This window comes from Tyto alba, unplaced genomic scaffold (genome assembly GCF_018691265.1).
Source record: "Tyto alba isolate M040663 unplaced genomic scaffold, T.alba_DEE_v4.0 Super-Scaffold_30, whole genome shotgun sequence".
Lineage (NCBI taxonomy): Eukaryota > Metazoa > Chordata > Aves > Strigiformes > Tytonidae > Tyto > Tyto alba.
In genome coordinates this window covers 6,966,557-7,101,754 of record NW_024881305.1, presented here as the reverse complement: position 1 = coordinate 7,101,754, position 135,198 = coordinate 6,966,557, and the positions used below count along the sequence as shown (strand labels likewise).

Sequence of the window (135,198 nt, the reverse complement as noted above, 5' to 3'; positions counted from 1 at the left end):
AGCAGCAGCAGCATCCCCCCTTCTGCAGCAACAGCAGCTGCCCCCCTCCCGCCTCCTTTATTTAAGCTCTCCCAGGGCCAGATTGCCAATTGCCCCCAGCTGCCCTCACACCCCACCCTTCCCACCCCCGGGCCCTGTCCTTGCCCCACAGCCCCCAGGGTGCAGGGCCCCTCTGGCAGCAGCAGTTTCTGGCGCTGGAGGCACCGGCCCGGGGGCTCCCTGGCTTTTCTAGGCTGGTTTTAGCTGAGCAGGGCCTGAGGGCAGCGCTGGTTTGTGCAGCCCAGCTCAGCCTCCCAGCTCTCTCCAGCCGTCATCGGAGAGCAGGGGGTAAATTATTCATGCCAGGGACAGAGCTCGATAAATGAGCTTGACCGGCTGTTTACTCCAGCCCAGCAGCCCCGTTCCTCGCCCCACACCCCAGCCTGGAGCGCGGCACAACTTGTCCCGTCCCGTCCCCTGCCCTCCACCTCCCTCCTTGCAAGCGCTGCCCGTGCTCGGGGGACGAGTTTTTTCCTCTCTGCAAGGACAGATCCTCCTTTTCAATGCTGAGGAATCTCTTGCTGATCATTCTGAATGTTTCTGGGTTTTTTTCTCCCTCCATTTGCTGCTTTTGACTGATAAGATCTCCCACCAACTGTGACTCTTCATCGGGAGAGATACAGAAAGCCGACGGTGGTTTTTTCTGTATCTTTTGTCCATCTTAGTCTTGTTTCCCAAAGGAAGAAGGCTTCTGCCATGCATCCCTTCTCCTGATAACTTGTGGCCCAGGTTCATCTCACTCCTTTCACGGAGAAAAGCCATCTCAAGGGTATTTTTGTTCATTCACTTGCCCAAGACAGAAAGCCACGACGCAGCCAGGGCTGTCCCACCAGGAGCTCAGCGCTGGCCTGATGCTAGGAGAGCTCGATGGCCACGGGCGCGTGGGCAGCCGCCGGCTCCTCCCCGGCGTGGCTTTACCCTCTGCTGCTCCTCAAACTGTTCCAGATGGTGCAACGGATAGTACCAAAAAGATGGAGCCAGACACTCGACAAAAGATGAAATCCCTTTGCTGGGTAACCCAGCAGCTGAGCCACGCAGGGCCGCAGACAGGACAGACGTGCTGGCAGCGCATCAGCGGCCGTGGCCCCGTGGCACGGCTACCTGCCCACCGGAGCCCGTGGCCCCGAGGCACGGCTACCTGCCCGCCGGAGCCCGTGGCCCCATGGCACAGCTACCTGCCCGCTGGAGCCCGTGGCCCCGTGGCACGGCTACCTGCCCGCCGGAGCCCGTGGCCCCGTGGCACGGCTACCTGCCCGCCGGAGCCCGTGGCCCCGTGGCACGGCTACCTGCCCGCTGGAGCCCGTGGCCCCGTGGCACGGCTACCTGCCCGCCGGAGCCCGTGGCCCCGAGGCACGGCTACCTGCCCGCCGGAGCCCGTGGCCCCGAGGCACGGCTACCTGCCCGCCGGAGCCCGTGGCCCCGTGGCACGGCTACCTGCCCGCCGGAGCCCGTGGCCCCGAGGCACGGCTACCTGCCCGCCGGAGCCCGTGGCCCTGAGGCACGGCTACCTGCCCGCCGGAGCCGGAGCCGGTCGCTGCTGGCCAGACCCCAGCGTGTGGAAGTGGGGAGACACGGGCAGGCTCATCCCTGCGGCAACGTCAGTGAAATCCAGAGGAAAACCAGCCCGCTGAACATCGCCTGAACTGTTCCTCTGCGGCTCGGCTAAATGAAAGAGTATGCCTTTTTAATGCAACGTGTAATTAGAGAGTGTAAGTCACAGCCAAAAGATTTTATTGAGCCAGAGAATTAAGACAGTTGCATGAGTAATGAGAGCGGCCGCCGCTGCACGAGCCGCTCGGGATCGGAATGGCCAGAGCAGAGCCCCCAGCCCCTCCACCACGGATCTGGCCGGCAAGAGAAGCGCTCCCAAAGCCTCCCTTCGCTGTGGGATGAAAAGATCCTTTGCAGAGATTAAAATGAATTTATTATTTCACAGTCTGGTATTTACATCACATCTGGAGCTGGTATTACATACCCCGTTACAAAAACATCTAAATCACGAGTCCCGCCAGCGGCAGCGCCAGCTCCAGCCCCCGGCACGTCCCCCCACGCGGGTCACGGAGGGGGGCTGGGGTGCCCGGGGGGGCACTGGCCCCGCGTCCCGCAGCGATGCTCTTGCTCAGTACGTGTGTCACCAGTCTAACCAGTGCAGCGGCCCTGGGCACCCCAGCCCTGCCGACGGCGGGACCGTGGGGTCCCATCCTCTCCCCCTCGAGCTGCCACACCGGGGGGACGGTGCCTCCTAGAGAAGGGCACGAGCTCAGGGCCAGGAGGTGGGACATTTCTCTTTATTTTGAATGAACAGAGCGAAGCCTGGCATGGGCTGGGTCTCTGGCTGGGCATCTGCACAGCGCCAGGCACCAGACCCACAGACAGAAGGGGCTTCCCTCACACATTATTCTGAAATTCAATTGCGAACACAAGCAGTAACTTGGTGCCTGAGACTTGCGCGGCAGAGAATGGATATTAAACTCACAGCCTGATTAATGCAATTACTGAGGAAGGAGAAACCAGCATCATGCTCCACGGAGACATTTCACCATCTTGGGGGGCTGACGGGGTGTCAGACACCCCCGGCCACACTGCCACATCCGCCACATGTGGTCACAGCAGCCAGGTCCTGGGGCAGGCAAAGCACAACGCTCTGGGGGTCAGAGAAACCCCCCGGCCCCCGGGGGACACGAGATCAAGCCGGGGCTCAGCGCTGGCTCCTGGGAACCCACGGGGCCAGGAGCCGTGAGCCAAACCGGGGAGGGTTTCACACAACCGCTGACTTCCCAATTCCTGACAGTGACCCTGATTCGACACCTTGGGAGGTGGGGAAAGGTGACTCACAGCAACGATTCCAGCTATTTCAGAATAAAGCCCATTTTGGGGGACCGCCCACTGTCTGTATTGTCAACAGCTCTTACACGATCGGAGCATTTTATTTAACAGAATAAGAAAAGGAGCCCATTTCTTGGTTGGCGAGTGTGTCCGCAGCAGAGGGGGCCGTGGAGCGACGGGAGTCGTGCAGCCGCGCTGGGGTCCCATCCCCGCAGCCCCCGGGGCAGCCGGGGCTCGGCGGGTGCTCTGATCCGGTACCGGGATGGTGGCCCTGGAGCGGGGGGACCCCGTCCCGCTGCCGCCGGCTCCGCAGAGCCGCGGGGACCCGCGCCGAGGCTGCCGGCTATCGCGTGACCTGCGGGAGAGGAGAGGGAGAGGGGAAGGGGGGAGAGCGAGCGGGGCAGGCGCCTGCTAACAGCAACCCTCCGTCTGTTTGCAGCGGGCGAGTCACCCACCACGTCCAGCTGCCTCCCCGCCGCGCGCTGCCAGCGAACAGCCTCAGGGGATGCGAATACGATTTGCTCTTCGCATTCATTTATGGGGTGGTCCTTCCAAATTCTGGCTTATGGATCGTCTGTGAACCCCGTGCTCTGGCTACCGCTGCCACTGGGGCCTGTCTGCAGAGGGGACTGGGAGGGGCAAACCCAGCCCCCCTGGGGACAGTTCCTAACGGGGCACCCACAATCACCAAAAGTCCTTTTGGCAACATAGGTCTGTATTTCCACAATGCCGCTCCCTCGGGGAGGGCAAAGGCCCCGATGGGGAGCCTGGAGGGTGGCCATGGAGACTGGGGAGAGCAGAAGCCCTGGGCTCCTGCCGACGGGAACGGTCCCCAGTGAGAGCCCAGGACAGCAAAGCCAGAGCAGAGGCTTTGGGCTAAGTTAGCAGCTGGGGAGAAAATAAATAATATTAAGATGGGAAAAAGAAAATGGGCTAAAAGTAGTGCTGCAGATAGCGGTCAGTGATGGATGCCCAGGGCCAGAGGAACCTTCTTGGGCATCCATAAAAATACTTGAGCATGAAAGGGCTTTCTGCACACAAAACTGATAGTGATAATGAAAAAATCCCAACATCGCTTAATACGATAATTTTATGGCAGAGGAGGTGGGGTGAGAAATACTAAAGCATAAGGAATAATTACACTCAACAGTATGAACAATGATTACAAAATTATGCAACTGATTAACCATGGCATATATGTAATTACTAATGAGTTTGATAAAATTTTAATTATACCTTGTTCTTTGGGGCATTCAGCAAGCCATGAAAATAATAATCATGTAGTGCTCTGTCACAGCTGATTGCCTCAGACGGGGGAGCGGTGACAGATTCAGGGCTGCGCCACGGGGCTGGGACAAGCAACCTGCTGCCCCGGAGCAGCGGGGAGATGCTGGGGGGCAGCCGGGATGGCCCAGCAGCATGGGGCTGGCACAGAAACATCGCCAGCACGCCTGTGAGCGGGCTGAGCCACGCAACACCCTCCCCACCGAGCCTCCCCGGGGGACTCATCGACCAGCAGAGCTGTGGGACCCACTCGGGGTTTGAGCCACCCCCGCCGCCACCAGCGACGACAGCCCAGCGCAGACCCTCTGCTCTGCTCCGGTGCATCCCTCACCAACAGCGCGTGCCCTGGAGCAGCCGGAGCTCTGCCCTTCCCTGCAAACTCTTTGGGGACACCTCCCCGGGTTTTGCTTGCCCCGGGCTGGGGACAGCACAGCCAGGCTGCCCCCCCGCACCCTGCCAGGGGACGTACCTTGGTCGTCTTCACTTTGTTGCCGCTACTGCAGCTCCAGCCCGAGAGGTCGGGCAGCACCTTGCACTCCTCCCCGTCGAGGCAGGGCTCCATCTGGCACCACCACTTCTGCAGCACGATGGAGGCTGGGGGGGAGGAGGGTGTCGGTGCCGGGGTGCCAGCCCTGCCTGCCCCTCTCCGGCACAGCCCACGGCCGGAGCAACTCTGCCCGGGAGCTGCTCGTCGCCTGCCTGGCCTCGCTCAACCCAGCTGCTCCACTTGCCTCCAAAACACCCCGTTTTCTCTCACTGCCCCAGGCAAAAAGCCTGATGACAGCCCTGTCCTTGCGCCCAGCAGGAGCAGGGAGAGCGGTGCTGTTCAATAACCCGCTTCGGGCTCCACTTACGGAGGCAGACGCTCTGCTACCACCACTCCACTCTGTTCGGCTCTCGTAATTCATGCCTGCAATGCGGGTAATCAGACTGGGCTCCCCTCTGTTTGGGAACACACAAGCTGTCCGGGACAACGAAAGTCTTCCCCGACAATTCATCCTGGCATTCCTTGGTGTTGCACACGAATGCGCTTGCAGGACATCGGCTGCCCGGCAAATCAATACCGCGCTGGCAGAGGCTGCGGCTGGTTCTGCCGGCTCTTTGGCGATGCCACGTGATGCCGTTCGGTAAGATATACGTGGCTTGAGCTTTGCTGAACTGCTCCTCGCAGGTGATGGTGCTGTGGGGCTGGAGTCACGTCCCTGCCCCTGGCTGCAGCAGGGATCGATGCTGCGCCGGAGGAGCCCGAACCACCGGAGCATCATAACCCCCACTCCGTGGCAGAGCCGCACCGATGGAGAGCGGCCCCCAAACGCTCTCTCACCCCCCTGCTCCGCTGCAGGAGCCCCTGGGCAGGTCTCCTGTCAGTCCCAGGGGCACGGACACCCCCCACCCGCCTGACCCCCCGGGACGACGCAGCCGGGGGTTGCGCGGGGGTTGGCAGGGGGGTACTCACCATCCACGCAGGAGGGAGCCGCCCGCGTCGTCCCCGCCACCTGCCCCGGGAAGCAGGAGCATTTCACCGTCTGGGAGCGCTCCTCGATCTTGTTCTTATTGCAGCAGCGGTGAGCTGCGATGACTTCGCACGTGCCGGGCTCCACGTGCACTGCGGGGGCAGAAAGAGCTGCTGTCAGGGGGGCTGCACCCCGAGCCCCCAGCCCACCTCCCGCTCACTGCTGTGTGCCGGGACCGAGGCACCGGCAGAGCCCGGCGTGGGCAGCACCGTCCCAGCCTCTGGCAACCGCCCCAGGGCTGCCGGTGGTGTGCGGGCAGCTGGGCCCAGCACCCCCCAGCCCACCCGTGGGCAGAAGCACTGGTCCTGCTCCAGCCTCCTGCACCTGAGCTCGCGCTCCTGCCAGCCCTCACGCCCGTCCTACCCAGCAAAATGAATAGCGCCGCGGCCAAGCCAAGAGCTTCATTGAAACAAATGAGCACATTAGTTAATTGCCACTGGTAACGAGATGCGCACTTGGCTCCAAGAGGAGATGGTGCGTGGCGCTGCCTTTGGCTTCAGAGTGCCACCACCTCCGACCCCAGCCAAACCCACGCTCCCGTCTTGCCATCTCACACCGTCCTCTGGAGCAGGGAGGACAGGGACAGCGTTTCCACCCTGCGGTGACACAGCAGTGTCACGGTGTTCATCAGAAATCCGGGCTGCTCTGCTGCTCCCCCTCCCAGTGCCATTAAAATATTAAGGAAGAAAGAAAACTAATGTCTTGGCTTACCACCTCTGGGATCTGGGTCTAGAAGCTAGTTAGCATCGCAAATCAATGACTTTTGCTGGGTAATGGCCCACACAAGCACAGTGCAAATTAGCCAAACAGGGCTGGATAGACTTCATCCCCATGATGGAGAGAGCGGGTGATCCCTGCAGGTCCTGTTTAATGAGCACTGGAGGAGCCAGCGCAGCAGCCACGCACGGAGACTTCCCCAGGTCACCAGGAACAGGCTTTTATTCCCGCAGCAAGCGGGAGCCAGGCTGTGAGGAGGATGGGGAAGCTGCATTTCTGTGGCGTGACATCCCAGAATGTGTGTCGAGGAGCACGCATCAGGCCATCAGCCCGGGCTGCTCCGCACCCCCGCTTGGGAGGATGCACAGGGCACGGGCAGGAGCGAATGGGGCAGGAACGGGGCAGGAACGGGGCAGGAGCCCTCAGCAGGCACTGGAGGAAGGGCTCAGTAAAGGGTACAAGCAGGACATGCAGGGCTGCGGGAGCAGAGCGGCGTGTTGCTGGTGGTGCTGGAGGTACCCGTGAGCACCAGCCCCTGCTCAGCCCTTTCCCAGCAGTCTGGCAGTCGCTCCACCCTGACCTGCCCTCGCCATCCTGCCCGTCCAGCCTCAGCTCCCAGCCCTGTTGAGCCCCCCCCAGCCGCTGCCAGGAGGGTCCCGGGGCCCCAGCCACCCCCAGCCCCACGGTCCGTACTGGTGTCCCCTGCCCAGCTCTGTGGGACCCGTCCCACGGTGAGGACCTGGCCTGCGCCCCGGCAAGCGCTCCTGTGCATCCCCACGTCCCCAGCAAACACCGCCTGCGTGCTGGGAGCTGCTGGAAAGCGGCCACTTCACCTCCTCCGAGGAAAGCTCAGGGAAATGGGATCTCTCCTGGGGTGCCCGGGGAAGTCCCTCTGCCTTGCAGCCGCATTTTCACATCCCGGCTGGGAAACGCTGATCCCAGCGCAACCTCCCGGGCTGTGCCGGCTCCCAGTCAGAGCTGTCCCGTTCCCAGTGCGTAGCAGCACCCGCGGGCAGGCGGGGGGGCAGGACTCCCCGCCCCAGGACGCGCTCTCCAGGGGTGCCACCAGCCCGGGGCCAGCGCAGAGACACCCGCTGCCGTCCCCCGGAGCCACGCACCCGCCCGCACACGGGCAGGACAGGCCGTGCAATTACCATGGCTTTAATTTGGCTTTATTTATTGTTATTTCATGGTCATTTTCTTTTAATGAACCATCACTTTCATTTCTGCCCATAATAATTACACAATTACCTATCCTGGAAGTATTTTGTAACAGCATCTCTGGCCATAAATTTTATCCTCCTTTTTAAATGCCACCATAATTTAGCTCTAATGATAATTTTCATTCTTTTTGTATGCAGAAATGGTAGACTTTGGTGAAAGTGAGAAGAAAAGCAACTCATTACAGAACAAGCGTGATTGTTTTGCCCCGTTTTTATGGTTAATGGGATTTTTCAAGTAATCTGAGGAATAAACAGAGATCCTTGGCTTTGGCTGACTATGAACCCACGTTCCCACCATACTCTGGTCCAGAGCCACCCACTCACCCTGTGCACCTCGACACAGCCCTCCCCACCACCACCCAACGGGGGATTTTATACTCTCCAACCTCAGCACTCGCACATAGTTGTGGTTTTGACTTATTTTTACAAAAACCTCCCCGCAAAGCTTCATTAGCAGAGCTCTTCCCAGGAGGAAGGGCCAGACAACGCCTCTGCTCCCTCTCACTTCTGCTCTCTGGCTTCTCATTTTCAGCTAATTTTAAAAGGTTCAGCAGAAGGAGAGCCAGGCAGAACTGAGAAATTGCTCATTACAGCCGTGCAATAAGAGCTTGCTAACATGCCAAAGCCCTTTGAATTTGCTCCAAAAGGTGCAGCACGGAGATAAAGAAAATTTTGCCTCTTCTCCCTCTTCCTGCGGCTGGCTGAGCCCACGGGCACCTTCCGCGCCCCTGCCAGTGACACCAAGGAAGCCCGGGCGTCCCGGCTGACTGCGGGCGTGCAGACACAAGGACATGGTCCCACCGGGACAGACGGACACGGTCCATCTCCAGCTCGCACTCGCCCCCTGCCCACCACGCGGGGAAGGCAAAGCCCCGGCGCTCCGGAGATGCTCTCCAGCCCACGGCAGACGCTCTCGCCGACAAGACGCTGCGCTGTGCCGCAGCCCGGGGCTGCGGTTAGCTGAGCCGTCCCAGGGGTGCTCGCCCACTGCTGCGAGCCTCGGGAGAGAAAGGTTCAGAAAGCCTCTCTTTTCCCTCAAAAGCGCACAGCTTTGCTTTGAGCCCAGGCTGCAAACCGCAGTGCCCGCAGCCGCTGCCTCTGCCCCGGGGTGAGCACCGTGCGCGGGGGGGGGGGGGGCAGGACCCCCGTCGCCCGCAGCAGGGCTGGTCCCAGCTCACCCGCCTGCTCCGGGACTCAAACCGTGAACAGCTCAAAGACAAACGGACACGCCACGGGGGCCGGGCAGCCTCCTGGCACGGCCCGCAGCCCCTCGGGGGCACGCACAGCCCCGCAGCCAGGGCCCGACGGACAGCAGAGCTGGGGGAGCAGCACACACCCCCGGGGCCTTGGGCTTCTCTTGGGCCGGGAAAGCCTTCCATCTGCCTAAAGGTCTTGTGAGCATCCGATGTCCTGCCCTGGCACCCTGGAAACCTGCCCCAGACATTTCCATCCTGCACAGCCCCCTCCAGGCACCAGCCCCAGCCCGAGGCACAGCAGCAGGGTTTGGGGCGTCCCCCTCCCTCCAAGTGACAGCTCTCAGCAGAGCTCCAGGCTGTGTTTGAGCGGGAGGGACAGCCCCACGGGGAGCAGGGCAAGAGCCACCCCACCTGCCATAAAGCACCTGAGCTCCCCACGCACCGGATTCACCCGCTTTCCCACCCCTGCGCCACAGACAGCACGGACCACAGTGCGTGCCACAGACCCCGACATCCCAGCGAGCTCGGGGGGGCTGTAACTGGATGCAAATAAACCCCTCTCCATCAGATCCAGTGATTCCCAGGATGTCAGCAAGAGACTTCCCTGTCTCCTTGAGCAGCCCTGTGCCAGGATTCCACATCACCGGCCCGGGAAGAGCGAGCAGACAGCCCGAGCCCGGGGAGCACAACGGGCTCCCCCACTGCTCCCTGCAGCTGCTTCTCCTCCTGCCGAGCAGCAGGAAACTTCAGACCAGATAGGACTGAAAATGCAACTCGGATGGATGGTGTTTTTAGCACCGAGGGCAGGAAACCCCCAGAGAGCCTGGGATAAGTTCCATTGCTTCTGGCCTCCTTCTCCCTCTCATTTAACTGGTATTTCCCCACTGGGACCTTTTAAAAAAAAAAAAAAAATCTTATCTCATGGAACCATAAAAGCATTGTAAGAACACAAGGCTTTTGAATCCTTTATGCAAAAATAAAATAAAACCGCTGTCCTACTCTGGCTGACCTTTAAGTGAGCAGCAGAACATATATTTTTATGGCATAACCTGAAATGACACATTTTGTGTGTCTCAGGGAGGCGTGGGCACAGCTCCACATGTTCAGTGTAAAATATCGCTCTGCTTGCTGGTGGAGAGTTGTAAAATGAAGAGAAGTTGAATGCACGTAACTACCAGGCAATACCCAACCCCTCTGTGTCCAAACCCCTTCCTCCGGGGCACCGAAATGCCGTTCGAGGGGTCCGGGGGGCCTGAGCCGCAGGGCGGGGGCAGGCAGAGCCCGGGGGGAGGCAGAGGGTCCAGCCCCCCACGGAGCGCAGCCGAGGGCTCGGGGGGCTCCGGGGAACGAGCGGCCCCCGGGCAGAGCTGGGCAGCCAGTGGCGTGAGCCATCTGTGCCCCATGCCCTGCAACAACTCTGCCACTGATAGTCACTAAATAATTAAAGTCTTAAAATCACTACTGCCTTAGATGCATGTATTATTTAAGAGGGTTTTAGAGAGAAGCAGGCTTGTTTTTATTGCTCATTATCACTGCATGTCAGTTGGGAGTTTTTTTACTATCTTGTCCCCTCAAGACTCCACATCACAGACTCACAGAATGGTTTGGGTTGGAAGGGACCTCGAAGCCCCCCCCAGTGCCCCCCCCTGCCCCGGGCAGGGCCCCCTTTCCCCAGCCCAGGGGGCTCCCAGCCCCGTCCAACCTGGCCTTGAACCCTTCCAGGGAGGGGGCACCCACAGCTGCTCTGGGCACCCTGGGCCGGCGTCTCCCCCCCCCCGCACAGGGAAGGATTTCTGCCTTAGAGCTCATCTAAATCTGCCCTCTGGCAGTTTAAAACCATCACCCCTCGTCCTAATCCTACACCCCGTCTGCTAAACAGTCCCCCTCCCCAACCCTGTAGCCCCTTTAAGCACTGGAAGGCTGCTATAAGGATCTCAACCACGCCCCCCCCAGCCTGGGTTTGTGCTGGGATTGCCCCGACCCACGGGCAGGACCTTGCCCTTGGCCTTGCTGAACCCCACGAGGTTTGCCCGGGCCCAGCTCTTGTGCTCTGTCCCCCTTGGCTGCATCTGTGGGTGTGTGCACATCCATGAACCGCTCCTGTAAATCCCACCACTTCACGCTTGCAAGCAGAAAGCCAGACGCCTGGACTGGGTGGAGAACAGCTGAAAGGCTGCCGTGCGGCAGACGAACCGGCACGGGACCAGCACGGAACCGGCACGGGACCGGCACGGAACCGGCACGGGACCGGCACGGGACCGGCACGGGACCCTGCAGACGGGGGATGCAGCTCCTGACACGCAACCTGCCTTCCTCCGTGGTGTTCACCACGCGTCCGGCACAGCTCCTGCCTCACCTAGAGAGGGTGGCTTAGAAAAATATTCCATCTTGATGTAAAGGCTGCACATGACAGAGGAACCAACGCTTCCCCCAGCGAGAGGGAACCTTGCAGAAGCATCTCACAAATGAACATCATTTGCTGCTGCCTTCACTCCGAGCAGCAACGCACTGACCAGTAAATCTCTCTTACAAGATAATCAGAAATCAGTGCTCTGCTCTCCACTCACTCAGAGAACCTCATTTCCCGAAAGCAAATCCCAGCTGACTAAATGCCTTTACTGCTGCTCCAGGTTGAGCGATGAATGGGAATGAAGGCAAAGATGGCACTTTGATTATCAGCATTAGAGGGGTTTATCTGAAGATGCTGGGGCCACCTTTGCGGGAGCCGTGGCCAGACAAGCAAGCCTTGTTCATCACGCAGAGCTCCATGTTATACGGCGGATTAAATTGCTGGCCAATCATTCTTCACCAAGGAGTCTCCTATTCCATTTCCAAATGACTTAATCTCCACACTTGATTCATGTGGCTATTTAAATGCAACCACATACCCCAGGAAGCACCGCTCTGCCTGGACACATCAGCATTCCCCAGGGGCTGGGTGAGCACAAGTGATTACACCTCATTTCTGCAACCAGATGTTTACTGTGCGGTGTTTCCCTGGACGGCTAACAGAGGGTCTGCATGCAGGCTCTCTCCAAGAAATTCCTAAGTTTGGGGGCTCTGAAACCTTGTGGCCACATTGTCACAATTAAAGATCTTCCTCTGCTATTGCTCATTTTTGGTGCCACACCTGGTTTTATCTATGAATAACCGCAAATGGCTGGAAACTCTGGACGTGTCTGTGCTTTTATGCACCCAATCCATCAGCATCCCTGGCTCTGGGGGCCGCGGGCAGGCACCAGCTGCACAGCATCCCCATCCCCACCTCCAGTTCAGCTCCCCATGCAGAAATGTCACTGCGGGCTTCCTGGGACAAAACTGGCATTGCAACCAGAACGCAGCCTTGGGAAAGCGCATTTCAAACACAACCTTTAACAAAAACTCTCCCAAATGAAGTAAAAGCACAGGACAGACAACAGGAAAGTAAAGCCCATGAACTCAGCAAGCAGACTAAGAATTCCTGGCTTGAGCCCATGGAAATCCAGCCCAGGAGAGGAGGCAGCTGCCAGCGCAGCCACGCAAAACACTTACAGTGCCAGGAAAGCAGGACGTGCAGAGAGAAACCGTGTTAATACAGACACAGAGCGGGGTCAGACTTTCAAGAATTTGCTCCTTGTATGCCCTCTCTGCTGTGGATTAGAATTTGCTTGAATAAAACATACCGAGGTTTGGTCTGCTGTGGATAAGGCTGTGTGGGCAAAAAAGTCCCCAGCTCTCTGCCTGAGAGCACGTGAATACGTGAGCCTGTCTCCTCACGTATGGAGTGAGATTTATGCATAATTCACACCCCGCGAGTACACTTGGGCATTTGCACTTTAAACCCAGGTGAGTCGCTGCTTTATTAGTGCCAGCTCTGACTCTTCCCCGAAGCAGCAGCTCCCCTGGACACCGCTCCCGCGTAAGCAGGGTGGGCGAGCGCCCGAGCCCACATCCCAGGGAGACCTGAGCCGCTGCCAAAATGTCACTCCAGAAACAACTGAGGAGTTTTATCTTCTCGTGCACCTGGCAGAGGTTAGAAAGAGGGTAAGGCAGGGAGCTGCTGGCTAGCTGTTTGAGATAGTCACTCTGGAAGACACATTTTGGTTTTAAGTGACGATGATGGGGATTATAGGATTAGACCTGCTTTAACTGTCAGGCAAAAATGACAGAAATAGGACAGGGTTCAGTGTGGGGTCAGGGAAGAGCATGAGCAATTTCAAATTAACCCTTAAACACCTTCTTTTCCAAACACAGGCACAAGAGGCAGGCAGCACGTGCCCCAGGATTGCTCCGTACTCCAAGCAGTGCTGCACAACCCCGCCAGCACGCCGGTAATGTCAGCTTCCACCCACCCACCCACCACGCGCTGAGGAGAGGAACCCCCAGCCCTGGACCACCGAGTCCCCTCAGCTGCTTCTCTTCTAAGACATGAGCTTCCACAGTGGGTTCATGTAACCCCCCCCCAAAATCACAGTGATCGCACAAAGCAGCATTCCAACATACCCCCCCAGAGGGGGATCTCGAAGCCACCACTGGGAATAACAAATTAACGCCCCAGAGCCAAGGCTACGCTTTCCAGCAAAACCTTCAGTTCTACATCAGTTTATGCTTGTTCCATGTTTCAAGAGGATCTTTATGACCAGAGGACTGAAAATTTGTATTTCTAATGAAAGCCTGAAGTGGAGAGTGTCCATCGCATAACAAGCGTGGTTTGTCCCACTCATTGCAACTTACGGTTAGTTCTCACTGCTCACAGATAAAGAATTACCTTGGTAATAACCTGAATATGGATGTGTCTCAGATTTGCCTACAGACATGAAGAAATTCGCTTTTCAGCTCCACAGACCAGCTAGGCTCACCAAGCAACAGTTTTTAAATGCCCCATATTAAGTATTTACAAGTTATAACTCCAAGGAGCAGCTTTACTGCTGTACGGCTCCAGGTTCCTGCCTGTCCCCGAGGGCAGCCCAGGGAGTTTCCTGCACACACAGACACTCGAAGTGCAAATCCCGCAGCTGTCACAGCAGCACCGGGGAGGAAATGTCGGTGCCTCCCGGTGTCTGTTTGTGGGATTCTGCCCCGCGCCTTCGGCACGTTCATCCTCACTGTCCAAACCCCGGCGATGGGGCTGGACGCCAAGGTCTCCTGGGCTGTCAGCCCCTGGTCCCCAGAGACACCCGCCCGCTCCCGCAGCCGGTGGGTGCCACGACCTGAGACCACCTGCACTCGTCCTCCCGCCCAGGAATGAGGGACGGACCCCCACCCAGCATCTCAGCCCCACGAAAACCCCTCCCTGGGCATCCCACGGAGACCCCAAGGTACCAGCAGCGTGACAGGATGATTGCACAGGAGTGTGATGCACGTGGCGAGGACGTCGCTTCCCCTACCTGAATGGCTTCTGTGATGGGTGGAGGCCAGCGTCAGTCTTCCCCACAGTGTGGTAAGGCAGAGAGTGAGCACGAAAACCCATTTGCTCAGGCTTTGTATGTCTCTCTCACTCATTCTACCAAAAACAAGAAGAGACATGCCGAGGAAGAGGGGCTGAGGAGGGTTGGGAGGTGAACCCCCCCCCTCACCGATGCTGCTGCAGGCAGCGGTGCAGCCCCTGAAGGTGCACGGCCACAGGGACTGGGGTGTCCTGGCTGCGGGGACACGGCCCTGGGTGACACGGCACACACCCGGGGCTCGCCCACCGCCCTCGGACAGGATTGGGCTTCTTCAGCGGGACAGGAGGAAATCCTGCCGGCAGCAGGACAGACGAGAGATAGTTACCTTTTACTGGGGGTTCACACTAGCACCCACGCATCTGCCAACCTCGGGTGGGCCGGGTCTGTGCAAGGGGCAGACATCAGTGCATCTGAAAGGAGAAAGAGAAGCGTGGGTGGCGATACCTGCTGCGAGCACCCGGGGAGCGCGAACCACTGCGTGCCCCGAGGCTCGGCTGGGGACCCCCCCGGGGGGCTCGGCTGGGGACCCCCCCCGGGTGCTCGGCTGGGGACACCCCTGGGGGGCTCGGCTGGGGACCCCCCCGGGGGGCTCGGCTGGGGACACCCCCCAGGGGGCTCGGCTGGCCCCACATCAGCACCCACGCTCTCAGGCACACGAGCACACACGTGCCCATCACACACACCAGAACCTCTCTGGGAACTCAGCCCGGAACCCTGCCCACCCCCTCGGAACTCCAGCGGGACTCCGTCTGCTCCAGAGGAGCCGCTCCCGACTCCCAGCGCTGAGCGAGCGCAGCGGCAGGCCTGGTTATTAACGCAGACCACAAATACTAAACCCAGACGCAGGGTGTGTGGGAAGAGCTGGAGAAAATCAGCAGTGAGTCATTCCAAGTGTTGTCTTTTCCGTGTGTGCGGTTACACGCTGTCATCGCCCTTGTGCCACCGAGGTCCCTTGTGCCACCGAGGTCCCTTGCAGTGCCACCCAAGGTTTGTCTCTCATGGGCTGGGCACTCACTGACAGACAGACAGACCGACCGACCGCACAGCCCTCCAGCTCTGTGCAGGGAGCGGGGGAACGGGGCAGCCGATGCCCAGGTGGGCAGGCACAGCCCGCAGCAGTGCCAGGACCCGCAGCCCCGCACCGCGCTGTCCCGGTGCGATGCTGCTGGCTGGGGTTGCTTCTCCTCTCAGTACAGCCGCCAGGTCATAAACCCGCCCCGAGACCTGCGCCCGCTGCCCTGAGCACACCAGTAACCGCTCCTGGCCTCCCCGTGCGCACTGGGGCACCGCGCTGGCACTCGCTCCCACACCACGCAGGACGCGGTGGGAGGGAGCCGGGTTTTACATCATCTGGAGCCCTTAAGGAAAAATTTAAATCCCCAAAGAGTTGGTATTCCACTGTCAACTGCTTTAAATGTGTTCTCTGCACTATTTATCAGCTGCGGCCCTGCAGGTGGAAAGGCGCCGGGGCTCTTCAGGCAGCAGCACGAGCGAGAACAGCTCTGACAGCAACGTCTCCGCCCGGCCGAGATCTAACCACGTCCAGGGCAAATGACAGCATCCCCCATAAAACTTCAGTGCCGGGTCATTGTTTACTAACGAGAGGCCGCGAAGATGACCGGCGGTGAGGCCGAGGCTCGGGAGCGCTGCCAGGGGCAGCTCCTGCCCCGTGAGCTTCCCTGCACCCGCCCCCGCTGCCCGCACCCACCGCAGGGTTTCAGCCGGGCACCGGACAAACCTGGGCTGCCGGGAGAAGGAATCTTTCATTTGCAACCATCTTCTAAATTTCTATCTGCTCTGGACCAGGCTGAGACAGTGAAGCAGACTCATATAATGAAGTACCGGAACAGAAAACTGTGATGCTTTTAATCAAAACAAAGTGATTTGAAGTGGTAAAAGGCCATTTCTTGTTTAGAAGCATTTCAAAGTGAATTGTTTTGTTTTAAACTGACATTTCGAAATGAAAAATGTTTCATTCCAAAATGCTGATTTAAAATGGTATTTTCCATTTTGATTCTCCCAACTGGAAAAAAAAAAAAAAAAAATCAGAAAATGTCACCAAAAACGTTGACATTTGCCCAGGAAAAAAAGAAAGGTATCTTGACAAAAACACCTATTTTATGCTAGAAAAGAATCCAGAGGTAAGAAAACACTCCTAATTAATGCCGTGGGATAGTCAGCTTGGCCAGGGGCAGATGGAAGCGTGGTCGGGGAGGGCACAGGCACGCCGGCGTCCCGCGCACCTCCCTGGCTCCATCCCTGCCCGCCGGGCAATGAGGGACCGACCCTGCCCCAGCACAGCCCTCACCCAGGCTACGCCCGCGCAGCGGGGCCGCAGGCGCTGTGCAGACCAGCACCACTGCCCGGGGCCGAGCCAGCCCCGAGCCCCCCAAAACACGGCACTGCCAGAACGAACCTGCGGTGGCCGGGCGGGCAAGAGGCCCAGCGCTCCTCGGAGCGGGCACGAGCGGATGCGACGCGACCGCGCCGGCTCCCTCGGGTGACGCCGTATTTAGGCGGTCGCCGGCGCTCCGGCGGGGCTGTCGGCGGAATCTGCTCTGCAAGAGGCTCCCTTGCAGAGGGGGGGGATTTCACACAGCAGCCTGCGCTGTCGGGGTCCCCTCAGGGATGTCACAGCCCGTCATGCAAATATTGATGCAGCTGAAAACACGTACTATTTCCTCAATGAAAAAGAGAGCTCTCGGGGCTGCTCAGCCCTTGACACGATCCAGGGGCAGCTCGTGCACCAGCACTCGGTGCCGCAGTGAGTGGGGTGCGATGCCCCCCCACACCTGTGTGCCCACGCCCCCCCCCCCCCAGTCCCCGGGAAGACAGGGAGGTGCTCTGCCCCAGCTGGGCTGGGACGTGTGCCACAGCACACATCTGTCCTGCCCTATGAAGGGGCACATCTGGCAGCCCAGATGTGAGGCCAGCAGACACAACGCTGTCACCAGGCTCTGTACCTGGTGTGGCAGCGAGCCCTCGCCACCAGCAAACCTCCCGTGCTGGTGCCAGCAGAGCAGCCAGGCCCCTGTGGGAGGTCCCCCTGCACCCAAAGCCCCCGGTCTCCCAAATGCCCCTCCACACAGGGAGCCCGGCCAAGCTCCCAGCATGGGCACCAAGCCCCCCAGCACGCACTGGAGCCTGGCCGAGCTCCCAGCACGGGCACCAAGCCCCCCAGCACACACTGAAGCCCAACCCCAGCTCCTGCCCGTGCAGCCCTGCAGCCCACACCAGGTCTCCCCAAGATGTCCCCGAATCTCTTGGCTGGACCAAAAAGCCAGCACAGCGCTGGCCACCACCATCCACACAGGACAGGGACGCACTCCCAGTGCAAACTATATTTAGCTCAGAAAGGCTGAGCTGTTTGTTGTAGCCAAGGAAGCATAAATAAATCACAGCGTTATCAATAATGCAGCCCGCACTCAAAGGGGAAGCCACCATGCCAAGCGGTGGGAGCCGAGCCGGTGGCCAGGGAGGGCTCGTGGGGTTTGGGGGAGCACGAGGCCGAGAGGTGCCACCCCCAGCAGCAGCCACCAGCACGATGCGCCCCCCCACAGCCACGCCAGCACAGGCACTCAGGGCTCCCACGCATGCACAAACTCGCATTGGAAAACAGAGCTTTACAGAAATTGCTATTTTGACAGTTATCAACCTCCATCGTCGTCAGACTCCAACTACAAATGTTTGGTCTGACTTGAAATTTTTCAGCCTAGAATGTCATTTTGAAATGAAAAGCAGCGTTCTGGCATGTCAAGGCACTTAATTTTGATTGAAAATATCAGTATTCTCTGTTATGCTCTGTCTGGAATTCTGTGGAATTTTTCATTAACGTTTTTTGTTAGCTGTTTTCTACCTTTCAGGTCTGAGCTGGGACCTGAGGTAACTGCAAAGTGCCCCAGTCTCTCTGAAGATAAATCTCAGCCGTAGCCAGTGTGGCGAGAGATGACTGTTCCTCTGCACGGACCCTCCCCGGGGGCACAGGCCGTCACCCACCCCGGAGCCTCAGCGAGGTTCCCCCCACCCACGGCACCTGGGAGCCCCCCCGCCACTCTGCTGCCCGCAGCAGCTACAGACCGTTCCCTCCCCCTTCGTGAAAGCCGCGGGTAGAACCGGGACCCCCAGCCAGGACGGCTCCACCCGCAGCCCAGCGCCCCACGGAGCTAATGAGGGACTCTCTGTCACACCAAATTACGCTCCAAGTCCTGCTGGTTTGGAGCAGATTGCAATGCTCCACGTGAGCTGGATAATTATAGTTAGCACAATTCCACCCAAAAAAGGAACAGAGAGAGGTGGGGAGGCTGGGACATTGGCTGGATTTCTGTGCTGGGACACAAGCCCTCCCTGCTGCACCTCCAACACTCAACCCTCGGGCACATCTGGCCCCACAGCTCTGCCAGTTTTCTGAACGCTGTTTTCATACTCCTGCTGTTCCAGCACTTCTCGGGACTTGGTTTGCACCTTCATTTGGTGCAAGGCGAGGCGCAGGCTTTGGCCCAACAGAGCACAACCCGGGGGTGCGCAGTGCCGGGCAGCCCCGTCCCCAGCTGTGGAGCAGGGAGCAAACCTGGCCAGAGCCCAGCAGGCAGAGAAACCTTCCCGTGATGTGCCAGATGTTACGCTGCCCGTTGGAGGGGGCGATTTTATTTGAACAGTTCCTTGAAGCAACAAGTCAAACCATCTTAGCAAGTGCCCCACCACATGGGAGCGAGGGACGGGCTGCCCCGTGACCACCCTGCGCATCCCTGCCGTGCCGCACGGCTCCCTGGCAAACCTCACGGCAGCAGTGGCCCAGCCGCCCCCCCCTCGTACAAGAGGACCCCCAGAGCACCCGGCCCGCTCGCACTGCCCCGAGGGAAGGTGTCCTTCCCTCGCCCCAAAGCACGGCCCCATGGGCTGCACAGCAGGCGATGGTAGCAGCGCGGGGAGGCTGCAGGTTCTCCTGTGAAGCTGTCGCCTCCCTGAAAGACCCCGACAAGCAAGGAGACAGCTCCATGGTCCCCGAGGACGGCTCCGCTGCGGCTCTGCCTCCGGCACCCAAAGAGAGGGCAAAAGCAGCAGGGCGGGCTCGGCAGAGGGCATCTCCCTTCTGCAGGCTGGAAAATCAGCTGAGCACTGGATGCTCCACCGCAGGCAGGCGAGGAAATGCTGGGCACATCCAGGCTGTGAGGTTTGGGCCCAGGGCCCCTGAGCCACCCGTCCCAGGAACAAGCTGCGAGGCTGGGGGTCTCTGGGGGGGCTGCCCAGCGAGATGCTGCCATCCTCCTCCGGGCACAGACCGACAGCAGCAGCAACCTCCACACCCACAGCTCCGGGTTCCCCAGTGCAGGCCAGCAGGCTGGCTAAACCCCGGCTCCCTCCGCGGCACTGGGGATGCTCAGCGGCAGGCAAAGCTGCCAAGTGGGAGCTCCGGCGGCTGCACATCCGGGGGCAGTGCCCAGGAGGCTGGCATGCCCACCGGAGCTTTGCGCAGTAACTCCTGCACCCTCCCACGCTCCGCACTGCCCCGAGCGCTGGGCTGCTCCTCCCCAGAGGGAAACCCCACCGCAGGGGAGCCTGGCCCAAGCCCCAGAGCTCCAGCTCGAGCAGAGTCCTTTTGCACCCTTCATTTCAGCTCTTACTCTGGGTGCACCTACAGCAGTCCAGCCCCACAGATGTGCTAGTGAGGAGGGCAGCATGAGGCACGTGCCCTCCAGCCAGGCAAAGAGGTGGCAAGGGAGCACACAGAAATGCAGAGGACTCCTTCCCCCACGCGTGCTCTCTTGTCCTCTCCTCTACGCTGATTTATTTCCAGCTCTTTGGTCATTCCTCCAGCGTCTGCAGCATTTCCTTCCCAGCCAAGGTGAGCGGGAGAGTTTTTAACTCTAATTCCACCCAAGCACGGGCCTGTTCCTGCTCCCTCACTCGATGAATCCCACCGCTCCACTGCCACTGGCATTTTGAAGGTCAGCTCTGCTGACAGCTTGAACCTCAGACTCCTCCAGCATCAGGAACCTCTTTCTGCCAGAGCGTGGCTGCTCGTCAGGGGTGTTGAAACCCAAGGTCAGCAGCAGCTCAGTCAGTCTTGTCAGTGGAAGAAAGCAGAGGACTTGACAGCTTCAGTTGTTTCCCCAGGAGATACAACACTTCACCTGGGCAGGCTCTTTGCCAGGGTGTGGGTGCCCCAGCACAGACGAGCTCTCCAGGCCAAGGGCACCTGCACACTGAGCAGCCCCCCAAGCCTCCCACCACATCGAAAGGGGTGGCTAACGGGCAGGAGGAGGGGACTCCTGCTCCCTGCCCAACACCACCGCATGGATCCACTCCTGCCTGGCTCCAGAATGGGACTGGTATAAACTCATGCTCTCCTCTGGACCACAGAGCCCGCCCTCGCAGCTGAGGGGGGCACCCGTCTGTGCAAGCTGCTCCCCGTCCCGTGCCCCTCGAGCCACCCGGACACCTGGGCCCCTGCCCCACTCCAGCCTGGCATCGATCAGAAGCGAGCCCACCCCAGCTGCAGGAGTGACAGCAGAGAGGAACGAAGAAGAGGAAGATGGAAGCCTGCATCCCATCCCGTCCCGCCTGAAGCTTTGGCTGCGGGGGGGACAGCTTGCAGGGACCGACGGCGGGCAACGGCTGGTCTTGATTTTCCCCGTCCAGGGTGAAGAAGCATTTCTGGCTCCTGCAACCTCGGGTCTCTCCAGCACTGCTTCGCCTCCCCAAAACCGCAAGCGGCTTCGTGTGGCTGGCAGAATCGTTTCACCGGGGGGTAAATCGCACCCCTGGACGGAGCTCAGCCTCGCAGCCAGCCCCAGGCCCCGCTGGGGGCGCGACCCCCCCGCCGCGGGCACTGTCCCCCGGTCGCAGGGCGGGCAGGGGCCGGAGGCGATCCGCTTCTTTCCGAGTCACCCGTAACCGAGCCCGCGGCGGGAGCCGGCACGGAGAAACTTCCCGCGAAGACCCGCCTGAGCCCCCCCCGAAAGGCTCCGGGCTCCGCAGCGGAGCCCCCGGACCGGCGCTGCCCGCGGGGACTCCGAGCCCGGCGGCTCCCCCCCGGGCCGGTAACGGTCCTGCCCCCGCCGGGGCTCGGCCCGCAGCGCCCCGGGCACCGGCCCCGGGCGGGGGCGCGGGGTCCCGCCGCCGCCGCGCTCCGCCCCGGGGGTCCCGTCGCAGCCCGCAACTTCCCGCCCGAGCCGCACGTACCTGCCGGGGCCGTCCGTGCGGGCCGGCCCCGCCGCTGCCCATCCCGCCGGGACCGCGCCGCCTCCGCGGGCCGCCGGGGCCGGGGCCGGGGCCGCTGGCGGTGCGGGGCTCGGTGCGGGGCTGGGCGGGGGCGGCGGGCGCGGAGCCGAGCGGCCCCGGTGCCCGCGAAGGGGCGCAGCGCCGCCTGCCGCCCGCCGCCCCGGCACCGGGAACCGCACCGGCACCGGGAGCCGCACCGCGACCACGACTCCGCACCGGAATCACGACCCGACACCGGGAACCGCACCGGGACCGCGACCCGCCCCTGGAGCCGGACCGGCACCGGGAACCGCCCCCGGAGCCGAACCGGCACCGGGAACCGCACCGGCGAGCCCGGGCTGGCAGCCGGCTCCGCACCGCACCGCCCATCCCTCCGGGAAGGACGCCGCCCCGCCCCAATTAGCCCCGGTGCTCATTAATGGAGCCAGTAGGGAGGACTGGTCAGAGCTCATTTACCTGAAAAACAATTTCCCACCCCCCAGAAAAAAAAAAAAAAAAAAAAAAAAAGGGTGTGATGGGCCCCACTGAGCAACGAGTGGTACTGTACTGTGTGGGGATAACTGGACAGATGGACAGACAGACAGACAGGCTACCGTCCCCACTCCTGTGGCACACTCCTCAGAGCAGGAGCCCGGCTCCTCTGTCAACCCAAACTCACGTCCTTCCCAGTATCAAGAACTGCTGAAGCACCGGTACCGACCTGGGCCACGGGGACCCCTGAGCCAGAGCCGGGCCCCCGGCACCAGCCTGGGGCAGGCGGTTCCCCACAGCACCCCCAGACCGGCCCCCCAAACCCCTCCTGGGCCCCCCGGCCACGGCTCTGCACGTGCTGCTGGGACAGCTGGCAGCAGCAGGCTGCAAAATGCCAAAAAACTGTAAAAGCAAGGGTTGAATTTTCACAGTTGCTGCCAGGAGTTAGTTCCGCAACCTCAGGACAGCTTAAAGGAGAGACTGGAATTACATATAACTCATTTTCTTTGCTTTGCTCAAAACTATTTGCATATCAGTGAAAGCCTTTGTTTTTTAAAGACAGCTCAGAGTTTACTCCCAGACCTTTCAAGCCCCAGCTCAGCTGGAAGCACTGAATGATTTCCAAGATCAATCTGAGTTACAGATCAATGACAGCTGCTCAGACAGGCCACATGCGGGCAGTTTGCAAATCTCCCAGCCATTCCCCGACCCCCCCACGTGAGATCACCAAAGCCTTTGTGACCCCCCACACCCCTCCTGGGCACCAGCCCTCGCCCAGGGCTCTGCTGAAGGCCCCAGCAAAGTGCCACATCAGGGCCTTCCTCTGCCCCCCGCTTTGTACAAGCCCCTGAGCGTGGCCAGAGCAGCAGCTCGCTCCCTGCGCACCCAGGGACATCCCGGGCCCCTCGCTGCCCCCAGCACCCTCGCCCGGGGCTTTGGTCTGGGCCTGTCCTGCTCCCCAGCACCTGCTCCTCCAGCACTCTGTGCCTCTCACAGCCTCATCTTCCGACCCGTTTTCCTTCCTCAGATCCCAGCAGGTTTCTGCAGCCCCCGAGAGCAATCCCCAGGCTCCCAGTGCCTCCACAGCACCTCATAGCACACATTCCCATTTTTTCCCTAGGCAGGGACACAGGGCAAAGACAGGTGCCCCCCGGGGGAAGGTTTCTCTCCCCTTCATGTATCCACAGCAGAAGTCCCGTCTTGTCCTTCTCCAATCTTGGTTTGATTTATGACCTCTCCAGTTCAGACCAGCAAAACCAGCTAGTGTGGGTAAGCCCAGGGCACAGCCAGCATGGGCAGAGGCAGCAGCGTCCCTCCTGGCACAGCCACCCCGTGCCTGGGCTGGGAGATGCCCCAACGCCACCCACCAGCTCCTGGGGGACACAAGACCTTGGCCTCTTTGCTGGGGGAAGAGTCACCCCAAAATGCACACAGGGAGCCAGGGGAAAGTTCCCCAGATTTAAGAGGCCCATGATAAGAACAGGTTTCTTTGCTATTTCATCTAAGGGAACTGAGCTCTTTTCCCCCCGCCCTTTATAGAGTCGAAATTGCCATATGTTAAACTCCAATTAATTAGTCTTGGTTGCTCAAAAGAAAAGGTAAAAGCTCTACTAGATTAACCCAAACCCCAGTAATAAGATATTAAGGAAATACAAGCATCTCGTCCTTCAGATCAGAGGGGTTTAATAATAATGGCAAAAATCAATATGAAACTAAATTAAATCTGCTGTTTATATTCATCAGGTGATTTGATAGAGAGTCTGCCAATTCAGGTCTCTATTGCTACGATAAGTAAATATAAACATGTTACTTTTCAGATCACAAAGTTTTAATGGAAATGATCAAGAGCAAATGCAATCAAAACTACCTTTCACACCAGCCAAATTCCAATTAAATTAGGCCAGATTATTCAATAAGAAAGCCTACAAAAATCAAGCTCTTTATTGAAGTAATGGTACAGAAACACAAACTTGCTGCTTTCCAGATCACAGCATTTCAATGCAGGGGAAGAATTAAGACTTCAGTAAAACTGATTTCATTTACATTCTGCTGGAAGTGAGCACGGTAATTCCTCCTCCCCCTGAGTTCTTGTTTGCCTGCCCAGCAGCCGCCTCCAGCATCGCTCTCCCTAAGTGACTCTTCAAGGAGCCTGTTATTTTACTGAGTTGTGGGCAAGAGCTCTTAGTATCCGTAACAAGACAAGTTTGGCAAGGAAAGGAACTGCACTAGAAAAATTTAAGTGATGAACACCCCTGCTACCATGTAAGAAATCATTTCCCCTGAGACTGGATGGCTGGTGATCCCGGAAACACTTCTGTACTCTCCAGATGACCAACCGACTTTTTTTCAGGAAGAAAACTCAGGATTTACAACAAGAACTTGGGTTAGATGGTTACACCGAGGCAGATGGGCTCATCAGTAGACTTTAAATCTTCAGTGCAATCAACTTACCCGAAGCTGCTAATAGGCAGAGGCATGCAAATTATTTTATTAAAACTGGAATAGGCAGAACTCCTGACATTTTATTCCTGGGGAAGATTTGTCACCCCCATTGTCAGTGGGTCACTGAGTTAAGATTCAAGCTTACTTATCCCCTTCCTCTGAGGGGGCACCTGTGCCTCGGGGCTGTCTCAGCACTGAGTACCCAGCTCTGAGGATTTTGTTCCCCTTTCAGAAGGCTTGGCTGACAAGAGGGAATTTGGGTGCGGATTCCCAACCGCACAATACAGCGGAACAGGAGGGAGGATCCCAGGGAGCCTGGGCACCCACGAGTCCCACTCAGGGTCCCTGCATCCTCTGGGATGTGGCTCTCAGCTTCCAATCTGAAAAATAAAATCCCTAGAGGCTCCATAAATTCCAGTTAGCCTTGTTATCACACATTTATTATTGTTCTTCTAGGCTTCTACTGACAGGTGATGCTTATGAGAACAGGACCCTTGGGAGCAGAGTTCAGCATGAAGATCCCTCGGGCGATGGGGAAGGGGCGAGGCAGTTTCGGTAGCAGCAGAAGAGGAAAAGCCAAGTGACCCAGGGACATTAACCTGCTGACCTGCTGCTCTGCAGTGGGGAGAGGAGGGTAAATCCTGCAGGAAATTGCACCAACACCAGGTCAGCTGGCCTGCAAAACACCGACTACACCAACCCGCAGAGTGGGCTCATACGCTCCAGGAGCTGCAATGCTCCAAAGGCTTCTCTGTGCTCCAGCAGGAACAGGCATGGAATAAAGATGTGTAGTTGCAATCAAATTATCCCTTGAAAGAAATAACAATAAATTCTGAACTTCCCAATTACAGGGGACAGGCAAACCTTGGAAACCATTAAGAGCTGCTTCTTCTGCTGATGAATTATCCAGAGTGCACAGAGCTATTTGCTGAGCTTCACTGTATTATACTAATTATAAATTAATATATTGCTCATTACACAGTAAAGCTGTGCAGTCAACTAATGCACTGCTGCAAAGAGCCTATTTTAAAACATACTCTGGTACTTTTATGATCTAGATGTTTAATTTACTTCTGTTCTGGCTTAAATGCCACCAACATGTCATTCTGTCACAAAGAAATATCTCTGGCTTCATCCTACCTTCCTTTGGGGCTCAGCAACACAGATGAATGATGAAACTTCGAAAGGCTTTTTTAATGCTAAGCAGTTGCACAAGAAATTAAGCAAAATAGCATAATTTAAGCCTAATTCCTGTGTTACTAGTTTTTAAATCAGTGTTTATCACAGCAGCAGGCTGGTGAGAGATTATCGGTCCTGGTGCCGGTGCTCCCCGTGCACAGCTGCTTCCTCATGCGCACGCAGCCACTGCCCCAGTGAGCTCAGCTCCTCTCGCCCTGCACAGACACGGGCAGAACCAGATGGTCTTTTCAAAGAGAAATGTCTTTTTGAAACAAATTAAAACCTCCACTCCTTTGCAATAAGCTTTTTATTTAAATATTGCTTTGGAAAACTGTTCCTCCAGTCCTTCCCTAGAAATGTAAAGGAATAATTTTCATTACCATTTTCATATAGCTTTGTCCAGAAACAGATGATGTCATAACATTACATCTCAATTCTGCATAGGCAAACCCTCAGTAATTAAGGAGGGAGAGGAGGACCCGGGAGTTTATCCTCTCCCTGGAGCTGTGGGGCAGAGAGGTACCCAGCTGAAAAGGGGAAGGAAACACCAGTGTCCAGGTCCAGCAGAGCCCCGCAAATGATGCTGAGCTACACCGAAACCTTGGGTTTAGATCAGCCCGAACAATCCCAACAGCTCTGGTGGCTGCAGGAGAAAGTCTCCCCGGCTTCACACCCACTCGAGGGGTGCTGCTGCTCAGCTGTGTTGCTCAGCGTAGCCTGAGGGAGAAGGAGTCTCCAGCGCTGAGTTTGGAAGCAGAAAGCCAGCGGCTTTGGCAGGAATCACACGGGGCAGCAGGCCTGTCCGACAAAGCATTGAAGGCTCTCCTGGAGCCGTGCCCACGGAGCGCCAGCGCCTGGCCCTGTGTTCGGGCAGGGGGGACAACACTTTGCACAAGACAAGGAGGCAGGGAAAGCACCAGCATCCCAGGCAGGAACCCCAGAGGGGGGGGGGAGAGCAAAGGGCAGAGCTGCTGACGTCCAGAGCGACTATTTACTGGCATTTGCCACCACACGCTCTGAGCCTGACTCACGCTGTAACTGCCTGTGTCCCCAGGCACAGGGCTCCTGCCAGGCAGCCGCTGGAGGGGAACACCAGCCTCAGGCAAGGAGGAAACTTCCCATTGAACTGTCAGGCAGGATGAATAGGAGGAAATGTAGCCCTCTTTCTTGGAAAACAGTTATTAGCACTGCATTGTTTCAGGAAGCATTCTTGCAACGTGATTTTATGTCAGACCATTCTTTCTGTGCAGTTCTTCGCATAATGGAAACAACGAATGCAAAACATCAGCCCTCCACAGAAGTCATTTTGCAAACTGTCATTTCCTTCTTTCCAAGTAAAGCATCCTGGTGACTCAGCAGTACAGGGCCGATGGGCAGCCCTCCAGAGGAGAGAAACATTCCCTGGAGCATCCGGTTATTTTCAGCTTTAATAGCATGAAGGATTTTGCACTCATAACATTCAAGACCCCCCCTGTGTGGTCAGCAGCAGAGCAGAGATGCTGGAAGGGGGAAGGCATCCTGAGCAGAGAGGACCAGAGGACTGCTGGCCTCTGGGCTAGCACAGCTACTCCCAGTCAGCCCCTGCCCACCACAGCTCCCCGCCACGCTGGGGCACCCCCGGGCTCCCAGCTGAGCCCCCAGCCCCAAGGGGCTCCACGCTGCCAGGGAGGAAGAAGACGGGGAGCCAGCCAAACCACGACACCAGCACCAGAAATTTGAGGCTGGGCATGTGCCAGGGCTGTAAACCCAGGTGAAGCACGGGGCTCCTCGACCCCCCCCCCCCCCACTGGGGGAAACCCCAAAGCAGCTTACGGGGAGCTGCCGGGGAATGCCGAAATCCTTGTGCGAGGCTGCTGGGAGCCCCAGGCGTGCGCCGCCCCCCCCCCCCCGGCAGGGCAGGGGGGCGGCTGAGGGGGGGGCGGTAGTGTCAGTGCAGCCGGTCGCAGCCACACACACACCCCCCAGCAGCTTTTTCTGCCCGGCGCCATCCGGGGGGGCAATCGGGCCAGGGGGGCCGGGGCCGTAGCGCAGCCTGTGTCGCCATCCAGCGCCGGCTCGGGTCCCTGCAGCCCCCCCACCTCCCCCCGGACACAGCCCGGCCGGGGGGCTGCAGCGGGGCCGGGGGAGCAGTGAGGGGCTGGGGGCGGCTGTAGCCCCCCCTGAGGCACAAGCACCCATAGATCCTACTGGGAAGGAGCACGGGAGCAGACGCTGCCAGCAAGGGGATGTTCTTACCTGGGCAGCTCGGTGCTGGACACAGAGCAGCTCAAAGAGGGGTTCGGGGACGGCTACAATTAACGATGATGAGCCGTGGCACAGCCTGACCTGCGAATTTAGGATGCCAGGGAGAAGTAGATATATATCTGCCTCCATCTTAGCCATACTGCTAACCCAGAGAACCGCAAATCAGCCTCTCCTTAACCCTCTCCTCAGTCTTGTAGCACCCAGAGGGGCAGAGCAGGGTCGTATTTATCAGGAAACACTTTAATTGGAGCCAAGCAACAGCTGAGACACCCAGGTGAGCAGAGCAAGGCAGGAAATGAAGCAGCAGGTTCAAATAGGGGTGTGTGAGCAGGTAGCAGAAACCAGAGTGGGAAAGAACCCGGGGGTGTGAGGACCTTAAAGGATGAAATGAGGTAGGTTACTGAATAATTTAAAACTAGTGTTTGAAATACGTGGAGTAACGTGTAACTTTTATAGGGTGACCTTAATAGCCTGGTACAGTTAGATAAAGCTCTGGCTAAAGCCTGGAGGCTGTCACAGGGCTGGCAGCCAGAGCCCTGATTCTGCTTGGACCTTCCAGTGTGGGAGCCCTGGGTGGGAAGGAGTACATAAACTGTTCCTGTGTGGAGCTGAGAGAGCAGGGGCACCCGGGTCTTAGGAAATAGTCTCAATTTTATTTTATAGTAGGTGAACGGTGTGTTTTCATCAGGTTTTTGTTGGCATAGGAACCCGGGGCTGAGGGGTGCTGGCGTTGGGCTGTGCCAGGGACGCTGCTGACGCGGCCGGAGCCCCGGGGGGAGCGGGGGTGGGACCCGCGCCCCGAGCAGCACCGGGCTGCGGGACCTGCGGCCCTCGGCCCTTGGGCGTGTGTGACTAACGCGGCCCCGCTCCGCGTGGGTCGGGTGTCGCTGGTGAGCGCCGGGAGGGTGACGAAGCGCCTGCCACTGCGAGGGGACGTGGCATCCGAGCAGGTGGCTCTGCCGGAGCCCTGCGGAGCGCCGGCCAGCAAACCCGCCTGCCCGCAGAGCGCAGGGAGGGGGCGGCCACGCGTGGGCCCGGCCCCCCGCCGCCGTTAAAACACCCCCACGGAGCTCGGCCTCGGCGCTCCGGGGCTGACAGGCGAACGACCCCCCCCCCCGCCCCAGAGCTCCCGGCTCCGTTTCGGGTGCACCCCCCCCCCCCCCCGGCGGCTCTCCCTCCGCCCGGGCCGGGGGGTGGGGGGGGTCCCTGCGGAGCGATGCGCTTACGCGCCGCTGCGCCGGCGGCCCCCCCCGCGGGGCGGGGCGGGGGGCGGGGCCGGGCCGGCATGGTGCCGCGGGTGCGCGCCGCCGTGGCGCAGCTGGTGGCGGGGGTGGGCGCGGAGCCCCCCGCGGAGCCCCGGGGGGGCGCGGCGGCGGCGGCGGGGGCGTCCTGCGGCCGGCCGGCCTTCCTCCAGCTGAGCCCCGGGGAGCTCCGCCGCGCCGGCGACCACGCGGGCCGGGCCGTGCAGAGCCCCCGCCGCGGCCGGGGCCGCCTGCCCTGGAGCACGGGCTACGCCGAGTGAGCGGGGCCGGGGGGGGGGGGGCGGCGGGAGGGGGGGGCTGCTCGGCGGAGGGGGCAGCCCGGCCTCGGGCGCTTCCCCCGTCCCCGGGGAGGGGGGGGGGGGGGGCGGTTCGGGCTCGTCTCTCCCGCTTGTTTCCTGCGCGACGCGCGGTGTCACCGGTGGGGGAGCGGCACCCGGGGGTGGGGGAGCGGCTGCGGCGCTCGCAGGACCCGGGGGGAGGAGGGAACCGGCGCTGGCTTGGCGGTGGGACCGCATTTCGACTTCCCCTTCAAGGGCCTGATTCTCTTCTCCTTTTACTCGCTGCGAGTTTCACCCTTAACTGAAGGTCAGGCTTTGAAGGCCGGCTTTGCTGCCCGGTGCTGCCAGTCCACCCCCGCATCCCTTGCTGGGGCTGACCTTCCCGATGTCCTAGAGAGCTTTTGAGATGCTCATTTGCACCAGGCGATACTGGGGTAGGACCACTCGGAGCTAAAACCACCCTCTGCTCAGCAGCAAGACTTCTCTTCCATCTCCTGAGACTTCTCTCTGCAAACCACTTGAAAAGTCCGTGCCCAAAAAGCTCATCCTGTTGTGCATGTTTACAGCTTCCTCCCGTGAGCAGGTTTTGCAATCTAGACATGAAATCTGCTCTGCTAGCATAGGCTGTGGAAAGTTAGCGTGCAAAAGTTCTGCTGGTTTCATCTTCATTACCTTCTCCCCTCCTCCCTCTGAGAGGTGCTGGGTGTGATGGGACACAGATGACACTGTAATCCTGTCCGTGAGTCCCAGCTGGGTCTGTGGTGTTGAGGCTGGTGCAGGTTTTCGGGCAATCGCTCTGCTTGGGGCAGTGGTGGGGACCTTCAGCAAACCCAGGTCACCTCCCTCGGTGGGTGCCTGGGTGGCTGCTCTCCCCAGCACCCAGCTGAGCTGGTGGGACCGAGCACTGCTGCTGGCCCCACATTAACCCACACGACGGGTCTGGGGCGCCTGCTCGCCTGGCTGCTCCCCCAGACAGGGCTGGAGCACCTGCAGAGAGCATCCCCCGGGATGGGGTGCCTCTGCTGAAGCGTGGTGTAAAAGAAAGAGCCTTTACACTTTGTTTCCTTCTGGCAGGGTGATAAATGCAGGGAAGAGCCAGCACAACGAGGACCAGGCGTGCTGCGAGGTGGTGTTTGTGGAGAGGAGGCCCAGCCCCAGGGGCCAGCCGCTGTCCAAGGAAAGCGGCGGGGAACCAGCCGGGGTGAGAGCCGGGCTGCGCGGGCAGGGAGGCTGCCCCACGGCAGGACACGAAGTGGGGCACGTGGTGATGTGTGCGTGCTGCCGCGTCCCCGGGGATTCCCTGCTCCCTGCCAGCTCCTGCCATCATCCTCCTGGGATGACACCAGTGCTGGCCGGCCCGGGGAGGCCACTGGCCCGCGTGCCCCGTGGGCTGCGCAGGCGGCTGCTGCGCTGGCCCCATCGTGTGTCCCCTTCGGAGGAGCCGGCTGCCGGCGCCGCGCTGCTGGCAGCACAGGGTGTCTGACGCCGGGCTGGGCTGGAGCCAGGGACCAGCTGTGCCCAGGCTCCCTCGATCAGCTGCCCACGTCACCTCTGCCCACGCTGGGCTGGGACCTGTGAGCTGGAGGCAAAGCCCTGTGTCGTTGTCCTCAGCTGGTGACCCCAGCTGCTCCAAATTCCCTGTCCCATCTGCTTCCTTGTGGGCTCACTTAACCTTCTTTCCCCTCCCCGCAGGGCAGGAAGGGTTTTTATTTCCACTACTGGGCCTTGTTCGATGGCCATGCGGGCAGCGGCGCTGCTGTCATGGCATCCAAGAGGCTCCATCTGCACATCTGCGAGCAGCTCCGGGACCTCGTGGACATCCTGCAGGACCCTTCCCCACCTCCCATCTGCCTCCCGCCCGCCGCGCGGGCTGGCCCTGCGGAGCTGAGCCGGGTGCCCCTTGCAGAGGACAACAGGGAGGTCCCCAACGATGCCATGCCGCGGTTTCACCTGGAGAAAGCTGTCTCCCACGAGAGCCTGGTGATCGGTGCCATCGAGAACGCCTTTAAGCACATGGTGAGTGAGCCCCAGCCTCTGGGGATGCCCAGGGCATCCCCTGGGAGCATCTCTCTGCTGCCTGTGTCTGCACTGGCTTGTCCCCTCCACCAAAAGGCAGCCAGGGAGGGGGCTGCAGTGGCACTTGGTCTTGGAGAGGGCACTGTGATGCTCTCCCGTATTTTGGGGGCTCAGGACACAGAGGCTCTGGGGCTGTGTGGGTGCAGAGGGCTTCAGTGCACTTTTTTCCGGCAGTCCCTGCTGCCCTGCAGGACCCCTGCAGCCACCCCTGGGCTGTGTGGGGAGGGGTGCCCCGGGAGCTGGCTGGCCACTGCTCTCCCCCCCGGGAGCTGGCCCTTGGCTCTGCCAGCAGCTGAGGTGCTGCCCGAGCAGCCGGGCGCTATTTTGGGCTGCCTGCAGCTCTGCTGGCTGGCGTGGGGCCGCCCGCCCGCCCTGCCTGGAGCTGCTCTCTGTCTCCCCAGGACGACCAGATCGAGCGGGAGCGGGCGACCCAGGGCCTGTCGGGGGGCTGCTGCGCCCTGGCTGCCGTCTACCTCATGGGCAAGTTCTACGTGGCCAACGCTGGTGACAGCAGGTACAGCCCCCACCTTTCACCCAGGAATTGGGGAGCACCCCGGTAGCACCGGGCTGTGCTGGAGCCCCTGAAACTGGGCTAGCTTGAGGAGGGCAGAGGCAGCGGGACTGGGCAGAGCCACCCCCCATCTATGGGGGGAACAGCCGTGATCCCCGGGTTTGCCCGGTGCACAGATGGGGCTGAAGAATCATCTCCCAAAATGTGGGACTTTCTCCTTTCCTTTCCATCTGCTTCCCAGATGGCTCTGGATCACACCCGGGCCCCTGCTGCCAGCGCTGGCCTGGGCTGCAAGTTGGGGAGTGAAAACTGCCCTCAGCAAAGCTTCCAAAAATATGCAAGAAGTCATTTTAGGGCACACTTCATAGCAGTGAACTGTTTCAGGAGAAGGACACACAAATTTATGTGCAGACAAGTCCCGTGGGAGCTTGAAGCCCAAGGATTTTGACTGATACGTACATTTCCTTGTTACTGTAATTGCTCCTGGGTGTGTTCATACCCCCAAGCCGTGGCAGGAAGGCAAGCCCACCCTGTGCTGAGGCTGGTTTGAACTGCCCCGTATTTACTGCAGGGTTAGCTTGTCCTCAGCAGTGTCAGGCCAGCACATCCAGGCTCTGGTAAGTTGTCTGAGGCTGGAGGATGTGCTTCCAGCTCTGGGACAGAGGAGGAGGAGATCCTTCGTGCCTCTGCTTTTGGGTGCAGGGCCCCTCCATGGTGGCAGCGGCCGGGTGCTGGCTGTGCGGGACAGCAGCGTGCGCCGGGCCCCGAGGCTGTAATCCTGCCCTGGGCGAGGGTCCCCAGCCCCTCCTCGGGCGCCAGACCAGGCCCTGTGCCGCTGGGGGAGACCCGCAGCCCCGGGCGGGGGGCAGCTGGGCCGTCACTGTTGGAGATCCTTGATCCCTCCGTGACATCTAGGAACATAATCAGACTTTTATTTTTAACACATCACAGAGTCAGACCAGCCCCAGCAGCGAGCCGCCGTGCCGATGTGGGCCAGGCACTCGCACCCGTGTCCTGCTGCTGGCGGTTTCTGCCTGCCTGGTGTGCCCTCCACTCTAAAGGCGGGTTCGCCACCTTCGTGCTCCTCCTTTTCTAACTGTACCCTGTCCTTTGGTTTGCTCCGTTCCCCTCTGCCCCATGCTTCTCTTCCATTTCTCTTCCTCCCTAACCCCTTCCCTGGGCAGGAGACAGGCATGCCCTGCGTTAGCTGCAGCTGGGCCAGCAAGCAGCCCCCTAGTTTGGGACTGGGGAGAAGGGGAAGGGGTTGTACCACCTGGGCAGCCCTGCAGGGAATCGGCCCTGGAGAGCCAGGCTTAGCTCCCCCGCCACGTCTCCTCTCTAATCTCATCCTTCCATGTTTCATTGCAGGGCCATTATCATCCGTAATGGGGAAATCATTCCAATGTCCAGGGAGTTTACTCCAGAGACAGAGAGGCAGAGGCTGCAGTTTTTAGTAAGAAAGACCTTTCTTCTACCCTCATTGATGCTGAACCATCTCCCAGCCCCCCACGCTGCCTCCTCAGTGGGGTCCCGGGGGCCAAGGGACCTGCTGGGACCTGCCGATGGCACTTTTCCATCCCAGCCATGTCGCTGGGTTGGGGAGAGGTGCTGGGGTGTGGGGAGCTGCCCCAGCCCACTGGCTCGTCGTGCTCCCTCGCACGGTCGAAGGAGCCGCAGCGCTTGCGCCGAGTCCTAATTTCTTCCCCCCGCTGGTCCCTGGGGAGGCAGGGAGCTGACGTGTGCCAGCGGGTTTCTAGCTCTCTTCCCAAAAGCTCCTTCTCCTGCCTGGCCTGGACAAACCCCCCTGTGCCACATAGGGAGGCTTTTTAAGGTTATAAAGACCTCTCTGACGGCAGCACAGAGGAGGCGGCATTTGTGTTGGAGGAGGTCTTGCTGGATGCAATTTCCTGGCTTGCGATGTACTTGGAAAAACACTGGGGCATTTTTTTCTTGAATCTATTTTTGAATGACCGAGAGGAGGAAACTGCTGTGAGCGGGATCCTCTCCAGCCGGCTGCGATGGGCAGGGTGCAGGCAGGGGGCCAGGCACATGCTCTGCTGCACGGTGCCAGGCCGTGGTCAGGGCCCCCCCAGCGCGGGATGGGGCTCTCTGTGCCTCTGCACCGAACCCTCCCACGTTCCTGAGAGCTCTCCTCCTTTCTTTCTGCACTTTCTTTCTCCATCTGCGTTTTCCAACACTGTCCCTGTTCCCGGTCCCCAGCACGCTGTGCTCCTGGGGCTGATGGTGCTGCCCGGGGAAGGGGCTCTGTGCTGCTGCTCGTCCCTTGTCACGGCCGCAGCCAGGACACGGTTCCTGAACAGACCCGTCGGCTCTTCTCCTTGAGCGAGGGCCCAGCCTGCGGTCCCGGGAGGTTTGCGGCTCTGACTCTCCCAGCTTCTGCTGGAATCTGCTGGCTTTTGATCCCTTTTGGAGATCCCCCTTTTTCCAAAACACTCCATGCAAAACTTCACCTTCTTGCGGGGTGTTGGCATGGCTGTCCCCAGCTCTTGCCTCCCCTCTGGGTGTAGCACAGACAGGCGACTTGAAGCTGCTTTGCCACCGCCCGTTTGAGTTGCAGCAGAGCAGCTGATGCTATCGCTGACGCCGTGGCCGAGCTCGTGGCAGGCTGGCGGGCCCGGTGCTGCGGCAGGGCAGGCGCTCCTGCACGCACCCTGCGCTCCCGGCCCCGCGGCTGAGCCGCCGCTTCGTCCCACAGGCGTTCCTGAGGCCCGAGCTGCTGGGGAAGGAGTTCACCCACCTCGAGTTCCCCCGCAGGATCCAGCCCAAGGAGCTGGGGAAGAAGATGCTGTACAGAGACCAAAACATGAACGGCTGGTAACCCCCCGACGTGCCCGGTGTGCCACGGGGCAGCGCTGGGGTCCCGCTGCGTGCGGCTGCCCGGCCCCGGCATCCCTTCCCGCGGGGCGGGGGGCTGTGGTGTGCTGGGTACCCGGGTCTCCAAGCGGCCTTGTCCCACGGGATGTCGTGTCCTGAGTGGGCAGGGGAGGTGCTGGAAGCCTTTGCCCGCTGACATGTCTCTGGCTTATTTTAACCAGGGCTTACAAAAAGGTGGAAGAAGATGACCTGAAGTTTCCACTTATCTATGGGGAAGGCAAAAAGGTGAAGTGCTTGGCAGGAGCTGTGTGGGGGTTGCTTCCTGCCTGCCCTTGCTGAATCGGGGATTTCCAGCCTGATTTTGCTAGTGCTGTCGCTGCTCCGATGCCACTGATTCTCAGCTGGGAGTGAAGGTGGAGATGAAGCAGCTTAACGTTTCCTTTTGATTTCACGGTTCTCCAGGCTCGGGTGATGGCCACAATTGGGGTCACGCGGGGCCTGGGAGACCATGACCTCAAGGTGTTCAGCTCCAACATCCACATCAAGCCTTTCCTGTCCTGCTTCCCGGAGGTGAGCCTGGCTGCCGGCAGCTCTGCGCCCAGGGGTTCCTGCAACGGCCAGAGCAGGTCGAGGTGACCAGGTCTGTGGTGCGCCCAGTGCAGCAGGACCCTCCCCGGCCCCTCACCCTTGCGTCTTGCCCCATCGCTTGCCAGGTCAGGGTTTATGACCTCACGCAGTACGAGCACTGCCCCGATGATGTTCTGGTCCTGGGCACCGACGGGCTCTGGGATGTCACCAATGACAAGGAGGTGGCTGGTGTGGTGATGGAGGTGCTGATGAGCTACGAGCCCAACGACCTGTGCAGGTGAGCTGCGAGGGGCCAGGGGGATGAGTGTGTCCTGCGCTCCAACACCTCCCCTTGCTCCCTGGAGCTGTGGTGTCCGTGTGTCCTCTGGCCTCGGGGCTGGTGCCGTTGCTCCTCTGGATGTGCGTATCTCAGCTCAGATCTCTCTCCAAGGACCCTTTCCAGCACCTCTAGCTCCTCCAGCTTCTCCTTCCTTGCCAGGGACTGCTGGACGCTGCGTCAGGGAGTCTGCAGGGTCTGGGGTCGCTTGCTGAGCTGCGCTGTGCTGTGCCCCCCAGGTACACCATGGTGGCCCAGGAGCTGGTGGTGCGGTCCAGGGGGGTGCTGAAGGAGCGGGGCTGGCGGCTGGCCAACGACAAGCTGGGCTCCGGCGACGACATTTCTGTCTTTGTGATCCCTCTGGGCGGCCCGGGCAACTACACGTGATGCCCAGTGACCCCGGGGCAGTGGGACTCGCCTTGCCTGGACGGAGACGAGCGGGACACTGGCGCTGCCTCGGGGCCACCTCTCCCTCGAGCACTTGTTTCTTGAGTTGACTGTGAGAAGTGAGAAACCCAGAGCCTCTGTTTGTGCCCCTGCCCAGAGCATCCTGGTCCATGCGCTGCATCCCTGCCCCGGGTGGAGATGGAGGGGCCTGGGACAGAGAGCGAGGACCGGGGTCCAGGGATATTTTCATGCTGCCACTTTCTTGATTGCTGTGAAAAGCCTAAAGGTTCTCAGGGTGCCCTTTGCATCTCGCCCTGGGCGTGCTGGTTCCAGCAGCGTGCTGCAGCTGTCGGGCTGGTGTGGCACTCGTATCTGGAGAAGCAGGTGTCTGCTGCTGCTGCCGACATCTCCTCCCCCCCTGCCCTGTGCCACTTGCACTGGTGACACCGAAGCTGCGGCTGGGGCCGGGACAAGCTGGGTGCCAGTGCTCAGCCCAGCAGAACTCCAGTTGTGGGTGGCCTGGTGGGTGGGTGAGCCCCACGACTGACATCCCAGCTTTGTGCTTGCCCCCCCTCTGGCCCCTCACCCCTCGTCCCCATCACGTACCATCTCTCTGTCTCAGGTTTGGGAGGACGGGGCAGCGCCTGGTCGCTGCGGTGCACTGTGAGCCCCGGGGAAGGAATGAGCTATTGCACTTGCACTGGCTGTGCCACGGATTCTGCCCTCACCCCTCAGCATGCCTTGGATCGCTGCTGTGTTTCTGGAGCCAATTATTTATGATGAACTGGAGAGCTGAGCCGGAAAATCCTTGGTGTGGGGAGTCTGTATGAATATACGTCTATATTTTTGAGCGGTTCTAAGTTGGCCACTGCTGAGCCACAGTTGCACACAGAGCAGCCCTATTCAGCCAAGCTTAACAGCTTAAATGCGCAGCATGGATCTGCTTAGCCAAGGGCTGGAAACCCACAATAAAAGCAGCTTGGTTGTGACTGGGGGGGGAAGACAACTCCCTCCTTTTTCTTAATAATCTCAAAGCTGGTGCTGAGCAGAGCTGTAGCAGCAGTTGATGGCTGTACAGGATCTTATTTTGCACCATGCATACCTCTGAGCTGGAGGCTGCATTTCCTGCACTTCTGCAGAGCACTGCATCCTCCCAAAACATGAGGGATGGTCCCATCCTGGCAGTGTGCTGAGGGGCAGAGCTGGGCCATGGGCCCTCTTTTGGAAAGGCTCTGTGGCACCAGTGGTTTTTGTCCTGCTGTCACTGGGTGGAGCCAGCTCTTGTCAAGTGTCACCTCTGGTCAATGTTGTTTGTCTCTTACAATGAGTGAGATGTAAATAAACTGGGTGCATTTAATGGGAAGTGAAAGTTATCCCTTGAGATTTTAACCTATTGGCATCTGTGCTGACGGGAGCAGGGAGTGATGCTGGGGCCGGGAGCCTGTCCTTGTGTGGCACTGTGTGTTTAAATAAAGGTTTTGCCACTCGCAATACACTTCAAAGTCTATTGCAGAGCTCCTGCAAAGAAGACTTACCGAAAAGCCAATTAGCTCTGATTAATTTATGTGGGCAGGCTGGGTAGCAAATAGCCCCCAGGCAGAGCCATCTGAGCGGCTGTCCTCCTGCCCTTGGCCCTGGCCAGACCCCCGGGGGTGGGAGCTTGGGGCTGCTGCCCAGGGCTCCCGGGGGGTCACAGCTCCCCGGGGCGGGCTGGGAGCAGCAGTGGGGACCGGAGTGGTGGGGAAGGGTTGCAGGTGGGTCAGTAACCGCTGGCGAGAGCTGTGTCGGGCTTGGATGAGGATTGAAAACCAGCTCGGCTGGTCTTAGATGAGGATTGAAACCAGGGCCCCCCCGGCTGCTCCCTGCTGCGGCCAGTGCCCGGGCACAGGCAGGCACGGGAGGAGAAAGGCTGATGGTTTTCCTGCCCGTGGGGTCACTCCTTCAGGGAGTGGGGTGGGCTGTGGCTCCTGGAGGAGCTCCCAGGGACACGGCTGTGCCGCAGGCAGGACCCCTCTTTGGGGTTCGGGTGTCCCAGCAGCAGCTACCCCCGGTCTCTAGGGTGGGCTGCCTGCTGGAAGCATCCCTACTGTCCCACGTCCCCCTGACTGCCACCCGCTGCTCCTGATGCTCACACACATTTTTCCCCACACCCCCAGGTCCCCCCATGCTTGTTTGCACAGCCCTGTCCCCCTCTTCGTGCTGGTGGCTGAGAGCTGGCTCTGCTTTTCCAGGTCGCTGCCTGGGAGCTGCCGGGTGAGGCAAGGAGGCAGAGGCTGCCTTTAGAGCTTCCTCTGTGGTCCCTTTTTCACTAAGGAAACATTTCCTTTGGAACCAGCTCCTGGCCTAGGGCTTGATAAATTAAGAAAAACTGTCTCTGAGCCCTTAAAATAGCAGCAGTTTATGAGCCTGGGTCTGGGCCAGGACCCTGGGGATGCCTTTCCCTGGCTGAGGACAGGGACTCAGCCCTGCAGCTGGGGTGTTGTGGGGAGGAGCAGCCGCCCAGTCCTCCCCCACCAACAGCCCGTGGTGGGCAAGGAGAGCCAAACCCTCGCCAGCGGCACTGGGGGCATCTGGGTGCGGGGTGCAATGTGTCACAGCCCCCTTCTGCCAGTGCCCCCCCCGAGGGGACTGGAGATCCAGGGGACAAGGAATGTCCCCCAGGCCCCCACAGCGTGTCACGGTGGCAAATGGGGCCTTCCTCGAGGAGTGAGCAGCCTGGGTGGCACGTGGGGGACACAGGAGGGGCCCGATGGGCCTCAGGTGCTGGTCCCCACTGCCTCTGCTGGGATCTGCCTCTGCTGGGATCTTCCTTCCCTGGGATCTGCCTCCGCTGGGATCTGCCTCCGCTGGGATCTGCCTCTGATGGGATCTGCCTCCCTGGGATCTACCTGCCCTGGGATTTGCTTCTGCTGGGATCTGCCCCCCGCTGGGATCTGCCCCCCGCTGGGATCTGCCCTCCACTGGGATCTGCCCTCCACTGGGATCTGCCCCCCGCTGGGATCTGCCCCCCGCTGGGTTCTGCCTCTGCTGTGTTCTGCCCCCACTGGGATCTGCCCTCCATGGGATCTGCCTCCGCTGGGATTTGCCCTCCATGGGATCTGCCCCCGCTGGGATCTGCCCCCCGCTGGGATCTGCCTCTGCTGGGATCTGCCCTCCATGGGATCTGCCTCCGCTGGGATCTGCCTGCCCTGGGATTTGCTTCTGCTGGGATCTGCCCCCGCTAGGATCTGCCCCCGCTGGGATCTGCCCCCGCTAGGATCTGCCCCCGCTAGGATCTGCCCCCGCTGGGATCTGCCCTCCCCGGCCGAGCTCGCCTCTGGCCCCCGGTGGCTCTCGGCGCTGCCATAAATAACGCTCGGGGGGGGAAAGGCGTCTCCTCGAGAGGTGCCCCGACGGCGAGGGGTCCCTGGTCGGGGGGCAAAGTACGGGGTGGCCCGTGGATGACGCCGGGATGGGGACAGCGGGGGGGAAGGGGCAGGGGCTCGGCTCAGCCCGGCTCGGTCCGGCCCGGCCCGCTCCCGCCCCGCCCTCCGCGGGCCGTCCCCGGACGGGGCGGCGCCGCCCGAGCCGCGCTGCGGGGCCGGGACCGGGACCGGGGCTGGGACCGGGGCGGCGGCGGAGAGAGGTGCGGGGGGCTTGGGGGGCTGAGCGGCGGGGGGCACTGCCGGGGGGCACTGCCGGGGGCTGCGGGGTCAGCGAGGGCCGGGGTCGGTGTAACTGGGCTGGGGGGTTACTGGTACAAGTAAGGTGTGGGGCCAGAGCTGGGGTCTGGGGTTACTGGTGGGATCTGGGGGAACTGGGGTGCGGGCTTACTGGTGGGTGCGGGGTCAGTGCTGGGTGGGGAGTGGGGCGCTGCCGGGGGAGCCGGGCATGGGGGTGGGTGCCCTGGCCGGGCTGGGTGGGGCGCAGCGGGACAGGGTGGGACGGGCGTGCCGGGGATGGGGTGGGGGGCCCTGGGTGCGGGGCAGGGATGGGTCCTACCTCGGGGGCGGCCTTGGGCTGCGGGTCTGGACGGGGCTCCCCGCTGCCCCCCCCGCCGCCCCCCCGCCCGTGAGTTGCCGGGGCCAGGCTGGGCTGGGGCTGCTGCCCCGTCCCCCCCATCCCTCCCCACAGCCCCCGCTCCAGCCGCGTCCCCGCGCACGACCTTGCTCGCAGAGCGGCTGCTCCTTGTTTTCTTCAGAAAAAGGAAAAAAAGTTCCCTTTGCTTTCTGCTGAGCTCATTTTTAAACGTTTACGTTAGGGGGCTTGCGGGGAGGAGAAATAATTGTGTAATGTCTTAGGAGCAAGGGAGCATTCCAAAAGCATGACTGCGCGGCCCTTTCCAGCACTAACAATCTGGCAGCCAAATCTGCCCAGCAGCTGCCAAACGCCCAAAATCCAGCCTCAGCCTCTCGCCACCCCCCGTGGAAGCGGCAGCGTGAGCCCCGGGTTGCTTCGCAGGGTGCATCTGCGCGGGGGGTGGGCTGGGAGCCAGGTCCCGCGGAGCCCCCCGGGCCGGGCAGCAGCTCTGCCCCATCCCCAGCAAAGCGTTCGGGTGGCGAAACCGGAGACGGGGAGGTCGCGGCTTTGGCTGTCTTTATTTCACTGAGACCAGTTGCATTTTATTTTCACTCTTCCAAGTGCCTTCTGGTGTCCAAACAGTTTCAGTCGGTGTTCAGCTCCTCTTTCTCAGCTACAGGTAGTAGAGGTAGAGGCTGCGTGAGATTTTACGGGCTTTAAATTGAATACATGTTCCTGACAGCTACAGCTTCTCCAGGGAAATGTTTTTTTAAGTGGAAAATAAGCCAAGTCACTGTCTTCCAACAGGTTATCAGGAGCGTTTAACCAGGCTCACCTCCTAACTTGCTGTTTACACTGGAGAGGCGTATTGACATGAAAAGTAAGGAATGTATTAGCAAATATTGATTGGCCCTGGGGCAGTGGCAGTCAGGCATTGCACAAGTACAGGCGTCTGCCGAGATCGTGGTGTGTTATTTGAGGCTTTCAGCAAGATGCTTGTCCTGTCGTGAGCCTGGGAAGGCTGTTGCTTCCGTGGGAGGTAAAATAAGAACATGGCATGATGTCCTTTGGAAAAGGAGGTAAGGGCAGGCAGCGTTTTCCCACAAAGCTTAAGCACTTGTGGTTCAAGCTTTGTTTAGGCTTTAAAATTCCTCTGTTCTAAGTCCCTTTCTCTGTTTTGCTTGTGGGTGTTTTTGTGGGATTTAGCAATGAAACCAAGCCAGCCTGGCTGCTCTGCTCCGGGTCTGGGCACTTGCCCTTTGCTGCTGCGCTGGAGCATGCTGTGAGCCCCGGCCGTCCGGTCACACCCAGGGAATAGCTCACAATTTTAGAAAAAAGCTGGTAAGACCTAAAACTTAAGCACTGGGTTTGAGCTCCATTTTTGATGATCGCTCGCCGTTTGGACGTGGCAGGTCTAGGTCCTGAGAAGGTTTCAGGCAGCTTTCCCGGGGGTGAGCACAGACCCTCCCCTGGGCGCTCCGTGCCGGGGAGTTCTGGCGCGGGGGCTCAGCGATGGTGGTTTTGGTGGGCAGGGCTGGGGGCTGATCTCCTCTGTGCAGAGCTCGGCCTGCCCTGGGGGCTGCGGGGGCTTCAATCAGCAGATGCTGCTGTGCCAAGGCCAGCTCTGCTTTCATCGGCTCGGAGCTGCGATCCGCCCAGGAGCTCAGAGCCTGAGTGCTGGCCTGGCTGTGGCGTTTCCCTTTGGCATTGCTCTTCGCTCCAAGCCCTTTTGGAACTTCTGCTTCTGAATAAGAGTCCCTCTGATATCCGAGGCACTTGCCAGGACACTTGCTCTGTGCTACCTTGGCCACTGTTCAGATGTCTCAGCAAATTAAATTCCCCTCAATGGGCATACCTGTCAGATTTTAATTTAGAAGTTTACTTTCTTTTTCATTGCACCAGCAAGTCCCACCAGCTAAAACTTTCTGCTGTGAAACTGCGAGGCTTTCTGCTGGTAATGCATGCAAGTGACCCGTGTACCTCTGTCCTCCTGTCCCCAAACACCTTCAATCCCCATCCAACTACTTTAACCTGGGGACAGCTGTGGCACCCACTGTGCTGGGGCTCCCAGTTTGTGCTGACGGGAGCTGCGGCCGGTTGGTGGGGCGGGAGGAGAGCTGCTCCCGGGGGTGTCCGTAGGGAGGCACCCCCCGTGCCCCCGACCGTGCCCGTGGTGGCCTGTGGCTGCCCGAAGTGGCTCCTGTTTGCCCGGTGGCTCCTCTACGGGGCCCTGTCCCCAGGTGCCCTGGCCAGCGCCCTGGGCACACACACGGCCGTGTTTAGAAGTGGAGACGGCTTGTGCTTGGCTGCCCTGCTCAGAAAACACTTTCTGTGTTCCCTGCTAGTGTGTCGTGCTCTCTGGATGCTGTGAGCTGCCTCGGGTCTTGTCTCTGTTACAGGTTGCACAGCCTGAGCTGAAGGCGCGTAGTTTGGGGTTTTTGAAATCCAGTTAAACGCCCCGTGGCTGGTGGAGCCCTGGGCTTGATCTGTGCTGCATCGGCCCAGCTCCTTCCCAAACAAGAGTTAAATCAAAACAGCCCAAACCAGCACTCTGGATGCTTTTGTTTATCAAACCATTGAAAAGTTTAGCAGAGCTGAGGACACAGCAATACCAGGAAGATCTTGGGCTGTTCAAAGAGGTGGTTTTTCCTCTTGTGGTGGTGCTGGGGGGTCTGGGTGGGTGACAGGGCTGCATGCAGGGGGCTGGCTGTTCCCTGAGCCCCGGCTCCAAGGGGTCCCCAGGCTTCGGGGCTTGCCTGCGGCCAGGGCTGTGGACAGAACAGAAATTCAGCTGGTTTTGCTGATAGGTGGTGTGACAGGTCGGGCCAGGGTGGGGCTGTCACCAGCAGCGCTTGGGAATTTCTGCTTTAGAACAAAACCCCTCTGTCAGCTTGGGGAGCTCGAGCCTTGCCAAGGAGGTTTCTTGGAAGATTTCAGTCCCTAGTTTGAGCCCTTCTTCAAAGCGTTAACACTTTTCTCTGCCATTTCCTGAGATCCTGTAGCAGACACTGGATGACAGACACATCCTGCTGCCGGAGGAATTCCCCTTTTCCTGCTCAGCAGGAACTTGTAATTTTGAGGCATGAAGCTGGGGGAGACCAACGCAAGGGCTGTCCTGGAGCCCTGGCTGGTTTAACAGTGATGGCTTTAGAATAGCTGCTTGGAAAGCAGAACAATTTGGTTTCATTTTGCAATTTCTTGGGGTGCTGAAGGAGCTGCCTGCTCAGGATTAGGCGCTGCCGGCAGCAGTGGCGCAGATTAAACCCACGGCCATCCCGGTGTGGCCCCAGCAGGAGCCCGGGGCGGGTTGGCAGTGCCACGGTGGGGGCATGGAGCTGCTGTTCCCTTTCGTTATCTCTGTGAGGGAGCGGGAGGCATCTCCAGGGAGGCTCCCGAGGTGCTGCTCATGCCCAAAAGCCACGCTTGCTGTACGGGCCGGGTTGGATTGCCGACGTGGCTGGGCAGCCTTCGCCGTGACTCGGGGTGGTTAACACTCAGCAGAGTTTAAAATCTGAATTTCCATGTCTGATGTGGGCGACTGTGTCCTTTTAATCATTTGGCCTGCTGGCAGTTGCAGTAAACCAGTCCTCAAACCGTCTTCATGTTTTCCTCTCTTTTCTCCACTCGCCATTTGGGAACAGTGCAGAGCCCTTTGCATCGGGCTCCCCTGTCCCAGGGATCGGCCTCGTCCTGCCGAGTGACAGAGCACCCCCTGCCAGAGGAGCTCATCCCTCCCCGAGCGAGGTGCCACCGGCGTCTGGTGCTGTGCCGGCTGGCTGGTGGGGCGAGGGCACGGCCGGGCACAGCCCAGCCGGCCACCGCGGCGCGCAGCGCTCACGGCCCCCTTGCACGCCAGCTCTGGGTTAGCGACGGGCTATTTCTGGGTCGCTCTCGTGAGTAATGGAATGAATCGTGCTGAGATTTTTGGGTGGGGACGGTGCCTCTGCCCACTGAGTCACCGCTCAGTGTCACGCCGGGCTCGGGAGCCGTCCCGGGTCAGGGGGGACAGCCGAGGCCATGGGGAGGAGCTGGGGGCGCGGGGCTCTGCACGGCTGGGAGCGGGCAGGGGAGCAGGGCGGGCGCTGCCCGGTGCTGGGCTGCTCCGGTTGGCTTTGTTTGAGGTCCGGTGTGCGGCAGACCGGGCGCGGGCAGATCCGCACGTCCGTCTGGGAGCGGGTGTTTGTGTCCCCGGGCAGCCGCTGTTCCTTGCGCCGCGGGTGTGTCGTCTCCTGCGTCGCCAGGATTAGATAGCGGCGCACCCCACGCCACCGTTCTTCCTCCGTTCGTCTTTGAGATATGGAGCCGCAAAGCAGCAAATCGCATTTTGCTGTGGGCAAAGGAGTTTTCTGTCTAAATAAACAGACTTTTTTGCCCATGAGCTCTCCTTTTTCCGTGTTGTGGAGATGGTGGCTGGAGAGCGGATGAGCCTTTGGTCAGATGAGGATGGTTTGCAAAGGGGGTGATGCGTTTCTTGTGTCCCCAGGGATACGCTGTCCTCCAGAGCTTTCCCTGCTCAAGAGGGCAGGAGACAGCAGAGTCCTCCAGCCCTTTTATCTGCCTCCACAGCACAAATGTCGTGTGTCCTCGGGATGGGCTCCTGGCTGGCTGCCTGTGCGTGGGGCCAGGGGCATCCCTGGCCCAGCTGGGACGGGCAGGAGCAAGGGGGCATGAGGAAAGGGGACAGGAGCTGTGCTGGGGGGTTTCCCCTCCGCACTCAGCCCCCAGCAGTGGGACCCTTTGGGCACTTTAAGTTTTTTCTTCAACTTTAGTGTTGCACCAGTGTGCTCACCCTCTATATAGACACTCTGCGCCACTGGGATGTGTTCCTAGCGCCGAGGCTCCTGGCTGAGGAGTGCTGGATCCTGCCAGACACGGCCCTTCAGCCTCATCTTCTCACCTTACAAGTGCCGACTTATTATTTTTATTAATGGCTCCACAGCACTCAGCAGCCACGAACCACTTTGCTTGTGAGCCAGAGTGCGTGTAACCTGCAAAGATCCGGGGCTCTGGCAGGGTCTGGCCTGGATTTGGGTGAAACCTTTCTGTCTTCTGCCCCAACCACACGGTTGGGCAGTTTGATCTGTGGGAGCTGGGGTGGTCCCTGAGACTTCCCTGGGGGTTTGTGTGACAGCCCTGGGGAGGTCTCCTGGGGCAGGAGCTTAGCAGTGACCTGCTAAATGTGCAGATGAGAGGAGCCTGCTTTTGAAATGCAAGTCAGCCGCTGAGTCGAACTTCTTAATCCTTCACTTGCAGCTAATTATAATGCAGCTTCACTCGGGTTTTTCTCTTTTCCTCCCTTTTCCATTGGCGCAGGGTGCGGGTGTGATTGCCCCGGGGGAGGACAGGCGCCAGGCCCTCCTTACGGCTCACTGCCGGTGCGCTGGCTAATGCCAAGCTCCTGATGGCCAGTCTTCCCAGCACGATCCCAGTGTGATCCGCTCCCAGCGCTCGCAGCTCGGTGTATTGGTGTAGGTGTGCGCGTCCTTCCCGCACGGTTATTTCCCCTGAACCTCCCCAAGGCTCTGAGCCCAGACTGTCCCTCACGGTCCTGCCAGCCTGGGCAGAGGGGGTTTGGAGAGGGCCAGGGCTGGCTGGGGGACGTGCAGCGTCCCTGCCTTCCTGAGCAGTTTTCTGGTCGCCTGTAATTTCCCTCAGACCAGAGAGCAGCGTGTGCCTTTCCAGGGATTAAACCCTGAGCTGTCAGTGTGCATCTTGCCCAGGATTTCTGCGGGGACAGAGCTGGTGATGTGCCAGAGGTGCATAAGGAGTGGGTCGGGCTCTTTGGATTGAAGCATCTGGGGATGGGAAAGACATTTTGGGCCCGAGGTCAGGGCGGGATGTGATCCCACCATGGCTGATTTTCTCAGGCACCATGGCAGGCGTTCTGTGCCATCGTCCTGAGAAATTCCCAGGCTCAGCTGTAATCTCCTTTTGAAACTCAGGGATGCAAAGGCACAGCTCTCCTCACAGGATTGCATCCTTTTTCCTTGGGGCAGAAAGCAGCCTCCTTTACTGAGGGGTTTCAGCTCTGTCTGCTGAGTGATGGCTGGCAGCTTCTCGTACTGCCGGTGCCAGCCTTGGCTCTCGGTCATTATGTGGCAAAGGCTCCTTTGTCAAACAGGCTGGGACGGGGCCAGCCCGGTGCCGGGTGCCAGGCGCGCAGGTTGTGCTCGCCCAGACCTTCGAGAGCTCGGCTCAGCACGTTCCTGCTGCTGATCGGATTATTTGGGAGGTGGTGAGCGTGCCTGGGTGAAACCCGGAGTGCAGTTTTTGCCCTGAAGAATTTATAATCTGAAATAAAACCAGCGGGTGCGTGCGACTCAGATGATCAGAAAAGCCATTTGCCCGGGGTGGTGGCACAGGGAGAAAGCCCAACGCGGGAGGGGCTGGGTGGCTGGGCCCGAGACCCTCCGTCCCAGTGCCCCCCGGCTGCTCACGCTGGGCTGGGCCCGGGTGCCTGTGTCCCCTACCCTCCTGGGCAGCCATGCGAAAGATTTTGGGGCACGGGGGGGACCAGGAGGGGCCGGGAACGTGGGCTGCCCGCGGCCGCTGTGTCCCGCTCACCCGCCCTTGTCCCCGCAGCGATGGCAGCCATCAGGAAGAAGCTGGTGATCGTGGGAGACGGTGCCTGTGGAAAGACGTGTCTGCTGATCGTGTTCAGCAAGGACCAGTTCCCCGAGGTCTACGTGCCCACCGTGTTCGAGAACTACATTGCTGACATCGAGGTAGACGGGAAGCAGGTAAGGGTCGTCGCGGGGTTCCCGTCCCCTCGCTCCCGCGGGGGTTGGTCCGTGTGGCTCCGGATGCACCCGCAGTGCTCGGGGGAGCCCCACGGCTCCTGCGTTTCTGGGTCACCCTGAACCCGCCCCAGTTGGAGGAAGACTGGGGCTATAACCGAGGCAGATAAACCTGCTGGCTCCTGGCCTGCCGAGCCGCCTGCGAGCTGCTGAGCCGCGTCCCTGTCCCCTCCCAGGTGGAGCTGGCTCTGTGGGACACGGCTGGACAGGAGGACTACGACAGACTGCGGCCCCTCTCGTACCCGGACACAGACGTCATCCTCATGTGCTTTTCTATTGACAGCCCGGATAGCCTCGGTAGGGACAGGGGCCGAGGGGGGACCTGGGGCTCCCACAGGACTGGGTGCTGCTGCTAAACCCCCCCGGGGTCTGGGAAGCCCCCGTGCTGCACCTCTGGGGGATGCCCGTCCCTCCCCTCCATCTCCTGCTTTGGGAAGATGCTGGGAACTTGCTGGTTTGGTGGAGGCGGTGGGAGAGGAGGATGCTGCGGGGCGAGCTCTCCCCCTTTCCTGGGGGGAAAGCCCGGCGCCGGTTCCTGCGGCTGCGAGGAGGCCGGGGGGAAGCAGCCCCTCGGTTCAGGGGGGTCCACGTGTGCTCGTTGCAGAGAACATCCCTGAGAAGTGGACGCCAGAGGTGAAGCACTTCTGCCCCAACGTGCCCATCATCCTGGTGGGGAACAAGAAGGACCTGCGGAACGACGAGCACACGCGGCGGGAGCTGGCGAAGATGAAGCAGGTGGGGGGGGGGCGGGGGGCAGCCCTGGGTCCCGCAGCCTCGGCCGGCGACCCGCCTCTCCCCGTGCCGCCCCTTTGCCGGCCGGATCGGGGCGCTGAGGGCTGGGTGCCCCGAGGGCAGGCCCTGTGCTTTTGCTGCTGTTTTGTGGCGACGCTCCCAAACCCTCTTTTTAACGCTTTCTAGGAGCCGGTGAAGCCGGAGGAGGGGAGGGACATGGCCAACAGGATCAATGCCTTCGGCTACCTCGAGTGCTCGGCCAAGACGAAGGAGGGCGTGCGGGAGGTCTTCGAGATGGCCACGCGCGCCGGCCTGCAGGTCCGGAAGAACAAGAAGCGCAGAGGCTGCCCGCTGCTGTGAGCAGCCCGGCGGGCCAGGAGGAGCTGCCTGCGCCGGCCCCCCGTCGCCCTGCGCCGCGCGGGGAGGGAGCGCTGGCCACCTCGGGGTGCCAGAACCTGCCCCCCCATCCCTCTGCACGAGACCCGCCGCCCACAACCCGCGGGGTGCCCCTGCGAGACGCGGGGGCCCGGAGGAGCCTTCGGCACCCGCCGTTCTCTGGGGGCCGGGCATTCGCCTGGCTCCCTGCCTCGCCCCGGTTTGTGCCGGTTCCGCCGCTCCGGGAGGTGCCGCTGGCTGCTCGCGCGTGGGGTGGGCTGGCCCCCGGCCGTGCGGGCAGCACGCACCAGCCCTTCACCCAGGCTTTGCCCAGGGCAGGTTTTGGCCCCATGTGTGCGGAGCCGGGCTGGCGGCAGCACCCTGCTCCCGGGGCCCGGGCTGGGGCAGCGCCTCTGCCCGGCTCTGCCGGTACCACCACCGCCGAGTCTGCGTTGGTCACGCACTCGGCACCGGTCAACTGACCTGCGTAATCGGGAGAATAAATGCCAACTGGTCTTTTAGTAACCGTAACTCCGCTTGCGCGGCATCCTTGGTGCCCCTGCTCTGTCTGGGATGCTGCCTGGGGGCCGGGTCCAGGCGCTGCAGGGGGGGGGGACTTGCTCGGCCCCCAGCCCCTCTTGCAGGGTCAGGGCCCGTCACCCTGGGCTTGGGTAAGACCGAGGGAGCAGCTTGTGTGGGAAGGGCTGGGCGGGAGTTCCCCAGCCGTGCCCAGGCCCTGGTGTGACTGGTGCTGCGGGGCCAGCCCTCTGTAACCGCGCTGGCGCAGGTCGGGGCAGGCCAGCAGCAAGCCTGTTCCTGCCCCGGCTGTGGCGGCAGGGCCCAGGACGTGACGTGCATACACCATTTTTATCTAAACCTTTATTCCAGGGAAACAGAAGTGAAGTGTGCCAGCTCTCGGGCCAGGCAGCTGCCTGGCAGAGCAGCCCAGCCTGGGACCCTGCCTGCACCCCAGTCACCTGCCGCAGCAGCACGGAGCTCCCCTGCACACCCAGCGATGCTCTTTGGAGGCTGCCTCTCGCTTAAACCGGTCCTTGAACGGTGAGAGAGAACTGGCTTTCCAAGGATGTGTCAAAAACTTTAAAATGGAGCGTGGTCCTGCTCTGCAAGGGCTGCCCTGCAGTCTGGGCAGGGGGTCTTGGCTGGCAGTGGAGGCTGGGGGGATGCCCTTGCCCAGCGGGCTCAGCCCCATCCCCGCAGCGTGGCACGCTGAGCACCCCGGCACCGAGGCAGGGGAGAGCAGGCGGCTGCTGCAGGCCAGGGGCAGGCTGAGGGGTGCTGGAGCTCCACAGGGCTTCTCCTCCTTTCCCAGGCAGGTTTCCTGCAGAGAAACCCTGTGACAGAGGTGGCCCCTGGCTCGGGAGGGGACAGGCACCCCCTAAGCGTGAGCCCTGTCACCCCTGCTGCAGGCGAAGCCTCCCCGCTCACCTGGGTGCTAATTGCCGAGGTGCAGGGCATGGAGGTCGGCGGCGAGGCCGTCCTCGGCCGGGCTCTCGTCTTCGTAGGGGTAGCCCGTGCAGCCGCCCTCGTCCCTGCAGTACCTGAGGAACCTGTGGGTGCAGAGCAAGGGGCGAGTGGGCACTGGCCACGCTGGCGGCACTGGCCACGCTGCCTCCGGCCACAGGCACTCGCCAGCATCGGCCGCGGCGGGGCCAGGCTCACCTCTGCCAGTGGTGGTCCTTGCTGAGCACGGCCGGGTTGCCCACCACGATCAGCAGAGCCTTAGCCCTGGTGATGGCCACGTTGAACCTCTGAAAAGAGAACACGAGTGAGGCCTCCCGGCCCCCTCCCCAGCCCCAGCTGGGTGCCGGCAGCTCCAGTGAGGGGGGGTGCCGAGGGAGCGGGGTCTGCTCGGCGCAGCGCCGTACCTTGGGGTTCTTGAGGAAACCCAGCTTGAAGGTCTGGTCGAGCTGGAGGTACTCGCTGCAGCTGCGCACGGTGGAGATGAGGATGACGCGCCGCTCCTGGCCCTGGAACTCCTCCACGGAGCCCACCTGGGGTGGGGAGAGCGGGTGAGGGGCCGGGGGGCACCCCCCCGGGGCTGGGGCTGGGGGGGGAGGTCCTCTCCCCCCGTGCCCAGGACCGCACCTTCAGCAGGCTGATGTCTGGCAGCGCCCGCAGGACGGGGTCCAGGGAGGTGATGGCTTTTCGGATCTTCTCCACCTGGGGGGCGGGAGGGGGGGCACACAGCACAGTCCAGCCGCCACAGAGCTGGCCCCAGGTGCCAGCCCCGGGGCTGCCCCTCTGTCCCAGTGCCCCCCGTCCCCTGGGGACAGCAGAGCCGTGCCCCCCTCACCTGCTTCCTGTAGGGAGAGATGATGCCGACCTCCTTGGGCGAGACGGGGGGGCAGCCCCCCTTGCCCTGGCTCTGCAGCAGCTTCTTGAGGTAGTCGACCAGCACCTCGATCTCAGCCGTGTTGAAGAACGAGGGGCTCTTGGCCTCTCTCCGGTCTTCCCCACAAACCCCATGGAAGATGATGGGGAAGCCCTGGGGGTGGAGAGCGTCGGGCTCTGCTCCGCCTGCGGCTCAGGGCTCCCCCCGGCCCCCTCCTTGCTGCCCCCCCTCACTTTTTTGGGAAGCTCCTCCCAGGCGCAATACAGACTCCGGACGTCGAGCCCGTTGCTCTCGCAGGCCTTCAGCTCGCTGTCGTAGAAGAGCTCGTTGGGGATCCTGAGGATGGCCTCGTGGGACCTGGCAGAGGCAGGACAGCGCCCGGGCTGGGTGTCCCCTCCCGGGTGCCGTGTGCCCGGGACAGCGGGCGCGCTCCCACCTCCGGCACCGCGAGGCTCTGGGGTGCAGGCACAGACCCTGCACCCAGCCGCGCTCAGCAGAGCCGCCGCATCCCTGCCCGCGCCCGGCCCCACCTGTAGTTCCAGAGCAGTTTGGTGACGAACTGTGGGTCGTATCCCCCGCTCGACTTCTTGTACAGGGGGTTGTGCAGCATCAGCCTCTCCAGCAAAGAGGTGCCTGCGCCCAGCGAGACCCCGTGGCTCCCCGCAAGGCTGCTCGGCCCCCGGGTGCCGGCAGCGTCCCCCCTCCCTCCCCACTCACCCAAACCATGCTCCATGGCCAGTGGCGACCTCAGGACGGGGCCCAGCTGCTGGGGGTCTCCTGCCAGCACCAGCTGCCCCCCGTTGGGGTTGGTCTCCTGGTCCATGGCAGTCAGGAGCCCTGGGTGGAGGGAGGGCTCAGCAGGGGGGGGTCCCTGGGCCGTGCAGGGATGCTGGTCCCCGGGACAGCAGCCAGGCACCACTCACCCGTGATGGCGACCACGCTCTCCGGCTCTACCGCCTGGCCGCACTCATCGATGAAGACGTGGGAGAAAAACCCTGGGGGGAAGTTGGCTGACGCCAGCCTGGGGGAGAGGTGGAGTGAAGCTGCCTCAGCATCCCTGCCCCGGCTGGCCATCCTTCCCTCCCTTACATCTTCTTCCTCCAGCAGAGGAGGGGTCCCCCCTGCTGCCCTCCCCCCCCGCTTGCCCCCCAGCAGGGCTGCCCTCCCGGCCCAGCTGCAAGGCGCCCCTGGGTCCACCCGCCGCGGGGGGTGGGGACAATCCCAGGTCCTCTGACCTTCCCGCTGTCACCAGCGTGGTGATGAGGATCCGGTAGCGCCTCAGGTGCTCCTTGCTCGGGTACACGTAGCAGCTCTGCTCACCGTCCCAGTTGCAGCAGGGCTGGAACACAGGCGTTCGGTGGGATCCTGCTCTCCCCAGGGGCCGCCAGCCCAGACGTGCCGCGGGGTGCCAGGACCTACCCTGATATCGGGGGGCACCTCCTGGTAGCTCCTGGAGCTGGCGATCAGCCTGTAGATGTGCCGGGGGGCGATGTCCTTGATGAGGCGCTGGCACAGCAGGTCTGCGGCACTGTTGGAAGGGGCGCAGGCCAAGATCCGGGCGTCCTTGAAGCACGTCCATACCTAGGTGGGAGGGAGGGTGACGGGGTGAGGGCCCGGAGCCCCAGGGGCTGGGCTGGGCAGCGCTGCCTGCGGCTGGACCCCAGCACCAGCCACTCACCTGCTTGATGGCCTCTACCACGGTGACCGTCTTGCCAGTCCCGGGGGGGCCGAAGATGAGGTATGGGGCTGGCCTGGACATCCCTGTCACGATGTGTGTCACGGCTCTGCACTGCTCCTCGTTCGCCTCTAGCTTGCGGTCGAACCACCTGCGGGAGCCGAGGCTGAGTGGGCCAGGTCCCCGTCCCCCCCCGTCCCCTCCCATCCCGCAGGCACCGGGACTCACCGGGGCTGGAAGGTGCCTGAGAAGAGGGACTTGTGGCAGGAGGCGGAGGGGAAGAGGAGGCTGGACAAGCCGCGCTGCATGGCCAGGGCTGCAGCCCGGTGCTCCACCTGCAGTGGCAGCCGGCCGAAGGTGAACGTCACGTCGAACTTCAGGTTGTTCACAAACTTCTTCAGCAGCCTGGGAAGGAGCGGCGTGAGCAGGGCGCGGGGATCCTCCCGCACGCCTGTCCTGGCCCTTCCCAGCCTGCACCCAGCCCTCGGCACGTCCGAGCGGGGCTGCGGGGGCCCTGCCAGCCCCGGACACCACTCACTTGGAGGAGAAGCCCAGCCTGACCTTCTCCAGCTCCACGCCATGCACGTAGCCCTTGTACTGGACGAGTGGGGAGTGGTTCCGCTCGCTGCTCAGGTGGGCAAAGAGGTGGTCCCCTTTCAGCACGGACGGGCGGTTCTCGGCCACGCCGGGTACCTGTGCCAAACCGCTGGGGTGATGCCGGGCACCCCGGCAGCCCTCCCGCCCCCCCGACATCCCCTACGCACGTCGAGGACCAGCAGCGCCCTGTCCTGCACCATGGACACGTCCTGCATGTCGTAGCGCCGGATGTCCACCTCCATCTGGATCTCCTCCAGGTGCAGCAGCAGCTGGAACTTCTTCTGGTAGTTCCCAGGCTGCAGAGGGGCCTCCAGCAGTGACCTGCGGGCAGCCGGGACGTCACCGTGCCGTGGGGACACCGCGGCCACGGGGCAGGGGGTGGGAGGCGCAGGGCCGGGCGGTGTTGCCCCCACCCCTCAGCACTCACCGCATGGCAGCCCAGCTGGAGCTGGCGTTGGGTCCCAGCAGGATCGTGTCCTTGAGGCTCTTTGGGTACTTGTAGGTGCCCAGAGGGATTTCCCTCTCCAGTTCGTTTTTCAGGGAGCTGGGTGGAGGGGACAGCAGTGCTACAAGAACTACAGAGCCGGGCTCCCGCCCGGGCTGCAGCCACCTGGCAAGCAGGGTGTCCCCAACCTCCCCAGTGTCCCCAACCTCCCTGTCACCAGCCATCACAATGGGATGGAGCACTGTGCTGGACAGCCGGCTCCCAAGGGGCTGAGCCTTGTCCCAGCTGGAGGAGAGGCCGGGGCCCTCCGCGCAGGATGGCAGCGGGTGACCCTGCCACGTACCTGTCAGGGGGGATGCCATCCTCGGTGATGATGGTGACAGGGTGCTGGAGGTTGGCCTGGTAAGGCTGGAAAGGCGCCGAGGGCCCCAGGTCCTTGGCCAGCTGGCTCTCGGCGACGGCGGCGATGAAGCGCCCGATGCTGAAGGGCTCGTCCGGCTCCTTGGTGAACTCGAAGACCAGCACGGCACGGAAGTACCCATTGCGGGGGGTCAGGCACCGCACCTGGATGGGGTACGTGCTGCCTGCGTGGCAAGGAGGAGAGCTGGGTCCCGCACCTCCTCCGGCGGGGCAGGGAGCGGGGCAGGGGACGGGGCCCTACCTGGGTGCAGCACCAGGGACTGGCCCTGCGTCGCCCCTTGATCGTCCACGAAGGAGAGCTCCCGCAGCCGCTGGCGCGGCTGGCACTGCCGCAGCGTCACGGCCTCTGCCCCGCGGTTCTGCACCAGGATGGTGACCGTCCGGGGCTCGCTGGGCACCACCGGGAAGCGGATGTGCCCGTTGCCCTGGTCGTGCTCCGAGACGATCTCGACCCCGTGCTTCCCGCAGATGAACTCAGCCCTGTGGGAGGGAGGGTCAGGCTCTCCCAGCCGGGGTGGGGGGTCCCCAGGGCTGTGCCGGGGCAGGCGTGGGCAGGGTGCTGCTGCTCGTACCACTTCTTGGCACGGCTCTGGGGCACTCGCGGACTGGAGCTGGGCTGCTGCCCTGCGGCAGACGTGGATGCCAACTCCTTTGTGTTTGCTCTGGGTCTCCGGTACTGGTCTGCCACCACCACGCGCCTCTTCTCCTGCGAGGAGCAGCCAGCATCAGCGTGGCCCCGGGGTCCTGCCAGGGCCTGGGGGCTCCCGCAGGGCCAGTCCCGGTGGGCACAGGAGCTGCTGCATTGGCCCGGCCCGGGGCCTCCCTCACCTTCCTGAAGTGCACCCACTCCCTGTGCACCTGGGCCTGGTGGGTCACCTTCAGCGCGTACAAGATGCAGGAGAAGGTGGGCAGTTTTGTATCAGTCCTGCACAGCCAAGGGAGAGAGGTTTCAGCGTGGGACGGAGCACGGCTGGGCTGCCGGGGCACCAGGAACTGAGTGGAGGCGAGCAGGAAGGGAGGGTGGAGCGGGGCACGGAGGCTGGGGTGAGGGGCACTCTGGTGACTCCCCTCTGCGCTGGGAGAGGAAGGTGTGGGGCTTTGCACTGTCCCACACAAATGTTACATCCCTGCAGGCCGCTCCAGCAACTCCGTGCTGTGGCATGGTTGTTCCAGCTGTGCCACGGCCGTTCCAGCTGTGCCACTGTCTGGCCCCGACAGCCATGCAGTCCCTGTCCCCAGCGCACAAGCAGCAGCAGGGCAGGGACGTGTCCCTGTCCCCAGATCCTTGACAGAAGAGGCTGTCCAGAGGGGTGAGCCCCCTGCACAGCCCCAGGGGCCGAGCCGCTGCAGACGTGGGCTCCTCCAAGGCACGGCCACTGCGCTCCCGGCAGCGATGCCGGCGATGCCTCCCCAGGCACCCCCCGCACCCGGGGGCATATCCTGCAGCCCGCCGGCGGGCTGAACCCCAGCTTTGCCAATGATTAACAGCGGTGACGTTGCACAACGGCCAGTGTGACCAGTGTCAGCGGGCTGAGGTGGGGAGCGTGGTGGGCAGCGGGTGTCCGAGGCCGTGCCCCGGCAGCTGCTGGGGGGGCCCGTGCAGCTGGGGAACATCCCAGCGGGGCTGCGGCGAGATGGAGGGGCTTGGGGGCACGCAGGGCCGGTGGCGGGGTGGGGGGGGGGGGGCAGCTCTGCCCCTCGCTGCAGCCACAGCCCAGCGGGACACCGGCTGCCCCAGCAATGCTGCTGCTTCCTCCGTGCCTGGGGACAGCGCGGCCCCTGCGTTTAGATTGAACTGGCCCAGGTGGTCCTTGCTGCTCAGGAAGCACAAGGCTCCTCCATCCCACCCAGGCCGGTGATGAAGGGGAGCCCCTGAAGACCCCACTTGCTCCCCAGTGCTGCCCTCACACCCAGCTCCTGGCCGGCGCTGGCTTGACACCCCATGTGAAGCCCCAGCGATGGTGGCCGGGTACTGGTGATACTGGCCGGGGGCCCGATGCTGGCCGGGGGCCCGATGCTGGCCGGGGGGCCGGGTCTGGCCGAGGACTCTCACCTGCCCCGAAACTCCTGGTTGTAGATGCTCCGCAGCGTGTCCCGCCGGCTCTCCTGCTCCCGGCCCGTGTCCCGCAGGAACTGCACGAACTGATCCCCCCACCGCCGGGTCTCCGCCACGCTGAACCGCGGCATGGCTGAGCCGAGCCGAGCCGAGCCGTGCCGAGCCGGGCTGAGCCGGACTGGGCTGGGCAGGGCTGGGCTGGGCTGGGCTGGGCTGGGACTGGCCCCGCAAGGAGAAACGAAAGCGAAAGGGGCCGTGCACCCTGCGGGCCCGCCCGCCCGCCCGGGGCTGGGGGGGGCCGGGGGCGGCTCCTGCCCGGCGCCTCTGGCCCCGCAGCATCGCCCCGCGCCCGGGGCACCGCACCCCACGGAGGGGCCCGGCCGCGGGGGCCGCGCGGCCACGGGAATTGCCCTGGCTGCGTGTGGGGCGGCTGGGGCGGGGGGTGGCCCGGCCCGGGACCCCGGGGGGTGCCCCCCACCCCCCCTTGCAGGGCTGCCCCCGGGGTGAGGGCCACATGCCCGGAGCGGGCTGGGGGCTGCAGGCTGGGCAGAGCCGAGCTGTTGAGTGTCAACGCAGTGGGCTGGTTGTCACACACCCCACACACCCCCCACCCCCCCCACCCCCCGGCCCTGGCAGGAATTGCCCCCGGGGAGGGAGAGCAGGGGCTGCTGTCGGGCAGGAGGAGCCCAGGTGAATCGCTGCACCCACTGATGGGGGGCAGGAGCTCCCACGGCTGCTCTATAAATAGGGCAGCTGCAGGAAGAGCTGCTTTCTCGGTCTCTGCCTCTGATTTCCTGTGCTTTTGCCCTCCAGCCTGCCCAGCTGGGATGGTGGTCCCTGTCCTGCTCATGTAAAGCAGCTCAAGACCCTGGGACTGCTCACCCTGCTGCTTTTGCTTTGTCTGTGGCCCAAGGATGTTGGGGTGAGTCTGCTCTTTTCCCTGGGGCGGCTTTTCCTCTGCCCCAGGCTCTGCTAACAGCCCCGCTGTCTGGAGGTGGCTGATGGACTGTGGTGGTGTAGGGCCCCGTTGTGGGAGGGCTCTGAGGCTTGAAAAACGGGGGTGGTGCCTTTGGAGAAGTTGCTTGTAGGTCTTTCTGTCATGCGTTGCAGGCAGAATCGTGGAGCTTTAAGCTTAGATTTTACAACCAGATAGGAAAGCTCTTTCCTTGGTGGTCAGCTGAGTAGCCCGGCTGCTGCCTCTGGGCTGGCAGGGACCCGGCCTGCAGCCCTGGGCTGGCTTTGCCTTCCCTGGCTCCCCCAAGCTGCCGTACCTGCTCGCTGATTCACCTGGGACAGGCTTTGGCTCGGGCTCACTTGACCAGGGCCAGCCCAGGATATACATTGCGCTGGGGCTGGCCTCAGTCCCCGGTGAAGCCTCTGGTCTCCAGCAGACAAGAGCTGATGGCTTCAAGGATTAAGATGCCTCTGGGCATGTGTCACTGCTGGGCTGGCATTGTTTAGTCCCCAGTGGCCCCGAGTCGTGCCAAGTGTTGCTTTTCCAAGGAGTGGGGAAGGGGCTGGGACTGGGATAGCTGGGCCGGCTGGGGAGGCAGAAGGGCCGGGAGGTGGCAGGGAATGAGTCAGCCCAGGGGACGATTAGCTAAAGATTTGAAGGCCAAAGAGATAGAAACGGTCCTAAGTCTGGAACAAGTGGCAGTGAACCACTCGCAGTGTAACCAACCCCGGGGCCAAGACTAGCCTTGAGGCAGATAAAAGCTCCGTGGTGTGCAGAGCCTTATCTCGGCCCCGCTTCGGCTTCACATTCCTGGAATTGCTGCATCGATTGTCTGGATGGGACTGGGGGCCGTGCACCTGAGGTGCTCATCCACACAACCTTTCATCTCCTCCGGGTGCCGCGGGCAGGGAGCAAACCCTTCCTACAAACACCCGCCGGCAGGAGCCCTGTCCTTGAGCCCTCTTTGCACAGCGGTTACTGTCTGACGAGCTGAGAAGAGGGGAGGTAGGTGTAGGCACAGATGATGAGTGCAATAACCTTGTCTGCTGTTTTCCCCGGGGTGAAGTGCTTCATTAGAGCCCTATGACTTTTTTTTGTCTTAAATTTGAAAGTCCTCAGACCTCCAGTTCCCAGGTCTGTGTGCCAGGGCGGGAGCATCACCTGTGGGCCTGCAAGCAATGCCACCCCTGCTTTCACCCGTTACCTGCAGCTCAGCCTTCATCAGGAGCCAGAAGGGAGACCATGAAAGGACAGACACAAGTGGCTTTAAAACAAAGACCGGTGTATTTCTAGACTATTTGATACAGAGGATGCCTGGAGGATGAATGGTCAGTCTCAACAGCAAATACAAATATATTTTATTTAGACAAAACTTCTCACAAAGGACAGACACACTTATTTTGTGGTATTACTGTGCAAAACCTGAAGTGTAATGCACAGGCAGTCCCATCCCTATCTTCCCACCCCCTTTCTTTGTGTATTTAAAATAGGAAGACACTAACCAGTTTAAAAACCAGAACCTGCAAGAAGTCCCAGTGATTATCAAGTGCAAACGAAGCAAAGTGAGTTCACCAAAGGGGTTTCATCTTGCAGTGAGTCCACGTTCCCAGTTCTGACTGAGAAAGGCATATGCCTGCCTCTTCAGCCTCCCTTCAAGAGAAACGGGCAGGACTGCCATTTCTGATTTTACAGAAGAAAAAATGTGATGTAGAGCAAGCATTCAGAGAGCAATGAAGAGATTAATTCCAAAAACCCCTTTAAGTATGACAAGAAACTGGCCACAATTGAGACAAAATGGAAAGGTTTTTTTCTCTCACTTTGGTGCAAGTTTATTTATTTTGTACACTATCCATCCATACACCTGCGATACAAATTCTATGAACCTGCCACAAAGCATTAAAGCACAACATACCTATTATTCTGTAGACATTTGCATTTTCAACCACCATCCAGACTACATGGATCAGCAGCGATTCAGCTGACGAACTTGTAGTTCTGTAAAAATGCAGATGTCTGATAACCATACATATATGAGGGAGGGGAGAGCAAAAATGTTCGCTTTTAGGGAACATGGCTCAAATCTTCAGATTAAAAAAAAAAAAAATTTCCCTGGAAGAGCTGGCTGTGTAGGGATTTCTGTGAGGGATAGATGCTGTAAACTCATTTCATGTAGTAAAATCTACACCTGCAGGCTTTTTGCTTTGTGGAGGTCAGTAATAAGGATACAGGAGGACCTACAGTCTTTTGCATTTATTAATTACACCTTGCAGCATAGCGCCTTGAGCTGTTGGCAGATTTGACAAACTTACTGGAGTACCTGGAGTGCTGCGGATGGGTGAAGGGAATGCTCTGCACCCTCAGCTGTATTTGTAATAGGGCTTTTCCAGCTAGGAAGTTTTCCAACCAGTACAATCAGCAATTGAGAACAGCTATACTTCTGAACCATGACTGTGGCTTAATTAAAATGACCTATCAGTAAATGCAGTCACAACAGGAAGTTTATGCGGCAGGAAACACAAAACACAAAGACAACACTATTTGTTCCACAGTTCTCTCTGTGGCTAGAAAACCTGTTAACTTCGAAAGCCCTAGAAAAATGCTGCACTGGTTTAGAAACCATCTACTTGGCATAGGACCACATTTGTTTTTTGCACGCAAACATTTCATAAACCTCCTTATTTCTGCATTAAGCATTCTGCATTTCTTTGCCGATCTTGTAGCTGAGGATTTTGTTCCAGTCGATCTTGGTGCGGGTGACGGGCAGCTGCCGGCGTAAGGCTTTGAAAGTGGTGTCTGACATGGTCTGGTAGTTTTCACTGATTGCTGTCTGCAACGGCAAGTCGATTCAGTTACAACAGGGAGAAGATACTCTAGAAAGCATGACTTTGTGTTAAAGCCACAAAACCCTTTCTCCAGGCGAAGGCACACTACTAACTACATTAATAATGCAGGCACCCGCGTGTGTGCAAGCACAAGGCTTTCTGTTAAACTCCCCCGTGGATGTAGCAGCGTCTCCTTAGGTGTTTCACTGCCTTATCTGTATTGAGTCTCCTTGCACACAGGCTGGGACAATGTAAAAGGCTGTCAAGCTGTCACACAAATTTCCTCTTCAGTATTTTTAGCTTTCACAGAGGAAAACATTTAGACTCACCCTTCCATGCTTGTTCCAGGCACCATTTGCAACCCTTTGAAATAACTACATAGCAAACTTGATTATTAATTACATGTAGCTCTACAACTATATTATTCAAACAAATACTGCTGCCCTTTTCTAAGTAATTCTTACAGTTGATACCAGATTCAGCCAGAAACAGAATTAGAGGTCAAGTTTCCATTAACAGTAAATGGAGACTGATATGATTCCATGAGATTTGTTTAACTATCATTGATCTTACCTGGTACTCGTTTTCTGCATTTTCTATTATCTTAATAAATTCCTTAGCTGTCTGGACATCACTCTACAAAGGGGAAAAATAATTTTTTATATGTTTAAGAGCAACTTACGGAAGTTAGACAACAGATTTCTTCTTAAATGATAGGCTGAGTATAGATGAAGTGGATAACACCAGCAGTTTCCACCTCATGTTTGTAGCTGGGATCCTTTCACTCACTGTGGGTGTCTCAGTGAGGTTCAAGACTGAGGCATGGACTGGCCAGAACTTGGGCTGCAAACTGAAACAGGACTGCACCCTAGTGAGCAAAAGGGAAGATGACCTTCACGGTATAATTAAGGGTTTTGTGACTGTTGCTTCATCTACCATAGTACAGGATTTCTTATTTTCCCTTAGTACACTGCTCTTAGTGATCATCTCCCTTGTGTATAGACAGAAAAGCATATTCTGCCCTCTTTTACTGAAACTTGTAAGAATAGCTTTCCAATAGAGACCGTACTTTCTAACACAGTCTAACTTTGAGCAGTTGAGAATCTGGGTTTCCCATGTAACTCCGAACACTACAACTACACTGACTAGGCACCCTAAAATTACATTACTTTAAAGTCAAGAGAATGTAGTCACAGAAGTGCATGCTTCATGAGATGTTTAAGAAACAAGAGAGTTGCTTTATCGTAACAAAATCTTTTAGCATACTTACTGAAACCTGTACAGAGTCCTGGATATCTTTATGACTAACCAGCTGAACATTGCCATCTTCATAATAGTGGACCTGAACAAAGAGACAAAATGCAGGTTATCATTAACACTCATTTTATAATCCCTAGAGCCCCCAAATGCTACCAGAATGGCACAACAGCATTGTTATGCCAGTCTTCTCTGCTTACGTGGAGACTAAAAGCAGGATGGATTTTCTAAAAGGTTTCATTCTTTGTCAAGACTGTTCAAGATTATGTTAATGCCTAGAGTTGAAATAAGAGCAATTATAAAAGAATTCATGGTATAGGTTTTAGCTCTACAAAGTGAAGCAGACTTGGAGGCACATAGGGTAACGCTATATAATAAACCACAGGCCAGATTGTAGATGATGTCTGAAACACTAGATTTAAGAATTAATTTCTTGAATTGTATAATTTAATAGCATCCTGACTTGAGAAGGACATTTCGGCTGTATCTCAGCATCTCGTTCTGAGTCAAATACATTTGTGTAAGAGAAGCACAATGCAGCTTCTGTTATTGCCAGAAAAAAGTCGCTCACCTGGATTTTGAGCACTGCAGCCACTTGAGCTGTTGGTGGTGTGATGGTAAACTTCCATTCTGATCTCCAACGACCGTTCCTAAAAACAATCAAAGCATGAAAACTATTTCCAAACAGCTCCAGGAACAAAAAGCAGCAAACTAACATGAGCAAGTTGTTTCTGCTGTTGTCTTATGACCAGTACTGCAGTGCCTTACATGGCATTGAATTACAGTTCTGAAGCACAGCTGCACACAATGCAGCTTCAGTACAGACTAGCTCCAGCGTACTTGTGCTCTGGAATACCTAAGGGGTATATATCTACCTCTGATAATGCCCTTCTCCCTGGGTAGGTCACCGAGCCACACTGAAGGCTCTGGGAAAATGCCAAGGGGGCCGCAAGGCAAACAGACTACAGAATGAGAAGCAGAACTTCTCAGCAAGCCCAGGACTACTTGCCCTTCAGAGTGTCAGGAGACAGAGAGGATGGGTTTGTTCAAGGACTAGTAAAGGAAGAAAATACACTGTGTTGAAATAGTCTTACCAGAAGTTTTTGGGCTGGAACTGGTGGCTCTCAATACAGGCAATAATTGTCTGCTGCCCATCTATAGATTTACCATAAACCTGTATTTAGAAAAAGAGTTAAAATGGCCCAAGAGCTGAGGAAAGTAATTCTTATTTTCTGTTCTTGGCAGCACTGTGGAGGCTTGCTATTGTGGTATCTCACTGGGAACCTGTACCACTAATTACATTGTCCAACGCCTCCACTTGCAGGCATGGGCAAATAATACCTCCTTTTTATTAACTGCAGGTGTTAAGGTGCTTGGCAGTCGTGACTCTGAAAACCGAGGTCTAATACATCTTCACCACTGTGTGCATACCAAGATATTTGCACCCTCTTTGGAACTTGTTATTCCAAAGTTAGCAAAAACACTAATGAGGATGGAGAATTCACACAGCACTGCCCAGCACAAAGTCCACTCAAGGTACTGACTGACACAGAGCAATGAACTTTCAGTGAAAGAAGAGGGATACTCAACAGTACAGAAGCCATTGGGGTAATGATCTTTCACATAAGCTCTCAGTGCACTGTCACAGGCATCTCTCCATTGTTTTAAAGCTGATTCCGTGTCCTCAGGCTGGGGGTCACTTGCTTCTTTCCTTAAATGATCAAACTTAAAAGAAAGTTTGTTTCTTGGATCTAAAAATCTGCCATTGCCCAGATCACCATGTTCTGTGATTAAGACCTGTAAAAGAAGTTAAGATATGTTTGTTTACGCTATTGTAAATGTGCTGGTTTGTGTTATTCCCTACTTAAACAGATATCAATGTTTCAATAGACTCTTTCATTGAGCATTAATATCACATCAAGAAACAAGGATTTTCAGTAATAATTTCAACTAAGAGTAGTTGTAGTGGGGGTGTAAACTCTGTCCTTCATAGCAGCCTTCTGTCCCAGAAACAGCTGTATTATAATAAGGTATATATTTAGCTTAAAGTTGAGCATCCTTACGATACAAACAGGTGGTTTTACTTTTAAAGTTATTTTGGCTGTTTTCCTTCCCCATTTCTAAAGGAAACAAAGAATTTTACTTTGGAATTTACCATTTATTGTCATGTTCCATGTTGCAATAGCTCTCCTTCTAGTTAAGATGGTATATAAATGTGGCTACTTCTAATATACACAAACTACACAGCCTTCCCTCTCCTTTGTCTTATTCACCATAATTCTCTGTCTTTTCAAACACTGATTTTTTTTTTTTTTTTTGACGGCTGTACTGTAACTTTCTCATGTCAAAGCTGTGGGCAGCCCTCTTAAAAATATCTGTCTCCCATGAACATATCTGGGACACCAGAAAAGCTAGGTCAGTACTTGGCTCAGAGAATTGAACAGATGGTCAGGCCAGCTTTCTGGCTTCTGTAGGACTTGCTGCTTGTTCTCAAAAAAAAAACCCCAAAAGAAAAAAACCTGTTTTGCTGGCATAGGGTGGATAGTATTAGATTGGTATCATCAAAGAAACCATACTTTTTTAGGATAGCTGGATAGGTGGGAATGGATTAAAGATGCAGAAAATCAGAAGGAAAATACTATTAAGAATCTACTAGCGACTGTCAGCAGGAACTGTACGCAGGTAGCAACGTAAGGATTTGTAAGTGAGCTTTAACTAAAGAGTAATCTTTACTCATTCATCCTCTAGAATTCCAGTGACTTCAGCATCGATCTTTACTTAAGGAACAATGAATTAGTTACCAGATAGTATCAGACAGAACTTTAAGAGAACATTTCATACATGCTGCTTCTATGAGAACAGAAGTTTAGTAATATAATGATGTGTGGGGGAAGGAGGAGAGGTAATAACTTGTGAGTAGAAGGAAACTAGTCAACATCTTGATGAAACAACATTTTTATTGTTTTTGCACAGGGTAGTAATACAAACCTCAAGTGTAAAAAGCTTTCTCTTACCTGATCATCATACCCTTCTATCTTCACCGGAGTGAACTGATCCATGTTATACTGTGCAAATGCACTGTTAAGAATTAAAAGAACATGAACTTTAGCTGTGCATACACATTTATTTGACTCAAGAGTAAGTACATGGTCTGATTTATATTACAGAAAATTTCAACTTTATTTGGCAAATAATACACACAAGCACTCTTAAAGGATTTTTCAATGCCTTTATTGACGATAGCTATAAAAACCCAGGGCTAAAGCCAGATTTATTTAGTGATGACCAGGAAAGTACAGAGTTCAAAAGTAGAACAGCAGGCAGCCTCAGGGCATATGAGCAAGCCAAGGCAAAACAGGAACACCCCAGCTACAATTTAGACAGCAGCAACGTAAACAACCGAGAAGAAAACAAACAATTTTCTTATGTAAAGACCTGCTGACATGTCACCTAGCTTGAAGTAAAATCTTAACAGCAAATGCTTGTATGCATAACCATCTTCTGATGAGACTGCGCAAGTAAACAAGATATTTTGAAAACTTTTTTTTTGTTTTGAGGGCAGTTCTTTTTCTAAACTTCAGCTAAGGATTACTCATCAGTATTTCAGGTTTCATTTGCTTTACAAATCATGCTTCAACAAGATCAGACAATCCTGCTGCTGCAGAGTTAAACTTTTTGGCAGAGTGCCTTCCTGTCAGTTTTATATGGCCTGCCTCTACAGCACAAATTCCAATTTAGGACTTTTTCAAAGAATCATCCATACCTTTCATTACGTATTTTGCTGGGCGGATAAGGAATTACAGAAGATCACACTCAATACAACAAATGGCTTGCTTTGTTACAGAATGATGGGTGTAAGAAAATATATGCATCTCTGATGGTAATTTAACTTGTGTTTGAAATATTAGTACTTACTGTGCTGCTCCTTCCCTGAGAAGATTGTCGTTGTTAAGCAATAACCGGACATCTGGAGAAGAGAGAGTTCAGGGAGGTTATTGGATTTTTTGATCAAATGCTTCTCTTCATGCATTTAATTTTCAACTGTACAAATGCAAACATTAAAATGATTAAATCATTTCATTAAGCATACATAGTCATAGAATGACAGCATGCTTTTCCCTTACCACTTCTTAACCTTAAAAGCAGTATGTTGTGATAGCCTTAGACTCTTATAATAGACAAAACTTGAAGGAAACACTATGGATCATTTTTCCTTATTTACTTACCATTGAATACTTCATTGAATTCTCCAGGGGGTGCATGAGTGATGAATTTTGCAGCTATACGCACCTACAATGAAGCAAAAAAGTAATTAAACTAAAGACAAAAGATAACTTACTGAGTTCATATATACCGCAACCTCCACTGAAGCAATTTGCCAACAAAACCAACTCCAACTGGGATAGGAAGTGCTGCATTTAGAGAAATCTATGAATATATTATCAAAATAGAAATAGTCTCAAAAGACCAGATTTTTTTCATTGTAACCAAGCAGAATAATTCCAAATGTACTCAGGAAGAAGTGCAGGGGCACCTGTAAAAATGTGAACTGTTCAACCTGCATAGTACTAACCTATTTAAAGAATACGAATGCTGCCTAGCCACTCTTTTTGGAGACATTCCTACCCGATGTTTTTTTCCTGATCCTTGCTAGTAATCAGAAACCTAAATGCCAAGGTATAGAAAGAGTAAGAAAGCACTGCAGTAAAAGTGACACCGTGACTAGATAGTAACCTACAGCACAACCACGTAGCTCAGGAGCGTCTGCCATGTATTGCAGGACACCGTGATTCTCTGTGATGCAATTTATTTGTTGCTGATGACTGGCTGAAGGAGATGCCACTGCTTCACAGCAAACAGTGTGTGAAGGATGAGAGGTTGATCCCTCTAGAAATGGAGCAGTAAATCAATTACATCAACTGCCACGGGACTGCTTCCAGGGTTAATTATGCCTCAAGGACTCTGAAAAGCCACTGATGTGCTCAGAGTGCAGAAGGTGGTATGGGCATACAAAGTAAAAAGCTGGGAACTGACAGAAATGGAGGAGGTGATGGAAAGTGCCAGAATGAACCGCAGAAGTCAGACAGAGCCTCCAAATGAAACCATCCAAATTTCAGCAGATGCTGGGTTGGGTTGGTTTTTTTTTTTTTTTTTTTTTTGTTTTGTTTTGTTTTGTTTTGTTTTGTTTTCTTTCCCCTTGATCCTCTAATGTTGCCCTGGTCACTTCTAATCCTGAGCAGTAGACACATCACCCATGCCATTCTGTGGCACATTACTTCTCTGCTCTTGAAGTAGTATTTTATTGGAAACTGTACTGTAGTGCAGCCATGAACTGTCAGAACCGTGGAAGAATTCAGGCTTGTGGAACTGAGTGGTACAATAGCTAACTGAAAAGGCCAACTGTAAGGAAAATACCTGAACGTCTGCAAACTTTGCAGCTGGAAAAGAAAAACCCATTCTATTCTAAAAAGTAATAAAACTGCACTGTGTTCTGAAACCCAATATACATGTCTTGCATTGTTAGAATTTAGGTGGTCTAGGTATTGATTCTGCTGAAACTAGTAAGAGTTTATGGTTTTCACAATCAAATCTTTTATGTTTTTTACAGGGCCAAAGGGAATAGAATCATCTTGGAAGACTTGAAATAAGAAACGTCACAAAATTAAACCTCTCCCTCTGAGTAATAAAAATGTCACATTTCTTCCAATAAGCACAGCTAACAAAGCTGTGCAATGAGCCCTTCTTGCTCAACTAGACATGTATTGAAGATGACTGCAGAGCAGTGCTCATTACAACTCTGATTACTGTTTCTACTTCTCATTTTGAGTAGTGAAACAAAGGAGTGTGTATATATCCAGCTACTTTAACTGAGTTACTGCCAGAGCTGTAAATAACTTGCTTCTCTCAGTAGTCTTCCCCATTTTAATGAGAAATTGTTTGTCACATGATTTAAAGCAAGCAATTAAAGGAAATAAACAGCTTTCCAAACAAAGGGTATGTTGCATTATTCCAACAGTATGAAGTAACAAATCTGCCTTAACTGGATTGAGCTTCAGATAAAAATAGATTGTATTCCAAATTAGCATCTATTAAAAAAAAAAAAATACATTCTTCATGCCTTAAGTGATTATGCAATACAAATGAAAAAACTAGAAAGTCAGTAACTTGTGTAACTGATACACTAGAGAACATCAAACCATTTTCTCCTAATTTTCTGCTTTTAGATAAGGTCAGTAAGTATACAGCAATTCTAAAAATGCAGCACTTACTGTTAGTGAAAATTTTCACTATTTAATGAACTGTCACTAGGACACATTGCTGCCATAATGTTGTTAGATTTCACTATCCGAAATCTTGGATGGTGATGAAGATAATCTAGCAGTAATTAAGAGGGACACTGCTGCTTGATATCCTCTGTGGACTTTGCTGAGAACCAGTCCTATATGGCTGAAAGACTTCTGAAACGACACCGTGTGCTTTTGTAAGCAAGCGCTAAGCACGAGTGCAGGCATATCACTGTGCTAAAGCGCCTGCAAGTATGGACCACTTTGTGCCACGCTGCCGCTCAGTGGGAAGACTGCATGAGGATGCATCCTGCAAATTAACTCCCCAGATGAATAGATTCCCTTTTATAAGGTGCTTCAACATATGGAAAAATAAGACGCCTAAAACCCCATAAAATTTAGTATCTTATAAATGTATGCAACACTGCTGTGGCTGCAGAACTGTACCATACGTGGAACCGTCATAAAAGTGACCACTGTTTTAACAGGTTTTTAGATCAATGTATTCTCATAAATAGATCCTTGTGAAAAAAAACCCCAAATATTACAGGAGAGATTTTTACAGTCTTCTACGGATTCTTCCACTTGGGAGGATGAACAAAATTAAAACACAGAACGGACTCTGCATTTAAATCAAATGTTACCACAACAACAGCCATAAACACCACAAAAGCTGCAAGAGAAAAGTGTTTACTTTTACAAAGTATCCCTAGCCCTGCCTCTCTTCTGGAGTAATAAAATACAAAGCATTTACGTCAAAGTATCGAAATGGGGAGTGGAGTGCAGGACACAGTCTGCTGAGCAATTAATTCTAAATGCCAAGCATTTGAATTGCTGTCATTTTTTAGAGTTGTTTTGTTTCAAAGTGGTGTCAGCACAGTGGCAGGATGTTCATTTGCAGAAGTGCAAAAATAAGACTTTCTGCGAACCGACCTACTTCCTGGCCATGGTTGCCATTTCAGGTAGCTCTGCAACATGCTAGCAAAATTAACTTCCTGCTTCTAAAATGGGGAAAGTTTCTGAGGGAAACCGCTCAACCATTCGTTTAAGCTGGCAATAATGGCAGCACAATGAACTTCAGTAGACAATAGGGTACACTGCAGTAGACTTTAAACTAAAATACATCCCTTAGCTTACCTGAAATATGCCTATAGAGAATAAAGAAGTGAGGCTGGGGGGGGATCAGATGAATTAATGTTGTTGCTCTATTGATTTCTTTCTTTGCCTTATCTTAAAGCACTGACAAACTCAGACTTAGAAAAGGAAACATATATAAAAGTTCTAAACCTATCTGAACAGTTATAAAACGGATACTATGCTAAATCTTTGCTGCATGTTTCTTTTTCAGATCCTCATTTAAGATTATCCTTTTCTACCTGCGCTAGGCATGCCTGGAGCTACTTTAAACTGCATCCAGGTTGCCTAAGCTGGGACATCAAGTAGAACGTAGGCTCTGATTTCAAGCAAAACCCACCTACTCTGCCAAATAATGTTCTTGGGCACATGCAGTTCTGAAGAGCCTCTTCTTGAGGGACAAATCTTCCCCACAAGTGCTTTGAAAGAATTACAGATTTCAGGTGAGTGCAGCGGGAGGAGGAAAAAAATGCCTAGTGACCCCAGGCTCTTGCAACACTGACTCTCATTCCCAGACTAAATAGCTAGCCTGGATGTAAGCCAGCAAACCGGGACCCCAGTTTTACTTCCAGCTCTTTAGGGACTTGCTAGATTACCAAAAGCAATTTACTTCACCTCCTTCACTCTCAATCCTGTACCACCACAATGCCCAAGATACTTTAATTTTCACATCAAATACAAAGATAACCCCAATTTTAGCACTTCAAATGAAATCTAGCCAAATGACATCAGGTAAAATATTTTATACACCACTGGATAGATTTCAGTTATGTACTGAAAATCATATGAATTCTGTTTGGGAACACTCATTTCAGACAACGATTATGTCATCTAAAATATTAACTAAAGGATGAATGACACCTTTAACACTCTATCTGCCTGTTTCACAATGAATGGTACTACCACAAAGCCAAAACTCACAGTTTAAGAGAAAAGTTAAAGCAGGCTCCAGACTCATAGGATCCCTGAAGATGCGTGAGTCTTAACACCCCCTCCAGAACATTAAGAAACAAAGCAAAAAGCTACATGTAATATTTTGATGATGTAAGGAAGAGTAACGGTGCATTTTTAAACTACCGTTTGTAGGTAACTAGTGTTGCCTAGCAGAAGAGGTGATCTCTTCATTTGTTAAATGAAACTCAAGTGCTGCTTGCAAGACTGTAATTTTCCCAGATTCCTACACAAGAGGAGCAATCTGTTCGTTTCTCCCTTTCTTAAAATAAATATTGCTCTATTTGCTTCTGCTTAGTTCCTTCCACCCAGGGTAGTCTGCGGCATCTACATCAAAGTTACTGTCAACAGCCGGGGCAAGCAGAAGACGCGAAGACACGCTCTGAAGGTGGTTTGGAACCGCAGGGGCTGAACAGCGCCTTTTCAAGACGCCGCTAACTTTGCTGTCCTGGGAAAAGCAAGCCGAAGAGCAAAAACTGCATTTTCACGCAGGAAGATGCGCCGAGGCACCTCAGCCGCACCCAGGCAACACGGAAATCGCAGCGCAGAGCGTTGCGCTGGTGAGGACCCGCTGATCCCCGGCCGGCCGGCCTCTCGCCCGGGCAGCGGCGGCCCGGCCGCTCTCGGGGGGCGACCGGGTCCCAAACCGGCCCGGAGGCACCGGGCGATCGCCCCCCGCCCGCCGGCGCTGCGGGGCCAGCGGTGCCGGCCCCCCGCGGCCGGGCAGCCCCCTCCTTACCTTCTCCTCGTCCGACACCCGCTCCTCGAAGTCGGCCATTTTGGCAGCTCTAGCCCCGGCCCCGCGCCGAGCATGCCGGGAGCGCCGCGCGGGGCGCCGCCGCCGGAAGTGCCGTCGGCGCCATGCTGGCTGCGGGCAGAGGCCGCGCGGCGGCCATGGCAGGAGCGGGCGGGGCGGGGCGGGACACCGGGACGCGCCGGCCCCTGGCCGCGGGCTCGCCGCCCGTGCCGGCGGAGTTCGCCGCGCCCCTCCCCTCTCCCGGCGTGCCCCGGCGGCCGCCATGGCGGACAGCGGCGGGAGCGGGCGCGGGCCGCCGTGCCCCGGGGCGGCCGCAGCGCTGCGGCGCTGGGAGCGGCTGCGGCGGCGGGCGGCGGCGGCGGCGCCCTGGGCCCGCGGGCTGCTGGCGGCGGCCGCCGGGCTCGGCCTCTTCTACGTGGTGCTGCGGGTGCCGCTGCGGCTCCGGGACAGCCTGGCGGCCGGTGAGACGGGCCGGGCCGCGCCGGGAGGGGCGAGGGCGCGGCGGGGGGGTGAGGGCCTTGGGGCTGCCGCTGCGGGCCCGGAACGCCCGGGCCGTCCCCTCAGCCCGGCCCCCGCTGTGTCGCCTTCTCCCGCCGGGTCTGGGGACATCCCCCCCCCGGTTCTCCGCGGTGCCCCCTCGCTGCAGCCCGGGCCCCCGGGGCGGCTGGAAGGGGCCGAGTCCCCCTGCTCCGCTCCCGGGGCTGTCTCGTCGGGCCCGGAGGCTGATTTGGGGCGAATTCCAGCCCCGCGCCGGGCCCCCGTTCCCCGGCCCGGGCGGGGGGCACAGCTGGCGGGCAGTTTGGGTCGGGGTAGCGCTAAAAACCTGCAGTCCCGGCCTCGTGCTGTGAGTACCAGGAAGGGGAGGTCTGTGGAAAACGTGTGTTTGTAACACTGAAGATAAACTCGCGTAGAAACGGGATGTGCCGTTTTAGATTAAAATGAAAGAATACGTTAAAATGGCTTGTTGTGGTGCACCAGCCGTGAATATAGTTGAAACTGTCGGCTGCTTTGTCTAAGAACTTACACTGAATTTTTTAGATTGGGTATATAACCTAATTCACTGTCACAGGTGACTGCAAACTGAAGATACGGAAAGGATTCTCTAGCAAAGCAACATTATATGTAAAACTGCTGGGGCTATTTGGTATTATATATTTGCATAATATTTAACTTGCCACTGTTTAATAAAAAGCTGTTTGTGTTTTTAAGTTCTGTTTGTTAAGTCTTTGGTTTTGTTTCTCCCAACAGTGACTGTGTTCTTAAGCACTTTGACTCCGAAATTCTACTTTGCCCTTACAGTGACTTCATCTTTTATATCTGGATTGATATTTGTAAGTAGTCTGCTTTTATGGTTTTTAGACAACTTTAGTGCTTCTAAGATGCTTCCATTAGGGGTAAATGCAATTGGCTTTTTTTTGATCAGACTCTAGAGGGTGCATTTGTACTAGGGAGGAACTTGTTTAGTATTTTCTCTAATGTATTGTACATACTCTCTTGTTATGTGTTGTACTTTGGGGTGAGTAAGGAAAATAACTTGTGCCTATTTTAAGGAGGTATGTGTCCATATGGATGTATACATATATGTGTGTATACACATAGATACATTAAAAATGCAAAGTATACATGCAAACTCTGCAGACCTCAGTATAAAGATAACACTGAGATTTTTATCTCTTTTAAACTAGGTTTTTAAGAGTTTAGCTTCCCACAGTAATTTTGGAGGGCTTTTGTGCATGTGTCATGTAACTTTCTTAGCAACTTTGGTGTCAAAATGAGCCAATAATTCAGCTCGTCTTCAGATGACAGTGTGCACGGACATGGCTGACTTTGTACGAAACAAAAGGGGTCAGTTCTGCTAGCGCAGCTGTTTCTGCAGTGACAGTCATCTGAGCCTCATGCAGACCGTGGAACTATCAAAAAATCTTCTGAGTTAATTTTTATTTTCTGTATTAAAAGCTAAAGCAAATGTCTCTTCTCATCAATTCAACCTATTTACCAGAATGTGCAAAATTTGTTTCATGGATGATTTTTTTTTGTAGCCACCATTAAAAAAAAAAGAAGTGTCTTATGTGGCAGAAACAATTTATTTGCTGTAATGTTGCTTGGGTTTTGATTGAAGGATTTGAAGAAAGTCTTATAAGGAGATGGACTCTGCTCGTGATAGGTATGCTTTACATAGGTTTGCTCTTAAGAGAAAAAGGTCGTTATTGGTCAACCACTATTCAGAGTAATACTTCTTAACAAAGAATACAGTTTGTCTCAACATCGTGTCTTTCTGCCTACTAGTGAAAATACTCAGGTAAGTTGGTCCAGGGCTGACAGTACAATACAGTGCTTGTGGACTTGTGATGTGCAGGTATTTTTAATAGCTTCAAAGAGAGAGATGGTAATATTTTTGATTCAGAATTTCTGGTAAGTGAACTTGACTGCTGTTAATTCAGCCTTTTCTCTTTGGGCTTTTCTGAATGGAAAAACATGTCAGTTTAACTGTCCATTTTGTGCTTTATTCTTTTAGATTATTTTTGTGAAATGACAAAAAACTGTACCTGTCTTGAGGTTCTTGCCTTTATGCACAGTTTCTCTATACAGGCACTTTCTGAGAGGGTTTAGTAGTTATCCTAATGGCTTGGGGAGGGAGGAACATACTCTGACTAAAATTTTACTGTTTTTTTTTCAGTCTCTTTCTTGTTATGTGGGTGATCCTGCATGATGAGACAGGCCAAAACAGATAATTAGTGTTAATTTATATGTAGATACGGTCCATCTTACAGTCATTTGCAAGGGGATGTACTAGCTGTAAACAGTTGGCTCTTCATCTCAGATGTTTATGTTGGGAGGGTGTCACCTAAAGAAATTTCTTGTTGTTTTTTCTCCTGTGACAGGTGTTTGAGTGGTGGCATTTCCGAAAATATGGCACGTCTTTCATTGAGCAGGTTTCTGTGAGTCATTTGAGGCCCCTCATCGGTGGGGCAGAAAACAGCCCTCCAGCCCCAGCAGCATTCTCTGCTGGAGAGAATGAGACAAGCCGGCAGAATATGCCAGGTGACTGTTAATATGTGCCAGCAGTTTTCCTTACGCTTCAGGTGGCTGGTTCACCTGAACTGGCTTTTAAATGGCTTTGACTCTGCATTAGTGTTTGTAGGAATTGGAGAAAGGCCTACACCTTACAATGTGTTTTATTAATAATGGTAAAAATAAACTAAACAATAAATAAATCTGTGATCTAATGCTTTCATTATTAAAAATAGTATTTAGAGAATGTATTACACATTTAGCTCGAACTGTTTTAGTACCATTAGATATTTACTGTTCAGAATATGTGCAAGATAAATATTGCATGAGTGTAAATGGCAGTGTTTAATCTTTCCACCATGTGCTTTTGTACCCCAGCAATGTTGGGGAGAAAAATATTTATGGGGTAGCAGAAGCTTATGAATAAGATCGTATGATTGTGCTCAGGTTGTATAATGATAAAATTAAAACAGCTTTTGAAAGTAAAGCTGCATCTGTATTACTGCATTTTAAAGTCAAGGTAGTATTTCCTGTGCTCTTAATTCAAAAAGTACTTTTTTTTTTTTTTTTTCCCCAGAGTGCAAAGTGTGGCGAAACCCTCTCAATCTTTTCAGAGGGGCAGAGTATAGCAGGTATGAATTATCTTACTATTATCTTACTTTCCACTGCATATTTTTAAAATTAGTCAGGGGCATACGTATGACTTCTTCGCTAGCAACATCAGGAGACAACTGAGACCCACAGTAGGGGTGACTGATGCCAATCCTGTGTTTAAAAGGCACCCGTCCAAGCTCTGCCAGTTTCAGTGTTAAGGGTGCAAAAACTACTGTAACATCATCAGGTTATTTGAGAGTAAAGTAGGAGAAAGACTTTATTTGGAGGTTGAGATAGTAATTCTCAATCTATATTCTCTTTTATTAAACTGATAGGGCTGTATTGTAAGTCTCCTTGTGTTATTTCATAGGGAAGGCAGTTCTGAAGTTGTTTAGAACTTTACAACCTGTACAGATTATGGAACAGTATGACTGGAAACTTCTGGTTAGTAGCTCCAGTTTTTTATTAATAAAAATTTTCTGCACTAGCTTCAGTTTTTAGACAGGTCAGATATCCCCCTTGGTATCAGCATTGCTATTTACTAGGAGTGTTTCTTACTGAAATTTCTTCTGTTAAAGATACATGTGGGTGACTGGGAAGGAGCCTCTTACATACTATGACATGAATTTGTCTGCTCAAGATCATCAGAACTTTTTCACATGTGATACAGATGCTCTTCGACCCTCAGATACAGGTACCAATGTCGTATGCATAAGGTATATAACTATTGGAGAGTGTGAAATGGGTATTTTTAATATACTTCAAGGTAGGACAAGCTATCGTGTCAAATGTTTTGTGAGATCATAGCCTTTCTCAACTACTAAGGAGGTTTAATAGATGTATTTAGTGAAAAGATGTTTTTTTTTTTTTTACCTTGTGCTTTCTCTACTAACTGTAAGGCTGTCAGGATCCTGACGTATTTTAAGGTATCACACTTTCCAGATAATTAACAACACAGTGTTGAAAACCTGGATTGTATTGTCAACGGCCAAAGATGTGGTCTCATTTAAACCACAGCAATGAATAGTGCAGCCTCCAGAATTTTTTTGTTGTGTTCCACGTGCACAGTGCAGAAAATGTTCTCTACCTGGTTATTGTCAGACTGGGTGCGAACTAGTCTCAGTTTGTCAAGTTCCGGAAGTGTTACTTGTCAGCTGGCTGTGACATGCTTGATATGAATGATGTGTTTTTGTTTCACAAAATGGAGTGTATTGTCTCGCTTGCTAAGCCAAGACTAATATTTTGTTTCCAAAAGAAAACTCAAACATTTTTCCACGTTACTCTTGCTGGACAGCAGAAGGTTTTGTTCCAAAAGAAACATGTGTAGGGTCTTCAGTTTTCTTACTGTACTTGAGATAGGCCAGATATGTAACTCCATGAACATAAGGTTTTGGAATTCTTTCGGAACTGTTATTTAGTGTGAAAGCTATTAGTTCTGTATAGAAAATGGTAGCTCCGAGTATGCTGTTTTGCTAGAAGTTGGTTTTCAGTTTGGGATTTCCACTTTTCCCTAATGGAAGCATAACTGCAAAAGGGTTTAAGAGTCATTGTGTGGAACTTTTGTTTGCTCCTTATCCGACTGTAATTTTGAATTCAAGTTGTAATTCAAATGACCCTTTTGAATAGATAATTCTACCCTTTTTAATTGCTTCCTAGAAAACTTTCTAGAAAGGTGATAAAATATTATAGATCTTGAATTGGCTTTGCTGTGTTATGCCACTCAAATGTGCTTTGTAAAGTTAAACAGGAATTGTTTAACCCTTTATGATACGGTAGTTGTCTAAATACTTAAGTATGAAACTATACCTGTGCAAGGCACAGCTTACTCTATCACTGTTTCTTTGAAGTTCTGTTTGAAAGCTTAAATTAAAATTCTGTGCAGGTCTGTGCAAGAACCTGTGTTTAACAACTGTTCCTGCCAAGCTTTCAACAAGTCTTGGGAAACATGTCCAAAAATCTGTAGCAATTTAGAAATTGTACATCTGCCTGGTTATGTAAGCTGTCTTTGCTTCTCAGTGTGGGAGTTCTTAAATGGTCAGTGAATAACCTTCCTGGTGGTGTTGCTTTCCTAAATTTGGAGTGTAATGAGAAGTTGCGAGATTCTGCTGCTTGTGGTGGAAACTCATGCTGGAATTAAAACACTTGTTTACTCTTCCCTGTAACAGTCATATAGCAAACAGGAATTTGCAAAATGGAAGTGAATGTTAATGTAGAGCTGACGTGTAAGAGCCAGCGTTGCCTCCATTGGCTCCCAGGTGTTTCGCCGGTGTCTCTGTCCCTCACCAGCCTTTCAATGTTTTTGCAACAGTTATGCAGAAAGCATGGCGAGAGAGAAACCCTCAAGCCCGGATTAAAGCAGCATATCAAGCTTTAGAGTTGAACAATGAGTAAGTTCAGTGTGTAAATTCAGTTGCTGTATTTCTAGTGTGAAAGGTTAAGCAGAGTGATACTGAGCACATTAACAGTTCCTTGTTTAGCAAAGTTCTGATTAGCTTAAGCAGGACTTCTGTGCCTATGAGAATTGCACATGGGGCTGTCAGTTGCACTGAAGTATTGAACCGTTATATAAAAAAGTAGCTTTTGTTCTCCCTTGGGAAAGATTTTGTTTTAAATCTGTATCAGTAGCAACAAATGAGATCTTACTCAGATGTGGAACAGTTTAAATTGAATGTAAGATCGTATGTGTTTCAGAGATGGTACTGTGGTAACACTTCATTTGGAGTTCACAGATGCCAATCCTCTAGGGCATTTAGAAATACTCTTACAACACAAACCAAGTAATTTCATGCACTGCTGTTTTGTTATGTGGTCTCGTTGTTATTGTGTAAAATGTCTACCTCCTGATTTTAAAAAAGGAAAGCAAACCAAACACAAAACCCCTTTCCAATTACCAGAGCATTTTTAATATTTGAAGGAAAATAATTTGACTTGCTGTTACGGTTCTTTCTTTTGTTATTTCTCTGAATGTCTGTGCTTTCTGTAAAACAGAAATGTTTTCTGTTTTCCTGACATTCACCATTTGAACTCTAGTCAATTTTTTGGTACTTTAATATTGTCAATGTTTAGATATTAAACACAAGTGAAAACTGCCCATTTCTAATGCTTTTAACACTTATGTTAAAAATACTGAACTTTATCCCTCAAAATATTTAGTGTTTTTTTCCTTATTACAGCTGTGCCACTGCATACGTTCTCCTGGCTGAGGAAGAAGCAACAACTATTGTGGATGCTGAGAAGTATTTCAAGCAGGCTCTGAAAGCAGGAGAAATGATTTACAGAAAGTCTCAGAACTGCCATTCCCAAAGTCCTCAGCACGAAGCACAGCTGAGTAAGGGCTTCTGAATCACATAAACTCTTGTTTTTGTGTTGTGAGCAGAAATGTAAAACTGAAGCTGTAACTAGCGGTTCTAGTTTGGTTCCCAGTTCACTGAGGCAGTTCCTACAGTGCTCACGCATGGCATGCTGTGTGAGCTTTTGTGGTACCTGAATCAAGTGCCGGCAGCGGCGGTTACGCCGTGTGTTCGTCGTGGGTTGTCTCGCTGCGGCTCGGTACATGATTGTCTTGGAAAGTTAGATGGGTAGAGCAGAATAACAAAGCAATTGGTGTGTGTCAGTAGCACCTCCTTTTATTCCACCCAGTGTTTTGGGGAAAAAAAAACCAGAATTTTTTTGTCATTTAGCCTTGTTAAGAGTTGCTGGCATCAGTTGAGATGGGCCTGGATTGGGACAGAAGTAATAATTATGCTTTTATACATGGTTAGGAAAAAGGTTGTGGGGGTTTTCAGTGGTTTTTGTTTTTTGGAGGGTTTTTTTGAGAGAGGGAAGGAGAGGTACAGATTGAAACTGATAGACTTTTTTTTTTTTTTTTGGTCTTTGTAATCAGGAAGAGATACCAATGTATTGGTATACGTGAAAAGGAGACTAGCTATGTGTGCCAGAAAACTTGGAAGAATACGAGAAGCAGTAAAAATGATGAGAGATGTAAGTAATGATAGAAAAAAGTGAGCAACTGTTGTTTTCAGTCACATTGTCCAAATTAATGAAGTTCCTCTCTAGGCATCGTAATTAATCTAATTGAATTATTTTTCAATGAGATTTGCACATCATGATTCATGATTTATTTTGAGAACAGGTTTTTTGGTTCCTACGTGTAGATTTTAAGTTTTTATATAATGTCATATGTTCACAGTTCTGTTGTCCACTTTGCTTCATGCTTGTCTCAGTGACTAGCTTGTCAAAATACCCAACTTTAGACTTCATCATAATTTTTCTTTCACTTGCCCAAGGTGTATCATAAGTTCTTTTTTCATAGGAGAATATTACTGACCAAGCCAGCTCAGTGTGGGAGTTGTGCAAATTTGGCCTGAGAGTAGGTTGTATGAACCTTGGCATACTTATTTTCCAGTAGGTGAATATAGGAAAAAAATAAGGTAGAAATGATGTGATTCTTTTCATGCTGCTTATGAGCCAGTTTCTAACAATGTGAATGACCAGAACATTGAAAAAGCTTAAATTATTGTACCGATTTCTACTAAGTGTTTCGGTGATTCAAGTGCAATTCTGTGTGTGCTTAATGTATTTCTTTTTACTGACTTGCAGTTGATGAAAGAGTTCCCACTTCTCAGCATGCTGAATATTCATGAAAACCTCCTGGAGGCACTGCTGGAGTTACAGGCTTACGCAGATGTCCAGGCAGTTTTAGCAAAGTATGATGGTAAGTGATGCGTATTGGGAAGTATTGATGTTTTTGTGTAGGAGTGTGGGTGAGGTGGGCAAGGTGTGCGTGTCCAAAAGCAGATGCCTACCTCCCCTGCCACCAAAAAAACTCCACCACTTACTCAACCCAGGACAAGATGCCTACCCATGGTCTCAGCTAGTTGACTGGATTCCCTTCATTGGCAAGAAGTAGGCACTTCCAGAGTACAAACTGAGATTTTTGTTTTGAATGATGAGGTCAAATTTAAGCAAGCTAAATTGCATACAAATTACTTTTTACATTTTTAAGTTACTTCTAATCTGTAAAGGAATCTTGGAGGTCACTTTGCTTCAGTTCAAGGATCATTTTAATTTTTTAATCTCTTCTACATCCCTGGTTATGCCTAAATTGATCAGCCTTTTTCAGCCAGCATATAACCCCCTAAGTAATTGATGTAAATAAGCTGGAAAATGTAGTTTTCCTTTCTGTCATTTTCCAGGCTTGGCTTCATGATTCTGTAATACTGAAGTTGCTCACCAGAGATTAGCAACATACAAGCATGCTGGTTGCCTGAGATTAGTGGTATGCAAGCTTTGGTCCATTAAATGGCAGCAGTTTGCTTTCACTTTCCATCTCAACTAATATGTTTCAAGTATTGTACAAGTCTAGTTAAAGGCTAACAAAATATATACTTACTTTCTTACTGTCCTCAGAGTTTTGCTACCTAGATAAAGCCCACATCATTAGTGTACAAAGTGCTGCTGTCAAAGCTATCCCTTATATCACCTTCAGAATGGAGGAACATACAGACAGTATTTTGTGGCAGTTGTTCCCTGCCCTTGAGAAGTCAGTATGTTCTCTCTTGTGTCTGTTCTTTATTGCTTCAGGGAATCAGAAGTTTGATATTCTTGCCCAAATCCTGTGCCCCTTGTGCGTGGCCACCCTAGCAACCTGTTCCTGTTACTTAGCTGTCCATGTTATTCTGTGTGGATTCTTACTAATTTAACAAAACCATTTTCTCTTCCTCGTGCTTTTTCATGTTAACATCAGGAATTGTGACATTTTCTTAAGAAGGGGTTGCTGATTTTTTTCTAAGCATCTGGAAAAATGAGTATGAGCTTCAAACTCCCCATAGTGCCCCTGTGTTTTGCTTGACGCGACAGCCAGACTTCCAGTAAGTGATGGACAAGCCCAGGATGGGTTTTACAAAAAAAGCAAGAGCCATCTGACTATACACAACATGTACTTGGGAATCAGACCCTAGACTTTGTCTGCTTTTAAAGTAAACTTGTACTGTGAAGTGCTAACCTTCTAATCTGTAATTGTCAGCTCAAACTTGGCCTCAGATATTCTACAAAACCTACAACTGAAAGAATTTTTCCCCATGGAACTGGAAAAGAATGGAAATTGCATTTTCATTAAAATTTGTCTACCTGTCTGTAATGCAGTTTTTTGGGTCAGCTTCTAGTCAGTCTCTCTTTCAGTACTGTGTAAAACTCTGTGCTAATGTACATTTGCAAAATTGGATAAAGATTAGAAGCTTATTTTAAACTTTGTGGGTTAATACAGGAAAAGTACACTGTTCTTCAGTGTGTATTTATGCACGCCTTTCTCTTTGAATTCAGTTTCAGTGGCTCGGTACATTTATAAGAGAAAAAAAATCACTCTTTACCACCTAATTACAACTCAGAGTTTTAAATCTGAGACTGAGTGGTGACCAGAAAAAAGACTGCAAAGAAATTAAAAGTTTCTAATTATAGCTGAAATGTTCCAGATGTTACATTCATTGTCTGGTACACCCAAGTAAAAATCCTGAAGTTCAAAGGATGTGGATTTAAAATGTTTGTCTTGCCTTAGAATCTTACAGCTTAATTATTTTATTTTATCATAGATATCAGTCTTCCAAAATCGGCAGCGATATGTTACACAGCAGCCCTGTTAAAAGCCAGAGCTGTTTCAGAAAGGTAAGCAAGCACATTTGTGAAAACAGTGGGTTGTTGCTAATCTTGGGTTATGCTCTAAAATATGAATTGACAAGGTCTAAATCCAATATGTATCAGTTATGTTTCTAAGAGCAAGTTATGTGTATTTATATATACATATATGTGTGTGTGTAGTTAAACGTAATTTAAAGTTTCTATTAAGCATCCATAAAGTTAGTACAGATAAACATGTTTTTCAAGAACCCACGTACACACGTGCTTTTGTATAAATTTTGGTTTCAGTGTCTTGTTTGTGGTGTTCAGCAGTTCTTTGTGGATTGGGTGCAGGGTATTTGTGGTAGTTCATGTTGGCGTTTGACTTTTGTTCTGCTCTGTTTGCACAGCTGATTCTAGCTTTACCTCCGAGTGGTGATGCTGTAACAATCATGTGAAAGACTGGGCACGCAGTCACCTTATGTGATTGACATGGAGTTTCAAAAAGTGAAACATAACTTTGTCATATAAGCATAGATGACAGTCAGGATACCTAAATTAACATGAACATTTATATCCTAGAAGGGTTTGTTTATCTTTCTTCATAAATCAGACAATTTTTAATGAACTCCAAGCTTACAATGCAAATAAACACCTAGTTGGCACTTATTTATTACTTTTGTTCAGTGTGGGATTTTCCCTTCAGGTTCTCCCCAGAAACTGCCTCCAAAAGAGGACTTAGTACAGCAGAAATTAATGCTGTGGAAGCAATTCACAGAGCTGTAGAATTTAACCCTCATGTTCCAAAGGTAAGAGTATTTTACTTCCTACTGGACCACTTTTATGGTCTTCTGAAAAAAGTCATGTTACCATCTAGTTATTGGAGCTTTTCTAGCCCCATGTTTTCTTGAAGTTGATTGTAACTCCAGCCATTAAATTGTTAAACACACTAGTATTTGTATTATAAAGGTTTGATGGCCAGAATTAGATGTTTGCAATAGATGATGGTAAAACAGGTGGCTTTGTTTGTTGCCCCCCCCCCTTTTTTTTTTTCCCAAAAAATTTAAACTCAGAATTTTCTAACTCATTGGAAAATCCAGTAACGTATTACTGAAGGCCTTTGTTGGGTAAGGGTAAGCATTAATAAATATAAATTTAGATATTTAAAATTCCTGAAGCCAAATTAAATTCTCTGAACAGTAGCCACTCACACTATCTTAAAATACATTTTTTTCTGCTGTGCTTCCAAGCATGGCTCCAGAGCTTGGGTTATTGAAAGATCTGCAGTCACTTATCTTCTTCATCCACATGTAAATGAGATTAAGAATTGGTATTGCTACAGACTGTAACTTAATGTTTGGCATTACTTGAAGTGGTCAAGATATGGATTCCACTGAGCATTGGGTGAAAATAAAATCTTAGGTTGCATTTTACTGTACTGGTATCGGTGATGCGTTCAGTTTGAAACCTTGCATGCAGAAGGTTGGCTTAGTCCTGGACCTAATCCTCTGCAAATGATCATGGAGTCCCAGTGGCTGTTGCTGTGAAGGCTTGAATTATCCAGCCGCTCTATTCTGTCTGCCTGTCCAATCTAATAGAATGTGCACTGAGAAAGCTAATTGCTGGGAGAAATTGCTGCTTGTTTGCATGACTGATCAAGAGCCTAGCAAGTTCATTTCAGACAGTCTCAGACAGATTTTTCTTTAGCCTCTGCCTTTAGGGGAAGAAGATTATAACGCATTATCATTATCTAAAAGTTCTGTTATTTTGTATATCCTCCAGTTTCAGAAGCCTCATACACCTTTTTAAAGAAGTCAGATATCACTTCAAACAGGCTGTTTGCAAAATATGTTCCATAATTCTACAGAGAAACCTGATTCCAGGTTGCAGTAATTTGCTCTTCTCTTCTAATTGTATGCCTATCTAGTCGTCTTCATTTTTTTTTTTTTATAACAATATTGCCTTGAAACACCAATTTATTAGATGACAGGGCAGAATTTTACTGGTGCTGGTGATCTAGACCTCTGAAATGCTCATAGTCAAAGCAAACAAGTGAACAAACAAGTGAAGTAACTTGCCCAGTGGGTCACAGAGGAGTAGTGGGGAAGAAAATCTGGTTTTTGAATTTGCAGTCTGTACTGTCCCATGGACTAAAAATAAATGAGTATGTAAACTAGAAATCCCTTTGTTCTTGCATCTGATGAAAGTGGTTGTCTTTGCACATAACATTGTTTTGCATAAGGAAAATACAATAATGTTTGTTTCTCTTTGTTCTGAGTTATGCTTTTACAAGGATGGGTTTTGTTTGGAAAGCTAGCAGGGCATTTTACAGTGCTAGAAAAATGGTACTCTTAAGCCATTCCAGGTTAGAGATCTGTAACTGCGTTTTGATAATGCATGAAGCAATCTTTTCCATTCATCTTCTGAATATCTTACAAATCTTTATTGTGTATAAAGACTTCCTTAAATCTGCAAAACCCCAGGTATTTTCTGTACTGATACCTTGCCTGTATTGTGGTTAGACACGGACATGAACACCTGCTGGACTGTGGAATTTTTCTGTTCCTGGGGTAACAGGGGCCCAGAGGCAGCTGAAGCCTGGAGTGCAGCGCTGGCACGGTGCGGCAGCGCTGGCCGTGGGGCGTCCTCACCACCGCTGGGTTTATATTCCCTTGCTCTCCGTGCAGCTGGGACAATGGAAAAGGGCACCGCGGAGAGCAGGAGGAGTCAGGTCAAGGGTCAGATATTTGAGACCATTTTCCCACAGCAGCCCTGTGTGAGTGATCCTTTACTGTGTTAAAAAAAAAAAAAAAAAAAAAAATTGAAGAGGATTAGAGGGGATTAGCAAGAATATTACCCTCCGGAGTGTAGGCCCAAGGCACTAAGAGAAGAACCTAGCCAGGCAGTAAATGTGCTTTATTTGGCTGGGGCACAACCCCTCCTACATTCCTTCAAGAATCTGAATGGGAAAAGTTAAGTCCTCAAACTGGATTAGTAAATAATCTCATAGTTTGTGGCATCTGCTGAAATAAACCGACGAGTTAGCTGCATTCTTACACTTTGGGAGACAGTCAAAGGAATTGCCATCTACATTGATCAAAGATGTGGATTAACTTTGGCTGTTATTGAATGAGACACTATATGCTAGGATAGAACAATTCACAGGTAGATACTAGAGCTGAAACTGTCATTTCATTCTTGTAAAAATTACTCATCTGTTTTTAAAAGCTAAGTCAAAATGAATACCTGTCTTTTTTTTTTTTTTTTTTAATGTACCATGAGAAAATAAAATTGCATGTCCAGTGTTTCAAGGGAAATGGAAAATGATTAATCCTTGTGTTCTTTGACCCTTCTATGCATCAGATAGTCTGCTGGTGTAGGGAGAAGGCTGACGCTGAAAAAATCTGAAATCAGAGATACTTTGTGGCAGTCCAGCAAAACCACATTAGAACAAGATTTCCCTGGGTTTGGTTTATTATTCTTCCTTTGGTTAGCATACTGTTACTTTCTGGTTTGCTACTCGAGAGCTAACAAGTACTTAGCCTCCTACATTGAAATTTCAGTGATGAAATAATGAGCAAAAATACCATTGGTTTGGCGTTGGGTTCTTTTGTATTAGCCTAAACTTGTAGCTCGTTGGTATTGTACCTGTGGCATTATACCTTGTCTGTCCCAGAAGAATGCGTTTTTTTCTGATATGTTGTGTGTGAAGACCCCAGTTGAAGAGTCTTACACACAGATGTGTGTTTTGCTGCTTTTCACTTCCCAGTGGCGTGCAGACTGCCTGCACTGTGTCAGCATTGGGCTGTTTCTTCAACAGGTAGGAGTTGGCCGCTGTGTGATATGCTCAGTTATGCCTCAAATGATCATTTACGTTTCACAGTGAAAGATTTTGGAATATTCCATATAACCAAGTGTGCTTTCCATTTTTACTTTCAGTATTTACTAGAAATGAAAAGTCTAGTGCTGCCTCCAGAGCATATTCTGAAACGAGGGGACAGTGAGGCAGTAGCATATGCTTTTTTTCACCTCCAGCACTGGAAGAGGATAGAAGGGGCTCTAAATCTGCTACACTGTACATGGGAAGGCAGTAAGTATCTCTCCTTGTTTTATTTTTTTTTTCTGTGCAGTAGACTAATCTCTCTGCATTTATTCACCTCAAACACGATTGGTTCTCTTTGTGAGAGGCTGGTCACTTGGTTCAGATACAGATCTAATGTCACTCACTCTTTTTTCAGCATTTAGGATGATCCCATACCCATTAGAGAAAGGTCATCTTTTCTATCCCTATCCGAGTTGCACAGAAACAGCAGACAGAGAACTGTTGCCAAGTAAGTGGTTTCTAAGCAGTAATGATAATAAAACACAAGCTAAGGACATGTTCAGTTTGTGGTATTCTGTATTTACCTTACTGTGATTTTTTTAGTTTGAGCTTCCTGTGAAGGGGATTCAGCTATTTGTTGATGTCCTTTCCAAACGACTCTGAAGCACTTGACGTGTGTGTGTGGTAAATGTTAGCTTGACTCTGTAATAACATAAGTCCTTCAAAGATGAAGTCTGTGTGTGGTACATTCAGACTAAGTTTGACCAACTTTGCGAAAAACAAAATGGACCAGTGCTTTAAATTACTTCTTTTTAAAGAATTCATAGATGTGACTACTGTTGTAGAGGAGCCCTTTCCTTTTAGCAAGGAATGCATGCATGGTTCCAGTCCTGCATTTGGGTTGTCTCGCAGCAGCTGTCTGTGATTTTACAGAAAATCCTCAGGTAATCTGTAGCTTCATAGAGTATGTCTTGCTTTCTGTCATCAGTTCATCGGTACATATTTGTCTGCTGGATAGTATGCTTCCTGGAGCTTCTTGTCCATGTAGGTATTTCTGTGGATTTATACTTACATTTAAGTCTTCTCTAGCTGCCCATTACTTCAGGATTGCTCTATGCAATTATGAGCCTACGTGTTTTTTTATCTTTAGGTAAGGCAAACAAACTAAATCACTAGGGCCTGTGCTCATCATATTTGGGAAAATAGCATTAATTTAGATTAGAATTGGACTGTTAATTGTACCTGTTAGTAGAATTCCTTTGGGGGGTGAACTTCCACATCATGAAGAAATGCAGGTCCCATGGGACTGGAAGGGGCTACTGCAAAAGCACCAGCCAGACCCACTGAGACCGCAGCTGTGGAGAGGAAAACTATACATACGTGTTTCTATTTAAAAGCATGAAGTTATATTTAAAATGTGTAATTTAAATTTGCCCCCAGACTGCTTTAAATTACTCATTTCTCACTTATGCAGGATATTGCACAAGGAATTCCTTGGTTAGCGACTAACCCTAAATTGTAGACTTCCCAGCATAATTAAACACCAACACATGCAGATATTTCAACACGATCACTCACGCATTCCTGTTATGTTTTAAATATAAAACTACCCATAAATAAAATAATCTTAACACTTTTATTGCAGTACTTCCTCGAGAAATCTTGACACTTTTTAAAAATTTATCTGTTTAAAATAATGTTGACCAAATTAATGACTCAGAAATCCTGTATTGGTCTGACTAGTAACAATTCTCAAATGGCTGTGAATGTATAGAATTATCTGTAGTTTTTCATGTCTATTTCAGATTTGATTTTAATTTCCCAATGTAGGAAAAAACAGTGCAAAAAATTTTTTTTTTTTTTTACACTTTCCTAATGTATGTTGGGACCTTTCCTAAATTACATTGCTCCTTGGTTTAAAAATCAGGTGAGTTTCTACATAGTATGACAGCATACTAGTGTTCCATAGTAGACAAGTGGTTTCTTTGGTTGCTCAGTGGGATGCGTTACTCTCATACTGCATCACGGCTTAGGAGGGCTGGCTGCATGTGAAGAAGGTGAACTGATAATCTCTGGGATAACATTAAATATTTCTGGTAGGCGTTAGAACTTCGAAAGTTCTACTGAGTTGTGCTCCAAAATCATAAACTTAAAACCAGAACAAAACCCAAGCACTTTGCCAGTAATGAGCTGCAAGAACACGAGGACTTTTGCTGGGCTTGCTCTTATAATGGTAGCTTGTACGTGCCAGCATTCAGAAACAGTAACTGGGAGGGTAAAGTGTCTTTGTCCTCCTCAGACTTCAGTTTAAAAATGAATACAGTTGTGTTTTCTTGTTTTACGGAAAGGCTCACTTAAGTTTTGAGGCTTTTATTAGATTTTTAAAACTGCCTGTCAAGAAGTGGGCAGCCCTTTCACAATTCCATATGTCTATTTTTTTCTTCATTTAAAAACCCTTTAAAAATCATGAGAAGTCAGAGCTGCAGGTATTCAGAGCCAGTAAATAATTGCAAATTCACCAAACAGGTCCTCAGCTAGTAACCAGTAGTAGTGTCTTGAGTGCTGAAAGCTCCATATGCCAGCCCTTAGCCTGTCTAATCAGCTTCTTTTGATTTTGTTACCGTAGATTGGAAATTGCAAGGAGCTGCTATGTACAGAATTTATAACCTAGTCCTGGTACTGTTTTCTTTGAGGTCTGCTCTGTCAGCTGCTGCGAAAAAATTTACTGTAGCCTACCAACCAGAAATCTTTGAAAAATATTAAGGAGGTGTACCTTGCATGTATGGTTGTTTTGTACTTGCTGAGCTGCTTATGGGATGGGGAGATGTGCTGTTCTCTTCAGGTAACAGGATTAATGCTTCAGAGGGTTGAAAACACCTGAATTGTTTAAATTCATCTAGGTAATTCTGACAGCTTGTGAATTTTACAGTTTGTCCCTCTGTCCTGTTAAAAGAGTAGGTACCAAAAACTAAGCCTGATGAAATGCTTCAAAAATAGAGCCCAAGCAAGTGAAAAAGAAGATTGGGAAGAGAAATATGTAATGACTATTAATAATGAAGACAAGCATTTAATGTAGGAGAAGAATCTGTGAGAATTTTAAGTACTGGGACCTAATGTGCTGCACGATAGTCTTGAATCCACGCTTACTCCTTCTGAAAGTCTAGAGCTGAGTTACAGGACTATGTGAATAATTCAGAAAACTGTCCTCAATTATCCAATGTCAATATTGTTAATTTTTTCCTTTCAGCATTTCACGAAGTCTCCGTTTACCCACAGAAGGAACTTCCCTTTTTCATCCATTTCACAGCAGGCCTATGTTCCTTTTCGGCCATGCTTGCCCTCCTTACGCACCAGTTCCCGGAGCTGATGGTCATTTTTGCTAAAGCTGTAAGTATTGTCCCTGTCCTGGGGCTTGTGGAGGTAACTTGCGGGATCTTTGGGAGTTTGGGGGCCCATGGTGAAGTAGGCTCTAGTCGGTCTCGTGCTTTTGGGCCATGAATTATTTTGTCTCCCTTTTTAAGAATCTAATTAGTGACAAACACTTGCTGAAATTTGGTCAAAATGTCTATTTTGACAGGAAGGTGAACTGTTACTACAATATACCTTAGCTTTAATTTGCACTGTAATGGTGAGAGAGCAGCATTTCAGCACCAGAGAAATTTTGCCATAGGGCACTGTGAGTATGGACTTTATTCTCACAGAAGTGAAAGGCTGCACTGTGAGAGGCTCAGAAAATACATTTGTCGACTGGAGACTGAGAAGTGAGTAAAAAGCAGGCTGTGCTGCGGGAAAAACAGGTCTCTTGATGAGCACTGGAAACTTGTAGCATGATGAGAACAGAGGTAAAGTCACCACTGACTTCCAAGCCAGGTTCAGAAGTTAGCTGCCACTTACCTTTTGGGAACTAGAGCAATGGTTTTATATTCTCTGGTTCCAGCTACTAGATGGAGGATGTGTTCAGTGACCACAGTTCTGTCATTTAAGTGCCTGTTCAAGGATAGAAATTGGACTTGACAATGGAGATCAGGCTTTTGGCTAGATATATTTCTAATGTGCTGCTTTAAATATATTTAAGTGTGCTGTTGAGCCATTTGTTCCTATGGGTGCCTTCTGTGCCCATACCCTCTCTCCCTCTCTGCTCTTTTTAGGGTTTCTTTTCCTTCCTTACCTGTTAATGTTGCTGCTGGTTATAACCTCGTCATCTTTCCCTGGGCTCTGAGAGCTGTGTTGTCTTACTTCGACAGAGGGAGAAACTGCATAGGCAGCTTCCCCTCCCCACTTTGCAGACTAAGCCATGCAGTATATTTGGCCTTCCTTGAACTGTGGATCTCATGCAGTAGAGCAGAGTGGCAAATAAAGAGCTCTGAACTCTCAATGAGTCATTTATTCTAGCTTTGCTAGTCAAAATAGAGGGTGAAAGGCGTTATGCTTTCTAGCTGTTTTAATGCAGCAGGTAATGGAGACCCGGGAGGTAAGCCTTTTTTCTTAAGAATACTTTCTTCCTAAAAGCGTTGGCTTTGCTAGCAATTCTAGTCTGCAGTGTCCAAGTCATGCTGGTCTGCGAGTGGGGCCTCATTTCCACACAGTTCTGTTGATCTTTATGTTGGAAAATGTAGTTGGACATGCCAGTGACAAATTTCAGTGCTGCTCATAATTGGCTGGGTTCATAGTAACTAGGGTCTAACTATCTGCTTGATTAATTCTGTAAGGACTGCATTAGCAAAGTTGTATGATTTCCAAAGAGATACAAGGTCAAATGTTATGCTAACAAAGAATTGCTTGGTGAAGTTCTCTCTGCTGGGTTTCTTGAACCAAAAAAAGACTTTGTACGAGTTAGTTGGCTTTGCGTACTGGCATTTTGAAAGTCAAGTGACATGTCCAAATGTGGGGAAAAAACTCCCAGGGTTTGGTCATTGGGCAGTGTGTTTATTTCACTTATTTTCTACAGGAAAGGATAGATAGTGTCTGCTCAGCTGAAAAAATGATCAAGAAGCATGCTGATCGCCACGTCATTCCACCAACCAAGTCACAGTGGTGGCAAGCATGAAGGGGTTCTTGCCACTTACTGTGCTAGTTTAATACTGGCAAAAGTGAAAACTGTGTATTGAGATACACAGACAAGAAGTGAATTCCGTATTCATCTCTTGAGATTGACAGCTGAGAAGGAAATACCATCTTCCAATATTCCGTTAGTTTAGATAGAATTAATGTTAACTCCCAGTCATACTCTCAATGACTAATATTCTTCCTTATTTTAATTATTAGATTACTGTATTCTGATGTTTCCAGAAGCATTCAGAAAACTTGTAGGAAACAATGATACTCAGTATCAAACTAACACTTCTGATTTTATTGATAGATTGCTTCAGTATTTTAACTCTAGATAATGCAGTGATTGCTGCTCACACTTTATAAAGCATTATCTCCTGTGCTCTGGAGGTGTGTGGCAGTAGCATCTAGCTGAATTGTCATACTGAAGATGGAAGTTTACCTTCTCTTCGATGACACCTGCCTCTGCACCTAAGAATACTGTAATAAAACAGTCATTATTTGCTGTATCTAGTGTTGTATCTCTAGGTAATTCCAGTGCTCTAAGCTTTCTAAATGATTTTTTTTTCCCTGTGTGTTTCATAATTTCAAGGATTTTTTCATGATACTGTGTTTTAACTTACTAAATATCGTAATTTGAGATAATAAAGTTCTAGATGGTAGATAACCTGGAGTGCTTTGGCCTCAGTGAAAAAGTGCTACAAAATGTATTTCCAGCAAACTGTTGAATTTCCAACAAATCTAGAACACAGTTTTAGAAATTACGATTGGAAAGTATTGTGCATGTGGAATTCTTCACTATAAATCTCTAAGCAACTTAAATATGACGACGTAGATTACATTTCAGTTGCTACTTAATCAAACCGTTGTTTCCAGCAATTGAATCTGCAGCGAACTGCCTGCCTCCGAAGGGCTTTCAGAAGTTGAATACCTTCCTATTGACTTGAAAAGTCTGAGTTTACATATTTTCATTTGTTAGTGCTTGAGTTTGTTTCCTCCATAATAAATCACAGGGTAAACCTTGGCAAATTGCTAAAAGTATTCCAAGTGGCCAAAAATCACAATGGAGCGTTTACTAGTTCCAACGTACACAGCGCAGCGCGCCCTCCGCCGCGGGCGGCGCGCTGGCACGGCCGCCGAGCCGGCTGCTCGGGGGCGGCAGGCAGCCCAGCCTCCGCTCCCCGCCCGGGACCGGGCGCCGCGGGGATTTTCCTCGTGTCCTGCACAGGTGGAAGGGCTTGCAGGCACTGGGGGCTGGCACTGGCAGAAGTGCCCGGCTTCCACTGATCTCTTGGAGAATCCCTCCGTTCCTGATCGTCAGAGGCGGCTCCGTTGTCTCCAGTAGCTGCTGCTGAGAGTTCTCAGTAAGTGACAGAAGGGAGGAGGTACACAAAAGGGATGAAATAATCTGTACAGTTCACCGAGCAAGCTGAAAAATACTCTGATACTTAAAACAACTTCTGATGAAACTGCAGACAAAAGGGTCTGATTCTTTTTCCGTTCCGTATGAATTTTTATTTTTTAATAATTACGTAGGTGGAGAACTGGGTAGCTATGTGTCCTTCTTGCAAAAGTGATGTCGCACAATTCCTGCTGTGGTGTCTTAGGAAGACACCAAGAAGTTTGCCTTCAAGAAAAGTAGAGATGCAGAGTGACAGCAGGCGCTGTAAATAGTCTGCTTGGGAGTTCTTGAAGACAACCAACCTGCTTGCCTTCCAAGCAAATCAATCCCATTTGTTGAGTCCGAACCTGATGCTACTGGAGTAGACCAGTATTAGTCAATATTAAACTATTGAAAAAATACTGCAGCAGTGTTCCTGCTGCATCCTACTGCAAACAACTTCCTTGTTCAGGGAATTGGACAAAATCGTAACACAGTCCCTGTTCCAAAGTGTTTTGATATTGATTGCTTGATATTTTTACAACAAAGATACAAGTCATGGGACTTAAATTACAAATTGGCTAACTTTTATCACTGTAAGATTAGGAGAAAACATTTCTCATTCTGGTTGTTCCACAGCTTCCCCTTAGAGGATTCCTTGCCGTTTTGCTGATAGCAGCCATCTAGAGACAGAAAATAGGACTAAACAGAGCCCCGTCCAGCAAGTCCTGCTCTCTGTGACACTCTGCTTTACTTTCCGAACAAATCCCCCTACCACTTTCCCCAAGGCTCATTAAGTGAGACTGGAGAATTAACTTTTTAGCCAGCTGCTGAACTTTTCATATTTATAAACACTTGAGTCCTTTGCTTATCTAAGAGAAAATGTGTATAGTTTGGAGATGTGCACTTCCCTGCCAATGTGTAATGAGTAGTTCTACACTTCATAGGAAAAAAAGCCTGAAGTTTCCTGTCACAGCTGAATGTCGATGCCAAGGGCAAAGGTTTCTTGCCTTGCTAATCTACATCTTAACTCATGCACTTAATGTGAAGGTGCCACACGCAAACAGGCAGGGGAGAAGCTAGCTGCAATGAAAAGCCGCTGCGCTGCTGTGAATGTTATGTTTTAAAAGCCTTTTTAATGTAATATTTGAGGTTATGATAGAAGCCAGGAGGGCCAAAGTAAAACCCTCAAAGTAAATGAGTCCTGTCATTGCTGCCTCATGAAAAGAGGGTTTCTACGAGGATAACACGAGTCCCAGCGAAGTCCCTGGGGGATGGGTTGAGAAGGTGCAGGGGAGTTTGCGCGATTTGTTTTAGCCTGATCTGTATTTCTGGAACTGCGTAGATGGCATCCGGAATACGGATCCTGTTTGGAAGCACGGGCCGGGCTTGGTGGATGATCTGTTCAGTTTTTGCCCGTTGGAGTTGATGACCTATAAATAATTCATGCCGGAATACCCAAGAAGATAGGCCGCCCTCCTCCGCCGCGTGCGCCCGGCGCAGGCGCGGTGCTGGGGGGGCTGTAGCACAGAGGAACGCCGTCCTAACCCTCCTGCTTCTGCCTAGGTGCTGCGGGTGCTGTGGCCTGTGAGTGCTCCCAGCGTTCTGGCCTCCAGCTGAGTGCACCGTGCCGGGGTGAGTGGCCAAGGCTGGAGCCGTGGCTTCAGAGGGCTTTTTCCTCCTTTGTGTGTCTCAGCTACTATTTGGTGTTTACTACAGGGCTGTTTCACAGCATCAGCGCTGCGGGGGCCGTAGCTCTGTTGCTACGGGAAAGATGCGGGCTGGTTTTTCGTTCATGGCTTGAGCCTGTCAAAGGACATTGGTTTTGAAAGGGAGGTAATTTGTCGTTCTGTTCTGTGTCTTGTAGCGCTTTGGGAATCTTCTTTCGCCCTTCAGCTTCATTATGAAAACCACTGAGGTCCTGCTGTCTGGCGTTAGCTGACTCCAGTGTGACCAGAGTGTGCTTTCCACGATGGTTTGATTTCGTTGTTCTCATGAGCCTCACCCCCGCTGGTTAGCTGACCCCTGGACCTCGGGGGCAAGGAAGAAGGCTGTGCTATTCAAACTGGTATCTTTGACAGGCTTCCATGTTGGTAATGGTGCTTAATGTATGAATTTCTTCTTTGGCCTTAGTCTGTAATTATCTAAGAAAATAGTTTTTGTTGAGCAATACCTTTTTGCTCCCTTAATCACTTGTACAACTGGAAGCTAATACTTCCTCTGTAAGAAAGGAGGGGACACAAACTGAGCAGATGTTTGGAGTATTGACACTTCCTTCTCAGCTGCAGATGCACCAGATAATTGGCTTAGATTTAATTTTATAAGCCTTTTTCAAAATATTTGTTAACCGCAAAGTATGGTTCAGCTTTCTTTATTAAAAGGTTTCTTCTTAACACATTGAATTTGTTGACTTCTTAAGCGTCTGTTTAATATAGATTATAGTGTACAAACAAAGATTTGTTTCTTCTCTGTCCTACAAGCTTTCATTGCGCAAGGAAATGGTAATATAAACTCCTCTATTTCATATTGCTACTTCTTTAGATTTAATTGTGCATCTGTTGTCTTTCAAACCGCTTTGCCTTGAACAGGATGGTTTCTGAAGCTGCCAAAAGTGGTGGCGATATCTGCACGGGAGTCTTTTTGGGAGCCTGAACTTTCAAGTGTTAGTCCAAAGTACTGTCGTTGTTGATATCAAGACTTGAAGAGAACTGAGATGCAGAGCTCTCTTCAAAGGAATTGCTTCACATACGGACCGGCCACAGGGATTTGTTTACTGCTGAGGAGAAAAGGTGGCTGTGGCAGCCAAGTGATTTGAGGGGCTTGGTGTGACCTCCATTTCCCCTCTGCCCCGTTAGAGAAAATGTCCACCTTGTCACATTCAGGTCTGCTGCTCAACATCGAGGAAACAGTCACGTGAGCCAAGGCTTCTCAAAAGTGGAAGTGATAAAAACAGTACAGGGTTGTGGGTAAATGCTAATTCTGAGCACATGAAAAGTTGTCCATCATCTTACATTTTGCAGATAAACACATATTCTTCCCCATAATAACTAGGGAGATTTTCACTTGTTTAGTCTTCACCGATCTAAGCCATGACGTTGATGGCTTCTTTCAAAGGTGGTGTAAATTATTCTAGTTTCTGAATCCTGGCTGGAAGAAGCTTGCTGTAGTCTGTTCTCTGAAATAATACCTAAATCAATCAAGTACAGGTCAATTTGAGTTGATCTGTAATCTATCTGGATGCAGAAGACTAAGAATGATATGAATGATTTTGTGTTTTTTTTTTCTTTTTCCTTCCCCCCACCTCCCCAAATCCTTCTCTACCTTGTAAACAGAGTACTATGAAGCAGGCAGTTGCCGATGTGTCTCACACAAGTGTAGCTTATTTGTGACTGGCTGAGGAGAAACACACGTGTTTAGGTGGAAATGCCATTGTTACTCTCCACTATTGACTGGGCTTTAATCCAAGTTAAATGCTTGAATTCATTGAGGAGTCAAGAGGGGAGCCCTGCAGAAAGGTACCACCAAATTTTTCTGAGTTGCCTAACTACTAGTAGGTAATTTTCTCAACTTTCTTTCCAGCTGAATGTATGTCACTGGGGCTGTTTCTCACTGTGGAATCATTCTGGTGATTAATAGGTATGTTGTGTTCACGTAATTTCACTTCTTGGTCCGCAGGGGCCCATAAGGTAACCAACCTAATGCTTTTTAAAGTTGAACATTTTCCAGCATTTGTGTGGGGTTATAAATGAAGCACTGCCTCCCATGTATCATCCCAAGAGCTGCTTTCTTTCACTGTCCTCCCCTGACATAACAGCACAGAAAGGGGATGGGCTTGTGCTGAGAGTGGAGCTGGCAGCGGGCTTGGCAACGAAAATCTTCTCATCTCTCTAGAAGTGCCAGTAATTCTTGAGGAAGGAGGAGCTCGCTGTATGGTTTCCTAGCGGGATTGTTCATGCTTTATAGGAACATTCATTTGCCACGTAGGAGCAGGGACTTCCCACCTGATCCATAGCACAGTAATACTGCTGTATCAGCCCACGTGCAATGAAGTTGAATGCGTGTGTGTGTATATATATAAAGACAATTATGGCTCAGGGCAGATAAGCATTGATTGTTGCCATTTCCCCGAAACACGCACTAGCGCGACTTTATAGCCGTTCCCCAAGGCTGTATGTGATGTCAGTAGACTCCTCGAATTTTCATTTCGTTCAGACTAGACAGTGAAAGTCAAGGAACTTGAAAATCAGCATTAATTTATATACCTGATGTTAATATATGTATTCGTAAAACGGGGTAGTTATAGTCTCTTTGATTCATTTAGGCGGGATTTGAGTTTGGGCTGGGTTTGGTTTGTTGGGATTTTTTGTTGCTCCCAGTGTCCCCCCATGTCATGACAGATTAGTTTTTGATCAGAATGTCCAGGAAGAGGAATGTTGAGTTTCTTCCTGCCAACATCTCACTTTTCTAGAAGTAATCTCCAAAAAGGACAGGAAGGGGAAGGAGAGGGAACTGTTACCATGGATAGTAAAGCTGTTGTTTGCGAGGCAATTAAGCAACTAAATTCTTCATAGAACCATAGAGTACCAGTCTGGAAGGGACCTCAAGGATCAGCTGGTCCAACCTTTCTTGGCAAAGCCTGGTCTAGACAAGCTGGCCCTGCACCCTGTCCAGCTGAATCTTAAGTGTCCAGTGTTGGGGAATCCACCATTCCCTGGAGAGATTATTCCAGTGGCTGATTGTTCTTGTGGTGACTTCTTTTCTTCTTGTGTCCAGTCAGGATCTCCCCAGGAGTAACTTGTACCCCTTACCCCTCATCCGTTTGTGTGACTCCTTGTCGAAAGGGAGCTTCCTTGTTCTTTGTAGCCACCCTGCAAATACTGGAACATGGGGGATAAGGTCTCCCCTAAGCCTTCTCTTCTCAAGGCTGAACAAACCCGATCTCTCACTCTTTCCTCCCACGGCTGCCCAGGCCCGTGTTCGTCTCTGCAGCCCCTTCCTGGGCCCTCTCCAGCCTGGCCACAGCCTTTTTGTATAGTGGCACCAGCCCTGCCCGCAGTATTGCTGGTGTGGCCTGGCAGGTGCCCAGCAGAGTGGGGTGCTGACTTCTTTCTCCCTGCTGGCAGTGCCCTTGCTGACGCACCCCGTTGGCTTGCTGTGCCCCTGCAGCACACTGGTCACTCGGAACGAGCTGCTTGTCCCCCCAGGTCCCTTTCCACAGAGCTGTTCTCTTGTGCGAATCTCCCTATTTTACCACTGATTTTAATGAAAAGTGTCTCAAGATTTTTGTGGATCAGGACTTCTGTTGCATATGCACCTGGAGCATGATTTGTGAGCTTGTTACTGAAACAGCGTTCTAACGCTGGCTGACTTTAACTGAAGTATTTGGAAGTTAATACCTAAATGCCATTGGCTATTTGCTGTCACTGACACACTGATCCTCTGAGCCTGACAGAGGTCCGTCAGGTGAACTATTCCTCTGTACCTGCATTGGCTGAGGAGCTGGGAAGTTTGGCGGAGTGGCTGCACTGGCCCCTTTGTGCAAGCAGGCGCGTGTGCCGTTTCGGCGCGGCGGGTGCTGCCGCCGGCCCGGGGCAGGGTGGGTGCAGGAGCCAGCCCCCCCCCCCCCCCCCCCCGTGTGCCTCCCCAGCCCCCTCTGCCCACTGGTGTTGCAGGGTCGTCTCCTCCAGAGATGGTGACTTTGTACCAAACGGCTTTAAAGGGGTAAAACTTTCTACTGGCTGTTGGCGCTACTCTAATAATAAAACTCTTAAAGCAGAAGTGAGGCAGTTGAGAGTAATAAATACTTGTGGACAAGGGGGTCTGCTCAGGGCCGCTCTAGCTCATGGGGGCTTAGAGACCACATCGGAATTATCCTCTGGGGCATGAGCTCTCCTGCACTTGTTTACTGTGCTGTGAGCCCTTCGTTCTTCGAGACTGGAGATAGGTGCATGCGTTCCTAGCTTTTATGCGCATATCTGAGTGGCAACAGGACTTTTCATGCCATCAGAAACCCCGGTCATTGGGGTCATATTAACAAATTCATAGCGGAGATGGTCACCTCAGCCCTGGCTGCTGCACGGGAGCGGCTCTTGGTCCGGGTTTGTCGCGGGCCGGTTCCCCTCCCGCATCTCCTCCGGCGCTGGCCGGGCTTGTTTATTCCCTGCTCCTCGTCCTGGGATTGTTGTGAGGGTGCCAAGGCTCGTAGATCCATGACTCTGAGCAAGGCAGGGTTTAAAGGTCATAGTCAAGACCATTAATAACAAGGTGCAAACGGCTGGTTTATATGTAATGTGAAGCTTTTTACTTATTTCATTTTTGCACTTTGGGGGCTCTGTTTGCTTATGGAGCTCTTGGTGTCTGGTACCTATTTAGGCTGAGAGCAGGCAATTGGGTTTCTTCAGGCCTTCAGAGGAATGCAGAAAATTGTTCTCTGGTGTTGTAATTCTGCTGGGATAACTGAAGCTTATTTGTCTCGCTGCTTATTAAATGCATACTTGTCTTGAGGTCCTTTTTTTTTTTTTTTTTTTTTTTTTTTTCTGAGAAACATTGGGTGAATCCCAAGGACCACAAGTGAGAGGAAGATTCCAAGGGGAGGGGGAGAGTGAAGTGCCCGCACCTCTCCACAAACTGCATCATCCACCTCCGGTGCCAGGCTGAAGAGGTCAAACCGGAGAGCAAGCTGCTGCTGCAGAGAAAAGAAGAAGAAGGGACGGGGCTGGCGCAGACATAAATGAATGTTGCCCTTCCCCCTGCCTGCAGGTGACACCTGAGGGGAGACGCACCTCGCGGTCCCCCCAGCCCGTGCTGATGTGCGGGGAAGGGCAGAGCGGCTCCTCGCGCTGCGGTTAAGGCTGGGTGGCTGCACAGGTGACGTGCGAGCTGTTCTGATCTTCTGCTCATGGGTCAGAAAGCTCTAAACATCAGGTCACACCGACATTAGCAGTCGCAGTGGGTTTCTGGGCACAGTCTTCCGTGGGCTGAATTCACCCAACTTTTATTAAGGTGACTCGAGAGGAAAGGCACCTTCAGTTTCCAGCTCTGTCTCCAGGCTCCCTCCTCCCTTCCCTGAGCGGGGTGTGCTCCGCGTGCCCCAGCCCTCGGCGCTGCATGAGGACGATGGTGATCAGGGATGCTGCTCATGTACTTGGAGTTTTCCTCATTTCTGGCCTCGATTGTTGTATTGTGATTTTTGGTAGGCCTTTTGGCAAGTCTGGTCGTTGGGGAAAGCTGGATAACACACCCACGCTTCCCGCGTCAGTGAGGGTGCACCCAGGAAGATGAGTATGTTCCTCCGCTGGGGATCTTCTTGCTTTGGTTATTTCTGGCCAATGACATTTTCTTTTCACTCTGGATGCAATGAGTTGTGCAATCATACTGTGGCCTCATCAGCTCGGACCCTTCTCTTAAGAACCTCTGGATTTCTTTTCTAATTTGGCTGTAGTCTATCATCGGTTATAAAAGAGTGTGACACAGTTTGTGACTATTGCATTCTCCTGCATTGACTCACCAGCTGAGATTCCAGAGCAGTAACCCCCCTGCTGCTAGCTGGAGCAGCCCTCCGAGGCTCGGCTGCAGGAATAAGGGCTGTGAAAGCCCCCACACGATCTTGACAGGTTATGCACGTTAGTCAAAATGCCCCAACAAATCCGTCCCTGGGAGCAGAGCACGCTGCCGCTGGCACAGGTACGCGAGCAAAGCGCTTCCCATGCGTGTGAACGTGGTGGTGAGCAGAAAGGGCCCACGGCAGGGGCAAGGGGGGCTGGCTGCAGCTGAGCAGTGCAGACACGCTGCTCCAACACTTAATCGATCTTGTCACTACATCCAACCAGAGAAATGGTGGTGCCACCCGGGCTAAGGCCCGCGCTCACTCGCATGTGGTTTAGTAGAGAAGATACCCCGAGTTTATGTAGATCCCGTGTTTCCAATGCCTTCTACCTCCTCCCGCGTGTCCTAGCCAGCTTCTTCAGAGAAGGTAATTTATTCAGAAGCCCCCTGAGCAATTAATTCTGCTCCTTGTCCTTGAGTTCAGACATGCTTTTGACTGGAGGATAATTAGAAGATGATCTTGCATGAAAGGCTCCTGCACATTTTGGGCAGATTACTTGAGGGGCTTGTGAGAGGGACTGAGTGGTCCCTGACGAGACTGCAGCCTTCATAAACGTTCATGGACGGAAAACACCTGCCTGCTGAGGATGAGCGTGCTGAAGGGGAGCTTCAGTAGGGCTCATCTGCAGGAAGGACACAAACCAGTCTGACTTCCCTTCGGCCTGCAGTGGGACGTGCACTTGCACGAGCACTGGGAGTTCGCTCTAGCTAACTGCTGTATTTTTGATTCCCAGGCACCGTGATTTTGCTAAAACGAGAAGCACGTGTCGTCCTGCACAGCCCTTTGCAGAAGAAACGCTCACCTCTTCTGTTGGGTAGACTCGGGCTCGTCGGGCTGCCTCCACGATGCTCCTCCCGGTGCTTCTGTAGCACTGGTACCTGCTGCCGAGTGTTTCCACTCGGATTTGCTGCTGTGCTGTGACAGGGGAAGGCGGCTGGGCAGGGAGTCCCACCGTGCTGCTGGACGCGGCAGGGCTGCCGAGGGCCGCCTTCTCCCCTGTGGTGGTGGTACAAAGTGCTGAAGACACCCCGTGTTAGTGCCTCAGTGAGGGCGCGGGGAGGGAGGAAGCCAATAAACACAAGACAACCTGTCCTCAGGAGTTTTCTCCTTTGTTTTAAAATGCCGAACGTCTGCATTCAAAGGGGATGCTTTGGGAGCAGCCATTGATTAAGGTGTCACTCATCAGGTGGGCCTGCGGATCTGCTGCGGAGCAGTATTTCTGCTGGCAGACACCTCCCGGGGTCCTCTGGAGAGGAAGAAATGTTTATTGATGGCTGAGCCCGGGTCCGCAGGCACTGGGTCCCTCCCAGCCCACGGAGCGTGTCCTGCTCGGGGAGGGAGGCTTGGATTGATTGCCGAGGGGGCAGCATTTTTTTTTAAAGTCTGTCGTAAATTGATGGTAGGTGGAGCAGTAATGAAGATAAATGAGGGAGCTCTTCCCGGTAGATTAGCCTGCGTGCTGACGGACGCTGTGCTACGGCAGGCTTGAAATGCCTTTGGCCTGGCTCAGACCTCCCGCTCACCTGCCAGCATTCCTCCGCACAGCCGAGACGAGCAAATCTTCGGGGAAATTGCCTCTCCTTGAAATTCAGAGGGGTTCGAAGGGCCTGGGGTGGGACCCGGGAGCCTCCCAGGTGAGCACGGCCCGAGTGCGCGTTCTGCAAGAGCAGAGGGCGAAAGGTGCTGCTCGGCACCCCGGTGCTGTCGGTACGGGGTTCAAAAGGGAGATGGTTTAATGCTGTAAGAGACGGGTTAGGCAGCAGGGAGGTGGGATTCCTGTAACTGTTTTAAGAGCTCTGTTCAAACAACCCCTTTTTGCTTGTCCGTGGCTCTGCAGCAGCTCTGCGGAAGGTCCTTTTCCGCGTGAGCAATCTCGGTGGTCTGGCACCGAGGAAGGTGCTCGAATCTTGCCCATGGCAGACGCTTTAAATTCTTTGAGCAGTTCCCATCAAAGCAGTTTTCAAATTGGTTTTCTCTCACCACTTAAGCTAGTATTTCCTAGGGCCATTGGGTAAAATCCCCATTCAGAGATGCTCTTCGTGCAGTAGCCGATGGGTGGTTTAGGACCAGAATAATCTTCTTTGCCTTAATCCCATCCTGCTACTTTTACCTTCCCTCTGCCGCCGCTCAGCTCCCTCTGCCCACACATCTCGCTGCTGCCGGGAGAAAACTCCTCGGGGAGCTCTGCCAGCCCCCCAGCAGCACCAGCAGGGAGAAGCAGACCCCAGGTATTTACAGGTGAACGTTAGCGTTGACTTGTCCTTTCCCGTTGCTGTTCTAAGCCTGTAACTTTCAGGAAAACTTGCTCTGAGTATGTGAAACATCCTCACCTGCCCGTCAGCAGAAGATTATCAGCATTAGGAAAACTAGCAACATTTTTCCTGGGTCAGGGAGAAAGCACAGCCTGCCCGGGGCAATGGGCAGCCGAGCTCTGGGGGCGAAGTGTGGAAACACCCCACCAGCTTCAGCAAATGCTCAGGAATTGCAGTGACTGAGGTTTGTTGTTTGGTTGTTTTTTTAACCTGGATTAATTTAGTTTGCAGTTTCAACTGTCTTTTTTGTACATTGAGTCTGTTAGTGTGGATTGGTACCTTTTGACTAGACTCTATAAAATATCTGTATGCTAAATAATCTTCGTAATCACCGCTTGCTGAAGTTGGGGGAAAAAAGAATTGAGGAAATTCGTAGCGACAAGAGGGGTTGGTCTCCATAGCATATCTACTGGCAGCTCTGCAGCTGCCTGCCCCTCCTCATCAGCTTCAATTTTGGTTGATAGTTTAAGTTTTGGGGTTGGGTTTGGTTTTGTTTTACAGGAAAGGCTCGGAAGCTAATCTGTCACCTCCTGCTCGACCCAGTGCTATGCCATCAGGTGTCCTGGCGCGGGCTGCTGCTAATGAAGGATTCCCCCGGGGCTCTGCACGCTGGGTGCCATGGCTCTGCTTTGTGGGACGCCACAGATAACCCCGAGCTGGGGCTCTGTGCTCCAGGACCGCGGAGCTGCAGGCAAGCAGGTAGAGGAAATGCTGCGGGCCGGGGGAAGTGCCCGACCGGGTGTGTAGGAATTCAAAAAGCAAAGAACATCATTTTCTGATACAGGTTTATAATGAATTTTGACTTAAAATAATAAGCAGTATACACAACATACAAGTGAGTTTTACAGAGACGCTCTTGTATCCGTTGACTTCAGAACCTACCAGTAAGTTCACAGGTTTGTTCGCTCTCCCTAGCCCTCCGTGTCTGCCAGCATCTAGGGGTGGTCCTTGTCACTGTGCATCACTCGGGTTTCAGTTCCAATTTACGGCTCCGCTTCTCGCCTTCGCCGGGGAGCGGCCTCGCGCAGGGGTCGCTCGGGGTCAGCGTGCGGCCGGCGTGCCGGGGCTGCTCCAGGGAAACGCAGGGATCACGGAGCTGCCTTCCGGCTCCGCGACGCCCTTCCTCTGGCCTTGCAAAAGAGTAGAAGCAAGAATGCTTTCTGCAGGAGTGGGTTATGCTGAACTAGTGTTTTTCGCCAGTGAAGCTTTACTGCAATGTAAATTCTCTGGGGAGGTGCAGGTGTCCTCAGCCATAGCATCCCAACGATCGGTCCTCCAGGTCTGTATCGGTTGCACTGTCCCTTTGCAAAGAGAACAACGGGCAACGGCAGTTTCACAGTTTAAGCAAGGATTGCAGACTCCTCCTAGGGTGGGGGATTAGTTTTGCCGAGCAAACAGAAGGGTCCACAGTACCTCCTGGGAAATGTAGTCCTTTCTTTAGTGCTTTGCAGAATTAATTAAATAAAAGCCATGCAGTTGAACTACAGCTCCCAGAATGTCGTGGCCCCCAGGGCAGAGGGGTTTATAAAACTGCGAGGGAGGGTGGCAGCGGGTCCTCCCCTCCGCGCTCCCGTCTCCTCAGGTCTGGTCCAACCACTCGGCCCGTTTCGGTGCTTTACACGTGTGCACGTCCACAGCGTCCTCGCACTCCTTGCAGCGCACAGCGCAGCACCAGTGGAACTTGCACTCGCACTTGGTGACGCGCGTGACGCGGGTGGTGTCGTACCCCCGCCCGCAGCACATCACCTCGCAGCCGTCCGTCCCGCGGGACGCCTTGCTGCACACGCGGCCGGCCGTGCCCAGGGAGCCTGAGGAGGAAGCGAGAGCGGGTCAGGGCGCTGCTCCCCCACCGCGTTCCCCCCGCCGCCAGCGGGAGCACCGGGCAGCCGCCAGCCCCGGGGAGCGGGGGGCCGGGCTCTGGGCAGCCCCTCTGCGCCCGGGCGGGTCCTGGAGCAGCGCCTGCCCGCCCAGTGGGGCTTTGCAGCTGGCGAAGGGCGGCAGGAGCACGTGCTGCCTTCCCCAGCAAACCCCCACCACCACCCCCCGGCTGCTGCGGACCCCCGACCCGGGGCTGCTCCAGGCTGGGGAACCATCGAGCTTCAATGCAGGAGCTGAGCAGCCCTGGGGCCGCCCTCCCTGCTCTCCCCCCCGGCCCCGGGCTGTGTTCGGAGGAGAAGCCGGCAGCCTGGCGCAGCGAACGGGCTCTTTGCTGCCTCTTGGAGGGGGTTTTGCTCCGCGGGGGAAAGGCTCTGAGGAAATGCTGCGCTGCATTCATTATGAGGCCTGATGGGTTTGGATCTTTGGTGTAAAGCCGGGGGATTTTGGACAAACCCAGTCCTGTCTGTGCAGGCGTGAGGTGCTGTGGGGACCCAGCGCTCCACCGAGCACCGGCACCTGCTGGGGGCCTGGGCGACCCCCCCACAGCACAAGCACCCCCTCGGGGATGTCCCAAAGCAGCCCTGCCAGGCTGGGCTGGCTGGGGGCTGCTGACCTGCCGGGCGGGGAGGAAGAGCTGCTTTGGGGCAACCACTGGAGCTTTGGTTTTTACCTGCTGACTTGTCCATCACGCAGTAATCGGGCGAGTTCTCAAAATACACCAGATCTGTTTTTGTGGGCTTCCTGAAGTTCTTGTTGGCCACCGTAAAGCCAGTGCCGTCCTGGTTCATCGTCACCTGGATGGCCCCGTTGTATTTCTTCCTTAGGTAATCCCCCGTTTTTCGAAAATCTGACATTGCCAGCCAACAAGTCCTTAGTGTGCAGGAGCCGCTGACCCCGTGGCATTTGCACTCCAGCTTCAGGAAGCGCTTCACAGCCTGTGGGAAGAGGGGTGCGCTGAGGACCGGTGGCCCCCCCGGGCGCCAGGCACCGCGCCTGCGCCTGCTTGTCCCTGGGGCAGCTCATCAGCCCCCGCCTGCGCGGGCGGGCGCTGCCGACAGGAGCGGGTGCTGCGAAGGGAGGACGCGTTCCCAGGGTCGCCGGTGCCAGCGTCGGCGAGGACACATGCTGGGGACATGGGCGAGCAGGGTCCTGCCATCCCCGCGGGGCCGTTCCCTGGGCAGGCAGGGCAGCGTCCTGCCCCCGACACCAGCGGGACCTGCCCTCCCCGGACACCCAGGGTCCCGCTCCGGGCCCCCAGCCGCTCCCGCTGCCCCGCGGGACGGCCGGCCAGGCGCCGGGGGCTGCACTCACCATCCTCCCGCAGCGGTTGTTGTGCAGGTTCATCAGCGCCCGGGCGTCCTTCACTTTCTTCTCCTTGGCGTCCACGAAGGCTTTGGCGAAGCGGATCCCGTAGTTGATGTTGTCGCTGCAGCCGCCCCAGTCGAACTCCCCGCGCTCGTCCTTGGAGCGGCCCCTCTTCAGCGGGTCGCAGCTGCAGGCCTTCAGGTCCCCCTGGCTGCACGCCCGCGTGATGGCGTAGACCACGCCGGCCGAGGAGATGGCGTAGACGAAGGCGGCCTCCCTGCTGCCTGCCGCAGGAAGAGACACGGGGACGGGGAGTGAGTGCGCCGGGCTGCGCCGGGCGCCCGCAGCCCACCCAGGGGCCGGGCACCTTCACGGCGGGGGGCAAGGCCACCCCGCGCACGGGCGAGCCCAGTCCGGCCGTCTCCGCTGGCCACCGAGTCCAACCTCGGCTTCCCTGGCACCTCTCAAAGGGGAGTTTCGTGTTGAGCCCCAGGGCTCGGCAGCTCGGGGTGCTGAGCGCTCCCCGGGCTGCCCCCAGCCCCCCTCGCTGCCCGGCGGTGCTGAGGCTGCGGGACTGGCCAGCACCCTGCGGCCCCCAGGGCGATGCTGAGCGCGGGAGCTGGCGCTGGCTCCGGCCAGGCTCGGCTCTCCCCGCACGGCACAGCTTGCCGCCTGCTATTTTATGTCTCTGGTTCGAGTTCGCAGCTGTTTTTATAACGCTGTAAAAGAAGCTGCAAATCAAAACCATGTTCGTCTTCATTTCGAGAGCCTTTGAAAGCAACTTCAAAGGCAGCAGAGCTCTCTTTGGGCCCCGCAGGATGGGGCTGTGGCGAGGAGCTTTCATCATTCCCCATCCTTTGCCAGGAGAGGATGCAGGCAGGAGTAAAGGTGCCGTTGTGGGGATGGAGAGGCTGAGACCAGGCAGGCTGCAGCACAGCAGGGCGAGTGCTGCGTCCCAGCGCTCACAGCCCCCTTCCCTCCGGCCAGCTCCTCCCCGGGGGTCTGGCTCGCAGGCTCTGCTGCTCGTCCGCCCCGCCGGGCAGCGGCCCCATCCCCCGGCCAGCTGGGAGCGAGCCCCCCGGCTCCCTCGGCGGGCGCTCACGTGTGCTCCATATGAGCTGCTCCTGGCGAGTGGAAAGGTTCTTCCCAGCCGCCTTTGATTTGGAGGCCGTGTGGCTGGATGTGCCCCGGCACGTCACGGGGTGCAGCAGCATCTGTCCCCCAGCGCTGGGGCTCACGCCGGCTCCCGGGGCCCGGCCGCTGCCGGAGCCCTCCCGGGGAGGCCACGAGGCTGCTCCCGCTCTGGAGCCACCCCTGTCCCTGTCCCCATCGCACCTTGCCTCTGTTCCTTGGGGACATCCCTGCTTGTGTCGTGTCCGTCCCTCACTGGGGGGGGGGAAGGTCCTTCCCGGGCAGGGTCTGTGCTCAGCCCTTCGTGCGGGGCTGGCTCTGCCCCGCAGCCGTGGTCCTCCTCCGCCCCCGAGCCCGAAGCGAGGACTGGAGCCGTGGCTCTGCCTTGCCTCCCTTGCCATGCAAGGGAACAGCCAGTTCCCACGTGAATTGCTGAGTCTTGGCCAACCCTGCTCTCCAAATATTTATATATCCCATTACTGTTTACATATGAGCCTGTTCTCCAGAGGTGTCTCCTCCTTCCCTCTTCTCCCCCAGTGCTCCCCCTGCTCCATCTCATCTGGTGCAGCAAGTCTGGACGCAGCGCTCTGCTCCCATTACTGCTTGATTAATTTACAGGGAAAGGCAGAGCTCTCCGAAGGGAGTAATCCAAGCCACCGGGCACGGCAGCCCAGCGAGGAGAGACTCTCCCAGGGAGCCAAGGCTCGTGGCGGTGGGAAGGGGCCGGGGCAGAACCTACTTCGCAGCATGACCCGGCCGAAGACGGTGTGGTCCCGGTCCAGGGTGCTGCAGTTCCAGCGGTGGTGCCGGAACTGGTGCTGGCACTCCCGGATCCACTCCTTGGCTCCCTCCCCGACCGACTGCATGATGTCGGGGTACCTCTGGCAGAGCTGCCGCTGCTTGTTCACCAGCCCGGGGATGTTATCGCAGATCACCCTCGCGCCCAGCGCCCCGATGTACCTGCGAGAGAGAAGGGTGCCCGTTACCGCGCTGTCCGCAGAGGGGGACGGTGCAGGGCCCTGGCTCCCCGGCTCCTCACCCTGCGCAGGGTGAGGTGGGGGGGGTCTTACATTGCAGCCCACCTCTCCCTCTTTTCTTTCGAGCTGCTCCGGGCCCCGCCGCCGTGACGGGCCGTCCTTGCAGCGTCCCCTCGGAGCGCGCTGCTCGGCGGCGTGGCGAGACCTGCCCCGTGGTTCAGGCAGGCGGGACGCAGGGACGGGGCACTGCTGAGCCGTCGCAGCCGCTGCGCTTTGCGCTTCGTGATTAACAAAACGCTCCCGGGGTGGGTGAAGCTCTGCTCTGAGGGTGCTTCGCTGCGGCAGGGAGCAGGGGGCCCTGCAGAGCCCACCTCCCCCCGCAGCAGCCAGCTATGGGCGCTGCGAGTCGTGGGGCCCGCGCCCCTGAGAGCCGGGGCTCTGTGAGCTCCTGGGGCGGCACCGGAGGAACTTGCTGATGTGCAAAACCTCCCTCCCACCCTCTTCCCTACACCCCAGCCCCGCTCTGCAGCCCGGCCCTGCTGATCACAGCAGGATTGAGCCCAGCGCGGGCTCTGCAATGTCTCCTGCCTGCACAGGGGCTGGGGCACACTGTGGGAACAACAGCCCGTGGCACAGCCACCCGCGCGATGCTCAGGTTGGGAGGAGCAGGCTTCACCTCTTGTTGCTGCAGTCCTTGTTAGCTCCTGGCTACCCAGTCCTCCCTGTGCATCTCCTGCACTGCTGAACACTTACGATCATGCCATGCAGCTGGGCAAGTGGGAGAAGGAAGCTGTGTCTCCTGTACCCTGTCTGCACCCCGGTCCCCTCCCTGCAGCGGTGGGGAGAGGGCAGGAGCTTGGAGCAGAAAGACAGTGTGCAAAGAACAGTCTGGTAGAGCCTGGCTGAGCCCCATGGGCAGCTTTCCACGGACACAGGGCAGGGACCCCGCGCTCTGCCCCGCAGCCTCGCACCCACCCGGACAACGGTGGCAACTTGGAATTTTCCGTGCGGGCCGGGTCCTGCCCGCACTGCCCGCTCACCCCGGCCGGGCAGCGGCTGCGGCTGCCGGAGCCTGACATTCACCACGGAGCACGGAGCTGTGATTCTGGCTGGAAGGGATGAGGTTTGGGTGGGATTCAAATTTTTCAACCCCCCTCCCCCCTCCACTGGAAGTAGGAACCTTCCTTTAATAATGAGAAGAAGTAATACGCTTGGGCAATATTTCATCGTCTTTCTTTGGCCATGTTCTATCACTTCTATCAGCCCCAGAGAGAGCTCGCAGGCTCAGGAAAACCCTGCAAGCACAGAAAGCAACGGGATCTGTTCCCTCTTTTAAAATATTTTGTTTAAAAGCTGGCAGAAGCACAAGGTCATCTCAGGCTGGAGCTGAGGATAATAGACCCGGCTCCCCATGGCTTTGCAAGCCCTGACTCTGGGGGCCAGCGAGCATTATTTTCACAGGCTTGCTCGTCAGCCTTTCATCCTGCAGCCGGGGGACAAGGGAGATGGCAGAAGCCGTTTAGGAAAGAAAAGCCAACAGGAGCTCATCAAGCAATGCTGAGGGCGGGCGTTTAATTGCCTCGCTCGTGCTGGGCTGCGAGAGCGGCCGGTTCCTCCCCGCGGTGCGCAGGGCAGGGCGGGGGAGCATCACCCAGCTGGGAGATGGCACAGGCCAGCGGTCCCGAGTGGGGCTGTGGGGATCCCGTGGGGATCCCGTGGGGAAGCGTGGCCAGGTGCCCTGGCCCTGAATTCATTCTGCCCAGCCCGCCTGGTCCCAGCGAGGATGGGGAAGGCTGATGTGCCCCTGCCTGCGCTGCCAAGAGCTGGGGGGGGCTGCCGGGGGGATGTGGGGCTGCAGGACAGGGGGTGCAGCAGCAGCCAGAGCTCCCCTGCACTGGAGGAGAGATGCTGGGAAAGCTGGAAAAGGTGAAACATTCTTTGATGAGGCACCTCGTGGGGACCCCACGGTCCGTCCGCCTCCAGCAGCGCTGAGCTGTGGGATCTGGCAGTGGGCTGTACGTGGGGCTGGCTGCGGGGAGACGCGCCGACTTCGGGGAGCTGCCTCCACGGCCGGAGAGCCGGCAGATAAAGCACAGACCAACACCATCCCCGGGGGAGACAGATCAAGGAAAACCCTCCAGACAAGATAAGCACCAGGCACTCCCTCTTTCACACTGGGAGCTAATTACTTATCGTTAACTCTCCTGCCAAATACCCAGATCAGAGCAAACATCGGGGGAAAGTGGAAGGAGGGCAGGGCGAAGGGCACCGACTGCCGTGCAGGGTCCCAGACCCCCGCCAGGGTCGGCGGCTGCGTCTCCCTTTGCTCGTGGCAGCAGCCAAGCAGCGGATGTGCCGGGATGTGCTGCGGCACCCACAGGCCTCCATCAGAGCTTAGGGACTGAAATCCATCCCACGAGTGCCGTGGCGTGGCACACCAAGGGGGAAAATTCCTCACATGTCCTGGAAAGGCTGCGGTTATCTCAGCGAGACCAAGATCTTCCATTTCGTGAGAAATGCTCCAGTTGGGTTCAGTTACTCTGAAATGGAGCGAGACGGGGAACATCAAAAAATTCTGCCAAGCAGAATTTTGGGAGGGAAAAAACCCAAACATTTGTTTTGGAATGATTAAAGCATCCCTTCCGACTTTATTTCTAAAAATCTATGACATTTTAAAAACACTGAAATAGGAAAGACAATGGATGTTCTGAGAAGTCCCCAGCTGCCTTATCAGAACTTCATTTTTAAAAAATGAAATTGTGCTGGAAGTGGCAAATTTCTGTGAAATGCTGTACTCTTGGGGAATCTGCATTTTTACAGCAGGGGAAGAAAAAACCAAGGCCTGAGTTCAGCGAAATCTGTGAGAGGGAACTGCTCCTGATGCTGGAGGCTGCTGGGGCCTGCACCTCTGCATGGTCAGGAGAGAGGCGGGAGCAGGCTGCAGCGAGGAGGGGCTGGCAGGGAGGGAGTTAATAATTAAGTGCATGTGGGGATAACGATCCCCCACCCTGTGGAACGGGGTCCCATGGGGTGCTGCCTCCCGCGAGGTCCTCGAGTAGCACCCCGAAAGCCTCTCCAAGTGCCGAGTTGTTTGCCCAGCTCAGGCTGGGGGCTGGCACCAGCCCCTCCGACAGCCTTTGCCGGCGCGGTGCCGCCCCAGCTCCTCCTCGCAGCCCCGTGTGCCAGCCCACGCTTGCCGCCGGGGCTCAGCCGCCGGCGACGGGAGCGAGCCGCAGTGCTGCGGGCAACGCCGCGCACCCCACGCCTGGCACCGGGCCCCCCCCTTCCCCGCTCCCTGCCAGGAGCGACCCGCGCAGCAGCAGCAGCAGCAGCAGCAGCAACTTCCCAGCACAAGGGCGAGCGCTTCCAAAGCCGGCGAGGGAAAGCTCTCCTCGCAGCCTTCCTCCCCGCCGCAGCAGCCTGGCACGGGCACGCACCCGCCGGCGCGTTGGCGCAAGCTCTTTCTCAACAGCCCGCGAGCGCCGGCCGCTCCGATGCGCGGGGGAACAGGAGACAACTGTCACATCTTGGCTCCCAGTTGTTGTTCTCGTTCTAAGAGTCTGCTGACTTCGGCTCTTGTAAACAAGGAGAAACCTAAATTGCTTCTAAGATAAACATGCAAATCAGAGGCAGACGCATCTATTTACTTGGCAGCGTGCATTCGGCGCTAACCCCCTTCCGCGGCTCGCCTCCGTGCGGTATGTGTCCCTCTCCCGCGCTTCCCACAGGAGCCTGCCCGGCTTCCCGAGGGGTCTGCAGACTCCTCAGGGTGCTCTCGCAGAACCCTGGGGCCCATGCCATCCCTCTGCTCTGGTGAAAGTCTGAGCCTCTCCGCGCTTTCCTACCCACGGCTGCTCCCCTCCCCGGAGGCGCAGCTCCCTGGGGGTCTGGAGGGGATCCCCGCAGTTGCCATGGGGGCTGCGAGTTCCTGGGATCTGCTGCACCTTGTCCTGAGGACCGGATCCCAGTATGCCTCGCTCCCTCTCCATCTTCGCCCTGCTGCAGTCTTTTTCTGGATCAATAAACCGTGCTTTTGGCACCGACACAGTGCACGTAGCTTCCCAATTGCAGAGCTCTCTAGCAGGGAGCACCAAGAGCCTCCGGCGGAGCACCGGGCCCCAGGTGCAGCAGTGGGAGAAGAAGAGCACGGCCAGAGCCTAAGGCACCTTAGAGATAGGCTGATGGGAATGTCTACTGCTGGAGAAAGGAGAGCCCACTGCAGCCCGGGCCAGCAGGAGTAAAGAGGCTGCTGAGGGGTTTCTCTGGGTCCCGGCGGCACCAGGCTGCATTACCGGGGCTTGGGGGCTGCCCCACAAAACCAGCAGCCAGAGGGAACCATGACGCTAAAGATCGAAGTAGGAAGATGCTGCAAAGGGGCAGCTCCGTTTCCCTGTCATTATAAACAGCCCCCCCGCAGCACAGACCTGGGGCACCTACAGATTTGTTTTGGTAACTCAGAGCAACTGGCAGGACTCTTGTTTAATTGCTAAAACGCTGCTGGCTGAGCCCGTGGTGCGTGGGGGCAGCTCCCCGGAGAGCACCGGCCGCGGCCCAGGCGTGTCGGCGTGGGGTGCTCCGGTGACAGCTCCCCGAAAAGCAGGACTGTGCCCCCCCAGCACCCAGCACCCGCCCTGGCTCTGCAGAACGGCTGCCGCCCCCCCCGCAGCCGCCCGGCGAGACCCGCGGCCAGGAGAGGCTTCGCTGGCATCACGCCACTGTTCCGGACTCACTGGTAGGTGTCGGGTGGACAGTGTCTCTTGGAAAACAAAGTTTTGAAGAAAGCAGTGCATTTAATGAGAACAGGTAAAACTAAGTGGAATCAGAACCTGCTCATTTGTCACTTCTCCGTAACGCCAAGGTGGTGTTGAGAAGTATGCTAGTGTGCTAATTCAGTTTCTGGTAAAATTTATACTAGACACACTGCTGTAGCTAATATTTAATTTTACACCACTTCATAAGGCATTGAAAACCCTATCTGAGCATTACTTGATTTCAAAAGGGAAATTTTTGGAATTGCCATTCTCAGGCAAATCTCAAACTTTCTGCATTCTGCTTTAGAATTAAAACAGCTGCTGAAATGCTGGACGTTCCCACTGCGGGGAAGCCGGGATTGCACCGGTACCATTACAGGCACAACTTCAAATCAGATTAATACAAAATGACCTGAACTCAGATCACCAGCCCAGGTTAACTGCATGTTGGGAGGAGGATGTCCGCGCAAGCAGCGACGACGAGGGGTCAGCCAGGCTCCCGGCGCGAGGATGCTCAGCTGGGGCAGCCCCGGGTGCCTCGGGACGGCGCAGGACAAACGTCCCCAGCCGGGGCCACCAGTGCCACCAGGGCCACCTGCCCGCTGCCACACGCTGAGAGCCGGGGCCACTTGCTGATGCAGAGAGCTCCTGGCTGAAAAACGATGGCGGGTTAACAGCTCTGGTTCCTGTGGCTTCTCTCTCCCCGAGGACCCCCAGACGCTTTGCCAACTGCCTGTAAGTCCTCGTTCGGGGGCAGAGCGGGGCGGGAACAGAAGCGTGGGGGGGGGTGGGGGGTGGGGGGATGCAGAGCCCCGGGGGGCAGGAGGGGCTCTGGGCAGGTCCAGCACCGTGAACCTGGCAGCACAATGGCTTTGAAATCATCAAGAAACGCTCCTCCGACCTGAAGCTGGGTCTCAGCACCGGCGGCAGGCTCAGCTCTGACATCCCACCTAAGGGGTTTTCAGCTGGGGAATTTGCCTTTCCCGGTACTGCCTCTCCCCATCAGGTGCGGGGTGCTCCCCTCCTGGTGAAGGCAACCTGCACAGCTTACATCCCCGGAGCCCCGTCAGCTGCCCCGGGGGGTTCCCAACAGGCTCTTTTCTTGCTGGCAGTAAAGAGAGGCAGGCAGCCTCGCACTGTGTGCAGAGCAGCCCTCGGGAGCTCTGAACTTGACCAAGCCATGTTTAAAACAACATAGAAACACAAAACAAAAAAAAGCAAGCAAGGGAGAAAAGCGCCAAGGTGCTGTTCCTGGCCGCGTTCCGCACGCCTCTCGGCTCAGTATCCTCTGACGGTCACCGACTGCCCGTCACGTGTAGCTCTCCCACCTAATATGACTCAGGCAAATGACCTCAGCACTGTTTGGAAGAGACTCTGAGCTTCGAGCCCCTCCCCAGCTCCGCTCGGTGCCACCAGACGCCCGGGAGCTGAGCTCGGGACGTTCCCCTCCCGCCAGCGTGCCGCGCCGTGGCCGATGCCGCCTGCTCCCGAAATCAGCCCCGGGCAGGGCGGCCTGGCGCTGGTTTAGGCTCCACCGGCACTTACGGCGCTGGGGGTTTCTCCAGGTCTTTCTGCAAAGCACTTCCCCTGAAAGCCCAGGAATCCCCCCGCCGTGACGCCTGCCCAGCACCGTGCCTGGGAGGGCACCTCCAGCCCCTCTGCCCGCAGCGGCCGCCTCCTCGGTGCGGGGTGCTTGGCCTCTTGTGCAACCCGCCGCACCGGCTGGGGCCGTGAGCTTGTTTGCACTGAGCCTCGTCGCTGCTGACTTCTGCTCCAAGAGCTCTGCTGCCGAGGCTGAGGTGAGAGCATGGTCTGGCTTCTCGGTGGGATAAGGGGCTGTTGGAGTCCTTCCCCTGGGAAAACTGATTCACCTCCCCATTGCTCTCGTAACCACTCTGATAGTCCTGAAAGACCAACTTGGGAGCCAAACTATCTTGGCTTCTGCTCTCTTCCCATTCCATTGAGTCGACACAAAATCCGTATTTTGGTGGGAGGCTGGAAAGCCCTAGGCAGCTATTGGAGACACCTCGTGGAGATAGGATCAAATCCAACATCCCTGCCTCTTTGATAAAGAGCAAATTCCAACGTGCCTGGCAGCATTTCACCTCCTCAAGTTCTTTGCATACTTCCCAAGGATGCTGCACTTGCCTTCCTCTGCTCGCCCTGGCCGTGGGCAGACAATTTATAGCCAACTGCAAAGCACTTTGGGTTGCAAGGTGCTACAGACATTTGAGATATTATTTTATTATTATAAACTCTGAGTATTTTATTAAGCCCCACTGGGAACAGGGCCATCCTGGCCTGCTGGAATTGTTAACGCCTTGGAATGATTAATAGTCCTAATTTCCTCACTTAGAGCCATACTCTGCATGTTGAGAGTGTTAGTCTCACTTGAATAATTTTTAATATCATAATGCTGAGCCACTACCAGTGCCATTCAAAGGACATATTTTAAATTTTCTGCGCCATGATCTTTCTGTTTCTTGCGTATCACCCTTTTTCCTGTTGTGTGCCTTTGGTTCCTTGTCGGGGTCCCCTCTCTGCGGTTTTCCTGCACCCGTGTGCCGGCAGCGGGATGTGGTTTCTGTGGGAAGGACTGAACCGGTTGGGAAAAGCTGCAGTCCTGGGGAGCTGGACCCGTGCGAGCGCCCTGCCCTGCCCTGCCCTGCCCTGCCCTCCCCTCGGCTGACGTGGGGTTGCTGTTGGCATCTTGTATCGAGAGTGTCCTGGGGGTGGAGGTCTGCTCCGCTCGCTGCGGTGTGCGGCGAGCTGTGGGGTGCGCGGAACGTGTATCGGGTGAGCAGCAAAGCCCCCGAGTGAAGGTGGGAGGTTGTAAAAGCAGAGGGAGAAAAGGACTCCGGTGCCTCGGCAATGTGGCCGAACTCTGGCTCAGCTGTCCCTCGGGAGCATTGCTGGTGATGGATGAATGAGATACAGATTGCTCACCAAAAGTGTGCTTTATCCTTAAGTATCACACTTTTTTTCTCCCAGAATCTCCAAGCACTTTGCTAAGAGGCGGGGAGGTAAGACAGGCTCTGGTGGTAAGGCAGGATGGATGGTGATTCTTCTCGTTCGTGTGTGTGTTGGGTGTGAGCTGCTCAGAGCAGAGGCCGCGTGTTTCCACGGGACCCAGCCCGGCACGGATCTCCTCACCGTGGGTTGCAGGCACTGCTGATAAATCGGTATTAGTATTAGTAAAAGCTAATGAGTTTGGAGGAGCAGAAGGATTTTTTTCTTCTGCATTTCTTTCTAAGAAAGATTTCCTATAGGTGAAAGTGACCCTAATGAAAAATGAACTAAGAAACACAATTAGGATTATTATAATGGCGCAGAGTGACTGAGAGAACCCATCTGTTCAATACACCCCAACAAGAACACCAGGGCTGCTGCAAAGGCCACAGGGTTCATTCTCCATCAGTCTGACGTTACTTTAAAACTTATTTTTCAAAGCGCGGCTGCCCGGGCAGCCAGAGCTGTGGAACGCCTCAGGATAAAGACTTCCTGGTCGCTGACCTCCTGCTTTTATTGCCACGCAAAGTGCTCTGCAACCAACAGCCGTCCCGCCGGCGCGACCCCCCGCAGATCCCCCGTGAGCTGCCAGCCCCTCTGCCAGCCAGGCGCTCCGGGGGCTGCGGGGGGGGCCGTCCCCGGGGCGGGCACGGGGGAGGCAGCGGCACCCCCGTGCACCCCAAAGGGTTACACCGCCGGGCCGTGGAGCTCCTCCAGGCAGCTGTCTTTCCCTTGGCTTAATTTCAAACATTCCTATTGATGCTATTTCCCCTCCCACACACCTCACTGCGATGCCTGTCCAAGTGAGCCCCTCGCCCCTGCGTCCCTCCTCCACACACCCCTGCGCCTCGGTTTCCCCCCCCCCCAGCGGTGCCCGCCCGCGGCACCCGGGTCCCAGCGCTGGTGTCGCGACGCAAACGCGCGGCGAGCCCCGGCGAGGCACGACGGCTCCTTCCCACCGCCGCCGCCGGAGCGGCCCCTTCTCCACCCGCGGCGGGGTGTCCCGGCTCCGGGGGCTGCTCTGGCGCGGGGGGCACGACGGGCGCTGCTGCCTCACCACTCGCCCTTGGCAGACCCTCCCCGGCCGAGGATGGAGCGGGAGCCGCCACTCGGGACCAGAGCATCCCTACGAGCGCCCGCCCGGGCACGGCGCCCCGGGGTACAGCGGCTCCCCAGGAGCCCCCCCCCAAACCCGCCGCCGCCTCGGGGACCCCCACGTGGCTGCCAGGCCCCCGCACGCTCCCCGACCCGCGCCCAAGCTCGCGCTAGTCTTCCTTCCACAGATTTGTTTTATCTCTTTGGGAGCCTGATGCCTCCCATCTGTTCCAATGCCAGATGAAATTAAATATTTGTAGTTTCCAAGGGCTGTGGTTAGCAATAAACAAGTTAGCTAACGAGGATTTGGTGTGCTGGGGGCTTGGGGGGGCTCATGTTGGCCTGAAGGCAAGCGGGTATGTGTGAGGGTGGGGTGCACGGGGGTGTGTGTGCATATGGCTTTGTGTACATTTTTCTTTAACCAAACCTTCAACGTAAAATGGCTTTCCACACCAGAGCAGCTAGCCGGGCTCTCAATAGCGAGTAAACTCTACTTAGTTATTTACAGCAAGTTTGTTTATTGCAGTTTATGTTTATAAGCAACATTTGTCTAATCTCCCAAAACTTTCAGAAGGAATTTCAGAGGCCGCTTTTGGGGCCCGACGTCCTCTCGCAGCGCGCGGGGCACAGCCCTGCCCGGGCCGAGCCATCCCCCCGCCCGCGCTGGTCTCCCCACCCGAGTGCCCTCAAGTGTAAACGGGATTTAGGGATTTGCCCCTTGCATTCCTTCGTAATTTCCGTCTGTGTTTCAGCTGGTATTTTGTTGCTAAGTAGTGCTGTACAGTTTGGGAACATTTCTGGGCGGCCGCTGTGGGTCACGGTGGCCTCGGAGCCCGGGAGGTGCCGCCGGCCCCAGCCCGTCCCTCGGCCCGCGCGGTCGCTGTTCTCGCCGCTACGTGCTCCGAGCACATGCACACACACGCACACGCACTCACGGACACTTTTTCGAGTGCCAAAGTTCACCAGTTCCTGGCGTTTTTGTGAGGCGGTGCAGGCCATGCCTGACGTCACTGAAAATTAATAATTTGCAGTTGTTTAGAAGAAACATTTGGTTGATATTTCCTTTCCATGTACTGTGATCAGAACTGACACAGTTTTTTCTATTAATTTACTTTAAAAGTTGACTCTGAAAATGAGAAGCATTTCCTCTATTTCCACAAGTTTATTGTGTGTGAATCCCTAGAAGAATTTGGCAATAATAATAAAAATAAGGAACGATGATGCACCACCAAATGTATTTACTGTAATATCAGTAGTGCTAAAGATGTGCTTGGAAACCTATGTAAATCACTGAATAACTTTTTCCCAAACCACAGCTGGCTGAAACCATTTTCAGTAAAACACAATTTCATCTAAACATGCTATTTTATCAGAACTGACACGTCCAGCAGAACAGCGCTCGCTTCAGTGAAGGCTTTTCTTAGGAATGTTCTGGTCTACAGAAGAAAGTACGATTGAAAATGTGAACTCTAGAGTTTAATGTATTTGGTTTCGAATTTTTTTTTGTTTTAAAAGTCACGTACTTAAGGTCCCTGGGACCGATTCTGCTTGCCGAAAACGTTCAAAGGGCTGGTGCCTGGCAGCCCCATGGCTGAGGAGCCGGCCGGGCCCCGGGGCTGCCCCGGCTCCCGGCTCCCTCCGACGAGACGCTGCCAGCCGGGGAGCCGGGCTGCAAGCTGAGAACACAAACTGCTGCCGGAGTTACAGCTAGCTTCCTCCGAAAAAGCCGCAGCTACCGGGGCTTAAAATGCGGCTGGTTTTCCTCCCGCTTGCTGGGAAGAGACACGCGCTTGGAATTAGGGCAGACACCGCGGCGGCGTTACCGCAGGGAGAAGTGGGGTACAACAGCAGGGAAAATAGGTGGTTTTCACACTCTGCCTAAAGAAAGAATTTTCACCCTTCAGCGCATCAGCAGGACTGCCCAGCCCTGGGCAGACGATACTGTGACTCCTCGATACCTCGCCTTTTTCCAGCTACGCTCGGGAGCCACGCACCCACTGCTCGGCTCTGACGAGCCTGCCCTTCTCCTGCCCCCTCCATAATGAAGAGCAATAACCCAACTTCCCCGCTGCCCTAGGACTCTTCCTTCCTCGGCTTTCAGGGTAACAGCACCCTCACCTCCGGCAGCGATCCCGCCCTGCCCTGGCCTGCCCCAACGGGAGGCGGCTGGAGCCCGGCCCGGCGCTTGTGTCGGCCTGAAACTCGCCCATCCTGACTCATTTTTTTCGCCCCGCGACTTCAGCTGCCCCTGGGCTGATCCGGCTGCCGGAGATCTCTTCTGGGCACGGCCAGGCACTGCTCCTTTTCATCGCACCCGTTTTTATTGCACATGCCCCCCGCCGCCCGCGCTGCCGGCTGGAAGGAGCCGCTCCTCACACCATCCAGCCTCCCTCGTGCCCGGCTGCAACCCGCTGCCCCAGCGGCTCCCGCCCAGCCCCGCAGCTTTGCCATCCGCCTCCCTCCCCCCGGAATCACCCCCCCGGGGATGCCAGCCCGGCCGCGGCTGCCACACGCCCAGACGTGCTCCCGAACACCAGGAATACTCGTGTTATCGGCACGACTGTGACGTGCTCCCAGGCCCTCGCAATGTGCTCCACGGTAGTTAAAGAATTCCAGAAACCACCGTTCTCTTTCGGTGGCAGATGGGTTGAATTTGATTAAGTTCTGCTTCATCCACTGCGATGTGCTAATGATGATGAGCTTGGCATGGAAAACAGTGTTTTCCACAAGATTAGAGAGGGCTTTTATAGGGTGGGGGACACTGAGAACTACTTCACAGCAAAGGGTTTTTTTCCTTTTTCAGTGTTAATGAACTACCGAAGCAGCACAGGGTTGCTTGGAAAACGTCTCAGTCCTTGTTATCCTAATTATTCTAATTTTTCATACATTAATTTTCTTTGCTACAGGTATCGGGAGAGGAGGATATTAATTTCTAGAAGGCTGGTCTCTTCTGTGGTGTCATTTCTATCTGTTAGAGAGCCTCATCTTATCCAAATGAGGGAGAACAGCAACTGAGCTGCCGAGGAGCTCTAATACAAGCGCGTGGGGCAGCGCCGCTGCCCGCAGGGCTCTGGGACCCCCACCCCGACCCCCGGCTTGCCGAGGGTGGCTCGGGGGCTGACGGCTGCCGCTGCTTCCCTGCTCTCAACCGCCCCGAGGGGCTAAATCCTGGCCCCGGCGTGCGGGGCTCGGCTCCCCGGCACACGCGGCGGCAGCCGGGGGGTCCCCGCGGCAAGTCCCGGCCCCGGGGGCCAACGGGCAGCGACGACGCTTTTTGGGCGCGGGGTGCCCGGGGAGCAGTGCCCCGGCTGCGCCGCGGGGGAGAGCCCCGGCCCCGGCCCCGCGGCAGGTTCCCCCCCGCCGCTCCGCCCGCCGCCCGCCGCGCTTCCCCGGGAGCCCGGGCCGCCGCCGGGGCCGCGCCGGGGGGTCCGGGGCAGCCCCGAGCCCGTCCTGCCGCGGGGCTCCCACCCGGGACAGTGGCCCGCGATGCGCCCGGCGGCGCGGGGGGGGGGTGGGGGGGGGGCCGGGGACCCCGCGCAGCCCCGGCCGGTCTCCGCTGCCCCGCGCGGGGGGTCCCCGGATCGCACGTCGGGCGCTGCGCTCCCGCCGGCGCTGCCTCGTTCCCGTCCCCATCCCCAATTTCATCCCCAACCGCATCCCCATCCTCATCCCCATCCCCAACCGCATCCGCATCCCCATCCCCGTCCCCGTCCCCGTCCCCGTCCCCGTCCCGCGGGCGCGGCCGAGCCCCGCGCAGCTCCCGCCGGCGGCGGCCCGGGGACCGTCGGGGACTCACCACCACGAGGAGTCGGCGCGGGGCGTCAGGGCGAGCAGGAGGAGGACGAGGGGCAGGCAAAGCCGCGGGGCCGCGCCCGCCGTCCGAGGGAAGGCTCCGCACTCCGCACGCCCGGGGGCCAAGGCAATCCCAGGAGACGCTTCCAGGCGGTTTGGGCTGAGCATATCTCTCCGGGGCGGGGTCCAGACGGAGAAATGACCGGGGAGGGGGGTCCTGCCCGCGCTCCCCTCGGGGGCACTGCCCGTCACGGCCCCGCGGCGCGGCTGCCGGCTCCGCGCTGCTGAGCGAGCCCCGGCTGGGCCCCCGCTGCCAGGCGCATGCTGCTGCGCGGGGGGCGGCGGGGCCGGGCCGGGCGGCGGGGCTCCCCGCGGGGTCCCGGGCCGGGGCGCTCAGCGGGGCCGTCGCCCCCCGAGCGCGGCGGGGCGGGCGGCGGGGCCGGGCCGGGCCATGGAGGTCCTTGCGCGGAGGGCGAGGGCGCACTGGGGCTGGGAGCGCGGGGGCCGCGGCCAAATATTGACAGCGCCCGCCGTGCTGCGGGCTCTCATTGGGCAGAGTCAGAGGCGCGGAGCCGCCGCGCCGGCCGGACCGACCCCCCCCTTCCCCCCGGGCACGGCGGACAGCCCCCCGCCTCCGGGCCGCTGGCCCCCGCCGCCGGGGCTGCCCCCGCCGCCGCTCCCTCCCCCGCACCCGCGGGGACGCGGCGCGGAGCCGCCGGCCGCGGCCGCCCCGTCGGGCTCCGCCCGGGGCCGGGGCGCAGCGGGACGCCCGGGGCCGGGCTCCTCCCGGGCTCGGCCCCGCAAGGTGTCACGGCGGGGCGGGGAAGCGCCGGCCGCGCTCCGCGGGGCTCCGCGGGGCTCCGCGGGGCTCCGCGGGGCTCCGCGCCCCGTCTGCGGAGGGATGCTGGACGGGGCGGGGGGGTGCCGGCCGTGCGGGGCCCACCCTCCTCCGCCGCGCTCCTGCGCTGGCCCCGCGGCCGCGGTCTGGGGGGGGGGTCTCGGCGTGGGGGACACGGGGGGGGCAGAGCCGCTGTGCTCAGCACACGTGCTCCCTGGGGCGGTGATGTCCCCAGCCGGGGCCACCGTGTCCCCGCGCTGGGGCAGCCGGTGGCCGAGCACCGGCCGCAGCCCTCCGTGCCACTTTGGCGAGAGGTGGCCCGCCTCTGCCGAGCCTCTGCGGCTGCGGGACGGGGAGGGCCGGGGGACGAGCCGCCCCTGGCTCTGGGCTCCCCTTCCTCCCTTGCCCTCAGACTGTCGGCTGGTAGCTGGTGCAGAACACCCCCACCCCGCGCTCCCCCTTCCCTGGCCGGTCCTTCGCCAGCCTGAAGCTGAGCAGGCATTAGGCTGCGATGGGGAACCTCTCATTTCTGCCACATCCCAAAATGCCTAATTATTTATTGGGATTGTAAACCTCGTTATCCACCAAAGTCCTTTTCGCATTGCCGAGCGCTCAGCTGCCCCCTCCCCTCCGCCCAGCTCAGCTCATTCTGCTCTTTCCTTCCCATTCCTGTTGTTGCAGATCAGAGAGCGACTTCCCCGGCCCGGGAGAAACGGGGACTAGAAACTCGCACTTGGTTATAATCCAATTATACTTGGGAAAACTGCGGCAGCAGAAAGCTGGTGCTGGTAGGGTGCTGTCCTTTTGTCTGAGAGCCCAAATGGAATATTGCGTTACTGCTGCTTCATAAAGCGGTTGCACTGAAAAGGCCGATATTTATAGACCCGTGTGGAAGGCTGTGCGTTTGTTTAGAAGACCCATCACAGCAGAGAGCGTGCTGGGGTCTCTGCTGTTGCCGTTTCATGGGCTTTTCTCTGTTTCTGGATTGTTTTCATTCAAAGAGAGGAGTCTGAGTTCTCTGCTGCTCCGATGGGAAAGGAAGGGGAGGAGGTGACAAGTGCCACGCTCGCCTGGGTGTGCAAGAGGCAGCTGGTGCAGGCAGCGGTGCCAGCCCTGGGAGGGGAGGGCAGTGGGTGTTTGCAGGGGGGGGTCGCAGCTGAATTTAGGTGTTGGTGTGCCTGGGCCGGGTTTCACAGAGCTTTGCACCCAGCGTGCTGGATTCCTCTGTCAACCTTGTTGCTTATTTTGATGCTCTCCTCCGTAAGTCCTGACTACCAGCTCACGGACTGTCCCCTGGCCTTCCCTGGGGGGGGTGTCAGGCCCCCCCTTGCCCACCTGTGTTCAGCAGCGAGGGAGGCCGGGGCAGCCCTCGCTCCTCCAACCGCAGCTCAGCCTGGCAGAGACTCGCATTTGATCTTTCGTTCAAATCAGCAGTGCGCTCGGGATGTCTGGGTGCTCCGTCCACATGAGCTGCGGCGAGTAAATAAACAAGGCTCTGCTTTCAAAGGCTTTCACGATTCATTAACTTCAAAGGAGCGAGCTCTCTATTTTCTTAGCAGGTTGGTCACTGCGGCGACTCGCTCCGGGTGCTGGAGGTGGCGGCTGCTCACGCCAGGGCCCGGCGTCACGCCTTGCGCAGCACTGAGCAGCGGCGAGGGGCAGAGGGACAGTCCCCAGCTGGCGATGCCCTGGGGGAGGAAGGCAGGGAAAGGAAATATAGAGGTGAGAACGGTCTGAGGCATTCCCTGCCCCAAAGAGCGGGTCCGGAGGTGGCTCCCAGCTGGCAGCGTGCTCGGGGTGCCGCTGGGCAGGGTGTGCGGCCAGGGATGTGCCCCTGGGATGTGCTCTGCAGAAGGGTCCCCATCTCTTCACGGGAAGGGTCCCCATCTCTTCACGGGAAGGGTCCCCATCTCTTCCCCCGTGAGCGGGGCTGGCTCTGGCAGCACGAGCCGGGAGGTCGCTCGCCCTCCCCAGCTCCCCCCCTCCCTGGCACTGGGTTCCCGCTCTGGTTGTGTAGACACAGGTGCTGGGTCTGCGCCAGGAGCGTGCAGAGCGACCGGAGATTGCAGAGGGATCACTGCAACTCCGAAATGCCCGTGCTGGGCAGAGCTAGGAAGCTAACCTTTCATGTGGCAGCCCCAGGAATAACTCGGAGCCTTGTATAATTGCAGCCGCCTGGAACCCCAAGGGGAAAAATCACTGTCCTGGGATAACCCCCAGCGCCAGGCCTGCTGGCCTCATGGGAAACCTATTTTCTGAGGCAAGAAAGCCCCTTTATCAACATATTTATTCAGAACTTATTTTGAATGGATAGTGGGGCCTAACCAAGCTCCTGAACTTGTGCAAAACAGACCATGGAGGGGCTGTGTGCCGGCGGGGGCTGCGCAGCGGGCACAGCATCCATCACACTCCTCTCCTCTCCAGCCACAGCGGCCCGGGCGCCGTGGGGACACGGTGCTGGACATTGTCACTGCCCAGCACAGAGAGAGCCGTGCCCGTGGCGGGGTGTCCTGCTCCAGGCTGCAGGCTCCGCGTCCCGCAGCTTGTGCCAAGGAGGATGCCTGGGGAGAAGCAGTCCCGGGGGGCTGGAGGCGGGTAAGGGGCTCCTTGCTGGGACACCGAGGCCACGAGAGCCGAGCGCTCTCTGCAAGCTGCGTCTGTCTGGTCGAGTGAAGGAGCTTGTGTGGTCAGTGCTGAGCCGCAGCCTCGGGCGCGCTGAGCCCTGGCGACTTCAGTACTTGGTTATGAAAGGAAGGTCTTTTATCCCCCCCAAAAAAAGACAACTCCCAATGGCCGAGCAGTCCCCGCTTAGCCCCTGGCTATCTCTCTGAGGTCTGAGATGCTAAGAATACATTTTGGATAGCTACAAATAACCAGAACAATGAATTGACCCTTCACAGCAGCCTCCACCACCATAGAAACAGGAGCCAAACAAACAGGCACGAGCCAGCCCTCTCAGCAGAGCGACGGCATAGGCTTTGTCAGGCTGTCCCCTGGATCCCCTGGTAATTGCTTTGTTCCTTCTCAGATGAACTGATGAATTGTTGTGTGGACACGCAGCGCCCGGCTCGGCAGCCGCGGGGTGTTGGTGACCCCTTGGCCTCCGTCGATACCTGGCCACGCACAACGTGGGGACGGTCTCCCCTCTCGCGCATGCCCGCCGGTGCCCAGCCGGAGGTGGGGAGCCTGGTAAATGCGGGGGCGTGTTGAGGCAGCAGGTCCAACTGCAAGCGGGGGTAAAGGCTGAACAGTGAAATTAAAGCCCTGCCTGATGTCAGACCCAGGTTTCCACCCAGGAGGTTTTGTGCCTTCCCGGAGGCCTTCGCCACCTGCGGGGCCCCGGGAAGAGCCGCTGTCCCATCGCGGGGCCCATCCTGCACCGTGGCATCAGCCTGGCCCGGCCCCATCCCGCCCCTCCCTGCCTGCCCGCCCGGCAGGCTCCCCTTGGCGGAAGGCAGCTCGGTGTGCACGAGCGGCCAGGGTCAGACTGATGCCGCAAATCCAGCTGCGTTACTCATCAAAGTCACCAAAGGCCAGAAATGGCGCAAAACCACCTCAAAATACCTGCGCCGTGCCAAGCAGCCCCGTTTGCCGTCACCCTCCAGAGGCATCTGCGCACTGTGTGTGCGGCGGGGAGCGCGGGAGAGCGGGCCGGGGAGAAACCGGCCATAAATCCTGCCGGGCTCCGCTCTCGGCTTCTCCCTCCCAGCCACGGCGGCCGTCCCGGGGCTGTCTGGCAGGCGCAAGCCCTGGCTGTCATCGGCAGATCAGACGGGGCTGAAATTTGACAGGCCTGTGGAAAAACACGGGGTGACATCACGCAGAGACACCGGCCCACTGATTAATCTCCGAGGTCGTGGCTGCTTTATTTATAACCCGGCAAGGGGCTGAGGTGGGTTTTTACGGGGCCGGAGCGGTGTGGGGTGCCTGTCCCACAGCCCCGGCGTGGCTGCGTTCTCTCCGCCCCTCCAGACACTGCCAGAGCCGCTGAAGCGGGGCTCGGGAGTGCCAAAGCCAGGCCTAAACCAGCACCGGACCACTGGACCTGGCTGGAGGGACCAGTACTGCTGCGGCGCTGGTGTGCCCCATCCCAGTTTCCAGCTGTTTTCTTTGCTCCTGGAGTTCTTGCTCGCCCTCCCCAGGAGGGACAGCTCGGCTCCCCTCAAAACACAGCATGTCAAACTTGAAATGTTTTGTGAAACTCTGTCAAGCTTTGGGGGAAAGGGAAGGTGGTCCCCAGGGCACAAAAAATGTTCCGTTTCTTCATTTTCAAAACCTTTTCCATTTCCAATGACTTTTTGGTCTGTGGTTGTCAACATTTTCATTCTACTTTATAATGCAAAACAAAATTACAGTTAACATAATATATTCTGAGTTTATCAGTTGAAGCATTTCAGTCCATTTCTCTAGGTTTTCTTTTACAGATAACCTGGAAAGCTTTGGGGTGGGTGATTCTGAATTGGAACAGAAACAGGTTTCAAAATGTTTTGCAAAGGCAGAGCTTCATCTCTGTTGCCAAGTGGTAAGTGGCCAAGGGGAAAAAAAAACCTATCAGGTATATCTCTAGATTGTTTCTAAATGGAGAATTTTTCCTGTGATTAATAAAAATGGGGAAATGGGGCCAAATCCTGCACATGCTTTGACCGCAAAGCTTGTACAAACACGCTGGTTGGGCTTTGGCTGGAAAGACGAGGCTTAATTAGTTCCTGCGTATCTAGAGACGTGGGTTGTCGCTGTCAGTGCAAGGAAGGATCTATGTTTCCTTTTCCTTGGGAATATGATCAGTGTCTACGTATTAAGAATAATAATTTCACTAATGTAAGGCAAATTTCTTATCCTACGCAGCTGATGGATAGCGAGGGGGATGCTGCCGAGCCGCGGATGCAGTTCGGGCGGGCGCCTGAGGGTGATGAGGATTTACTGCTGCGGCCACGGGGCTCGGCTGCGGCGATCCCGTCCTCCCGGGCGGGGTGGGAACGGCGCGCGCTGGCCGAGCAGTGCCGGATCCCGCTCACACCGCGGACGATTCTCTCGGCTCGGCAGCTGTGAGTTGCCTTTTCTTGTGGGCTGGTTGCCCGTTCTGCTGGTTGTTGCCTTGTCTTGTGCGCTGGTTGCCCGTTCCGCTGCTGGCGCGGGTGCAGCCCTGCGGCATCGAGCCGCCCCGGAGCCCGCTGCCGGGTCCCGGGCTGAGCACAGGAGCTGCTCGTGGGCTGGCGGCAGCTTCGCAGCAGCTTTCGCGGTCAAAGTTCCCCCGTTTTTCTGTTCTGCCCTTTGAAGCAGTAACGCCGTGCCTCCCCCAGCCTGCTGGGAACGGCACAGACCTGATCTTTCCCAGCCACGTGCTCCCTCTTGCAGCCCCGGTGTAGTCACCCAGGCTGGATGAATCTCCACTGAATTGCTCGCAGTTTTGCAGCTCGGTGTGGCAGGGGATTTGGAAGGAGAAAGAGAAGGTGGAATAAGTGAGGAAGTGCGGAGAGCCCAAGCATAACTCCAAACTAGGGCAGGAAAAGCACCACACATGGCTTTAACCTTATCATCGAGGATGGATTTGAAGTGCTTCTTCAGTGACTCATAGTCCCTGAATGGGCTTGAAGGACTGTCCGCCCGAGAGGAAAGGCCAGAGGACTCCAGATCAGATAACAGGTTATGACAAAGCCCGCACGCTGCTCACGGAGGGCATCTGCCAGGCCAGCGCCTGGGGCTGCTCGGCCCCGTGGGGAGGGAAGGGACCAAATAGCGTTTCTCAGGTGTGGATGAGAGTGGGCAGGGGGTGGCGGAGGCTCAGCCGGAGGAGGATGGGCAGCATCCCTGCCTGCTCCTGGCAGCCCGTGCTGGGAGGTGCCGGGCCCTCCCGGGAGCTGTACGTGGGTGAGGGACGGGACGGGGCAGAGCTGCCGCCTGTGCCTGCGCCTGCAGCGGGTCGGGGCTGCCTGTGCCCGAGCCCCGGCACGCTCAGCAGGACACGGGCTGGGCTCAGCCCCGCCGTGCCGATGGGGAGGAGCAGTCCAGCTTTGTGTGCTCTGGACCGGGCGTTACGCCGAGCGGGCGGCAGCACCAGCGCGGCCGGGGCTGTTAATAAGCCCTCGCCCGCAGCCTGCTGCAGCCCGTGCACCGGCTCTCCGCAGCACGAGGCGCGTGCGCGGGAGCCAACGGGCAAGGCTGCAGCCGAACGAAGGGCTGGGAGACTCAGCTTGCCTTTGGCAGGGATCGGCAGCAGCCTTCCAGAGTCCCGCGTGTGGAGGGGAGGCTGGGAGACCCCCTGAGCCACTGGAGGAGGGAGGAGGTGGCGGTGGCAGCGCTGCTCGCCCCAGTGGGGCAGGGACAGGAGCTCTGCTCGGGTGGGCAGGCTGCTGCCACGGAGGAGACCCCGGCTCCTGCGCCGCCTCGCCGCAGCCGCACGCTGCTCCCGGGGGGGATCCGGTTGCTGGTGTCCCGGCACGGCGTGGCCCCCCGCTCCGAGTCCCGCTCCGGCCTTGGCAGCGCTGACCCTCTGCGGAGCCGCGCTGGGGGGTCTGGCACAGCCCACCACAGGGCCAGGTGATGCTTGCTGGAGCCTCCTCCTTCTCGAAGCGCCCAGCGTGGCTGTTCCAGGCTCCCTCCTGTCCGAGACCCGCCTGGAGTGGGCACGACCTCCCCGAGAGCTGCTCCACAGAGGCAGGCAGTGAGCGAGAGAGCAGCCTGGCTCGGAGCCGCGAAACCCCAGCTCCCTGCAGGGCCTGGGACGGCGCCTCTGGAGCCTTGACTACTTTCCAGCTGGGGTCTGCACCCCTGGTGCCTGAAATCCCTGTGGGACACAGTATGGCCCTTTATTCCCCTCCTGAACTGCCGGGGTCCCCTTTCGATGCATGGTGGAAATGTCTGCTAGGTGTAACAAGAACTGCTAACGATCGTTCAGGGCTGAGAGCTGGTGTGCCTGTGTGCATAGGTGTGCATATACATGCGTATATTTTTAAAAAATGCTTATGTACTAAAACCTCTCCAGCATGCAAGTTGTGAGTCTTAATTAACGAATATCTTCTTGTTGATGCAAGAGTGACATTCTTGGGGGCAGGGGGAACAGGGACCTCTTTCTCCTCTCGCTTATACCCAGTCCTGGCCAGTCTCATTCCATGGGTTTCACTAGGGACTGTTCTCACTGGCGCGGTGCAACTGCCCTCACCCCTGGTGACGTGGGCTGGCCTGGAGCTCAGAGGGGCAGAGCTGGCATTCGTGGTTCTTGCTCCATCTGAAGAGTGTCGTGAAGTCTGGAGGTTCCCGTGTACCCCGGCTCCCGGAGCGAGGTAAGGTTGGGGCAAACAGAGACAGGCTGAAATACACGTTACAGAGCAAAACGTGCTGTAAAAAGCCCTCTTGGTATTGTGCCTTACATGAAAGATGCTGGTATGGTTCAGAGGTTAACTTTTATCTCAAGCTCAGCTAGAAGCTGAAGAGTTTTAGCATTTCTTAAAATATCAGAAAAGTAGGAAAAAAGAGGACAAATTCTGATCTCGGTTACGTTGGTATTAATGGAGAGAAATTTAATGGAAGACTGTAGAAGCTTCTGATTTACTCTTGTGTGAGATTGGATAGAAATAGCCCAAAGAATCTCATTTCTGCTGCCCGGATTCATCTGCACAGCAGAGAGCTATTAATGCTCTGTTTCCTTGCCTTTGGTCAATACATCTTGCAAGGCAGGAGGAAGCTGGATTATGTCTGCAAGTGTCCCAATGTCATGCTATGTCGGATAATGAACTGTGGCTAAATTGGATCAGCTTTTCAGTTGCCAGCCTCTCTGAAATCCAACAAGGAGTCAGGGCAGCAAGCTGTGCTTTCAGCCCCGGTGTGCCAAGAACAGAGCATTTGCTCTGATAATCCTGTGTGCTGCTGTGCGGGGAAGCAGTGTCAGGCAGCTATTGTGGAGATTGCAGGCTGGAGCAAGCAAAAATCACTGTTAACCTGGAAATTGAATAGTTCTGTTTTCCCCGGTGCTTCCCCGTGCCTTAAAAATGTCCGGTCTGGTGCGAATCTGCTGTTCAAGGCAACAGAGGTGCAACGAGAGCAGCAGCTCGCTGAGCTGCATTTCTGCTTTGCTTTTGACCCGGTTACTCGGTTAATCCTGGGGGGTGAGGAGCGTGGCTCAGGACGCATGCAGGCTCTCTGGAGGAATGCGGGGAAGACCCTTATGTCAGACACCTGAAGGTTTGTGTTTCCGTGGAAATTGAGGGTTTGATCTGGAGTTACTAGAGAATATTCAAAGACACCACCACACACACACACACACACACCCTGCCTTTGATATCAGGGGTATCAAGCGTGGCAGGGGTGCAGCTCCTCCCTGCACGTCTGCTGTCCGGCCGTGGTGCCTGGTGTGGCGGGGCACCCCCTTCCCTGCCCAGCACCCCGCAGTGTGCGTGCCCCGAGGAATGGCCCCCCGGCTCCGGGGGGGCTCCCACCCGCTCCTGGCGATGCTGGGATGGGAGCCCAGCGCCAAGGGCGCTGCCGTGTGCCGTCCCCTCTGTGACCCGCCGGCCGCGGCTCACCAAGAGGCTGGGTGCTGTGGGAGAGGTGACAGCGGTGGGTGCTGCTGGGGTGGCAGAGGGCCGAGCACCCTGACAGCCAGAGCACAGGGGCCTCCTGGTCCTGCCTGGGGAGATGCTCGGGGGGGGCGGCTGGACCCCCGGGGAGCCCAAATCCCCCGTGGCTGGTGGAAAGCTGAGCCCGTTCCCCGTGCATGCACGGGGAGCTCAGCCCAACCCTTTATTATGACATTTCAAACAAAACAAGAGCGTATCTCAGCCCGGGGACGCTCTGGCAGCGGGGGGGCTGCACCGCGGGCAGGGTGTCTGTATTTTCACTGCCCTTCCCGCGAGCGTAATCCTGTCAAGGGCTGAGCGCCTGATTCAGCTGTCCTGCTCTGCGGCTAATCCTGCCAGCAGGAGCATTATCCCATTGCCGGGGGAGGCTCGCCGGCCCCCCCAGGCACTGGGGCCACTGGGGGTATCTCTGGCCCCCTCACCCTCCCCGCGGGCAGCCCAGGAGTCCCTGCCTCCGGCTCTGCTCCCTCCCTTTGGGAAGCGAGCCCCCCCAAAAGCTGGGGAACTGTGTGCCGCCCCGGGAGCCCTCCGGGCTCGTCTGAACGTCCCCGAGCAGCTTACGGCCCGCGGGCGTTACGGCGGGCGCTCATCGGGGCTGGCCGGGGCGCCGGGAAATCCCCACGTTGATCCCGTTTCCCGCTTTCGGGGCTGCGGCGTTCAGTGGTCTCACAGCCAGGGAGTTAATTAATGTTCCTCATTGCCGGTACATTTGCCAGGCTTTAAATGCTGGTTTTGCTCACGTCGCCCCTTCACTTCTGTGATTTGCCCTTATCTCGGGGAGCTTCGTCCTTCTGCCATTGCTGGATTCGTACAGGCAGAACCGCAGCGGGGGTTGTTTCACTGGTGCCTGCCCTGGTCTCTTGGAGGATTGTAAATGCTCTGTAAAAATAAGATTTCTACAAAATAGGCCACTTTAGTTGCAAAACTCTTTGGACAAAATGTGGTTTTGCCCATCTTTCTCCTGAAAAAAGAAAAAAAATCCAGTTCTGAGAAATCAGGAATATGTTGATAGAGCCAATAATAAAATGTGCGGGTGCTTCTAGCCGCTGTGAAGTCCCACAGCCGAGAGGAGGTGAGGAGATCCGTGGGAAGCCCATGGCGCCAAGGGCACAGAAGGTTTCAGTGCGCAGCAGCCCTTATTTTGGGTTCATTTTGGCCATTTGATTATTTAATTTTTTGCCACAACTCATCCCTGGAGCAGATGCCAGCATTCCGCCCCTGGAATACCCATTTCATCACTCTCTGCTATAACCTGAGACAGTGAATCTGGGGTTAAAAGCCTGAAGGAAAGCTGATAAATGTGTATAATATAAACTATTGAAGAGTAAAAAATTCTGAAAACACCGGAGAAAGTAAATACAATAAATTTGGGGTGACATTTCTCTCCCTGGCTCAGGTTTTCCAGCAGCAGCTGCCCAGCCCTCTAACAGCTCAGAACTCCCTATCACCTCCGAAATGTAATGAAGAGAGACTCTTGTGAAGCATTTTTTTCTTGAACTAACCGAGCACGAGTAACCTTGGCTCCCTCTTCACCTGGGGTCTCCCGCAGGGTCTGGCAGTGCCGTTGATGAGGGACAGATGCGCTGAGCTCTGCGGGTTCCTCCCCGGCAGCTCCCGTTATCGCCCGGATCTGCCCCTCCGCCGCGGGCTGGGTGGGTGCCCCCGGGACCCCCGCGGGCCGGCTCGCTGCCGCCTGTTTATTTCTTCTTGTCTCTTCGAGTTTGGCTCTGCGGGAACGTCTCCCTCCAGAGCCCCTGGCTCCTCGGCCAGGCAGGTTGGGTTTCCACACGGAGAGGTGGGAATGGTGGGAACAGCTCTGGCTCGGCTCCACCGGCTTCCCCGGCCGGGCTGGAGGCGGCTGCGCTGCTGCCGGGGGAGCTGCGAGTGAGCCGCCGTGGTCTCTTCGTTAATTTTACTTTTTTCTTTTGCTCGGCCAGAAGACGTGAGGGCACCCGCAGTCTGCGTACAGCTGGGCTGTAGCTTAAACTGGAAGAGTCAGTGAAAAATGAGAGTGATGTATGAGAGAAGGTGATAAAGCGCATGTGTAGTGTTACTAACCCCGCTGCCCACCCTGAGCTGACGTCCTTGGGAAGATGCTAATGGGTACGTGGTACCCTGAGACACCCTTGCAAAACCCTTCCCGATTTTGGGGCACAACACACAGCAGGGCAAAGCATTTTTGCTTTTATCTATTATTGATCTGGGACAAGATCTGTTACTGGCCCAGGAAGTACACTTACAGTTTTGCTGGAAACCCCTTGTGTGGAGATCTTAATGCCAAGGTGGTGACATGTGGATCGACCCTGCGACACCAGGAGCCGTTTTCCTTCCCTGAAGGTCTCATGGTGGGCTATGGCAGGAGGGACCCTTCCCCGTGCTGAGGAGTGAGTGTCCCCGTGCCGGGTCCCGGCGCTGCAGGGGCAGGGCAGCTCCCCAGCGCTCTGCCAGGGCCCGGCTCGCTCTCTGCGCCGCGAGGCGGTGCCGGCCGTGGCTCTGCATGCCGGCGGCCTGGCACCGCATTCCTGGCCCTGCCCGCTCGCCTCCTTTTGTGCCGGCGACTCTCTGCAGGTGCTCCCACCCGGGGATGGGGCTCCAGGTTCCCCAGGGCTGGCTCTGCGGCCGGGCACCCCTTCCCGTCTGCTCCCTCCTTGGGGCTGGGTGCTGCTCTGTGGGAAGGTGCTGCCGGGTGCCATCCGTGCAGCGAAGCTCTGCCACACAGGTGGCGGGGATTTCCGTGGTCCTGCCTGCCCCCCTTCTGCTTGATGCCTCATTCCCCCCTCGGCCGGCTGGATCCTGTCTGCTGGAATGTGGCCGTGCTGCGGGGCGGGTGGCAGGGCGGTGGGTCGGTGATGGGCTGGCGGTGGGCACTGGGTGCTCTCTGACAGTGGGCACTGGGTGCTGACGGTGGGCACTGGGTGCTCTCCAATGGTGGGCACTGGGTGCTCTCTGAGGGTGGGCACTGGGTGCTGACGGTGGGCACCGGGTGCTCTCTGACAGTGGGCACTGGGTGCTGACGGTGGGCACCGGGTGCTCTCTGACGGTGGGCACTGGGTGCTCTCTGACAGTGGGCACTGGGTGCTCTCTGACAGTGGGCACTGGGTGCTCTCTGACGGTGGGCACTGGGTGCTCTCTGAGGGTGGGCACTGGGTGCTCTCTGACAGTGGGCACTGGGTGCTGACGGTGGGCACCGGGTGCTCTCTGACGGTGGGCACTGGGTGCTCTCTGACAGTGGGCACTGGGTGCTCTCTGAGGGTGGGCACTGGGTGCTGACGGTGGGCACCGGGTGCTCTCTGACAGTGGGCACTGGGTGCTGACGGTGGGCACCGGGTGCTCTCTGACGGTGGGCACTGGGTGCTCTCTGACAGTGGGCACTGGGTGCTCTCTGACGGTGGGCACTGGGTGCTCTCTGAGGGTGGGCACTGGATGCTCTCTGACAGTGGGCACTGGATGCTCTCCTCTGACGGTGGGCACTGGGTGCTCTCCTTGCAGGGCACAGGGGGGCTTGTGAAGATGCTGAGATGCCGAAAGAGCCTCTGCCAAGTCCTGTTTATCCAGCAGCGCCAGGGCACTTAAGCCCTTGGTGAGGGCGAGGGTTATGCCATGTTTACTGGCTGGGGCATGATGCTGCCCGCCAGGGAGGCCCCCGGGCTGAGCCCCCAGGGCCATGGGGTGAGCACGTGCCACCCGAGCGACCCGCGAGAGCGCAGCCCCCGCCGGGATCCAGCCCTTGGCTCCCCATCAACACACCTCCTAATAATTTTGCCTAAATGCTTTCGCAAATCAGCCAGCAACCAATTTATCCCTGAAGTATTTTGGAGATGTCACTCCAAGAATGTCAATGGCGTGTGATTCACGGGGTCCTGCGTGCCGAAGAATGCGCGGCCGTGCAGCGGGCTCATCCGGGAGGGCTGCTGGGACAGCACACGGGGGGTCGGTGATTTATTAACGGTGGGTCATCTCGGCTTTTAGACCCCGCTTCCCTCTGGTGCAGCACGGCGAACTGGGGGAGAGACTGAGCCATTTAGCTGGTGAGGATATCGTGCTTAAATATTGTTATTTTTGGATCGAGTTTCCAAGCCCCCTCTCCCCCCCGCAGCATTAAACACAGTTGTTTATTGGAGCTGACAGTAGAAACACAAGCAGTTGTCGGTCGCTTCTGCAAGAGTAGTGTCTACCAGCGGTGGAATGAACATGATGGAGCCGATGACTAATACAGCTTTGAATTTTATATGCTTCCAGCTAACGGGTCCCATATGTTCCACCGCTGCAGCCCGAGGAGAGAGCAGCTCGCTCGGTGGTGCCGGGCCCCAGGGCAGGAAGCTTCGCTGGCTCTGGGACCGGCTCCGAGGAGCCGAGGCAGAGCCGGGCTGGGCGGCCCAAGAGCGCGCCGGGGCCGGGCTCTGCCCCTCCCAGGGCAGGGGCGGTGAGGGGGGTCCCCGTCCTCGGCTGACTCGGGGCTCGGAGCCGTGCTGCGGGCGCGTTGGTGTGGCCCAGACCTCGGTGGGCTAGCGGCAGCGTGCGTATTTCCAGCGCTGGGGCTGGTGCCGCTGGCAAGCTCTGCAGGCAGCAGAGCCAGACCCGGTAGATTTATGAAGGGAGAAAAGAGTCTCCCACCTTCCCTGGCTAACCTGGATCTCTCACGCTGCAGTGTCGCGATCAAGCTGATACCCTTGGCTTGGAGCTCTCTCGTAGCCTGTTGGGAGGACTACGCAGGAGGGGAAGTGGTGTTTCCTCAGCGAGCTGCTGTGTCATTAAAATAACCCGTCGGCTCTCACAAATCATGCTTAGTAAACATGCATGCAGCTTTATTGCAAGAGATACTATGGGAATGCAGGGAGCCGATAAAACCCGAGTCAAGCACGTGTAGACCACATACTCCCCGGGCTCCTGGTTGCACCCATGGGGAGCAGAGGCTCTCCAAGGCGGTCGCTCAGCTGGAGCACATCGCTTTCCAGCCCCTACAACAGCGGGAGATCATCCTGGAGTAACTTCCACAGCCTCTGCTTGCTGATACCGGTGCTAGGCCAGGGCTGCACTGGGGGAAGGCTTCTGCCCTCCTGCTTTTTTCTGCACAGCACTGGCTGGGCTGCTGCCGCCTTCCTGTTTGCTTGTTGCTGCTAAGGGTGTGCTTTGGCTTCTTGTGGTTATTCAGGCGAAGATCAGAATCCCCCTTGTTCCCTCCAAATGCAGAAGGAAGCAACAGGAAGGCCATTGCCTCTTGCAAACAGCCGTCTGCGGTCGGCGAAGCGTTTCCCTCGCTCTCCTCTGTGGTCTCCCCTCCTGGCACATCTGCTCCCGGCCTTGCCCTCTGCCAGACCTGGCTGGTAGCTCCTTGGGGCAGCACGGGGGGACGCTGGACACGCAGGCACGGCTGCAGGCTGATGCTGGTTAAACGAGCACGTGGCATATTCCTGAGCGGCTGACACCCGGAATAATTCCCCCGGTCCGGGAGGAGTTTGGCATCCTAACCACTGGGAAATAAAATGCAGCTGTGGTGGGGGCTGGCATCTGGCCCACACCGACTGACACGCCAGAGCCTCGTGGGTGCTGCCCGAGCCGGTCGTCTGCTCCCTGGGGAATTTTGACCTTGGGTGCTTTTAAACTCCAAGTGCAACCTGAGTCCGGAGTTGGCAAAACCAGTGGGCGGTGAAGGTGAGGGCGATGGGTGCTCACTGCCGCGTGTGCCCTGCCTCCTCCAGCGATGCCCTCGGGACCTGCTGCTTCTCCAGCACCGGGGGGCTGGAACCACGGGCTGGCATGTGCCGGGGGACATGAGCTGCTGCCCAGGCTCCTCTCTTCTGGCTTTTGGAGGAGGGTTTTCCTCTGGGTGCTGCTTTGCTGCGGTGTGGGGCTGCAGCCTGGGTCCCTCTTTGAACCCCCTCGCTGCCCCTGGCGGAGGGGGCCCTGGCAGCAGCGTTTCCAGGGGGGGTGAGCTGCCAACCTGGCCCTGCACTGGAAGTCCCCTTGCAGTGTCTCCAGCTAGTTCCCATCTGTTACTTCACTCACTTGATTAATCTGCCAAAGAAATTCCTGCTATAAACACAGCATTATCAGAATTTTACTCCAGACTTGGCCCCTGGATTCCCTGCCAGCTTTTGCTGGTATTGCACTTCTGCAACAGCAACTCTTTGGTGAAAAACAACCCCCTGCAGAAAGTTTCGGAGGCCACATGCTGGGCTGGGGGCAGGGGTGCTTTGGGTCAGCCCCTGGGAAGGGCTGCGGGTGCCACCGGACAGGGCTCAGCTGTTTGCAGCTTGGCGTGCCGGTGCCGCGGGGGTGTTTTGGCGTTCTGGAGCGTGCCAGGAAAAAGGAGCTGTTGCAAGCGTGACCGGACACATCGCTGCCCCGGACACGAGTGCATCCTGCATCCCGCTGCCCACGGCCAGCGGCTGCCCTGTGCCCAGGCGGGACTCGGCATGAGTTCGCGGGTAGATCTGAAGTTGCCCGTGAGTCACGATCACGTTTCCATTTCCAGCTGGTCCAGGAGATGCTCAGCACGAGGAGCTGCCTTTAGACACGCTCCCTCTTAGCATGAGGGCAGAGGCTCATCCTTCTAAGGCTGAAGGTCACTGGGTTGGTCTCAGTCTGAATGGCTGGAGGACAGTCCAGGCCATACTGGCGTCACAAATGGGATCGAAACGCCCGGTTCCCAGTTCAGCACTGGGAAGCGATGCCTGTTCTCCCGGGGCAGCATTGGAAAATTTAGCCTTAAAGTTTTTCCTTAGCAGGAGGAAACAAGAGGCTGGAAGGTCCCGGGCCCTTTCTCCCCGCCACGGCCCTCCTGCAGCGCTTGTCCTCCTTGGCCTTGAACCTCTCCTGGGCCCAGCGCGGGGGGGCCGTGGCGGTGGTGGCCACGGGGGTGAGGCTGGTGCTGCCCAGCCCCAGCGTCTCCCACGCACACGGTGTGGGAGCTGCTCGGCAGTGGGGCGAGCTGCGTGTGTGCCGGCACCGCAGCCTGCCCCACTTTGGGGCTTGACTTTTCTCTCACCCCCGCTCCTTGCCTTTGTCACAAATCAAGTCCGTTCGTTCCGAGGATCCCGCAACGGAGGGAAGATTGCTTCTGCGCTACTCTTGGCCCACTAAGGAGTTGCGTTAAGAGGCCGATTTTGTTTTCACGACCCCCCTGGCAGCCGAGAGCTCTCCTGCTCCTGTCCCGCGCTCGGGGCCCGCGCACACGGCGGGGAGATGGGGGGGGGCCGCCCCCCAGCCCCCCTGGAAGCGCTCCTGTCCCCGGCGAGCAGGGGCTGCCTTGTGCCGCTGCTAACGCCGGTTTCGGTGGCTGCGCTAGCACGGCCGCAGCGCTGGGCTCTGCCCGGGGTCGGGGGCGCAGGAGCGGTTCGGGGGGCACACGGGGGGGGGGGGGGGGGGGGGGTGTTTGTGGTCACGGCTGGCGGTCGGTGGCCCTGGCAAAAAAGGAAAAGGTGATCTCGGCCGCCTGGGGCTGCCGGAGCATCCCCGCGTCTCACGCCGGGAATCCTGCGGGCCGGCGGGGGTGGGTGCGCGGGGGGGCGTGAGGGGGGAACCTGCCGCCGCTTTGCAGCTGGGGAGGGAAGGGGGTGCCGGGAGAGTCCCGCAGCTCGCTGTCACGCGTGGCCGTGGCCCCTTGCGGGGGGGGGGGGGCGGGGGGGGTGCCCTCACCTGGGGAGGGGGGTGTCCCCCGGGGATGCGGAGCGGAACCTGCGGCGGGGCCGCGGGGGGGGCGGCGGGGCCGCGGGGCGCAGGGACGGGCCCGCAGCGCTATCTGCTGGTACGGCTGCTGCTGCGCGGCGGGGGGGTCACAGCCGGGGGGTCACAGCATGGGGGGGTCACAGCCGGG

At 55.4% G+C, this 135,198-nt stretch overlaps 7 protein-coding genes and 2 long non-coding RNA genes across 21 annotated transcripts; 5 read left to right on the top strand and 4 right to left on the bottom strand.

Moving 5' to 3' along the window:
* Positions 1-1,739: 1,739 nt before the first annotated feature.
* On the bottom strand, positions 1,740-21,467 carry TAFA3 (TAFA chemokine like family member 3). Its single transcript, XM_042800328.1, has 6 exons — positions 21,408-21,467; positions 14,551-14,635; positions 14,166-14,281; positions 5,606-5,755; positions 4,619-4,743; positions 1,740-3,220 (listed from the first exon to the last, which is right to left on the bottom strand). Exons 3-6 carry the CDS (start codon positions 14,278-14,280, stop codon positions 3,209-3,211), a joined length of 402 nt encoding a protein of 133 aa, XP_042656262.1. The 5' UTR covers position 14,281; positions 14,551-14,635; positions 21,408-21,467; the 3' UTR covers positions 1,740-3,208.
* Positions 21,468-29,049: 7,582 nt separating this feature from the next.
* Positions 29,050-37,398, top strand: PPM1J (protein phosphatase, Mg2+/Mn2+ dependent 1J). 2 transcript variants are annotated; one of them, XM_042800167.1, is made up of 10 exons: positions 29,050-29,300; positions 30,397-30,523; positions 31,015-31,338; positions 31,800-31,912; positions 33,278-33,362; positions 34,626-34,744; positions 34,966-35,029; positions 35,207-35,314; positions 35,458-35,609; positions 35,888-37,398. In XM_042800167.1, exons 1-10 carry the CDS (start codon positions 29,068-29,070, stop codon positions 36,033-36,035), a joined length of 1,473 nt encoding a protein of 490 aa, XP_042656101.1. In that variant the 5' UTR covers positions 29,050-29,067; the 3' UTR covers positions 36,036-37,398. The 2 variants fall into 2 exon arrangements, with proteins under 2 accessions (XP_042656101.1, XP_042656102.1); XM_042800168.1 differs by having other exon boundaries at positions 35,811-37,398.
* A 2,175-nt stretch (positions 37,399-39,573) lies between these two features.
* On the top strand, positions 39,574-48,469 carry RHOC (ras homolog family member C). Of its 9 annotated transcripts, XM_042800095.1 has the most exons (6): positions 39,603-39,660; positions 40,842-40,914; positions 46,617-46,774; positions 47,008-47,128; positions 47,436-47,566; positions 47,750-48,469. In XM_042800095.1, the coding sequence occupies exons 2-6, from the start codon at positions 40,908-40,910 to the stop codon at positions 47,921-47,923; spliced, it is 591 nt and encodes a 196-aa protein (XP_042656029.1). In that variant the 5' UTR covers positions 39,603-39,660; positions 40,842-40,907; the 3' UTR covers positions 47,924-48,469. The 9 variants fall into 9 exon arrangements, 6 of the variants coding, with proteins under 6 accessions (XP_042656033.1, XP_042656029.1, XP_042656028.1 ...); XM_042800099.1 differs by lacking the exon at positions 40,842-40,914 and having other exon boundaries at positions 39,574-39,660; XM_042800094.1 differs by lacking the exon at positions 39,603-39,660 and having other exon boundaries at positions 40,157-40,914.
* Positions 48,470-48,802: 333 nt separating this feature from the next.
* On the bottom strand, positions 48,803-55,675 carry MOV10 (Mov10 RISC complex RNA helicase). Its single transcript, XM_042800152.1, has 22 exons — positions 55,482-55,675; positions 54,257-54,353; positions 54,001-54,134; positions 53,670-53,908; positions 53,352-53,592; positions 52,991-53,107; positions 52,731-52,884; positions 52,505-52,659; positions 52,195-52,371; positions 51,970-52,117; positions 51,711-51,872; positions 51,527-51,630; positions 51,215-51,312; positions 51,009-51,128; positions 50,822-50,924; positions 50,525-50,648; positions 50,253-50,444; positions 50,045-50,119; positions 49,825-49,950; positions 49,619-49,707; positions 49,385-49,506; positions 48,803-49,277 (listed from the first exon to the last, which is right to left on the bottom strand). The coding sequence occupies exons 1-21, from the start codon at positions 55,613-55,615 to the stop codon at positions 49,392-49,394; spliced, it is 2,904 nt and encodes a 967-aa protein (XP_042656086.1). The 5' UTR covers positions 55,616-55,675; the 3' UTR covers positions 48,803-49,277; positions 49,385-49,391.
* Positions 55,676-56,276: 601 nt separating this feature from the next.
* LOC116960272 lies at positions 56,277-66,510 on the top strand. The gene is made up of 2 exons (XR_004406299.2): positions 56,277-56,406; positions 66,127-66,510. It is a non-coding gene; the product is annotated as an uncharacterized LOC116960272 (long non-coding RNA).
* Positions 58,243-69,693, bottom strand: CAPZA1 (capping actin protein of muscle Z-line subunit alpha 1). Its single transcript, XM_042800155.1, has 10 exons — positions 69,627-69,693; positions 64,745-64,808; positions 64,434-64,485; positions 63,533-63,596; positions 62,109-62,315; positions 61,613-61,692; positions 61,090-61,168; positions 60,532-60,603; positions 59,835-59,897; positions 58,243-59,266 (listed from the first exon to the last, which is right to left on the bottom strand). The coding sequence occupies exons 1-10, from the start codon at positions 69,663-69,665 to the stop codon at positions 59,126-59,128; spliced, it is 861 nt and encodes a 286-aa protein (XP_042656089.1). The 5' UTR covers positions 69,666-69,693; the 3' UTR covers positions 58,243-59,125.
* ST7L (suppression of tumorigenicity 7 like) lies at positions 69,351-89,758 on the top strand. Of its 2 annotated transcripts, none has more exons than XM_042800153.1 (15): positions 69,351-69,447; positions 70,893-70,975; positions 72,527-72,686; positions 73,234-73,288; positions 73,829-73,944; positions 75,559-75,637; positions 76,424-76,578; positions 77,134-77,231; positions 77,850-77,964; positions 79,838-79,910; positions 80,569-80,671; positions 83,802-83,952; positions 84,101-84,193; positions 86,933-87,072; positions 88,634-89,758. In XM_042800153.1, exons 1-15 carry the CDS (start codon positions 69,384-69,386, stop codon positions 88,730-88,732), a joined length of 1,584 nt encoding a protein of 527 aa, XP_042656087.1. In that variant the 5' UTR covers positions 69,351-69,383; the 3' UTR covers positions 88,733-89,758. The 2 variants fall into 2 exon arrangements, with proteins under 2 accessions (XP_042656087.1, XP_042656088.1); XM_042800154.1 differs by lacking the exon at positions 69,351-69,447 and adding an exon at positions 69,804-70,105.
* Positions 89,759-99,759: 10,001 nt separating this feature from the next.
* On the top strand, positions 99,760-102,839 carry LOC122154092. Of its 2 annotated transcripts, XR_006166030.1 has the most exons (3): positions 99,809-99,949; positions 100,535-100,732; positions 102,736-102,839. It is a non-coding gene; the product is annotated as an uncharacterized LOC122154092 (long non-coding RNA). The 2 variants fall into 2 exon arrangements; XR_006166029.1 differs by lacking the exon at positions 102,736-102,839 and having other exon boundaries at positions 99,760-99,949; positions 100,535-100,868.
* WNT2B (Wnt family member 2B) lies at positions 100,805-118,616 on the bottom strand. Of its 2 annotated transcripts, XM_042800223.1 has the most exons (5): positions 117,976-118,616; positions 105,087-105,307; positions 103,223-103,500; positions 102,582-102,846; positions 100,805-101,841 (listed from the first exon to the last, which is right to left on the bottom strand). In XM_042800223.1, exons 1-5 carry the CDS (start codon positions 118,137-118,139, stop codon positions 101,612-101,614), a joined length of 1,158 nt encoding a protein of 385 aa, XP_042656157.1. In that variant the 5' UTR covers positions 118,140-118,616; the 3' UTR covers positions 100,805-101,611. The 2 variants fall into 2 exon arrangements, with proteins under 2 accessions (XP_042656157.1, XP_042656158.1); XM_042800224.1 differs by lacking the exons at positions 105,087-105,307; positions 117,976-118,616 and adding an exon at positions 104,552-105,066.
* Between the last annotated feature and the right edge of the window lie 16,582 nt (positions 118,617-135,198).

What these genes read in the sequence shown, in the direction of transcription:
- TAFA3 (XM_042800328.1), bottom strand. Translation starts at nt 14,280, where the DNA reads ATGAGTGAGAGAGACATACAAAGCCTGAGCAAATGGGTTTTCGTGCTC. An exon ending in CCATCACAGAAGCCATTCAG is followed by an intron (nt 5,756 to 14,165) that starts GTAGGGGAAGCG and finishes CTGCCCCCGCAG; the next exon opens with TGCACGTGGAGCCCGGCACG. An exon ending in GGCTCCCTCCTGCGTGGATG is followed by an intron (nt 4,744 to 5,605) that starts GTGAGTACCCCC and finishes CCTCCCCCCCAG; the next exon opens with CCTCCATCGTGCTGCAGAAG.
- PPM1J (XM_042800167.1), top strand. Translation starts at nt 29,068, where the DNA reads ATGGTGCCGCGGGTGCGCGCCGCCGTGGCGCAGCTGGTGGCGGGGGTG. An exon ending in TCTATGGGGAAGGCAAAAAG is followed by an intron (nt 35,030 to 35,206) that starts GTGAAGTGCTTG and finishes ACGGTTCTCCAG; the next exon opens with GCTCGGGTGATGGCCACAAT. An exon ending in TCCTGTCCTGCTTCCCGGAG is followed by an intron (nt 35,315 to 35,457) that starts GTGAGCCTGGCT and finishes ATCGCTTGCCAG; the next exon opens with GTCAGGGTTTATGACCTCAC.
- RHOC (XM_042800095.1), top strand. An exon ending in TCGAGGTAGACGGGAAGCAG is followed by an intron (nt 46,775 to 47,007) that starts GTAAGGGTCGTC and finishes GTCCCCTCCCAG; the next exon opens with GTGGAGCTGGCTCTGTGGGA. An exon ending in AGCTGGCGAAGATGAAGCAG is followed by an intron (nt 47,567 to 47,749) that starts GTGGGGGGGGGG and finishes AACGCTTTCTAG; the next exon opens with GAGCCGGTGAAGCCGGAGGA.
- MOV10 (XM_042800152.1), bottom strand. Translation starts at nt 55,615, where the DNA reads ATGCCGCGGTTCAGCGTGGCGGAGACCCGGCGGTGGGGGGATCAGTTC. An exon ending in AACCAGGAGTTTCGGGGCAG is followed by an intron (nt 54,354 to 55,481) that starts GTGAGAGTCCTC and finishes TTGGCTGTGCAG; the next exon opens with GACTGATACAAAACTGCCCA. An exon ending in GTTTCCTCAAGAACCCCAAG is followed by an intron (nt 49,708 to 49,824) that starts GTACGGCGCTGC and finishes TTCTCTTTTCAG; the next exon opens with AGGTTCAACGTGGCCATCAC.
- CAPZA1 (XM_042800155.1), bottom strand. Translation starts at nt 69,665, where the DNA reads ATGGCCGACTTCGAGGAGCGGGTGTCGGACGAGGAGAAG. An exon ending in TTCCAGCCCAAAAACTTCTG is followed by an intron (nt 61,169 to 61,612) that starts GTAAGACTATTT and finishes GATTGTTTTTAG; the next exon opens with GAACGGTCGTTGGAGATCAG. An exon ending in ATGCAGAAAACGAGTACCAG is followed by an intron (nt 59,267 to 59,834) that starts GTAAGATCAATG and finishes TTGCCGTTGCAG; the next exon opens with ACAGCAATCAGTGAAAACTA.
- ST7L (XM_042800154.1), top strand. Translation starts at nt 69,907, where the DNA reads ATGGCGGACAGCGGCGGGAGCGGGCGCGGGCCGCCGTGCCCCGGGGCG. An exon ending in TCAGCACGAAGCACAGCTGA is followed by an intron (nt 76,579 to 77,133) that starts GTAAGGGCTTCT and finishes CTTTGTAATCAG; the next exon opens with GAAGAGATACCAATGTATTG. An exon ending in TGGTCATTTTTGCTAAAGCT is followed by an intron (nt 87,073 to 88,633) that starts GTAAGTATTGTC and finishes TATTTTCTACAG; the next exon opens with GAAAGGATAGATAGTGTCTG.
- WNT2B (XM_042800223.1), bottom strand. Translation starts at nt 118,139, where the DNA reads ATGCTCAGCCCAAACCGCCTGGAAGCGTCTCCTGGGATTGCCTTGGCC. An exon ending in CGCGCCGACTCCTCGTGGTG is followed by an intron (nt 105,308 to 117,975) that starts GTGAGTCCCCGA and finishes TCTCTCTCGCAG; the next exon opens with GTACATCGGGGCGCTGGGCG. An exon ending in CGGCCGGGTCATGCTGCGAA is followed by an intron (nt 103,501 to 105,086) that starts GTAGGTTCTGCC and finishes TTCCTGCGGCAG; the next exon opens with GCAGCAGGGAGGCCGCCTTC.